At 46.5% G+C, this 118,967-nt stretch overlaps 2 protein-coding genes across 9 annotated transcripts; one reads left to right on the top strand and one right to left on the bottom strand.

The window, feature by feature from the left end:
* Positions 1-10,406: 10,406 nt before the first annotated feature.
* On the top strand, positions 10,407-25,931 carry NGB (neuroglobin). Of its 3 annotated transcripts, none has more exons than XM_035108109.3 (4): positions 10,407-11,134; positions 18,450-18,561; positions 21,885-22,004; positions 23,429-25,931. In XM_035108109.3, exons 1-4 carry the CDS (start codon positions 11,031-11,033, stop codon positions 23,573-23,575), a joined length of 483 nt encoding a protein of 160 aa, XP_034964000.1. In that variant the 5' UTR covers positions 10,407-11,030; the 3' UTR covers positions 23,576-25,931. The 3 variants fall into 3 exon arrangements, with proteins under 3 accessions (XP_034964000.1, XP_034963994.3, XP_088511046.1); XM_035108103.3 differs by lacking the exon at positions 10,407-11,134 and adding an exon at positions 13,444-13,677; XM_088654920.1 differs by lacking the exon at positions 10,407-11,134 and adding an exon at positions 14,164-15,320.
* A 6,975-nt stretch (positions 25,932-32,906) lies between these two features.
* Positions 32,907-103,570, bottom strand: TMEM63C (transmembrane protein 63C). Of its 6 annotated transcripts, XM_088654898.1 has the most exons (27): positions 102,989-103,333; positions 79,973-80,178; positions 76,829-76,870; positions 67,680-67,768; positions 66,239-66,478; positions 62,976-63,055; positions 61,841-61,873; positions 59,417-59,504; positions 58,318-58,355; positions 55,533-55,675; positions 55,214-55,265; positions 54,027-54,135; positions 53,189-53,262; positions 52,724-52,804; positions 50,668-50,788; positions 48,032-48,165; positions 47,342-47,464; positions 44,839-44,992; positions 44,132-44,238; positions 43,209-43,295; positions 42,355-42,420; positions 42,002-42,164; positions 40,352-40,457; positions 38,117-38,284; positions 37,510-37,625; positions 35,646-35,717; positions 32,907-35,423 (listed from the first exon to the last, which is right to left on the bottom strand). In XM_088654898.1, exons 5-27 carry the CDS (start codon positions 66,431-66,433, stop codon positions 35,211-35,213), a joined length of 2,523 nt encoding a protein of 840 aa, XP_088511024.1. In that variant the 5' UTR covers positions 66,434-66,478; positions 67,680-67,768; positions 76,829-76,870; positions 79,973-80,178; positions 102,989-103,333; the 3' UTR covers positions 32,907-35,210. The 6 variants fall into 6 exon arrangements, with proteins under 6 accessions (XP_088511024.1, XP_088511036.1, XP_034964002.1 ...); XM_088654910.1 differs by lacking the exon at positions 61,841-61,873 and having other exon boundaries at positions 102,989-103,569; XM_035108111.3 differs by lacking the exon at positions 76,829-76,870 and having other exon boundaries at positions 102,989-103,545.
* Between the last annotated feature and the right edge of the window lie 15,397 nt (positions 103,571-118,967).

Here is a 118,967-nt window from a genome sequence, read left to right as displayed (position 1 = left end):
AGAGGATAAGGTGCTGCTTTGGACTCGGCTGCTTCTGGCATGTATCCTGTGAGGATGAGAGAATATGCCAGCTCCGACATCCTGCAGCTGCACTGATCGGTGCCTGGTCCAAGGATGTGTTGCGCGGTTCAGGTGAAAGAGGGCACACACATACCTTGAGCAGCTTCTAATCTATTTGCAGACCATGCCGCCTTGACTTTGCATTTGGCAACCCCCCCCAAAAATGAACACAAAGCAGATAGAAAATAGATGAAACCCTTAGAAATTAAGCTTGATCAGATCTGTAAAGCTGCCGTTCTGCACGAAGGATTTTAATTTAATGCCCCAGTAATTTGTAATTACACACTGTAAAGTAATCTGATGTGGGTGGTTCAGGTGGTGCTGTACGTTTGCCACTTGCCAGGATCTACAAGGTGTGAACTGGAAATCTGCTACAAATGCTTAGGGGCTGGCAAGCTTTGAGAGGGGAGGAAGATGCCGGCTTGAGCCAATGCCATTTGCAGGAGGTTTGCTTGACCGTCTCTGCTTATGCTCTTGGGGGTGAAATGTCCATCAAAGAGATCAGAGGACTTTTATTATAGGCCGTTTTGTGCTTCGCATCCTGTGTAGGGCTTACTCTCATTGTAGGCCTTAAGAGAAGGACAGTGAGAGAAGAATGATAAAAGACTGGACACCCCAAGTGAGGTGAGACTACCGTATGTAGTATCTACCCTAGACCCAGCTTGGAGAGGGACACAAAATGGCCATTGGAAATCACGTAATATGTTGCCGTTTTTTCCCATAAGGTTATGTTCCTTTCCTCTGCTCTCCAGTGTATGAAATGAATTTGTCCCATTTTCAGACTGGAAGAGGAAAAGCCAGATATCTGCTTGTTCTTAGTCTTGAAGCTTCTCATTGACCCTTTCCCCTGCAACCTAGCACAGCAAAGCACATTGAGCCAATAAATAACACTGTAAGAGGATAAATTGGAGACCAGATATTGGACAGCAGTAGCCAATGGGGTGCCTCTACAACAGCACCAAACAGGAGCAGCCCATCTGAGCAGGGAGAACTTTGATTTTGTGCCTTAAGACGTGCAACTGTCCATAACGTTTGTCACTTTTGGGGGTAGGGGAACTGAAGTCTGCCCCAGGCATGGAAACAAATGGTTATAACACTCCTCTCACCCACCTCATCTCATCCAATATGCAATCTGTTTTGAGTGGAGGGACGTTGACAAGTTATCTCAATGTTTTCCCCAGCTCTCAGTATTCTGCCCAAATGTGAATGATATCTGCAACTAGAGCACATCGGAATGACACAACATTTTCTGGTTCCTGAAAAGAAAATTGGATCAGTTGATTAGTTTACTGTGGGGAAATTGAGCCCTTGAAATATGTATGCACTACAGTATTTGGAAGTGATGGTGCCAAGAGTATACTTTGTCATTTAAATTTGAACTTTTTTTTGTAAAGAGTGAGAGGGAATGTGTGAATCTGCCACAGTATACAAGAGGTTTGTAGGTTCCTTCCTCACTTAGTACCTATCCTATTTGACAGGGCTGTTGTGGGGACCAATTATAAAGTCCCTTGTGCAGTAAGAAGTGCCTCAGTTGTTAGTTTTTGAAGTAAAAACCTAAAATTTCTCTAGGTGGCCATTTGTGCTGCTGACCTGATCCCAGAGTCTGGATACAATAGTAAATGATGTGGATATCTGTTGGAGCTTCTCATTTCCTGTCTGTAAATAAAAGAGATCAGAAGCTTTTCAAAGCCAGCTGCTGGCTTGTAATGAAAATAACACTTTTGCTGTAGGGAAATGGAGCCATTTAAACGTTTGTGTTCCATTCACAATTCAAGGCACTACAAGGGTCATCAAGTCCTACTTCCTTCATTGCAGGAATCTCGTGTGTGTGTGTGTGTGTGTGTGTGTGTGTGTGTGTGTACATGTAGAGAGGAAGAGAAAGAGACCGATTGCGTTGTAATTTTCACACAACGTTCCATTCCACTACGCGGGTGTTTGTATAAACTGAGATTGGACAGATGTCATGTCAGTGTTTTGAAAAAATATAGCAAAGGTTCTGACCTCCTTTGCGTGGTCCTCGGACCCTAGTCGGCACAAAGAGTCCTTGAGAAAAAACAAACTTTGCAGAATGCTGCTTTTATTATAAAAATTCCTCCAACCACGACCAACACCAAATGCAACCAGCTGCCAACCAACCCACCCACAAAACACCACTAACATTGACCACTCTACAGTATATATCCACGTACAATTAGGTGAGAGGTTGCATGAGTCATTGTAGGCTGCTGACTCATGCTGACTTAGTTCTTTTAGCATTAAAGAAGCAGCGGCCAATTTTTAGCCGTGAAATGTCACACCTGTGAGAAATTAGAACATGTTTTCTAGAAAAACATGTCAAAGCAGCACAACTGAGGATGCCTCAGCTGCTGCCATTGGCTGCAGACTATCTGTGACATCACAGTAGCATGGCATTGCCCAGCAGAGCACAGCCAGGGGAGCAGGCCAGGCCCAAGATGCACATGGGGTGTACGTGTGGAAGAGAGAGAGGGGTCGGGTTGACGGGTGCCATCACACGGGAGGAAGATGACCAGCGATGAGCAGAGAGAGCTAGAGGGAAGATGAGTGGAGATGACCAGAGAGACGGGAGGGACCACAGAGAGAGAGGTGTCGTGACGTCCGGGTTGTGGTATGGGGCTGCGGTGAGGAACGAGGGCGCTGAGTGGAGGTGGGTTGTGCTTTTGCGGAGGAGGAATGTGTCGGGGTGGTGGGTGCCCTCACGCAGAAGGAACATCACGTTACATGGCGGGAGGACCAGAGACAGGGGTGTGCGGCTGGGGTGGGGAACGGGGACACTGAGTGGAGGATGCCCATGCCTTACGGTAGGATGAATTGGTGGGGACAGGTGGGGGGATTTGCCAGAACACGCGTGCAAGGGGGAGAGAGTGAGCGCTCAGGGTGCCTGGTGCCGTCACGCGGGAGGAAGATGACATCACGCAGCAGGGGGACCAGAGACAGGGGTGTCTCGATGTCATGCGGCTGGGGTCGGGAATGGGGACGCTGAGTGGAGGAGGCCTATGACTGAGCCACAGCAACGCATGGCGGGTACAGCTAGTATATATATATATATATATATATATATATATATATATATATATATACAGAGAGAGAGAGATGTTATATAGTTTTTGTTAATGGTTTTTGGGTTACAAAAGTACATACATACAAACACAGGAATCTTTTGCCCAACGTGGAGCTCAAACTCATGACCCTGAGATTAAGAGTCTCATGCTCTACCGACTGGTTGCTGTTACTCTGTATGAAATTTTCCACTCAAACTGTCATTTTGATACTAAAGCACTGTGCTTCACTAGATAACTTGAGAGGCTGTTGACCCTCTTGTAAATATATATGGGGTCAAGCTTCTCTTTGCATATGAAACGGGAACATGCTGCCTTCAGAATGCATTCCAACTTCCATTATGATTAGGAAGCCTAAGTGGATATTTTGTGCTTACTGATTCTGCTCTCTTTTATTTCTGAATTACCCACCTTGAGCCCTTGGGAAGGTGCTGTGGTACAGAAGTTTGAATAAGGCTGTGTGCACATTCCTGTTTACTCTGCATCCAGCTTGATCCCACCAGTGGTTGGAGAAGTGATGTTAGTCACAATCCATACCTATCCTGTTGTTTTGTATGAAAAACTCTGGGTTTTTATACGTTTCCCCTAAGCCAAATTCAATCTGAACTGAGAAAAATAGCAACCTAGCTGTGTTTTAAGATGCTAATGTGTACACAGTCTAAATAATAATCTGATTTGAGAGAGAGTAGCCAATAGTTGGTTACCTTGGTTCTTGGAACTGAAAATGGTTGTGAAATCTGACAATGCAAAGAGAAGCATCTATCTATCTATCTATCTGTCTGTCTATCTATCTATAGCCCACCTTTCCATTTATCAAAAGGAGTGCTCAAGGTAGCTAACAGCCTTCGAGATACAATAAAACAAGCAACAATTAAATGTTAAACTGAAGCAGCACCAAAGCAGGCCAATTAAAACAGGTTAGAATACAAAAATTAATGGAAAACCCAATGGGAAAACAAAATGGTCTTACTCTAATAAATATGCAACGATATTAGTGGATGGGTTGTTCAAACAGCTAGCCAAATTCCTTGTTTCAGCCTTCCCCAACCTGGTGCCCTCCAGATGTTTTGACTACAACTCCCACCAGTCTCAGCTAGCACAGGTGACCTGCCTTGGGACAATGAGAGTTGTAGTCCGAAAAAGTCTACAGGGGACCAAGTTGGCAACGAATGCCATGTGGTTTCTAGAACTGCACCTTTCCGTATACATTTGATGTGGGCAGGCTCAAGAATTTTTTGGTCTGCCTCAACTGAGACTAATGTAAAATCTGATGCAGCTAGGTTTTAAAATGGCACATTTGTCTTGGTAAAACCAATGCACTTCCATGCAGGAGTTTGCAAGATTTTTAACATAACTTTTGCAATTATGATTCTCTTTCTCTGGAATTTTTTCCAGTCTTTCTTTTCGGTTAAATATTTTTGCCTGATTGCTTCCTCTTTCTAAAGCTGCACCACTGGTGCCTGGAGCAACAGAACATTTTAAAGTAAGAGCTTTCACTTAATCTTAATGATAGAAGCTGAGGGCTTTGAATAGATTTGATGCAGTTTAAAAGCCATTATTAAATGCTTGCTTTGCCTTGTACAATGGGTTCTGTTTGCCTTAAATTAAATGTGTTGTAATGTTCCCATTTATATCTTCCAGGCATGTAGAGTACCCATACAATGATTGCACTGGGATTTATTTATTTTATTCTATATTTTTGGCCCACTTTTTGAGATAAAAATCCTCTCCCACAGCAATTAACATTCACTACACAGTGAATTTTACCGAAATGGAAATATGATACGTGCCCTTCTCTCAAGCCCATAAGCTTTTAAAAAACAATATAATGACCTAGATAATAATGCTGTGTCCAGAATTGCTTGCTGGTGGGCTTATTCAGTCATACTGTACCTAGTTCTGACCCTTAACTCTACAGGCATGGGTGTAGCCAGGATTTTTTTGGGGGGAGGCCTTTTGTTAGGGTGGGGACAGAACCTCAGTTATGTATTTTTATTGATGTTTATTGATTTGGGGGGGGCAGCTGCCCCCTGCCCCCCTGGCTATGCCCATGTCTACAGGTGTGTGGTCATGCTAACAGATCAGGACCTTAAACTGTGAGGCTGCTCTAGCTTTAACAGAACCAGGGCCTGAGTTTTCTGAAGACAATGCTTCTATCGCACAGATCTAGCATGGTGGGGTGGTGGTGGTGGCAGGGGCGAGAATGAAAGATCAAATCAAATCAAATGTTGCTGCTTCACCTTCGGTTTGCTGCTACCTCTCTTTCATGTACTGTAGAAGAAAGGCAAGAGAACACACAAGTAGAGTCCAAAACTAATATGATGTCTGTGCATCCATTAAAAAAAAAAGGTTAATACAGGATTCCTTTCCAACTTCTGTGTTCCCCTCTTAGGAATGTAATAGCCCATGGGTGTCATAAGCAAGCAGTAATAAGATCCACTGGCAGACCCAAGGCTTTTTCATAACTTGGGGCAAAACAGCAGTCTTAAACAATGAAGGAAGGTTTGTTTAAGGAAAAGCAAATAGAACATAAAATCAGGCCCATAAAATAAAACACAAAACAGTCCACTAGCTTAGCTGGCCCTGGAGGGGCTGGGGGATGTCATGGTAAGGGAGACATCTTTTTTTTTAAAGAAAAGAAAAGAAAAGAAAAGACGTTACTACTACATTGGCAGTACAGTACGTGTTGTTCCTCTCAGCCAGAGAACAAAGCAAGTGTCTTGTAAAAGAGGGTCTCTCTTGCAACAGCATTAGGCCATGTGGGTTCCAAATGCATCTCTGTACCGTACTATACTTGCACTCGTCTGCCATCGCATGGCTTTCATTGGCTGTTTCCCAAGGTTCTAAAGGCAGGGGAAGGAGGATTGGAATATTGGCTGTAGTGAATGGCTGGAGGGGGGTTAAGGGAACGTCTTTGTGGGGAAGGAGACGAGAAGGGTCTCGAGTGTGACAGCTTTAGTCTGATGGTAACTGTAGGGAAAAGAAAGGAGGAATTGGGGAAGAGAAGGGTGAAGCTGGCTGGGTGTAAAGGTGGCATTTGGAGGAATGAAGGAGAATATAGAAGACAGTGTGGAAGGTAAGACCAGGGGCTGAGGAAGGGGGGGCGGTCCACCCCAGGTGTCATCGCTGAGGGGGGTGACGTTTGCCGCACTGCCTGCCCGCAACTCTCAAGCCTACCCCAAGCCGTCAGGGGAAGGGGGGAGCTGTGCTGCTTTGCCGGTGGCATCCCCCCTTTCCCCTTTGTTTTGACAGCTGGGGGAGGCTTGGTAGTCATGGGCAGGTGGCACGGCGAATGTCTGCCATTGGCGGCTTGCTCCGCCCCCATGAGCGGCTTGCGCTGCCCCCTGCTGCAAGGGTGCGCATGTCACTCCGTGCACCCGAGCAGCTATCCTGTGCCTGGGAGGGCACCCTCCGTGCTCTGTCCCCCTCAGGAGTGTGCGTGCCCCGGGGCAGCAGGCATATGCTCCGCTGCTGGGTAGGACAGTTTTAGGACTCTAGGAATGGGGGGGAGGAATACGGAGTTGGTGCAAAATTGGGGTGGAGGCAGGTGGAAGACAGTGGTGTTGAAGGGGGCATTTGCACTCCTATGAAGGAGCAAGAGGGGCATTGGGCAAAATAAAGGAGTCCTTGCTGTACTCAAATTTCTCCTGCTTCCATTCCAGATGGGTGGATAAAAAAATAATAATAGTTATCATCATCATCATTATTCCTCAGCTACCTCATGTGAGAGAGATGAAGGATGCAGAACCTCAAATATTCCATAGTACCCTCACACAATGCATTTCACTCCTGGTGTTGACTGAAATATGAAGTTCCAGATTCAGTGTTGTAATTTAGAATGGATATTTTATTAACAAGCAGACCACCACCCACATATGTACAAGATCCATCAACTGAACTTAACTGTGACTGAACAAGCCAACTGACAGGCTTGCACTGAAGAGTCTGTTCATCTTAAACATGTATTGTCACGGAGTGGGTGGGTGGGTGTGCAAAGGGGACTGCAGAATGGGAGAGGAAAGGAGGCACAGAAATGTGACTGGTCTGTGTGCAAAGGGGAATCACAAAAAGAGGGGGGGGAGGGGGAGGGGGGGCGAGCATGGGTCCAAAGAAGGGAGGAATGCAAAAAAGAAAAAAGGCAGAAAGAGAATGGGGTAAAGATGAAAGGAAGGCTACAGATGGGCTGCAGAATTGGAGGTGGCGTCTTCCTAATTGGGTTGAAGGTGCCTGGTAGTTGCACTGTGTGGAAGAAGGAAGATGCAAGAGGTTGCATTGGGGATGATCTGTGTGCAAGGAGGGGGTTGCACAAAAGGAGGGGGAGGTATGGACCTGGCGGTGAAGGTGAAAACAGGTGAAGAATGGGACCGCAGAAGAGAAGAGAAGGCTTTTCTCTTCTCGTTCCAGCAGAAAAGCATTTAATTTTTTTTTTACTTTGTTCAGAAGTACTACACAAAATACATTATTTATTTGCCTTGCACCCTAAATGGACAACGCCTGGATCATGTGGCTTGCCTGGCATTCTTGCGATCGATTCAGTAGTATTGAGTACTGTACTTGAGGCTAAGTAATTTGAAGGTTTGAAGTCCTGTTCATACATCCAGAGGATCAGCTGTAAGAGGCTGGCTAACAGTGATCGGCAGCCTGAGGACGCTTTAGCTTTAAATGTTACGTTGAAAGCATTGGAGGGAGTGGACAACACTGAAAAAGCATTGTCTAATACTTTGGAAAAGCAGTCTGGGTACTGGGCGAACTGGTTTCAAGCCTTTGTTCTGTTGCTAGGCACTTCACTTGTGTGTTGCATTTTTCTCCAGTTAGAGCTACTTGTAATTACGGTATTATTATTTTTTAAAAAGAATTCTTTAGCAAATAGCAAAGAGAACTCCTGCCTCTATATGACAGCTAGCATGAGATGGTACTATTTGTTTTATCCCCCTGGTTTCTGTAAACCAGCTGAAAAGTAGATTAAATGCACAATGTATTCTGAATCACCTTAGTTGTGTTTCCCCATTTTTTCCAATGCAGTGTTTGTCTCCTTTGAAGGAAACAATGCCCTGGCTATGGCCAAATTCAGGCTGCACAAACTGTTCTCCTTAGCCCCCAAACTACCGTTAAGTGTCAGGCTATTCTGCAACACTATATACAGGCCGGTGCATAGAATCAGTGCTTTTTTTCCTTAAAAAAATGTTTAGGGGTACAGTACTCTCATTTTGACTCAAGAAAATCACCGGGAAAGGAAATGAAGCCGCCATTGGAGGTGGTAACAACAAAACTGACCAACATAGCTGCCAAGTTTTCCCTTTTCTTGCGAGGAAGCCTATTCAGCATAATGGAATTTCCCTAAAAAAAAGGGATAACTTGGCAGCTATGCTGACCAATCACCCTGCTAGATTCCAACTCCTACTTCACACATTAAATGCTCTGCTCGCTTCTGTCTGAGACTCAGAAAACACTGTGACAGGAAATGAGGCTGCCATTGGGGTAGCAACAGAACTGATGGTTCACCGTGCTAGAGAAGAAACTATTTTTTTAAAAAGAATTCTTTCTTCTCCCATTAGATTCACAAACTCTTTTGCGGAATGCATACCCCTGCATCCTTCCAGAAAAAAGCACTGCATAAAATCAAAGTTGAACTAGTCCCATCCCTCCTGATTCAGGAAATCGGCTGCTTACAGCATCGCAGATAGGTGGCCGGCGTCCAGTCTCTGCATAAAAACCCCTAAGGAAGGAGAGACTGCTACCTTCCATGCCAGCCTGCTCTACTGTTGAACAGCTCATAGTACCATCAGGATGGAGGTTCTTGCTGACGTTTAGCCTAATCCCTTTGTAAATTTATTTCTTTATTGAATTTATATACTGCCCCTTATCCGAAGATCTGAGTAGTTCACAATATAAAAATGCAAGATAAAAGCACAAATACTGTAAATAGAACAAAAACAAAGCAATAACACCCCCCCCCCTCAAAAAACCATTTAAAAGGCTGTAGAATATTGCACAGTTAAAGGCCTGGTTGAAGAAGAATGTTTTCACTTGGCATCTAAAGATGCCAGGTGAACCTCATTGGGGAGAGCATTCCACAAAGGGGGAGCCACTGCAGAAAAGGCCTGTTCTCATGTTGCCACCCTCCGGACCTCTCATGAAGGAGGCACACAAAGAAGGGCCTCAAATGATCGTAGAGTCCATATTTTTCAGATTACAACTTTGCTGGCTGAGGGCGATGGGACTTTGGCATGAAAAAAAGCTGGCAAAGGCTGTTCCTCACACATTCATTTCCCAGAAACTTGTAGCAAGACCTGTTGCTCAAGCACCTTATTATTATGTATGGATTACGTGGACAAAAATAAGATTTTCTTTATCCATTAGAAGGGGGATTATTATTTTTTAAAAGCTTTAGTGTTCAGAGGTGTTGAAGCAATACTGGTTGCTGGATAGCAACAGTACTTTGTTGTCCACTTTTGTGCTACCAGAATTCGGCCAGCTGTGGTTATATACGGTACATTCATAGAATAATCTGATTTTTTGGAATCAGGTTCAGATTTTAAGTGTGATCAGTGCTTAAGGTTTTGATGACATCTTTTTCATGTGGAGTTCTTCAACTTGCATATCCAAATCTTTCTGTCCAAAATATTGGAAGGAGATATTTCTGCAATATTTCAAGACCTTTTTGACTGGAGGAGAGAGATTAAAGTTTATTCATCACAACATACTGGGTAGTTTGTCACAGTGCAGAAATATGTGTGCTTCCCTGAGAAGTGCTGTCCTATCCACATGGGTAAAGGGACCCCTGGCCATTAGGTCCAGTCATGACCGACTGGCAGAGGAAGTCGGCGTACAGCTTCCAGGTCATGTGACCAGCATGACAAAGCCGCTTCTGGCGAACCAGAGCAGCACACGGAAATGCTGTTTACCTTCCTGCTGTAGCGGTACCTATTTATCTACTTGCACTTTGACGTGCTTTCGAACTGCTAGGTTGGCAGGTGCTGCCTGGGACAGAGCAACGGGAGCTCACCCCATTGCGGGGATTCAACCACCGACCTGCTGATCGGCAATCCCTAGGCTCTGTGGTTTAACCCACAGCGCCACCTGCGTCCTATCCACATACTTGTGAGTAAACATGGTTGAACTGCAGCCTGGATTCAAAAATAGCAGCATACATCAAAACACTAGGATGCTTGCTCAAGTGGAAGCTGAACTTGTGAACATGCCCTTTAGACTCCTGAAGTACTTCGAGCCTTCTCTTGGCAGGGATGCAGAAAGCTTCACTTACATGTTTGGGACTTGTTAAAACCACAGAGTGGGGGCTGGGGGAAAGCTGGATTCCCTTGACTTAAAGGTGCGAGGCTGGCAACGTAGGAGCCTGAGTTGGGCGCTGCCCCTTTAAGAGCTCCTCTTGCCATGATCTTCCTGCTGGGAGCTGAGAAGGTGCTGCCGCGGTGAGGAGGCGGCGAGGCGCGGCCAGAGTTGGCCCTTGGAGACCAGACCCGGGATTGAGGAAGGCAGGATCCCACCCCCTCTGCGGCTGCCGCGAGCAACGATATGGCGTTCCCCTGGGGCACTCGGAGTCCTCTTCAGTCCAGCCGAGGGGATCTTCCTCAAGCCAACCACGAGGCGCCCTAAGGAGTAAGTAGTCAAGGCGCGGACTCGGCGCTTCTGCCTGGCGCAACCGATTCCGCCATGGGAGCGCAAGTCTCGAGCGCAAGGGGGATCTGAAGTGCCTCGCGAGGCGCGGATCGAGCTCCGGGCGCCTGGGATCGCCCCGGGATCCGGGCCACACCACCTGTTGCTCCGAGCGCACAGCCAGCATCGCCGCGCGTCCGGGAGGGGGCGGCGGCGGCTGCTGCTGCTTCTCCTGCTCTCCAAGCGGCACTGCGCCTCCAGTTGCGCCTCTCCGGGAAAATGGAGAGCGACGGACTTTCCAGCGCGGACCAGAAGCTGATCCGAGAGAGCTGGGAGAAAGTGAACAGCAGCCCCATCGAGCACGGCTTGGTCTTGTTTACCAGGTAAGGGGGAGTAGGGAGAGGGGCAGGCTGGGCTGGGCTTGGTTTGGTTGGAGGGAGCACGTGCGAGGCCAGATGCCTTAAAGGAGGAAGATTGTAAGGGGGAATCGAGGATCTGCCCGGGAGAAGAGCCAGGTGTGTCTCCACGACGCCTGAAGTGGGGACGGTCCTTTATAAAGAAGACCATCTTGACCCAACTTGGTTTCACAGCTTGAAAGACTCCGATGAGAAACTTTGTTCCACCTTCGCCGCCACGATCTTTACGCTTAATGCTTAGATTTGTTGGTGGTGAATCTCTGCCGGGAACTAAAGGTAAAGGTAAAGGGACCCCTGACCGTTAGGTCCAATCGTGACCGACTCTGGGGTTGCGCGCTCATCTCGCATTATTGGCCAAGGGAGCCGGCGTATAGCTTCCAGGTCATGTGGCCAGGGGTTTGGTCCGCTTCACACATGACATCTGAGTGGCGGGGAAGCGGGCGGATCGTGTGTATTGGTTATGCGACTGTAGACCTGTTTGGTTATTTGCAGGTGATTTATATACGGCACAGGTGACAGACTTGCTTCCATCATGGAAGTGTTTTCCTGTGCGGTCGAAGTGTAATACTGTAATAGGTGAAGTAAAGTGACTCTCTTTCTAAATTAGCTGCTTGTTGTTGTTGTTTTTAAAACACATTTTTATATGTCCCAGAAGTGCAGGGCTGGTTTCAGTTAGTTTCTAATGAGGGAGAGAGGTCTCCATCTTCTCTAACCCCCTACTATAAATAAAAATTTAAACCACAAACAAAAATACATACATAGATGGGGAGGAAATTAGCTGTATTCAATAAAATAAATAGAAGACAAAAGCCTAGACAATATTTTACATTATTTAGAAAGGATACTGAAGTCTAGATTTAATATAAATAAAACAGCATTGAATTAGGTTAATTAAATAATTTCTCTTTCTTACATTTTCCGCCCAGAGACACCAGGACTTGAGCTAGAGCTTGTTACAGTACTAGTATTTGCTTTCAGTTCCCTGGAGTATCCCTAGACTATGCAAAGTGACAAGTGCCACTGAGCATGTGCAGAGCGCCTTTTAATAAACAGTCAGTCACGACAAACCCATGTAAATATGTGATGAATAGTTAAGGTGGCAATTCTGTATGAGCTTACCTGAATGTTAAGTCCCAGACGCATATAGGTTTGTGCTGCAAGGCTTCTGGGACAGAAAGAGGGGACTTCTAGACAGGCTTGAGTTCCAGCAGGACTTTTTAGATGAGTCCAGACAGAGAAAAGAGCTTGTGAAGTCCTGTGAAGGCATACTTTGGCGTCAGCTTGTGCAACATAGCACCTCTATGGGTTTGAAGGGTGCAAGTATTGATGTGATTTTCATGAAACTCCATGAGGCTTAAAGGCCAGCAACCTGTTTAAAAGACAGGCCAGTAACACAGGAAGAGAAGGTTGTGTGAGCAATAAGTCTTCCTTTTGATATCTCCTTGTTGTTGTGGCAGAGATGAGAGTTTTTTCTCAATCAGGGAGTAGCTCCACAATCCTCCTGCATGCGCCCAGCTCTGCAGAGTGTATCAGAGCAGCTTCCTAATTGCATGTGACATGGCAATCACGGGAGCCTCCAAGGCCAGGCCTGGCCCTTGGGGGGAGGCTTGATTAATTCCGGGATCAGTCCCAGGGCAGAGGAAATGGTGCATGCGAGAGAACAGCTGAGTGCCCGAGTGCATGCCATTAACCCTGAAGCTGAGGAGTACAAAGCTGGGAGGCGCAGATGGGACAAAGGCTTTGAGCCTCTGGAAGGCCGTGTTTGGTTTTAGAGGAAGCAATAAACTTTATTTCTCCATTCATGGAGAGGTTTGTGCAGAGGCTGCTCTGCAGTCAATGTTCACCTACCTGCTCACAGCCACTCTAAGTTTCCATTGTATAGACAAGAAAACTGAGGCAGGTAAGCATGGCTTGCTCAACATGGACTGAAGAGAGTCTATAGTGTGAAGAATGGAATTTGGAACCTAGGTAGCTGCTTTATACAAGTGACGGAAGTTGGCACCTCAAATTTCTGGGGTGCCCTTTGCAATGCCAAAATCCGGTGTCCCCTTGCTTTCTGTTAGTTGTCATAGTTGTGGTGCCCCAGAAGCTTCGCATCTGCTGTGACCAAACCTGTTTTGCTATCCTAGATCTGCCCTTCATACAAGGTCAGATCATTTGTGTACTTGGCAACACGTGGCTGGCAGTGGCTGTCCAGGATCTCGAGCAAAGGTCTTTCACATCACCTTTGTTCTTTTTAATTGCAGAGACAATAAATTGAACCTCCAGCCTTCAGCATGCTCTACCACTGAGCTATGATCCCTTCTCCTATACAGAGAAGAGAGCTGTTTATCTGCTGCTTGTGCGTGGCGAATGACAGCATGTCCCTTGAAATTCCACTTGCTTTGTCTGACTTCAGGACTGTTAGATTTTAGTTTCCAAGAATCAAAGTCCAACACAGTCAACTCCAGCTCCCTGTGTAGAATATGGATGGGTGGAGCTGGCAATATAAAATGGACAATGCAGTGTCGGTAAGGTATCCTTTAAAGTGGTGTGCAAACAGTTTTTGGGAATTCTCCGCTCTGTATATAGCAGATTTCTCCTGTGGGAAGATAAATTATTCTTTAGTAATTTTTCAGGGGTGGGGCTATTGGCAGTGAGGGATGGAAGCAAAGCTTCTTTCTTTTTTGCTAAGGGTTTTTTTTTTGTGTGTACACTGTTAATACTACAAATGGCTGCAGGATCTGTGTTGGTGGTCGAGTCACCATTTGCCTTTTCCACAATGAATTGGACTTGGTGTTGTTTCAGGGCTCAGGCGGGTGACAAATGCTAGAGAGAGAAAAAGGAAAGAAGGAAGGGAGTGGAGAACATTGGAGGGGATATGCAAAGTGGCCTTTTTGGGGACAGGGTGAAGAAAAAAGAATATATATATAATATATATATATATATATATATATATATATATATATATATATATATATTCCTGCATGGGGTTGGACTAGATGACTCTTAGGGGCCCTTCCAACTCTGCAATTCTATGATTCTATTGTTTTCTCGGTAAAAAATGCCTTATGGGAAGCTGAATAGCTGTAGTACTGCTCCATTAAGTTAATTAATAAACACACAACTTTGTTTTCTGGGCCAAATGCAGTAAGACCCACTCAATGAAGATGAAGATGAAATTATCAGAGGGTGCTTACAAGTTGGGAAGGGATGCACAAAGCTTCAGAGGGAATAGACAAATGAGAAAGCGACAGGTTAGCAGGGCTGAATTGTGTTCACATGGGTTCTTCAAGAGTTCAAATGTAAAATTGTTAACTAAGGTATGTAATTTAAAATCAGCAAACTTTTCCAGCAATTGCTGAAATGGTCATTGTAGCACCTGTATTTTCAGCAGGAACCAGGAACCAGGAAATTAGAACCCTTCCAGACAATTCTGTATTGTGCAATATGATGGAAATCGTTATTAATCGTTATTTATCTATTGAATATGTAACAAAACAAAACTTGTGGAGGAAGAGTTGGCTTGGTGTCTCCAAAGAGATGTCTTGCTTCACTAACCCTTTTAAGTGTGTTGAGAGTATCAACAAAAATGTAAAGAGGGGTGGTCAGCCGAACATTCCATACATAGGCTTTGTGCTTGTTTTTAAGAGAGCTTTTGGCAAACACTCCTTTCTGTGGAAAGTTAACAGTCAGAAATGCACCCTCTTATGCATTCAAACCATCCTCTAGTTAAAATCCAGAAAGCTGTGGTTAAGAATACAGTGGTACCTCGAGTTACAAATGACTTGACTTGCGAAATATTCGACTTACGAACTAAAATAATTGGCGAGCGCTTACATTTTTTTCCGACATCCGAAGGCCGAATCGGGGCCTCGCCGCTGCCGGCCTCCTGCCGGATTGCTCCCGGCACCTCGCTGACCGGCCTCTGGCTGGATCGACCCCTTGCCGCCGCCGCACGGCCTCAGGCCGAATCACTGCCGGCACTGCTGGCTCCCGCCTGGCCGGATTGGGCCTTCTCCACCCTTGCCGCCGCCGCACGGCCTCAGGCCGGATCGCTGTCGGCACTGCCAGCTCCCACCCGGCTAGATCGGGCCCTCGCCAGATCGGGCCCTTGCTGTGCCGCTGTCCTCCCGCCGGATCGCTGCTGCCGCCGGATCCCTGCACTGAAAACGTAATGTTGCTGTGCAGATTGAATGCCTTTAGAGTGCATGCCTTTAAAGTTTTTCGCACAAAAAACTGGGTGTTTGGGTCTTTTTTCTAGGCTCCGGAACTAATTAATCCGTTTCCAATGCATTCCTATAGTAAACCGCGATTCGACTTACAAATTTTTCGACTTACGAATGTGCATTCGGAATGAATTAAATTCGTAAGTCAAGGTACCACTGTACAGGCATTTTTCATCAGAGGAAAGCAAATTATATGGAGTGAGGCTGGTACTGTTTAGATTATTTAATAATTATCTAGAGTCAGTGACAGAGCTACCTTGTGCGTGACACAAAGTTATTAATAGGATGTTACAACTGCAATGAGCATAGATGTGGGTTTGGTGTGTGTGTGTGTGTGTGTGTGTGTGTGTGTGTGTGTGTGTGTGTATGTATGTGTGTGTGTATATATATACAGTATGTATATATATATATATCACAATTAGATAAAGTGCCAAAGGACAAGCCTACCAGTGACCATTGTCTATGAAGGCCTAAATGGACTGTCTGCATTCTGTGGCGTAGCTGTTAAGAGTTTGAGCAAGGAACGCTCTGGTTCAAATCTCATCTCTTTACTTACTTCATAACTCTCAGCCTCCCTTCTGTAGCCTCTGGTATTCTCCTCATGCTGCCAGGTAGTCTTATGAAGTCTTTGTTGCAATTTTTTTTTTTTTGCTGCAAACTGCTTTATAGCCCCTGTCTGATGGACGACACCAGTCTCTTGCATTACCTTGACTTTGAAGGATTGCAAGTTTTGAGTTCCTGCATGGAGCAAACCATTATTTTAGATACCATTACGTGTTTTATGAGGGACCCAGGTGGCACTGTGGTTAAACCACTGAGCCTAGGGCTTGCTGATCAGAAGGTCAGCGGTTCGAATCCCTGTGACGGGGTGAGCTCCCGTTGCTTGGTCCCAGCTCCTGCCAACCTAGCAGTTCGAAAGCACTTCAAAATGCAAGTAGATAAATAGGAACCACTACAGCGGGAAGGTAAACGGCGTTTCCATGTGCTGCTCTGGTTTGCCAGAAGCGGCTTTGTCATGCTGGCCACATGACCTGGAAGCTATACGCTGGCTCCCTCGGCCAATAATGCGAGATGAGCGCGCAACCCCAGAGTCGGTCACGACTGGACCTAATGGTCAGGGGTCCCTTTACCTTTACCTTTACGTGTTTTATATCACTGTATAAAATGGCTCAGCGAATAGCAGAGAACAGAATTCACGTCGGTACATGGAACGATATTGCAACAGATTCTTGTGCATCCTTATTAGTTAGAAGAGATGTGTACCGTGTACCATATAAATAGGAAAAAAGGGTTCCTGTCAATCTAGGAGGTGAATTACCAGAGAGATGCGCTTAGGGAGGCAGGCAGGGTTGAAAGGGCACCGGGGATGACATGCATGTGTGAAATGCAACCTGGCAACGGAAAGCTGATGTGAATTTTGGGCTGTGTCATGGAATGAAGCAGGGAGAGTCTAATCTCAAAGCAGCTTGGAGGTGAATGTTGTGTTAGAGATTGTGGTTAGTGGGTATTCTCACTGTGTGTGTTGGGGGGTGGGGAGGGCAGAACAGATCCTACCAAAGGAAGTTTGGAAACAGACCACAAAACAAGTCATTGCTACGAGAAGAACTGAGGATGTTTTCAACACTTGCAATAGCAGGCACCTTATGCTCTTTTTGTGCAACTTACAGCGTCTGTGGTGGAGTAAATGGTGTGTGCTAAACTCAGCTTTTTTTCCAGAGAAAAGCTTGGTGCTGGCGATCTTCCAGTGCTCTTGCAAAATGCTTATGATGTTCTCAGATTTTTCTGCTATCCAGGTCTTTGTCACTTCACACATCTTTTCTCTCTCTGTGTGTCTTTCTGCCTCTGCCTCTCTAAAACAGCCAGTCTTCGACCTCCTAGTATTGCTACGATCTAGCAGTGTGATGCTACAGCAGGATAAATGGAGATTGTTGTTTATAATGAATGGACCCTTCCCCATTTCTTAAACACATACGGTATTTGAGTGGGACGTTTCTACACACTCAGCTGAGAAACTGGCTTCAGTCCCACTCCAAGCATAAGCACCATGAGACGAGCAAGGGGAGAGGGGTGGTAGGAGCCCTCTATTTGCATTGCCTTCCACTCCTGGGCAGGCTGTGCTCAAGTGACTGGGAAATAGTGATAAAACAATTAAGGAATTTTAAAATTTGTTTAAAACAAGTCCAGTACAGATGGTGGAGATTGGGAAAGATTGCTACTTGAAATGCTTGTTGGCAGGGGAACATTTTCAGCAGGCATTGAAAAGACAACAGAGATAGTGCCTGAGAGTTGTGCTGGGCCTCCATTTTTCTTTCCCAGAAACCATTGTAAAGGGACAGGGGAAGTTGTACCGAGAGAAGAAAAATGCCCTGGGTGGTAATCAACTAAGTTTTACTCCATGTATACCTATTGGAATTAATGAATAATACTAAAGCCTATTCATTTCAGTAGGTCTACTTTTGGAATGACAGGGATGCGGGTGGCGCTGTGGGTTAAACCACAGAGCCTAGGGCTTGCCGATCAGAAGGTCGGCGGTTCGAATCTCTGCGATGGGGTGAGCTCCCATTGCTCGGTCCCTGCTCCTGCCAACCTAGCAGTTCGAAAGCACGTCAAAAGTGCTAGTAGATAAATAGGTACCACTCTGGCAGGAAGGTGCAGGCGTTTCCGTGCGCTGCTCTGGTTCGCCAGAAGCAGCTTAGTCATGCTGGCCACATGACCTGTAAGCTGTACGCTGGCTCCCTCAGCCAGTAAAGTGAGATGAGCGCTGCAACCCCAGAGTCGTCCACGAGTGGACCTAATGGTCAGGGGTCCCTTTACCTTTACTTTTGGAATAAAACCTAGTTGAGTACCACTCCTTGTCCTCTGTTGTACCTGGTTTGTTTCCCTGAAGGCAGGCTGGGCATGAGGGGAGAAGACACCCTTTCCTCCCCTGACATCAGCCTTGTCCTGTGACTGGCTTTCTTTCTTTGGCCTCCCCAGGAGCTAAGATGTTCCATGAGGCTGGGAAAGAGAGATGGGATGGGATGTCTGCCCGATTTGTATGGAGGCCAAATAATTGTTGGGTTGATGTCTTTCAGGCTTTTTGATTTGGACCCTGGCCTCTTGTCCCTTTTCCAGTACAACTGCAGGAAGTTCTCTACTCCTCAGGAGTGCCTCTCGTCACCTGAGTTCCTGGAACACATTAGAAAGGTGAGAGGTGCAAAGGAGTCCTTCTGGTAATTGTCTTGAACTACAGCAAAAGCTACGGATGGCAAGTGGCAGTGGGGTATCCTGCTTAGCGTGTTTGGCTAGGGCCTGGGAGGCATGGGTTCAAATCCCCACTCTTCCATGAAGCTCTTGGGGTGAAAGGAGCTTGTTGAATAAATCTGGGCCAGTTGTTGTCTCTCAGATGGACCTACCTTACAGGGGATCAAATGGTATACAGGTGACCTTGCACATTTTCCTGAGATGCTTGGAGGAGGTTTGGGATAAAAACGGCAGTCAACAAATGCAGCTTCAACCTAAAAATTGCTCTGCCCCAACAGCCTTTTGTGTATCCTCTTCACCATGAAGTATCTTTTAATCCAAAGTCAATACAATTATAATAAGCTATTATTTATTCTACGCTGTCAGGGAATGGGGAAATATTAATTGGTGCCTAGTGCTTCTGTGATGATTCCCATGTGTTTTGATGATCTGAACTACTTGTATGACATGAAGGACCACTGTTGTCTAAGAGGTGCCTGTAAAAAAATTACCTGGGGTGGAAAGTTGTGTGCACGAATCTATCCTGATTACCTTTCTGCGTGCAGAAAAGGCATTTTAAAAACTAATATAAATCTATTAACTGTATTAGATTAGGAATGAGTTTAATCACATTTAAATAATTAGATTTAGCTTAGCAGAGCAAGCAGGAAGGACAAGTATGAGCTTAACTCCAAGGGTGTGTTGAGAAAATATTGAGACAAGGGACCCTTCAGGGGGGGTATAAGCAACCTTTCTTTTCTGACTGACTTTTGACCTAGCTGTGAGCTGGTTTTAATAGAATGTTTTCTGCTGCGTGCCTGGTGTTTGATTATGACATGTTTTTAATTTGTTTGTCCCTTTTGATGAATTTTCTTTTCATTAGCTGCATTGGGCAATGTTTTGTTGGAAAATCAGGAAAGAAATGCAAATATAGAAATAAAATAAATGAGAAGGTTTGATAGGGTGTTTAGATTGTCAGATTAAATGAGAACAAGTTTAGCTCTCCCCCACCCCCAATGATGGCTAGTCAGGTTTTATTTATTTTTCAGCATTTTTGACCTGCCTTTCTGCGAAATAGGGTGGCAGAGTGCAAAATGTGAAGAGATAAGCTAAAATTCAGTTGAAGCAAACAGTCTATTGGACAAGCAAATAAACGGATGACCTTGGTGCAGAAACCAGTAGCAGTCAAAGATGCGCCTCAAAAAACACTATTTTTAAAAAGCCTGGTGAAGAAGGAAAGTCTTAGCTGCTTTGTTGAAAAGCAAGCAGCAATGAGGCCAGGTGAGCCTCTTTCGGCAAAGTGTTCAACTGTTTGTATCCCTACACTGAAAAGCCCGTGGCCCTTAGAGCCACCTGCCCAGGCTTCAGACTTAAGTAGGCCAGGAGACATCAAACAAGAGCCTCAGAAGATCCACACCCTCCAACATTTCTCTGATGAAAATAGAGATGTCCTAAGGAAAAGCGGGATCAAATCAGAAAGTGAGACAGCTTCTGTAAATCCAGGACTGTCCCTGGAAAATAGGGACACTTGGTCTGTAGATGATCATAAAGGTTAGGCATGTGGGTGGAAAGAATTCTCCAGATACTCTAGTAATAGGTCAACTGGGCCTTTAAAAGTTAAAATGAACACTTAAAATTGAGCCCGGAAATGAATTGGTAGTTGCTGTACTGAAGCCAGGTCTTGTAGACATTCTGGCAGCTGCATTTGACACCAGTCAAAGCTTATGAACTACAAAGGCTGAGCCACATGGAGCACATTAGAGTAATCCAATCTGGAAGTGACCGCAGCATGAATAGCTGGCTACTCCTGGCTTTTCAAGTGAAGTATGCAGTTGACAAACATGCTGAAAAAAGGTACTTCCAGCCACAAGATCATCCAGTTGCCAGGCTGGGTCTTGGAGTACTCCCAGTGGCTGACTTTTAAAGGAGTGCAACTGTATGTGCAAAAGAAAAAGAACACCATCACTTCTAACTCCAAACCCTCAACTACCCATTACCTTTATTTTGTCTGGATTAAACACCAGTTAGTTCACCCTCATCTGCTCCAAAACTGATGCCCTTAAGGACTTTTACAGGCAGGGCAACGCAGAACCATCCCTTCTTGTTTGTTCCATTAATTAGTAATCAGATCTATACTCTCTGGGTATGAAAGCTCCATTTTTAGCTATCATAGCTAATTGCCAGTGGTAGACTTTTCCTATTGAATTTGGCTAAAAAAATCACCGATGGGCACACACCTATTAGGAAGTAAATCCCATACATATCAAGGGGCCTTGTTACCAAGGAAATCAGCTTTAGTTGTATGGCTGTGATTTCCCCTCTGCCACAATCAAAACTCATGCAGGTGGGAAGAATGGCAGAGCAGCCAGGAGGGTTGAATTTAAAATTGGGTAGTAATGTTTCTTGTGGCACCAATCTGCCAGATAATGTGTCACTGTGATGTGTCCCTTGGGAGTCATGCATGACAGCCGCATGGCATAGCTGTCAACTTCCGGATTGGAAAATAAGGGATCCGCAGCCTCACCCAGCGGCGCGGCACCGGAAGTCGGTTGCCCGTGTCTGCATGTCTGGGCACCGGAAATCACTTCTGTGCATGTCTGGATTTTCCGTGCCCAGACATGGGCAGAGTGGCATCGGAAATTGGTTCTGCACATGCCTGGGCATGTGCAGAGGCGATTTCTGGCAGCACTCGGCAAGTGAGCAAGCAGCCAGCCACCGAGCGAGGCATTCTACCGGGCGGCGCGAGGCTGATCGCTCGCGGGGGGGGGAAGCTGCTTCCTTTGAAATCTGGGGAAATTACGGGATATCTAATGATCCAGGATAGCAGCAGGAAACAGATTGAAATAAGGGAGTTTCCCGCAAAAAACGGGAGGGTTGACAGCTATGCTGCATGGGCAACCATGTCAATCACTTTCGGCAGGCCACGCTGGCTGTGGTAGCTTTTCAACATGTGTAAACACTACTAGAAGAGGTAAGTGTATGAGAGAACAACACACAGTTGATTTGGGTTTGGTTTCCAGGCTTTTCCTTGCAAAAGCATGCTTTCTGCATAAGGGTTTTGTAACATTTGCTGGAGGCCCTAAATGGCAGGATTGGTGTAATAGACAGATATAAATGGTGTTTAAATACAGGTTTTCTTCAAGCATGCCTTTCCATCTTAACCCGAGCTCTTAAGCTTATGGAGATATCCAGAGTCTCCTATAACATTTGCAGAAGGCGTTTAGAGTGCTTTTACTTCCATAAGGGCACACCAGATTGTCCTGTTTGTCGTTCTTTCTGCTTGGTAGGTAATGCTGGTAATAGATGCAGCTGTGACTCATTTGGAGAACTTGCACTGCCTGGAAGAATACCTTGCCAACCTGGGTAAGAAACACCAGGCAGTTGGTGTGAAGGTGGAGTCTTTTTCGGTAAGCAGCCTTTTCGTTTTGAGATGTATCTGTGGCACTGTTGACTTGCTTTGAATTCCTTCCTCAGCTTTCCAGGTTTGTGTTGCAGGAAGGAACATGTTGGGAAATCAGTACAGATTGAGGAGGAACAAGGCCATGGAGGGTTTTCAGAGGACAAAAAGCTTGCTCAGGATCCCAGTGCGGATGGGAAACCAGTGGAGAGAGTTGAGGAGGGGAGAGTCACATGGTCTGAATAAGTCACAAAATAGTGAGCAGACTTCTGGGCTGTTTTAGACCTGGGTGGATGAAGGAGAGGGGTGCATGGCAGCAGTGGTGAAGCTGCATGCTCCGCTACTGGGAGTGGAGAGCAGGGGCGTGGCGCGCATCCTGTGGGTGTAGTATGCCGCCTGTGAGGGCGTGGCACACCGCCCACAGGGGCATGGTGCGCCGCTTGTGGGGGTGTGGCACCCGGTGCACACACGGGGGGTGGGGTGGTGCACGATGCGTGTCAGGGGGGCCGCCACAATGGCCATAGCTGCCAAGTCTCCCGTATTCCCCGGGAAACCCCTGTTTTTCCAGCCATTTCCAGCTGGTAGCCCGGATTTTAAAAAACCCCGTAAATCCCCCGGATTCTTACCGGCCCGGGGAGGCTCCTTCTGCACATGTCTGGAGTCTCTGGACATGCGTAGAAGCGATTTCTGGCACTGCGGCCATTTTGGAAACGGGCAGAGCATGCGTAGAAGCAACATCCGGTGCCGCTCTGCCCAGTTCCAAAATGGCCACAGCGCGACTTCCGGCACTGCGCCCATTTTGGAAATGGGCAGAGCATGCGTAGAAGCAACTTCTGGTGCCGCTCTGCCCAGTTCCAAAATGGCCGCAGTGCGACTTCCGGTGCTGCGCTGTGCCGATCCCGGATTTTTCAATCTGGGAGTTGGCACCTATGACAATGGCACCCTACCAAAATAGTGGTGCTGGGGGCGGTCTGCTCCCTCCACACTTCCATTCCTCTGCCACTGCATGGCAGAGGGTAAGTTGGGGTGACATAAGAGCTATGAAGTCTGCAGTTGAGATAGTCGTAAGTCCTGGAGGAGATTTACAGACTGGATGAGATTAGATTTCTGAAAGATTCATTAGTCATTATTCAGCTCAGCCTCCAGCTCCAAATAAAACTTGCAGGTTCCTCTGAGGCAGAGAAGTAAAAAGCAAGGTAGTCTATTGTTAGGCAAACGGGGGATAAATTACCTAGTTGACAGCACTACTAAAATGCCAGTAAGAGCCAAATTGAGAGGATTACTTGGAACCTGGAGGGTGTGTGCTTCCACCATCTCTCTGAAAGTAAAGTTCCATTTTTTGGATAGTAGAAAAATCACACACACCCCAACCCCTTCCTTTTAGAGCTGCTTCTTTTTGAATGTTGATTCTGCTGTCTCCTGTTTGATTTGCAGGCTGTCGGCGAATCCTTGTTGTATATGCTGGAAAAATGCCACGGTCCCGCTTTCAATGTGAATGTGCGTGAGGCCTGGACCAAGCTGTACAGCGTTGTGGTAAAAGCCATGAGCTGCGGCTGGGATGTTCCCAGAAAAGTGGAATAAACCTGGACCCAGGATGCTTAAGTGGGAACAGCTCCGAGGAGAAAGCAAGCTTGCCTTTCTAGCTCTGTGTATTTCAGAGTAATCTCAACATTTCTCTCTCTCTCTCTCTCTCTCTCTCGTTTTTTTCTTGCATTCCCCATCTTTCTTGTGGTAATGTGATGACGCTCCCATATTTCAGTGTTGCAGTTCCATGTATCTGTTTGCAGGGGGCAAAAGAGAGCCAAGCCGGAATTAAAAGCTGAAATGCCAACTGCAGCTAGCGGCTTTCCTTCCAAAAGGCACGTTACCATTCTCTTTATTTCCCCACTGCCTTTCGAAGAGTAATTACAAAGATTTCTTAGCGCAGAAGGATGATTGTACTAGCTCCCCCCCCCCTTGAGATTGTGAGCCTGCGATTGTTTCAGTGAAGCTAAGCAGGAGTGTGTGTATTTCCTTGGGGTTATCCAAGCAGTGTAGCTTCCCCCTGCCTTTTAAAGTGGGTTAATTCTACAGCAAGGCTCCTGTTTGTATGCCTGAGCTGCTAGATGGTTGGATTTTGAAATGCTTGGCCACAAGTTATAACTTGAAAGCCAGTGGGGGAATGCAGCAGCTGCCAGTTCCGTGAGCTTGTGGAAATAAAATATTGTAGTGAAATTAGTGACAGATGCGGCTTTTATCCTGGGGAAAGCTTCCAAAATTCATCCTGGATTCTGGCCAAAGGAGAGTCTGTAGAATAAAATCCATTTCTGGGCAACTGCTTTGCTGCCATTCCTCCCCTCCCCAGCCATAGCCTCCCAGGTGCTTGGCAGAATTCTCCTTGCTCTTTGCCCGAATCTTAATGAAAGCAAGTTAGTTCTTGGGGTTGTTTTGGAACCCTTTTTTTTGGGGGGGGGAGAGTGGGAAACCTAGAAAAGAAATTTTTTGGTGTGGTGGATGAACATTTAAAACTCCCCACCCCTTGCTTTTCAATGTAGGTGCAGATAAGGCCCTTAGGAAAACTTGGTGGGCCAGGTGTGGCCTGGTTGTCTCGAGAGGAGGCAGAGGGGCTGTGCATTGTCCTGGTATGGACAGACCTTCTTGATGATTGACAGGGGTTCTTGTGGTTCCTCTACTTCATCTGCTATCTTATAGGTGGCCTAGGAAAACTGATTAGGCAGTGTGAATGGTCCCACTGTCACCATTGGTAGAGAATGACCAGTGGTTCACATTGGGCCCATGAGTTTAGCAGGCCCAACCGTCAAGGCCTGGGAGCCCTAATTAGGCCCATGGCTGGAGGCTCCCTGTCCCAGTAGTGACAAACAATTTACTGGGCCTCTAGGAAGCCATTTTTTTTTTTTGCTTGCACTTTACGCATGATCAACAGACCAAATGCAAGCCCTACCCGGTCATATCTTGTGATTTATATATGATATGTGAGCTTCCATACGAAGTGCCAACAACTCCCCACTCGCAATCGTTGAGTTTGGTTCACGTGTGAGGGGAACTCGTTCGTTGTGTGTCAAAGCTTAATTCAGAGATGTGTCGGAGTTTGTTGCAGTGTTTGTGGGGAGGTGCATGCCTTTTTCTGTTTTGAGCGCAATTTCTTTTTCTGAGTTTTCCATCATGTCTCTCTATTTAAACTCCAAAGCAGCTGAGGGACAGCTATTTTTAAACGTGCTTAGAGCCGCACAAAAGGGGCAATGCCAGCAGGGGCAGAAAACAGAGAGGCCCAACTGTAGGTGGAGCAAATGACAGGCATAGCCAATAATTCTAGGTTCCCCCCTGAATAATGGTGGTGGCGAGAGTGCTAGCAGCTGGATAATATTTAAAATTCCTAGAGGCAAACAGAAAGTTGCTTCACAGAAGTAGCAATTGAGAAAACAAATATTCATGACCCAGACACGGTCACATTCTTTTGTCATCAGAAATGCTTTCTCCTGCACATATGTAAGAACTGTCTTTAAATGCACTGATTTCATGCTGTCTAGAAAAGATAACCTGAATCCTCAAACTAGGGTTTTTGAAATTATTTGCGGCTGCTTTGTATTAAACAGTTGTGTGTCCCATGACGTTATATAACTGCAAGCCAGTCTTATAACCATTGTGACTGAGGCCTAGTTCTCTGAAGCAGCAGGGGAGGAAATAAGCCTATTTCTGGGTTCCACTGCTTCAGACTCTGGCAGGGAGGGTAGACTTATGAAACTGAATGGTTCTCCATACAAAAACATTTGCTGCACCTAGAAAATTAAATGCCAAGGAGAAAGGGGATAGCTTACCCCAACCCCATGTGTATAAAGCTGGGCACTTTGTAAGCTTTTCACAGCTCTCTTCACATTTTGTGTGTGCCATATTTTGTTGCATTCCAAAAGAAATAAAAAACATGTTGTTGGTGTATCTCTGACCTGCTTGGGGTGTTGTGGGTCTCCTGCAAAGTAAAATTTGTTATATTTCACTTACTTGGGAAAGTAGCAGCGTGTGAGGAGTATAATCTCAACACTTTCCTATACACGGTCAGTCCTGTGTGCGGCAGCTGTGAATAAGGTGAATTCTGTCTTGGGAACAGTCTGGAAAGACTGCTGTACATAAAGCTCCTATACAAATTCTGTGGTAGAACCATATTGGAATAGTGTATACAGTGGTACCGTGTTTCTCATATTTTAAGACATGTCTTATATTTTTTTTTACTCGAGAAAATAAGCCTATGGCTTATTTTCGGGGGTGTCTTATTTTTTGCCGAGCCCCGACTGAGCGGGAACCAGTAAAGGCAGCAGCCCGCCGCCGGCTTGGAGCTCGGCAACGTGCGCGCTGCTGCCTTTGCCGGCTCCCGCTCTGTTGGAGCTCGGCAAAGCGCCGCTGCTGCCTTTGCCAGCTCGAGCTCCAAGCCGGCGGCGGGCTGCTGCTTCGCGGCTTCTCCTCCTCCTCACTGCCGCCTTTTTCGGGCTCCGGCTCCTTCTTCCCCACAGGCTCCTCCGCGGAAGGCCCGTCCGGCAGCTCGGCCTCTGAGTCGCCGCTGCTGCTGCTGCCTCTTTCTCCTTCTCCTCCTCCGCCGCCGGGCTCTCCTCCTCCGGGCCCCTCGCCCTGGGCGGGAAGAGCGGTGGCGGGGGTCTCGGCGGCCGCCGGGCTCTCCTGGGTCTCCTGCATGGGGGGCTGCGCGGCCTTCCCGCTCGCCTCACATGCGCGGCACACAAACAGGCAAGGCGGCGCGCTGGGCCGAAAAGGGGGAGGGAGGGGGGAGGGAGAGCGCAGGCGCGCGCGCAGGACAGGCTCCCTCTCACCGGGCCATGTGCGCGAGAGCGGACCCGGCGGCGAGTCTCGCGAGCGGGGGCAGGGACCAACTCGGCACAGGAGGGGGGGAGGAACGGATTCCAAAAGCGGTGTCTTACTGGGTTGTATATGTTAATCTCCTATGTTAATGGGCTAGGACAGGGTTTGCTGTAGGTTAACGCCCAGTTAGGCTTTCCCCTAGGAATTAGGCGTTTCGGTCTTGCATAGCTGCCAAGTTCCGGACGTAAAGATCCGGGATCGGCAGCGCGCGCATGACCGGAAGTTGCGTGACACAACTTCCAGTGGCGCTTCGCCCTTCTATGGGTACCGGAAAATGGCGGCGCCAGCACCGGAAGTCGCTTCCGCGCATGACCGGAAACACGTAAAAGCGACTTCCGGCGCCGGCGCCGCCATTTTCTGATGCCCATAGAAGGGCAAAGCACAACCGGAAGTCGCATCACGCAATTTCCGGTCATGCGCGGAAGCGACTTCCGGCGCCGCCGCCGCCATTTTCTGATGCCCATAGAAGGGCAAAGCGGCACCAGAAAAATGGCTGCCGGGCCGAAGCCGATTTAAGGGACAATACCGGGATTTTAACCTAAACGGGAGACCGCCGGGAAACGGTAAGAAAAAAGGGGTTTTCCCGGCGGATATGGGATACTTGGCAGCTATGGTCTTGAGGTAAAGCTCGCTTCACATCCCACCCCCTCGTTAGAACAATCCTGGTGGTTAAGTCCAACATGGCGGCTCGAGGCCCCCGCATTAAGCCCGCCCTTAGGTGGGGTCGGATGGACCATCCCAGAAGGAGGGTGGAAGTGAAAGTAGTGTCGTGAGTAGTGGCATCGTCATTGCGTCCTTTCGCTTGTGGCAGTAATGTCGAAATTGAGCGGGAAAGCAGCAGCCCGCCGCCGGCTTGGAGCTCGGCAAAGCGCGCACTGCTGCCTTTGCCGGCTTCCGCTCTGTTGGAGCTCGGCAAAGCGCGCGCTGCTGCCTTTGCCAGCTCCTGCTCAGTCGGGGCTCGGCAAAGCGCGCGCTGCTGCCCTTGCCGGGTCCTGCTCAGTCGGGACTTGGCGCAGCGTGCCCTGCCATACCGTACCAGCATGTCTTATTTTTGGGGTATGCCTTATATTTCGCCAGGTCTTGAAAATCCTGCCATGCCTTATTTTTTAGGGATGCCTTAAAATATGAGAAACACGGTACCTCTACTTACGAATTTAATGCGTTCCGAACACACATTCGTAAGTAGAAAAAAATTGTAAGTCAAATCCCATAGGAATGCATTGGGAGAAAAAATTCGTAAGTCGAAGCAACCCTATCTAAAAATTCGTAAGTAGAAAAAATCCTATCTATACTACATCCAAGATGGCAGACGGAGCTCCATTCGTAAGTAGAAACATTCGTAAGTAGAAACATTCGTAAGTAGAGGTACCACTGTAGTTCTGGTTGCCTTGCAGAGCTGCAAAAGATGCAGAAATTGGGAGCTCAAACGATCAAGGGGCTGATGAAGCAAGTCCCCTATGACTAAAGTTTGCAATGTTTGGGACTTTGCAAGTTTAGAAGAAAGGTGAATTGGGGTGAAGCGTGTGTATTATTATGTACGGTGTGTGGAGCAAGGGAAGGTTTTTTGCTTCAAAGTACTTCATCTGATGAAACTAAAACGCTGGGAGATTAAGGACAGAAAAAAAGGAAGTTCACCACACAGCACAGAATCCACTATCACAAGACGTAGTGATAGCAACCAAACTGGTTATGTTTGAAACATGATTAGACAAATTCATTCAGGGTACCAATGGCTACTCACCATGGCTGTGTACTACCTTCAATATTGGAAACAATATTAGTTGCTGGGGAATGTGATTGGGGAGAATGTCCTGCTTATGAAACTCATGCACTCCATCATGGTGAGATGATGCTGGACTATATGGTTCTTTAGATTTGATCCTGGAGGGTTTCTTATATGAGCTATTCTCTCCTCTGGAAAGACTAAAAAGGTATGCCGAACATGGGGTCACAGTCACTACCCACTACAGTCACTTGTACTGCATTTCACTTGCAGTAATTATTTCTGAATCTGCATCTTTACATATAAATTAGCATGTGCCCCTTTTTTGTCATGTGTAAGTGGCCTCATCCCCATTTCTGCCATCCTCCACTGCCATCATTGAGAAGGTTGCAGGTGACTGGAAGCTCTCCTGGGTCAGGGCCAGGTGACTAGAACCGCAAGAGTTCCTCAGAAAGTGAGGGGGAATTTACCACCACTATGGTTTTATACTAAGCAGAAGAATCCTGGCAAGAGGAAGCTAGCTTTGTGGGAGCTCCCATTTCCATAGTAACCGGAGCAGGAGTTTGTCAAGGCAGATGGCTGCCTACAACAGCAGCAGCAGCAGGTATCGTTTCTCATTACCAGAGTGGTGGGGACTTGTCCTGGGTGGGAGTGAGGTTATCAGAGGCTAAAAACAATGCTATTTCTTAGTTTGACTAGGGATGCACTGGCCAAACAGCTGAAAGACAGGCTCCTTTGCTACAGACCCTTGGGTGCCGAGATTGGCAGAGACAGCCCTCTTGGGAGTTCCTCTGCTCTCAGAGGCTTGGGGCAGCGGTGGCCAGGAATAGGGCACTTTCTGTGGCAACCCCTAAACTGCAGAGCTCTGTTCCCACAAAGGTGTGTCCAACACCTTCATTATGCAGCTTCCGGAGGATGCGGAAGATGCAACTCTTTAGCCTGCCTTTTGACACTTGAGGTGTATATTTTCAGGACTCGCCTTATTTTTGCGATTGCAAGTTGTTTTAAACTGTTTTTGATACAGAGTTGGAGGGGCTCCTGGAGGCAATCTAATCCAGCCTCCTGCAATGTGAGGAATTACAACTGAAGCATCCCTGACAGATGACCATCCAACCTCTGCTTAAAAGCTTCCAAGGAAGGAGAGTCCACCACCTTCTGAGGGAGTCTGCACCACATGAACAGCTCTGTCAGAAAGCTCTTTCTATTGCTTGGGCAGAATCTCCTTTCTTGTAATTTGAATCCATTGGTTTGGGTCCTACCCTCTGCAGTAGCAGAAAACAAGCTTGTTCCATCTTCCATGTGACAGCCCTTTGGCTATTTGAAGGTGGCTATCACACCACCTAAACTACTTGAGCTTTCATTCTCATTATGCCCAAGACCTTGCTTTCTCATTGAACAAAAGCAAAAGGGGACCTCTCAGGTTTCTGATATGCTTGGCAAGGGCCTCCTCCTCCTCCTCCTGTTTTGAGTTAGTATCACTCTACGTCAACATGTGCAGCTCAACCCCAGGCACCAGCTGGGCGAAGTAACTTTATTCAAGGCACGGTCATAGCAATAAATATAACAAGAAGATACATAACTCTGGCACATTCCTAGAGGGCAACAGCCAAGGGAAAGACAAAAGACCAGAGCTTCCCGAAGACACTATACCCAACTCACAGGCACTTTGCCTCCATAAAAGAGAAGCGGCTAAGACAGGAGGCCTCGAGGTTTGCTACATTAGCATGTGACTAGGCAAAGGTAATTTCATAGGTTCCAAGGAGGGTGTAGTAAGGAACCGCTTACTCATGCTACAGCACTGGACCCGACCACCCTTCTTCAAATGCAGTCAGATATGGCACTCGATAATAGGATGGGAGAAACCTGTGATGCCATTAGTGCTGGATTAAGGTGAGTCCCTTCAGCTGAGTCACATTCTGGGGTTCCACACCTCAACTTCTCTGCCTGTTTGTGAGCCATACACAACCTCCCCCCTTTCAGAAACGAGCCACAGCATTCAATGAAGTATTAACCTTTCCTCTCATTCTGGCAGATGTCGGCCTGCTGCTCCCTTCTCTGAGGACTCGAGTGGCTACAATTTCTTACCTGTGGGAAATGTTGGAAAAACCCCAGCACAGATAATAGCACAGAGACGCCCGACTATTGATACTACATGAAAGAGACTCATTTGGATGAGGCCCTATCCTCTATAGTCACCAGAAGCCTGACCCTATGCATATTCACTCAGATGTTAAGTTCCACTTGGGCTTCCTCCAAGTTATGTGGCCATAGCGTCAGGTGTGTTATTAGCTCAGTCCTGTTGCATTGGAGGATGAGCCAAGCAATCTTGCCAAGGCAGAAAGACGGTTCTTCATGCCACCTATTCACTGACATAGCTAGTGCTGGATGTTGCAGAATCACCAGTTCTCTACTGCTCACATCAAGTTTTCAAACGACTTTTTTAGGGACAATATGACTACACATCCTGCAACAGACATGAGATTATTTGGCGCAATGGTGTGTATTACCAAATTTTGTAAAGGCAGTCTCCAAAGGGTACAGGAAAGGTTTGTAAACTTATACCCACAAAGCTGGAGCCTTGCAATCCTGCCAGCTTCTGGAGGATGGGAGCTCACCAGTCCAGTTTCAGAGTGGTGTGTTTCCTTTATTTAAGCCACTCCTCCTTTGTAACCACATGACTTATTCCATATGTGTACACACACACCATCTTCTGTGCTAAGATTACTCAGCATTCCATCCCTCTGCCTCTGAAACCTGTCACAGGTGACAGGACTGGCTCCTGGAACAGAATAACTAATACAGTTGCAGGCCACAAGCAACATCAAAAGGTGCAGACGCAGTCTGCAAAAACAATTTACTGTCTCACAATTTTCTGCGAAACCTCAAAACACCAAGAAGACCAACCATTCCTCTTATGCATGTGCTTGTTTCCTCTTTGGAAAGCTTCCAAGAACCCCCCCCCCCTGAAAAAAACATTTATTTTTTAAACAATCCACAACCCAGTTTTAAAAAACTGAATTTAACTCTCTTCAGTTAAACTGGAGATTGCTTTATGGCTCTCTCTATCTTCATCACTTGTTCACTAACGTCCATTTTTTCCTTTGCCTATTTTTTAAAAAAGTGGGCAGATGTGCATGGCACAAGCTGTTTCTGAAATTGGGCTGCTGCATTTACTACTACACTGAGGCAATACACTTAAAGGGTGCCTTTTCTTTCCATAATAAAAGGCTGCAGTGTGGAGCATAACGCTACAGACTCTTCCGTGGCCACATATGAGAGAAGCTAAAGCAATGAAAGATAATCTGTATTGCATAGATAAGGTTGAAGTTCACTCCCCAGTTAAAAGGATCTCAGGGTTGCCAAACACATTAAAAAATTTCTGCATGGGACTACACATTAATATACTGCATTTTACTGTACGTACACTCAAGCAGCATGGTGTTCATCCAGCAAAATAGACGTATCTCATCGCATCAGCTGACTGATACTTTGCCTGTTAATTCTTACGGTACATTGAAGTTAGGGATTTTTTTTTGTACTCTGCCTGAGACTCTGGAAACCACCTCTCAGCAGAGAGTTCTAGGCTGTACGGCAGGCATCCCCAAACTTCGGCCCTCCAGATGTTTTGGACTACAATTCCCATGTTCCCTGACCACTGGTCCTGTTAGCTAGGGATCATGGAAGTTGTAGGCTAAAACATCTCGAGGGCCGCAGTTTGGGGATGCCTGCTTTACGGGGTTGACCATGGGAAATTTGTGGTTGGATCTGCCAGCATATTCCACTAAACACCAAGCAGAAGTGGTCATGAATTAGATTGTTGCACTGGGGGTGGTGTAAGTGTTTAACCTTTCCTCTCTGAGGCCCTGGGTGAACTAAAAGCAGAGTGACCAATTTTCGGAAGTCTTTTTTAATAAACTAGTCCTAAGGTGGCCAGATGTAAAAGAAGAGACCACAACCATTAATAGTTGTGCACAAGAAGGATTTCAGCAGGTCTAAGTTGTCATGCTGCACAACTCTTATAGGTGACACTGTCCTTCCTCATTTGCATTAGGCCACTCTATCTGGTTTGCCTTTCTTACCCGTACATGTGAGTAACTAAGCAAGAAACGAGTGGGCCGCTTACCCTAGAAACACAGATGTATCCAAGCCTTTGTGCTGCCTCTGATACTGGGCTTTTGCTTCATGGGGCCAGGAATGGAGACTTACCCTATGAAGTCTGTATGCAGCCTCTATATATTAGAAAGAATGCTGTGTTACAGGCATTTTTATCTGTGGCAAGGTATATGAATGATCTTCAGCTAAGAAAAGAAAATTCTGGGAAGCAGATTTACCTGAGCATAATTCCCTCTGCTTTTAATGGAATTTGCTTCCTGGATAGCAATTACAGGTAAGCTTCTAATATAAATATTTTTATTTAGCTATAATCGCAAGGTGCTTTTTCTGTTTCTCAAACACCAGCGGGCAACCTAGATCTGCCCTGTTCAAAACAGGCCTTGAAGATGGAGACAAGGCTTCTTCTACCTTCTCTCCCCCACACCTACTGTGCCTTTTGACAGTTGCATGGATAGCAGAAATCTAAGAGGCAAGCTTCTTCTAACAGCAACAGAATAGCTTGGGATCAACTTTCCCAATTACAGCACCAGCATGCTAGGAAAGTTTCACCTGCTTAAGAGTTGAGAGAGAGGCAGTAATTCAGCGCACAGGAATCCTGCTAGAAAAATTGCATGGCAATTCTGATTTGTATGCAGATCACCTAATACTTCTCCTTCCTGCTTGCTCTCTTGTGGCTTATACTTAGCTCCTAAGTAAAAAAAAAATGGGACAGCCTTATCCCAGGTTCTGAGCACAGCAGCCCACGAGAGAAATCTCACTCCATTGCTCCTCGGGACTTTGCAGAATCACAGATTAAGAGTCTCATGCTCTACTGACTGAATGCTTAGCATCATGAATGATGGTGAAGCATTGATCTAATGGGCTAGTATATAATGCAGCTGAGCCAAAGAAAGTCCTATACAACACTGGAGGTTTCAAAGTAAAACGGAGTCATTCCCATGCACAAGTCTATCCTGGGAGGCACACCTATCATTTGGAGACAAGGGGGCTGGCCAGGTTTGGGCCTGTGATATCATGCAGCTTGTGCACTGGCACCTTGGAACATGCTGGTGTACAAAGGGGTTATTGTCACAGAGGGGTCGAGGTGTCCCCACTGCCTTGCCTGCCTGCCATCCCACCCAGCTCTCAAGCCAGTGCCAAAGTAGATGCGATCGTGGCATAATCATACGTTTAAACTTGGATCTGTAACGAAGATGCTGAAAGTCAAGCAGGTGTGGAGATCCAATTTATGGAGCAAAAGGGACATATGAGTGATGTGCACCAAACCCGTAACCCTCCCCAGGGCTCAACCCCCTGCAGAAAGTTATCCAGCCCCCTAATCAGGGCACTAGCTGTTCGTTTAGCTCCTCCCACACATGATTCTTTTTTGCCTTACAAGTTTGACTCTACCCCTGGTTTCTAGCCGTTTGTATCAGCTCTGGATTTATACACACAGCTCTGCCGCTGCCCTGTCTAGTTTGGGCTCAGCTTCAACACAATCTCATTCATCACCCTCAAACCCCCCCCCCCCGGCGCCTTCAAGTTTGCTTTCAAACAAGGAACCAGGCAGTTTTCAACACGGTTGGGAAAAAAGGTATGCAAAAATCCGAACATGGCAATTATTCTGGGCAGAAAGCACACAACCAGTCAAACCTAGAAAAACAGAGACAAGTCAGGCCTGTCACTTAGGCCACACTGAGAAAGAAAGTCTTTTTTGGGAGGCAGTGAATTTGGGCAAAAGCAACAACTGCAGCAGCAACAAATGGGCATATAAAAAATGAAGCAGCTAAAGCACCTGTCTTTTGCAAATGCCCCTCTTGCATTCAGGAAACAATTGGGACTTTGCTTCTGCAACAAATACATTACACTGGGCTGTGCGGTCAACTTGAATGTGTCTTAGGAGTCACCCTTCTGCACACACCCACACCCAAATGTTTTATAGAAATGTTTGTAGCTACTGGGCGCATGATGCTATTTAAATCCAGACAGTCTCTTGCTCCTGCTGGCCTGAGCAGAGAAGGCTGCACACACTAGAGAAACATCTTCCTCTACCAAAAAAAAGAGAATATAAATGAAAAGCAAAAATAGTGGAAGGCGAGGGAGACCAATTGGGGCAACGGAGAGAAGGGAAGATTTGTCAGAAGACACAGGAAGAGTCAAGCAATGGCAGTCCGTCGCCCTGGAGCAGAAGGATGAGAGGCAACATGTGGAACATGCTGCTGTTAAACAGCTGGGAGTAAAAAATTGAAGTAACACTGCCTGCGCAGAATCTCCCTGTTCGTTCTATCTCTGCTGGAGAGTTGAGCTGCCATCCCAACACTGTGGCCAAGAGAATGGCAGCACTGAAGGCCCATTGTGCATCAGCCTGAGAGGTTCTGGTTTAAGTAGCAAAACAAGACCTTTGCTCAAAACTGGTTTACAGCAGGACTGACATGGCAACTCAGAGCAATCTAGGCCTTGGGACATAATGCTGCCCTCCGGCACTCTTAATACTCAAAATGTTTCTCTGGTCTGTCTCGTCACTCTGAGAGCAGGTGGTCAATGATAGCGGATTTGGTCATCCAGCACTGGCCCGGTTCTGTAGTCACCCTCCGTGCTCTCCAGCTCTGTTTCAAAGCTCTGCAGGCCACCCTCCTCCATGTTCTCGGCTTGCTCCAGGCGGCTGCCCATGGTGCCGTAAGACTGGTGAGCTGGGGAGGCTGCTGGCGTTAGGCTTAGTTCTGGCTCCTGAAGCACTGTAGCCACAAACATCTACAACACAGAGAGCAAGAAAGTTACAATTCTGAGGTCCTTTGCTTTGCATCTTGCTGAAAAGACAAATTTCCCCTGTAACTCTTCCCTTTTGTGAGAGGATAGTGACTGCAGAAATGCTGGCACGTGGACCTTGCCAGTCTGCATGAGAGAACTGGGACATTGCAAGCAAATGTGCAAAGCCAGTAAGGGAGGCATGCAAGAAATGGAAGATATACTTACATTTGAATTGGGGGTTGAAGAGATGCTGCTCCTTTCTGTATCGTTGAAAGCACCTTCAGATTGCTCAGACATCTGCTTGCAGGTGGAGAGGAGAATAAAGTTGGGCAAGGGATAGAAAAACAGGGATTGATGCTCCACCTTGTACCTCCCAAAATGGTGATTCTCCCAAAAGTAAGTGTTGCAAACCCGGAGCCCTCCATATATTGTTGGACTACACTTCTGGCTGGAACCAATGGGAGGGTCAAAACTTCTCCATCCCTGCTGTAGGTCAATAGATCATGGCTATTTTTGAGGTGGACACCTTGTGAAAACACCCTCGGAGAGGGAAGTGTAAGGGGATATACTACTGAACTTAGACCCCCTGATTCATGAAGATTGTGGGCTAACACGCCTCACAAAATTATTGTGAGGACAAAATCGACCATAAAGCACACATGCTGCTTGTAGTGCCTTGGAGAAAAAGTGGAATACAAACCTAAAAGGCACAAAATCAGATGTCACTACACTCTGAGAATGCACTTCTCTCTCAGTTGTTTTCAGGCTAATCAAGGGCAATTACTAAGATTGTGGGGAAGTGAAAAATAGTTGTGACTCAGTGTACAGTAGTGCCTTTTGAGGTACAAAAATGTAACACTGAAGAATAAAGAGGGAGAACGAATGCCCCAAATAACCAAGAAACCATCAAAGGGGTACCCAGCAGTAACAAAGACATAGAATGTAAAATATCAGCAAGACTTGCAGCAGCATTTCTTTTTCTTTTTTCTCGCTGATACTTTGAAGTCCTATGCAATTCCTTTTTGGAGTCATCAGGATTCAATAAACACATACATAATTCTTCCAACATTAGACAGCTTCACCTACAGTATCCAAACCTGCTTGACAGAACTATACTAACTATACTCTTTTGGTCAGCATTTGAGAGTTGATCCCCACCCCACCCAGTATTCTGCGTACTCGTATGTTGTGTTTGTGTCATTTGACAGAAGGAGTGGGGCAGAGGTCAGTCAAGGTCTTCTAGTACATCTCTGCCTGGTTTGCAGTGGATCAGCAAGGGTTTCCTGACTCTTAACTGTTTAACAATAGCAACAAAACAATTTCCCCTGACTAAATTTGGCTGCTGAAACCAAGAATGCTAATCAGGACCAGACTTTAGTTTAACAGAACTGTAAGATCAGTTCTGGTACCGAAGATAAACTCCTCAGTTCAGAATGTGTTCCAAGGCATCCAATTCTCTATGTGTATTTTCTAAAGTAGATCTGACAAGCATTTCACCTTTTTGGTGAAAGGTTTAATGCATGCATCCATCCATTTCAAAGCAAATGTATGTTTTGTTGTTGTTTAGTCGTGTCCGACTCTTCGTGACCCCATGGACCATAGCACGCCAGGCACTCCTGTCTTGCACTGCCTCCCGCAGTTTGGTCAAACTCATGTTCGTAGCTTCGAGAACACTGTCCAACCATCTCGTCCTCTGTCGTCCCCTTCTCCTTGTGCCCTCAATCTTTCCCAACATCAGGGTCTTTTCCAAGGATTCTTCTCTTCTCATGAGGTGGCCAAAGTATTGGAGCCTCAGCTTCACGATCTGTCCTTCCAGGGAGCACTCAGGGCTGATGTTCCTCCCACAACCACTTTTAAAATGTTGCGCTACATACATTTGGATAAAGACAAATGTATGTAGCGCAACATTTTAAAAGTGGTTGTGGGAGGAACATGCTAGTCTGAGAAGTGTGTACATGCATCGTAAATAATATTGTGGTAACCATCTCTCCATGCTTGGATTTTCCTCATGTAGCTCAGGTGACAAGTGGTCATGAGCAAATGTAAGAAACAGCACACAGTAAACTGGGCACATTCTTGCCTTTCTTACCTGGTAACAGGAGGGCTTCCTTGGACGCAGCTTCTTCAGACAAAGGCCGAAGAAGGAAAAAAGGATGCAGGAGACAAGGACCACGCAGGTGAAAATGGTGATTGGTCTGATGGAGCCTACAGTGTTGACAGACCAGGAAATGACATTAGGTGCCATTGCTTTCTCTGCCTACAATTTAAAGTAGTCTGCAACTCCTGAGACCCAAACCCGCTTTTGTTAGGAGCAAGGTCTGTCACATCTGGATGAGGGCTCTCTTAAATCATCAGTGGTGAATCTGTGGCCCTTTAGATCAGGCATCCCCAAACTGCGGCCCTCCAGATGTTTTGGCCTACAACTCCCATGATCCCTAGCTAACAGGACCAGTGGTCAGGGATGATGGGAATTGTAGTCCAAAACATCTGGAGGGCCGAAGTTTGGGGGTGCCTGCTTTAGATGTTATTGGACTCACCAGCCCCAGCCAACCCAACATCCAAAGCAACTTCCTGGGGCTAAATGGATGCGCTCAGTCTGGATACTACTCAACCTTTCCTAAATAAATGTCAGCAAGCCCCAGCCTTAGAGGAAGAAGGTTCAGCTCAGGGTATGCTTGATGGCGGTCCTTGCCTACCTAGTCGGAGGACGGAGAAGAAGAGCAGCCAGAACATGCAGAGGATGGGAGCTACCACCACCTGGCTCACAGCTGCCGTGTGGATGCGCTGGTTCAGCTTGGTGGGGATGTACACATAGTAAATGTTGTAGCGGTCAACCATGTGCTTCAGCAGCATATACAGCAAACCTGCAGGCACGGATATGGGAGCAAAAGGACAAGGAAAGGTTACTCAAAGGAGATGCCGGTAGGCGAAATGATAAGGGGCTTGGCCAAGAGAGATTCTGCAGCAGACGATTCAGTGGGAGAGGCCACAGCTTAGCTAGTAGTGGGACACGTGCTCCACATGCAGGAGGCCCCAGATTCAATCCCTGGTTTCTTCTGTTAAAAAGGATTCCAGGTAGCTGGGCTGGGAAAGACCTCTGCCTGTGACCATTGAGAGTTGCTGGCAGCCAGGAGTACTGGGCAGAATGGACTACAAATCCTGTACAAAGTACAGGCCCATAGTCATTTTCAGGCCAGAAAGTGTACTTTGGGAATGGGGTATTATAATTCAATGTGAAAGAGCTAAAACCTAAATAAAGGAACCTTAATATGCATTATTTACACTTAGTTAAACAAAATTTAACAGTACCAAGAGTCCACTAATTTGCTCTCTTCAGGAAAAATCTGTAACTTATCTGTGCAACAGGGAAGTTATGCAGCTGTGCCCACTGGGAACAAAATGCCAGCCCTTTTCTCCTTTACTGTTCAATACTTGCACTTGAAAGACATTACTACTTTCCAAAATGGTGTAAGGTAGGAGGAGGTTTAATTCTAACTGAGCAGTTAGGTAGAATACTGTCTATGTATGTTCCCTTCTCTCTGTGTAAGAGAGCCTCCAGCTGCTGTTGGACTACAACTCCCATCATCCTTAGCTAGCAGGACCAGTGGTCAGGGATGGTGTGAATTGTGGTCCAAAAACAACTGTCTATCAGTCAAGTTTATTGATTATAGCCGAAGGCTGTTGCAATGTATACAGTGTCATTCAATAAAATATATACTAGTTTGATACAAAAACTTAAAACATTTACATTATCCAAACATGACCTAATCTGCACAAAGCTATAGAAACTCCTTAATATACAAATTGAAACATTAGACAATAAAATTTAAAAGCTAAAATTACCGCGAGGCCATTAATATATTAAAAGTAATGTTAAATAATACAACAGACAATTATGTACAAAGTTTAGTGAGAAAGATACAGCTTGGTGTAGATGGGGTCAAATAAATTCATCTCTTTTACAGTTGATAGCTATCTCGGCTATATATTTTTTTCTGATTTTCCTGGTGGCAGTTGCAAAAAGTGCTACACGCCAGGTCACATACTTATCAATGTCTGCAAGGAGCTATAGAATCATGTCAGAAGGTTTCTGGCCAGGGGACCTTATCATTATAGGTGTCAAAAACCGTTCTCTTGTTTCAATATATAAGGGGCAGCCAAAAACAACTGAAGACCCAAGTTTGGGAAACCCTGAGCTAGAGATTTGCTATTTATTAAAACAAAATGAAACCAAACCAAACCAAACCCAAAACACTAATAATTCAGAGGAGCCTGGAATATCTTGGTGTGTGTGTTGGTAGAAGAAGACAGGAAGCTGCCTTATAACTGAGTCAGAGCAGCAGCATCTACACTAACTGGCTCAGTATTGTCTCTACCAATCGATTGCAGCTCTACAAAGTCTCAGAATAAATTTCCCAGAGACTGATTGTGGGATTCTGTGCATGCAAAGCACATGTTCTACCACTAAGGTACAGTCCTTCTCCTTGCGTCAAGGCTACAGCCTTGAGCACAAATGCATAAAAAACATCTAAGACAGGGGTAGGCATTATGGTGCCCTTCAGATGCTGTTGGATTACTCCCATCATCCCCGACTGGGGAAGATGAGAGCTGGAGTCCAACATCATTTGAAGGGCACCATATTTGGCTACTCCTGATCTAAAGTTTTTAAATGTAGAAAATATGGCAGCCCAGTGTTTGGAGTTCAGCCATGTGGATTTTGGTAAGGCTGCTTTTAGCTGTGAAACAGAACTGCAGGGTAGCAGAGCCCCACGTTTTGTCCTGAATCCTATTTGGCAAACTTCAGCAGCTGCCCGGCCCAGCAGCCCCATCTCTATTCCCCATGCATCCTGAAATGTGACTAGGGTATTAATTTTCTCAAGTGACTAGACAAGGACAGGAACTTTGGGGAGGGGGCTGGCAGAGATACTTACCAAAGGGGACAATAATGGGGCAGGTGATGCTATAGGTCATGACAACAGCAAATATACAGCAGGTCCAGGCATACTCCAATCCAAATTGGAACTCATAAGCTTGGTTCTAAGGAAAACACAGCAGCACATTTATCCTGTTGTCTTCAACTTCATCATGAGGAGAGCTAAAAGAACACTTGAGGGCAGGGTGAGCACACTTAAAAGCCTTGAGCCGATATGATTTGTTTCCCTTAGCTACGGTTAAGCATTACATCTATGTACCTAAACCATGGTTAAGTATTGGCCACAAACCAGGATGCAAAACCATGGTTCAAATAGGTTGCAAGCCACTGCATTGGGCTGCACCGAGCAAACTGTGGTTGAGGCAGCTTCCCTGTCTCCTGAGCTTCTCATGCCTGCAAAGCAACAATCAGGTTTTGCTAACGTCTTCTTAGATATGCCCTTTACAAGCCACATCATGGTTTCAACGTTTCTCTGGGATGTTAAGCAGTGTTTAGGCAACATTGCTAACCATGGTCAATGTGTTAAGAATTGTCTGCTCTGGGCCAATCAGAAGTCCTCTTTGGGTGTCTAATACTCATGTGATTGAAATTATGTTAAGGGCCCCTGTGTTGCATCTCCGCTGCCCAGCCACACCACCCTCCACTCACAGGAGGAGGAAGTCTAAAGTGGGGAAATTCCCTACGTTATTTAGCATCATACACAACCAGTATCGTATAGACAGGGGTGTGCACATAGGGAGCCTAGACGTGTAGATCCCACTTCAGAGCTTCTCTCTCCCCCAAAGTGTGAAAGGCAAGTGGGGGCCAACAGATGGTGACACAGTAAAAGAGGTGGATCCAGAAAGTCCAACTCTCTCTTCCCCCTTGCATGATAAGTATCATGACAGTGAACTCCCAAATACAGCTTGACTTTCTTGAGATTACTGCTCCATAAGAACCTGGGCTACTAGAACAGGCATAGGCAACCTTGGCTCTCCAGATGTTTTGGAACTACAACTCCCATGATCCCTGACCACTGACCCTGTTAGCTTGAGATAATGGGAGTTGTAGTTCCAAAACATATGGAGAGCCAAGGTTGCCTATGCCTGCACTAGAACCATAGCTGTCAAGTTCTCCCTTTTTTAAAAGGAAATTTTCTTATGCTGAATAGGCTTCCTCGCGAGAAAAGGGAAAACTTGACAGCTATGACTAGAACCCTTCTCCCAAGATTGGCATCCTTGTTTTCCAATATTATTTCTGCAACAACAATGCACAGGAAGGTGCCCTTTCATGAAAAGAGAAAGCTAAGCTTCTCAAGAAGTGAAATTTTGTTCTCACTCGCACACTGCATAGTATCAAGCTGAAACACATAGAATATATATATAATCCTAACTAATGACACTCCAGGACTGAAGCTTGCCCTAAGTTGATGTTTCTCATAAACCTCTGGAGAAGCTGAACCTCAAGCCTGGCCATTTGTGAGTTTTTTTGGTTGGGGGTGGGTGGCATTTCCACACCCTTACAGGACAGAGTTGCTTCAGGACACGACATAACAAGAGGGATCCCAGAGATTCAGAAAATGCCAGTAGTGCCAAGAGTACAGCCTTCTGGTCCTAAGACAGGACGGCATGTGGCTGAGTGTGAGTGAGAAAGTAACGAAACCGCAAACCCGCTTGATGTGGAGCCGCTCCGGTTCAGACTTGGCAAAGCAGAGCCGCGTGGCATAGACAATGAGCCCAGGGATGCGCAGCAACTCCATGGCTGTCCCAATCAGGCTGGAGGTGACGACATAGTTGACAAAGAAAGCACCGTTGTCGGGCAGGAAAACACACCTAGATGGGAAGAAACCAGGGCCGGAGGAGTGAGGGGAGAGAGATGCTCTAAGCAGACCAGGAGAACCTTTGCTGAGAACCAAGGCCACGCATGCTTGTGACGTACCTCATAAACACAAACAAAGGCACCCATCCTGCCAGCAGAACTGGTGAGCCCTCTTTCTCACACACAGTTCTGAGCAATACTCACTGAAACTTTATCTCTGCCTGATCCACAAAGTGGGTGTCAAAGAGCCAGCGGAAGAAGAGATCCAAACTGGGGAAGGAGAACAGAGAGCAAGAATGGATCAGAGGCTTATTCTTTTGCAAGGAAACCTATGCAGGGGCCCCAGGCCACTAGTCTAGCCCACTAAAGGTTTGGGCTATGCCAGCAGGACCATCATGCTGGTATCACCAGTGTGTCTGTGCATTCCCAACCTCAGTGGCACTTTGCCCTAGCCTGTACATGTAAGATATAGCAATGCTGGTGCTGGGGAGGGGAGGGGGCTCTGCTCCACTACCACAGCTGCTGCTGGTGTAGCCTTTAGGATTTTTGTTGTGTAGCCCCCAAGGCCCCAGTGATTTGCCCCTCTCTGGACCTTCATACACACTGCCCTGGCTTGCGCCCCAGAGAGGTCACTTCAGTGCTGGTAATGCAGCAGTTTGACTTTGCCTCCTGGAGTGAAGTCATTGTCCATTGTCTCTAGAGACAGATGGACGCCAACAACAACAATGCCTAGAGATGGATGGAAAATCAAATGGGTAAACTGACTTGGTCTGCGGCACAAGGGTCTTGTATATCCCGATAGTTGACAAAGAATTGTCTCTGTCCACTTTACAGAGGACATTTTTGTTTCTGCTTAGACTGTGCTCCAAAGTCATACCACATTACGGGGATACCTGTACAATAATTACTACTTTTTTGTGACCATCTTACATACATTTCATGTCTACTATACTGGGCCACTCTTTCTGTTCCTTCTACCTTTTTGTTTCTGTTACCTTCTACCTTCCTGAAGAAAGGAAGAATGGTTTGTGTTTTAACATCTGCAAGTTGCTTTGTACCTGGTCAATCCAAGTGAGGGCAAGATGATAACCATAAACACCAGGAAAAAATAACACTTGTGCATTGTGATCTGATTCTCATTTGACCTAAAAGGGAAAAACAACAACACATATTTATCCCACCATATTTATCCCATGGGGAGAGACAATCAGCAACGTAAGTAACAGGAGCTAGGTTAGAATTTTGTAGCAAAACTCCCGAAATGATACTACTAAAGCAACCAGATAAAAACACCCCCAGATTCAGCAATAAATATCACTGAATGTCACTGAAACACACTTTGATGTTTTGATGAGGACTTTGCATTTTTCTTTTTTTGGTTTTTGTTTAGATTAGTTTTCTTTTTATTGTATTTTATTATGAAAAGCCGTAATAAAATCTGATTTAAATAAAGCAGCATACATTGTGTGTGGCATAATGGTTATAGTGTTGGAATAGGACCTGGGAGGCCAGGGTTCAAATCCGCACTCAGCCATGAAACTCACTGGATGACCTGAGGCCAGTCCCCGTCTCTCAGCCTAGCCTACCTCACAGGGTTGTTGTGAGGATGAAATGGGGAGGAGGAGGAGAAACATGTACACCACCTTGAGATAAAGGCAGTATATCAATGTAATAAATAACAACAATAATAAGAGTTACAAACCCTTTTACTCCAATATGAATAAATAAAATAAAGCATGGGGTTCTTTTAGGGTTTACCAGGTTTTTTTTCTTTTAACTTTGGAAACCATGCTATTAAAACAACCAGATAAAAGGATTCCCAGGTTCAGCAATGAATTTTACTGACTGTTCCTGTCACAGCCAGGTAGATCCCCAGAGAAACTCTGAAAATGCATAATGCAACAAAATCCAACCCCAACAATGGGGTTTGTTTCCAGCATAAAACCACTTTAAAAGTTGCGGGTGTAAGGGTATGCGTTACCTCGTCCAGTGCGTTTCGAAGAAAGCAGAGTAGTACACGATGAAAGGAAGGAACACTGAGAAGGCCCAGAGCAGCAGCGTGGGGAAGAACTGGGTGACAATAGGATTCTGGGAAATGAGATAGGCAGGAGGAATAAGCTTAATACTTTCACTGAGAATCCAGCAGCTTCTCTCCCTGCCGCACCCTGGGAACAGGATTAAAAGCATGCAACTTCTCCTTGATAGTGCATAGCCTAGGTTCCCTCTCATTGCTGCTAATTCGGTCACTGACTGTAAGTGCAGCTTGGGGGCGGGGGGAAACAACGCCACATCAAAGGCAAAAAAGGATGAATGGCTGATCTGTGCTGGGAGATTTCTGCCACAGCTCCTTCTCTAAACCAGAGGATCACCTGTGTCATTCTTCCTTCAGTGCAAGAACCTATTCAGTATCGGGATTCATTTGAAGATCAAAGATGAAGATTGAAAGTACCATAGCACAGAGCGCACTGCAGTCTGGCTCCCCTGGGCACAGCAGTGCTAAAGGCTCCGCTATCAGGAATTAGGCAGAGATTTTATTCCCTGTCCAACACAGGTATATGCTTCTCTTTTAGGGGTGGATGGGCATGGAATGGGCAAGCCCTGAGAAGCAGGGAGTGGGAATGTTTCCCTCCCCACAGCTGGGCTCTAGTACCAAAAAAGCAGAACCCCACAAGGGATGGAAGTGTGCACCTTGAGGCTCTCCACAGGCCGCGTGACGTTGAACATGTCCATGGTGTTGACAATGATGGCGGGCGTGGTGAGGAAGAAGAGGAGGATGAAGAGGCAGATGTTGAGCACGACAAATCGCACCCACCACGAAGCACCGCTGACAGATAAGTTCTCCCTACAAGAAAGAAAGCATGAGGAACATGCGGTGTGCAGGGAAGGCAGCCGGCCAAGAGGTTACGGCAGCTGCCGTCAACCTGATGCCTTTCAGGCGTGTTAAGACTACAACTCCCATCAGCCCCAGCCAGCACGACTGCAGACCGAAACACATGGAGGGCACCAGGTTAGTGAAGGCAGAGTTAAGAAGTTCCCATCTCTTGCCCTCACTTTTGGGGTTTAGGACCTCTGCATGAATCTTAGTATCTAACTAGAAATATACTGATTGTGCGTAAAGTGTTTGCAGTTGTTTGCAACATGCTGGCTGCTGAAATTAGTGATTGCTTTAAAAAGGTAGCACTGGCTTGTGGATTATTTGCTTTGTGGATGACCAATCACAGTAGCACATTGCATCCACAAAAGCATGGTGTTTGCTGGATTATGCAGAGGTTTGGAAGCCTCTACAGATGAATGCTCACTTCAGCCAGATAGGTCTGCTAGGTGGCCACGGACAAGGGCTGTAACTCAAGTGGTGTAGCATCTGATTTGCATGCAAAAGGTCCAAGGTTCAATCTCTGGTGTCTCCAGGTAAGGTTAGGAGAAACTCCCAGTCAGTATAGACAAAACTGAGCTAGATGGACTCAGTATAAGGCAGGCATAGGCAAATTCGGCCCTCCAGATGTTTTCGCACTATAACTCCCATCATCCCTAGCTAACAGGACCAGTGATCAGGGAGGATGGGAATTGTAGTCCCAAGACATCACCGAGTTTGCCTATGCCTGGTATAAGGCAACTTCCTTTGGTCCTTGTTGAAGCTGCAAAAACCCTGTCAATATCCTCGAGAACAGTTTCCACACCACCTTTGGGTAGTGTATTAATTGCAGTCAGCAGATGGTGCTATTGTTTCACCCAGTTCTTCCACAAGCAATGATACAAAAACAGCTAAGATTCTAAGGTGCAGTAAGAAATCAATTGTGGCATACGCATTTGTGGGCTCAAGTCTAGTTCATCAGTTGCATGTGGTGTAAACCCTAGTTGCAGGTATATCTACACATGGAAGGGTAGTAAGCAGTGAGATAGGAGGAAAATAAGATGCAAAAATTACAGACACTGACCTCACTGCTTACAATTCCCCTTACATCAACTATGTATATATACATGCACTTGAGGATTATTCTTCATGCAACTGGTGAACTGGAATGTGGTCTGTAAAAGCTAATGCTGCAATAAATTGGTTAGTCTTTTGGGCACCACAAAACTCTGTTGTTTTGTTGCAATGCAGAGCAACATAACTTTCCCTCTGGAAATATATTAAAAAGTCTGCCTTCTGCCACATGAATGTGTCTGAATTCCAAGGTTCTCCTCTATGACTGCATACAAGTCACACATTCAAAGCACATTTCATTGTGAACTGCCCTATGGTCTATGGGTAGAGGGTGGTACAACAACAACAACAATTTTGTTGCTCAAATAATTCTGGGCATTGTAGTTTGTGAAGGCTTGCTGGGAATTTTAACTCCGAGGAATGAACTGCAGTGCCCATAATTCTCTGAGGGGGGAAATGTGCTTTGAAGGTATAGTTGTACTCAGCCAAATCTCCCTGAGGCACTGGCTGCAGGGTAGCTCAGGACTCCGTGGCTGCCATAACGACCATGGGGCTGTCCCAACATGTCATCGGCCCAACGCATGTGGCACGCCACACTCTGAACCTTGTATTCTCAACTGGGTAGGAAGAAGGTGATCCGAAAGTGGGAGATACTGACATCAGTCCTTTGTCATGGTCAGATCACTTCCTTCTGAGATTTAGGCTTTTGGCACCTTTTACCTTCTGCAGAGGTGGCAGAACTATCAGGATGGAGTCTAATGGATCCATCTATAGCTTACCAGAGCATAGGTTACAGAAGTTAGGCTATTCTCATTTTGTATTTTTATGTTGTGAACTGCCCTGTGATCTTCAGATGAAGGGGGTATACGGATATAATAAATAATAATTTATTCCATGTAATGCTAGTTGCCTCGATTACCGTTTCATCAATTTTGCACCAGAATAACCAAACACTCTCTGGACTTACCAGCATATTTCAACATCAGTTCCCAAAGGAAAATTTATCTCTCTCTCTTTTCTGCCTGATTGTCACTGCCCAGGCCAGTCTCCCATAACCTGTCAGCTGGATGGGGCTGACGGACGTTGTCTAAAACATATTGGGGGCACTAGGTTGGAGAAGGCTGGCCTAGGATCTAAAGCAGTGGATTTGCTAGTCTCGAAACACCCAAAAGTATAACACGGAATCTTAAAATTTCAACGTGTTGAACTTGCTCCTGGTCTTGATGCTCCCTTGAAAACCAAGATGGCAGAAGCATGGGAACTTACCAGATGATGTCATTGGGAGCGGGGGCATAGCTGACCCCCCAGCAATGGGATTTCACCACTGTGGTAACAGAAGACTGTTGTGGATGCTTGCGACACCAGACACGGCTGTAATCCTTCAGAATACTGGGGGAGAGAAGAGGCAACAGCTGGAGGAGGGTGGTCCAATACCACCCCCATACAGAATGTAGCTCCATTTTGGGGGAAAGGGCTGTGGCTTCTCGGTAGTGGCGCCCGCCCTGTGGAACACCCTCCCACCAGATGTCAAGGAAATAAATAACTATCTGACTTTTAGAAGACATCTGAAGGCAGCCCTGTTTCGGAAAGTTTTTAAATGTTTGCTTTTTTATTGTGTTTTTAATATTCTGTTGGAAGTCGCCCAGAGTAGCTGGAGAGGCCCGGACAGATGGGTGGGGTAAAAGTAATAAATGATGATGATGATGCAGAAGGTCCCATGTTCAATCCCTGGCATCTCCAATAGGGCTGGGAGAGACCGCTGTCCCAAACCCTGGAAAACAGTAGCCAATCAGTCAATACTGAGTCAGATGGGCCAGTGTTTGACTCTGTATAAGGCAGTTTCCTATATTCCTAATGTTCTCCTTGGACATAATCCTTTCTGACCTCAAATACGGTGTTAAGACGTTCAGTGCGAAGAAACTCTTAGAGGAATCAGTAGTAGCAGGGAACACTCACGTGGCTGTCATTCTCTCATCCTGAAACGTGACAAAAGCCATGTCGAGGCGTTTCAGCGCAATCCTGCTCCGCTCCGCATTAAATTCATCTGTCAATTTCTCTTCTAGCTCCCCATAGTATTGCTCAGCATCTACCTAGCAGGGAGAAAAGGAAGCATGCTCACTTATTGGTTCTGCTTTGAAATGCCTGTGAGAGTAAACGCAGAATAAAGTTATCATCTTCTGTCTTCATGCATTCTCCGAAAGATTGCATTCACTGGCTGCTTCCCAAAACTCCAACCACCACATAATATTTTTGGGGGGGAGACAGCAAGAATGATATATACTGGTTTAATCTAGGCTTTTCCATCACCAATGTAAACTGATTATACTTGCTGTAATGAGGTGTAGTAAAAGTCCAAGGTCAGACTCCGCAATAAAATTGGTACCAAGCAAACATTCATCAGCTGCCAAATTCTAGCCCAGGAGTTGCAACTGGAGTGAATCAGCTGTCACAAGAAGGTGTGTGCATGCAAGTGAGAGAGATTAACTGCGTCATTCCAGCCCTTTCAGGCAGACACTACTTGAAAAAGAACAGCAATAACTATGTCAAGGAGACTACGGTCTCAGTCGGAATAACAGCTGCCAGCTGCCAGAGAGTATTCCAGCAAAGCCTCTGAAGCACCTAAACATTAGACAGAACTTCCTGACAGTAAGAGCTGTTCAACAGTGGAATTTTCTGCCACGGAGTGTGGTGGAGTCTCCTTCTTTGGAGGTCTTTAAGCAGAGGCTTGACAGCCATATGTCAGGAATGCTTTGATGGTGTTTCCTGCTTGGCAGGGGGTTGGACTGGATGGCCCTTGTGGTCTCTTCCAACTCTATGATTCTATGATTCAGAGATGACGTAGAACCGTGAAACAGTTTGTAACAGTTTCAGCCCAAGCCCTGCCTTTAGTCCCAGCCTGAAATGTTGGGCCCATTTTTAACTTGTACTACCTCATGTGCCTCTCTCTCTCTCTCTCTCTCTCTCTCTCTCTCTCTCTCTCTCTCTCTCTCTCTCTCTCTCTCTCTCTCTCTCTCTCTCTCCCTCAGACACACTGTCTATGGATATTCTAATGATCCCCACTTCTGTCCCAATCTGAAATGCTGGGCCCATCTCTGGAGGGACGCGGGTGGCGCTGTGGGTTAAACCACAGAGCCTAGGGCTTGCCAATCAGAAGGTCGGCGGTTCAAATCCCCGCAACGGGGTGAGCACCCGTTGCTCGGTCCCAGCTCCTGCCAACCTAGCAGTTTGAAAGCACGTCAAGTGCAAGTAGATAAATAGGTACCGCTCTGGTGTGAAGGTAAATGGCGTTTCCATGCGCTGCTCTGGTTCGTACGCCGGCTCGCTCAGCCAATAAAGCGAGATGAGTGCCGCAACCCCAGAGTCGTCTGCGACTGGACCTAATGGTCAGGGGTCCCTTTACCTTTTGTCCATTTCTCTATAAATTCTTGTCTTCACTGAGCTTTCTCTCAGTGCTCAAACAATCCCCTTTAGTCCTAATCTGAAACATTGGGTCTTTAAAAAAAAAATCCCTCGTATGCCTGTCTTTATACAATCCTTTCTCTATCTCATATGTTCTGAACACAGAGGGAGAGAGACACAAACAAGCCTCCTCACATTTACAAAATGTGCATGCAGGAGGGGGGAAGAGTGCCACTGGCTCGGCGCATCTTTGACTTTGGCTTAACAAAATTGTGGGTCCCAATTCACCAGGTGAAGGCCAGTTGTGCAGCAGACCAATTTCAGCTCCGTCATGAACTGGGTCCAGGGGGGAAGGCAAGTGCTCAGGAAAAACACACACACTCCCATTGCCAAGTTGTTCTCCCGTCACTGGGTGACATTTCCCCGAGGCGCCTTGAGAAAGACCAGTGTGCCCTGAGGGAAGGCAGTAGCGAGGGAACACAAGCCAGGGAGCATGTTGCCATCAGCTCTTGGAGAGACCTGTGCGGCCACTCTGCGTTTTATAACATGCATTTGTTTTCATATTTTAAAACTACAAACCATGTCTGGGTGCCTTGGCGGAAAGGTGGTATATAAAAGCAGTGCTTTTTTTCTGGGAGGACGCAGGGGTACGCATACCCCTAAACATTTTGTGAATCTAACGGAAGAAACTAAAATTTTAACTTTTTTTAGTTTCTTCTCTAGCATGGTGAATCATCAGTTCTGTTGAATAGCACGGTGATTGGTCAGTTTCGTTGTTACCACCTCCGATGGCTTCATTTCCTGTCAATATGTTTCCTGGGTCTCAGATGGAAGTGAGCGTTTAATGTGTGAAGCAGTGTGGAATGTGGATGTGTGGTGTTTTACTGTCAGCTGTGTAATACGAGGTAATGCATGTTCTTTGTACTTTTGTCCATTTACTGTATTTATTTCCCCCCGATTCAAACTATAAAATGGAGATTTTCTTGAGTCAAAATGAAAGCACCCCTAAACATTTGTGTGTGTGTGTGTGGGGGGGAAAGCACGATATAAAAGCAATCACACAATCAAACTTCACATGGAAATTGTCTCTAGCTTAGGTCGGTAGCCAGCAGATTAACAAAGCAACAGGGTAATGGACAATCATAAATGCCCACGGTCAGTTTCACGTGCAGGCCCTGAATTTCATTCTGTACCTCTTCAAAGCCGCAACTACGGCAACAGAAGATGCGCGAGCAGGGGTGGATCTTGATCATGATTTTCCCCTCCTTCTGAGCCTTGGTGGTGAAGTAAAGCCTCCCCTTCATTGCCTTGCGCCTGCCAGCAAAAACGAAGCAGAGCGGAAAGTTAACAAGGCTGCCCATTGAATCACTGTGTTCAGAATTACCGTATTTTTCTGTGTATAACACGCCCCCATGTATAAGGAAACCCCTATTTTTCAGGGGGGAATTGCCCAAAGTTGTTGAGCAGGCCAATCACATGGCCAATTGCCGCTGACAATCTCCTGCTGGCTGCCGCCACCAATTACCCACCTACCCACTGCTATCCATGTATAAGATGACCCACAATTTTTGCCTATCATTTTGAATGATAAAATATTGTCTTATACATGGAAAAATACAGCAAGTGTATTTCCATGCATGCACAACTGTGGTTGCTTTTGCTTAGGTCTGAGGCTTTCGGATTCCATACAGCAGGGGTGGGGGACCTTTTTTCATCCCAAGGGCCGCATTCCCTTCCAGGCAACCTTCTGAGGGCCACATGACAATGGTGAGTGGGGACAAAAGTGGGCAGAAAAACTGATGTAAACGTTGCCTTCGTACAGCATTCTAGTGTCTCCACGCCCATTCATGTCCCTCCCTATGCTTCATCCAGACAAGCAAAAGAGGCATGGAATAGTTCAGGGATACTTTCCAGCCAGGCCAGTGAGGAGTGTGGACTGGGGGCAGTTCTCAGGGTCAGATAAAGAGGACCGGAAGGCTGCATTTAACCTCTGGGTCTGAGGTTTCCCACCCCTGCATTACAGAATTACATCCTCAACCTCAGCTGTGATGTTCCTAGGAAATAATGCTGCAGCGCAGCTCTTGGCATTTACATATTTATTTAAATATGCAGACAAAATACCGTATTTACTCAAGTATAAGTCGACTTTTTCAGCACCAAAAATGGCTTATATTCGAGTGAGGCAGGCAGCAGCGGAGAAAGGCACAGGATCGGGGGTTCGGAGAAGCGCTGCACTGCGACTCTCCGAACCCCCGTCCTATGCCTGCTCTGTGTGACGTGGTGGGGAGGGAGAAGCGGTGAGGAAGGGATCCTTCCTCGCCACTTCTCCCCCCCCCCCCGCCACCAACAGCTGGGAAAGGCATAGGATGGTATTTATTTTTATTTTTGAAATTTACCAGTAGCTGCTGCATTTCCTACCCTCGGCTTATACTCGAGTCAATAAGTTTTCCCAGTTTTTTTGAGGTAAAATTAGGTGCCTCGGCTTATATTCGGGTTGGCTTATACTCAAGTATATAGGTACTTGTTTAAATAGGTATCAGGGTGTGTGGCTTGGATCCTTTGGCTCTGTGAATGGGAGCCTCCATTCATGGAAGAAGAGCTGCACTCACAGGAGAAAGCCTGTCATGGCCTCCAATCTCCTTTCATTCACGGAGTAAAAAGTTGTGATTTGAGGCAGTGTATTTAGAGACATACCTTGAGAGGAATTTATTTAAAATTGCAGATTAAATGTGAAGCCTGAATGGAATTATGGGTAAAAATGGTATGTTTAAGTGACACAGACCAGAAATGGGTCTGCCCTTTAACCGTTTCCATTCCAGCTGGTCATTGTTAGAACTACTATTCTACTTTAAGAACTGACATGCGAGTTTGCTTTCCCCCCTCTTTCTTCCCTGTTCCTTTCCCCTCCTGTGCTGTGCCTTTTCGATTGTAAACCTGATGGCAGAGACCATCTTGTTTTTATCCAAGGTGCGCCACTCTGGGAGCCTAAGTGCTCCAAGTAAAATAATAAATAAAAATGTAGCAAATAATTGCCAAGATGCAAGTCTTTGTCATGTTAAAAGGATCAGACACAAGCTTCTCCCTTGTGTCTTGCAAAGTGCCTGAAGCAACTTCTCAAGGCTGGGTGAGAACAATCTTGCCGAAAGGTGCTTGCTACTGCACTGTAAAACTGATATCAGGATATCTGCTTACTAGAATCAAAGGAGTTTAGGAAAAAATCGGGTCTCAGCAGAAAAACAACACACCCACCTCTCTGAATCCAACTTCATCAGTGTGCGAACATCAGAACAGAACTGGACACCAGTCACTGTGCAGCTTGGGTAAGCCTCACTGTTGAGAAGAGACAATCAAAATCTTTAAGGAACATGCTCACCTGTGTAAAGGAAGTGATGGAGCTTGATCAATCCTGCCCATCCCATCCCTGGTGTCACAAGGGAACGGAGACTGGGATGGTACCATGAAAGGCAGAATACGTCTTTAGAAAGCTGTTGTAGCAGGGATTGGTTAAAATGGGACATTACCTTAGGAATGTATTTATTTTATTTTTGTATATTTATATCCCACATTTCACCCATCCTGGGACCCAGGGTGTTGTACAAGTGGTACCCAGGCAGTCTCCCATCCACCTTGAGTGAGTGACTATTATTAGCTAGAAGAGAAGAAAAGGGAAGAGGGAAGGATGAGGTATGGATATCACCTTATAGTTGCACTTACTGGAAATGTTTGATGACAAGGGAGGGATCCATAATATCTTTGGGAATCTTGGTAACCATCAGGGTCCGGGCCACCTTAGGGAGAAGAAAGGGAGAGAGTTCCTGAAAAAAGGAGACACCTGAGAGCAACAGGACCAGACTACCCCCCTCTTACAAATAAGCAGGGTATCCAGAATTCTGTACAGATAAAGCTTAATTCTGAAATTTTGCCAAGGCATTAAGACACGATGCAAAGTGGTAAGTTGTTAAACACATATTTATGCTGCTTTATTTTACGGGTTTTTTTCTTTTGTATTTAATTTTTTTTATACCTATTGTAGGCTACCCAAATAATTTTGTTATGGGGTGGCATGAAAATTAAAATAAAAGGTACCCAAGAGGGAGTTCTCATTCTTGGTTCACAGCTCTCATTAAGGACACAGGCACCAGACTCCAAAATTCCCCAACAGTGGATGGTTACCTGACTGAAACATATTAGGATCCATTCTCTCTTTAAAAACTTTTGACTTAAATTAACTTTCCCACCTGCAGCTAGTTCATAACATTAATAAAGATGTAAAAAAAATATTGTTTATATAGGAGTCTTTCCTACATAAGACGCTTGCCTCATTGTTCTTCTGAGCAAAAGGCCACCTAGTAAATTAGTTTGGCTTGGGATTTCAACCTACCTTATTTCAGAGCAAAATCCAACATTCTAACCATACCAGTGTGAACTTCTTGAAACCAGCTTTGGACCCAAGGATCTCCCTTAGCAAAGGACAATGAAAACACCTCATTGCCCAGTGTTTCTCTGAAAGGGCAGAAGGGGAAGGCGTGAATGGGGCCACTGTATTTCTTACCTTCTCATTCTCCTTGTATTCAAGTTGGATGGAGTGATGAGCCATGCAGAGCACGGTGATGATGAAATAGAGGAGGGCAAAGATGCTGTGCAGCCACAGGAGACGGTCACTACAGGAGACAAAACAAAATACATTTTTCCCCAAACAGGAAATACAAGGGATCTTGGCCAGAAGATAAGGAAGCCATAACATGAAGAACACCTAGAACCCCTCATTATGGGATGTGGATTCAGAGGAAGGCATTTTCACCAGCTATCTAGGCAACAAGTTCCACCCTCACATAACAGTATCACAGTTTCATGGAGAGTTAGCCCAGAAGTACCCCAAATACCTCGGCATCTTTACACACATAAAAAGCTCGCCAATAGTTGTAAAGAGAAGGAACCATGTAGAACCTTAGTTCCTGGATCTTTGTTACTCTATGTTTTGAGATCATCACAGAGTCATGGAAATATGGGGAACGGGTCAAAGACCAGGAGTAGAAAATTGCACTGTGTGTAAAAACAGTGACCCTGAATTTGTTGCCATGAGGTTGTAGCAATGTTCAAAAGAATTCCTGCAACCAGTGACCAACCCTGGAGGATTTGATATTATTCCCTTCTCCCCCTGCCCCCCATATTTGCTTTGCTGTAGAGGATAAAAACATTTCCTTTTTGTGGCTTCCACCTAAATACTTACTGCTCATACCAATTGCACAGAGCAGGTTCATACATGTGTACACATGCAAAGGGTAAAGGTAAACGACCCCTGGATGGTTAAGTCCAGTCAAATTCAACTATGGGGTGTGGCACTCAACTCCGCTTTCAGGCCGAGGGAGCCGGCGTTTGTCACAGACAACTTTCCGGGTCATGTCGCCAGCATGACTAAACTGCTTCTGGCGCAATGGAACACTGTGACGAGTGCCAGAGCGCATGGAAACACCGTTTACCTTCCCATCGCAGAGGTACCTATTTATCTACTTAAACTGATATGCTTTCGAACTGCTAGGTTGGCAGGAGCTGGGACAGAGCAATGGGAGCTCACCCCGTCACGTGGATTCGAACTGCCGACCTTACAATTGGCAAGCCCAAGAGGCCCAGTGGTTTAGACCACAGCTACCACCTTACCACATACACACACACACAGGAATTATAATGTCAAGTTATAAAGTCAAAAACACAAAACTCTGAGGAAAAGAAATCACGTACTCTTTGGGGACATTCGCAATTGTGGTTCGGCCAAAATTAGCTGGATTCTTTCCTGAGAGAGAGAGAGAGAGAGAGAGAGAGATATGAGCTATCACTGACACCAGAGGGCACTGTCACAAGAGGTGCCTTTAAAGAAACCCCCTCATTTCTACAGCCATGCCTACAACATTATGCAAACAGCAGCATTTTGGGGCTCTTAGTACAAGGATGGCGACAAGGCCTGGGGTCCAAATGCTTCTCTGTGGCCACACACCACTAATTACATGGTGGGAGAGCAATTGGAGGGGTTTCTGTGCCTGCCCTGGCGCAGTCTACGTACCCAGGAGATCCCCAGAGAAGTTGACAGGGAGGACCACAGCCACTGAGAGCACGCAGATGATCAGAAGCAGCACCAAGACGTGCCGCTGGAAGGAGAGGTAGGTGGTGGCATCGATTCCACACTTGCTTTGGATTTCCTCATCCCTTAGGAGAGAAAGAGAGATGAAGGCATGTCAGCACAGAGCCACAAAATCCCATCTGTTTCCCCTCCTTTCTTTTCCTGCGAGAAAGAAAACATCAAAACAACACAGTTCGTCACATTCTCAGGTCCAGTGCAAAATGGATGACTAAGCAGTGGCTTTACAACCATGTTTGATAGGGATTCATGTCCACACATCTAGCGGAGTAAAATGGCTGATGAAAAACAGCCACGGTGTTATTTGGTCTTGAGGGAGAGACCTCTGGAATTGGAATTTTTCTTCTGCTGTTTCCCTTTTATGAACATGAATTCACTATGATGCGCCAGAAATGAAGGAGGTTTAATGCACTGCTTACTGAACCTGCCACCCCCATTGCTCCCATTTTAATAACCAGCATAGCTTTTAAAAGGCACTAAGGCTAATAGTCAGGGGTCCCTTTACCTTTAAGGCTTTTAATGTTCAGGAGGCACAAGGTTTCTGCAGACATGGGCAGGGTCCTCACAAAGGTAGAGAAGCAAAAGTTGGACTTTATCATGGTAAGTTCCTTCTTGGTAGGGAGGAGGGGATCCTGTACTGTCCTGCTGTGGAGCTGGCAGGAAGAGAACTGGAAGGGGGTCGTCCAAGCCCCTTGGATGGCCCTCACTCAAGTGTCATCTTCCTGCCAGTGGAGCAAGTGGGCAGGGAGAGCCCATGGAGGCTCCTCTCATCCCTATGAGGAGTGGAGCTTATTAGTGTAGCACAGAGGTGGGCCTCTAGCGGTCCTCAACCTAATTTCATGAGGGTGGCGAGGAGAAACTGGGGAAGGAGCAGGTGGCAGAGAGAGAAAAACAAGGTTCCTCAGCTATCATAGGGGAAGATATCTGATTGGGTTTGCATTTGAAGCCGAATCTATCAAATTTGCACTTAGCTGAATGTTGTGATGTAGTTCTCCAATTGAACAGTGCATTACAAAAATGCATTACAGGAAAGTGCAGGTAAAAATGAACGTATTAGTGGAAAAAACGTACAAAGATGCATTATATTAGAAAAAAAATAGTCAGAGGAAAAATGTAGGAGAACACTTCAATCTCCCAGGACATTCTATACAAGATCTCAAAGCAGCTGTTTTATTACAGAAAAATTTCAGAAACAGACTGGAAAGAGAAGTTGCTGAATTGGAACTCATTACCAAGCTTAAAACCATGGAGCCACCTGGGATGAACAAAGACATAGGATTCTTATCTCATTATGCATGATCAAGCTTTCTTTAGCGCCTCAGCCCTTGCTTTTCCCCTGCAGGACCTATTGTAGTCATCAGCAGTCGTTAACAGCCATCAACAGGTTTACCACTCCTATCAGCCCACCACCCATTCCCACCCACCCCCACCACCCTCTGTATATACATAAGGGTCTGGCTCTTCTGTTTCAAGTGTATCTGAAGAAGTGTGCATGCACACGAAAGCTCATACAAAAATAAGAACTTAGTTGGTCTTTAAGGTGCTACTGAAAGAATTTTTTTATTTTGCTTCGACTCAGACCAACACGGCTACCTACCTGTAACTAGAGCAAAAATGTGTTTATTGGGAGAAAGTGCTGAAAATGTTGGCGAATTTTCACGAGGAGTTTGTTTCTTTTAAAATCAGAACTTGCTGCAGAAATGTGTGGAGAACTGAAGACTGGAAAAAAGAGGAACTAAGAGAAGTGAAATTTGCAGATCCTTCCATCCCTAGCTTCCAACCGCTTTGGGCTGTGGTTCCCATCAGATTACCCCAAGGGAATGCAGCCCTCAAGAGAGGGGGACGACGACGACCATTTTCCACCCTTGGTGTAGTGAGTAAGCTTGTTATCGCATGAAGATATATGGAACTATTGGAAGACAGGGAGGGGCGAAATGAAGCAGGATTCTTCCATGGCAGGATTGTAATAGGGATTACCCTTAGCTGTTGTTTGCCTCTTGCCTTATTCATAACTTTATCTGATCAATAATACGATTAATCAACCGTTACCAATACAAATGGGTCTGTGCTTTAAGCCAGGGAGAAGAGGGAGTCAAGTCAACTGGCGACTCCTGTTTCCAAATGTCCCAGAAAACTAATACTTTAAAGACCTTAGCTTTTCTGGGGCAAACTAACATCCAGAAGAATCTACATATATGGGGCCAGAAAGTTATAGAATGAGTGAGCCTCTGAATCTACCGCTGTGATGCAGTGTTAAAGCATATCAGAACTGGAGGGCAAAACGGTGTAGCAGAATTTGGCATTAATTACAGATCTCACGCCACACTTCCATCTCTGCCACCAATGTCATCCTATGCATGTTTACTCAAAATTAAGCCTCCCTTGGTCTGGTTGCGCTAACTCCTAGGCAAGTATGCTTAGTAGGCACCATCTTGAAGCTCCTTCTCTCTCTCTTCTGCCCTGCCCAGTGGGCTGCCAGAGGATGGCAAATCATTCTTGCTGGAGAACTGAACTGATGAGATGCAGAGGGCATTTGAAATTAGGCCACATCTTGCCCTATCTGGAGGTTGCAGCTTAAAACATTTCATTATGTGAATGGTTCATGGCAAAAAGTCACCATATCTGTGATTCTCACCCAAGAGGATTTAATTACACGAAAAGTTGGAATAAGACATGTAACAGTCACCATCCAAAAGTAGCATGTACTCACTTCATCTGGTAGACTGACAGGAGCCAGGAACAGAATCCCTAGAATGGAAATTGGAGAAACAAAATGAGCCAGCTGGATGAGATCAATTAGGCAAGAACCGCTGATCTACTGATGTTCCCACCAAGCTCCAAAAATTAGGGCTATGTCTTTATTTGCAACTGTGTTGGAATGATATGGTGCAGATCAATGTAAATGAGCATGATCCTAGATAATCATTAGGAGAAAGAACACGCAAGTAAGTGCCATTTGCTTTTCCTGTGCATTTCCATTAAAAAACCCACTACGTACAGTACTAGTCACTGTCAAAGGCAGTAGTCTTGGAGAGATGGACCATTTGTCTGACACAGCTTGGCTCTTAATAAATAAATAAATAATAATAATAATAATAATAATAATAAGTATAATTTATTATTTATACCCTGCCGATCTGGCTCTGGGCGGCTCTCAACAGAATATTAAAAACACAATAAAACACTAAAAATTTAAAATTTCCCTAAACAGGGCTGCCTTCAGATGTCTTCTAAAAGTCAGATAGTTTATTTCATTGACATCTGGTGGCAGGGCATTCCACAGGGTGGGCACCACTACCGAGAAGGCCCTCTGCCTGGTTCCCTGTAACCTCACTTCTCACAGTGAGGGAATCACCAGAAGGCCCTTGGAGCTGGACCTCAGTGAACGATAGGGGTGGAGACGCTCCTTCAGGTATACAGGGCCGAGGCCGTTTAGGGCTTTAAAGGTGAGCACCAACACTTTGAATTGTGCTCAGAAATGTACTGGGAGCCAATGTTTCACATTCCAGATAACAACAATATAATCAGATGAACAGTTTTTCAGAAAATGGCAGGATTAGAAATAGTGAAAGTTATTCATGAAGATCATTAGGCTACCGAGCATCACCTCCTATTTGTCTGCCTTAGGATGAATAATATCATAGCATAATTGGCGGCTTTCCAGAAAAGCACTATTCACTCTGAAAACATTAGTCATCTCTACTCCCCCCACCCTTTCTTGAATGTCTGGATGACCCAATTTACATACAGTGACAGAAGCTCCTTTCAGCAGAATACAGCTCCATCCTACTTTCCGCACTTAAGCTTACCACATCCTTGTTGTCGGTGTCCAGTGGGCTGGTCTCTGATGGGGATTTCTCCTTTTCACTTTGCTCCCCATAGAAAAGTGATGTGAGGCTTCATGTATCCAGCAAGAGAGGCAGAAAGAAAGAGCATGTGTTTGGGAGAAGCACAGAGGGAGCAAAGAAGAAGAGAAGAGAGGAGGTCAGTATGGATGAGAGTTGGGGGGGAAAGGAAAAGGAAAGAGGAGAAAGAAAAACATCATTCTGATCAGACCAACTTTTAGGTGTCTAGCTCTTTCACCTCACAACCCACGAAAGCAGAGAGGCCCACAAGAGGAAGGGTGAGAGAGAAAGACAAAGGGGGTTGACATTTTTAAGTTGCACCAACAGCACTCCATGATTATGCTAAAGCTCAAGAAAGCCAGTAGGGATCAAGGGTCTCCTCTTCTCCAATGAAAGAAGCAGTTTCAGTTTCACAAGTATTTTTGTGTGCTGACCTGAAGGGGAAGTAGGCTGCCTGGCAGCAAATAGCAGCAGCATCTTAAAATGAAATGCACTGTGACTGTACATATCCACTTATGCCACATACTCTTGACTGCATGGAATCAGCCAATTAAACTATTAGAATGTGTTTCATTGCCCCAACCCTGCTTGCTCCTAGCAAAAGAGCCAAGCCTCCTAAGTTTAAAAAGTGTGGGGGGGGGGCAAGGGGGAGGTCTGTGTTGGTGGAACAGAAAAAAAATGTGTTTGTACGAGTTTGGGGTCCTGGAAAAGCCATGGACTTCTTAAGCTGTAAGACCACCAACTTGATCCTTCTGACAACATTTGATAAATATTCATCACGCCAATGTACCAGGCCCTTTTTGAGCAGCTAGAAGCTCTGGGCTATCAGGACACCCTCTTGGTGCAAAGCAGGTGTTCTATGCCCTTCAATGCTCCATCACCTGAATTCAGCCTGGATTCTGCTACCGCAGGGAGACCAACCATTTCCCTCCATTTCTTTTTCACTATTAGAGGTTATGGTGGTTACGAATGGCTGCACAGTTCCTGCCTCTGTTCCAGGAAAGTGACATCGTTGAATCTGCTACATCATCACAGATAAGACCTCACTAATCCAGCACAGAGCCCATGTTTGCAGTACTGGGATGAGGAAAGAAAAGTCCCTGTGAAAATAAAATTGGGCAAGGGCAGAAGTTTGTGCAGGATTTTGCTTCCTCCTCCTGCTGCTGCTCAACCTACTAACTGTGAATTTTGACTCCCACCCACTTCCAATGTGCACCTTGCAAGTAGGTCGGGATCCATATCAACAACCACTTTTCCCCAGGACTACGGTTGAAGATTCAAAGCTCGTGAATAATAAGGGGTGGGGGTGGGAATCTGATCGGAACAAAAACTTACCTCAGCTTCTTTGCTATTACTATCTAGGATAGGAGCACTATGAAGAAGGGAAGGGATGAATGACACCCAGAGCCAAATGAAACTACCAGTGGAAAGTGACAGACCCTTTAGATGAAGATGCAGCAGAAATAATCTCATGTGACACTAGAACAGGAATCTTGGATCAGAATTTCAACAACAATTATTTCAGAGCCGTGGCGTCTGAAATAAGGGATGCCCACTGTGTACAATGGAAGTGTGTCATTTTAGAATGAAGGATAGCACTTGAAATCAACTAAAATCAGGAACCACAGCATTAGTGTGGTAATGTAAAAAACAAAATTGAAAGTGTCAGATGTTGACTTTGACCGTTTCCCGTGCCCCACACGTGTAAACACCAGAAGTAATTTTTCCCCACCTCCTGATTGGGAACAAAACCATAACCAAACAATCCCATCATCACCAGATAACCAATATCCCAGAGAGTAAGGATCAGGAGAACTTTCTAGAAGAGTGTGACCAGAAGCTATTCCATGCCATTTAAGTATAATCCCTATAGGGAATGTCCTGTGAAGGAAATGAAAGCCACTGCAAGGTGAAGATTGGGTGGGTCCATTCCAATGTTCTTTAAAAAAACAACCCACCAGGTTGGAGTGAGGCTTAGTCCTACTTAAAGCTCACTGAAACGTAAAATTTAAGACTCATTGAAGTCAATCGGTTTACTATGAGTAGGAATAAGTCCGAATCCAACTCAATGAAGGAAGAGCAAATTCATCTGATTTGAAACCTGATAGCACATTTCTAGGAATTCTCTTTCACCTGTATAGGTTCAGTTCATTTGTAGAAGAAAAATAAGATATCCCCCCTGCCTCCAATGGATTTTTTTAAAAGGGTAGGGAGCCCCAGGTACAGGCAGAGAATATTGTTCTCTTTCACTGTGAGAAATTCAGATGAGAAAGTGAGATAATTTTGGGAAAGTCGTCTGCCCCTTTAAAAGAAGTGGGGATGCATTTCTTTCACAAGAATTCCTATCTTCCCAATGTTTCAGTCCCATTGTCGCCATCATATCATTACTCATAGGAGTTCCATGTGCTTGGAGGAAAACGGCTGATAAAAAAAAGGGGGTGGGTGGTAGGAGAGAAATCATAACAATAATTAGATCCAATAATAATAAAAAACATCAACTGCTATTACTTCGGATTCACACAGTTCTTCTAAACCAGGCATAGGCAAACTTGGCCCACCAGATGTTTTGGGACTACAACTCCCATAATCTCTGACCACTAGTCCTGTTAGCTAGGGATGATGGGAGTTGTAGTCCCAAAACATCTGGAGGGCCGAGTTTGCCTATGCCTATTCTAAACTGCTTCAAGCAGTTATCAAAGGGAGATAGGCAAGAGTTCTAAAACACAATAGAGGTAGCTAGAACATCCTTTTGTTTATTCTGCTCAACAAACATAAAAAAAATCAAAGCAGTGTACTTAACACAAGAAAATACAGATAACAAAAATACTATCATCTATCTATCTATCTATCAATCATCTATCTATCTATCTATCTATCTATCTATCTATCTATCTATCTATCTATCTATCTATCATCTATCTATCTATCATCTATCTCAATTGGCTGGATTCAACAAACCCGATGCACAAGGGTTTCTGCTAGTGCAACAGGGCTTTCTCCCCCTCACTTCTCCCCACACCTCCCCCAAATCCACCCTGGAGGGTTGGCAGAACCACCCACCCCCAAACAGTGAGCGGGGAGAGGGAAGGGGAGACCATTCTGTCTGGCAAGCAGAAATGTTTGTGCTGCCAGAACTATCAAGACAGTGTGTTGCTGAATTCCCCCCGCTGTGCTGCATTCTGAGGTTTCTGCTGTCAGAGCAGTGAACACATGCTCATGTGCACTAGAAAACTTTCTTTCCTTGGTAAGAAAGCTGACTTGATCAGGGTTCCATGCATGTTGTACAGCAGGCACTGGAGGGACCCCTTCCATCATTCTTACACTGCCTCAGCCATGCAGATTCTAGGACATCTTTGCCCATTGGGACCCCGCCTTGGGGCTGCTGCTGGCCGCTGCCCTTGTTGCCAGCCCAGCAGCACCAGCCAGCATTTCCTGGGGCTCTTATTTTCGGTTACAGAAAACTGCCCTCCTATTATTCTCTCAGACCCTCACCTTCATCCTTTTAGGAAAGCTGCATTCTTACCTGTCATTGTCCATAAGCAAGGCCAGGCGTCCATAGTCCCAAGCTGCTTTCCGAAGGCAGGAGAAGACCAGGAGGAGGAACTGGAGGAGGGGACAGAAAAGCTACAGCTTAGGTGACCCTCTTCATGGGACTGAGAGGAGCCCACCCTTAAGAGGTGTCCTTCCCCTTTATCTATGGCCTCACATCGTGACAGAAGCCTGGTTTTCTTTTTTAACCTATAAAGCCTTAAAAGGCTCAGGATTACGATACATCAGGGACAGCCTCGTCTCATATGAACCAACCCAGACCCAGCAACCATCATCTGAGGCCCTTCTTTGTGTGCCTGCTCTATGAAAGGTCCAGAATGTGGCAACACAAGAACAGGTCTTGGTGGCTTGCCCCAGGGAGGCTCACCTGGTTCTTTCATTACATATCTTTAGGCACCAGGCAAAACCAGGCCTTTGGTGTTTAGCTATATGTGGCCTTTTAGAAAAGGGTGAGATATGGTCAAAGGCCTGGAAACGATGCCTTATGAGGAACGGCTTAGGGAGCTGGGTATGTTTAGCCTGGAGAAGAGAAGGTTAAGGGGTAATATGATAGCCATGTTCAAATATATAAAAGGATGTCATATAGAGGAGGGAGAAAGGTTGTTTTCTGCTGCTCCAGAGAAGCGGACACGGAGCAATGGATTCAAACTACAAGAAAGAAGATTCCACCTAAACATTAGGAAGAACTTCCTGACAGTAAGAACGGTTTGGCAGTGGAATTTGCTGCCAAGGAGTGTGGTGGAGTCTCCTTCTTTGGAGGTCTTTAAGCAGAGGCTGGACAGGCATATGTCAAGAATGCTTTGATGGTGTTTCCTGCTTGGCAGGGGGTTGGACTGGATGGCCCTTGTGGTCTCTTCCGATTCTATGATTCTATGATTCTATGGACCTAATGTCTTTTCCCTCTTGTTTTTAATGTATCTATGTGCAGTTTTTGGTTTTGTTTGGTTGGTTGTAAGTCCCTTTGGGTTGTCGCAAGATAAAGTGACCAAGAAATTCAATAAATAGTAATAATAATAATAAACCTTGTATGCAGTCATCCGCATGGCATCAAAACAAACTTTGAAAAAAATTTCCATTACAAATTCAGCTCACATCCACAGGGTATACTTCAGTCTTAAGTGTTAAGATAATTTCTCAATAGTCGCTGCTACGACTGAGACTGAGGAGAGATTACTGTACTATTTTTAATAAACGATATAAATCGAGACCCTACAGAGTCAAACCCATCTTTCTTTCTTATCACCTCCAATGGAGAGTTAAGTGTTCCATAAGTGCTATATTCCACACCTATTAGGTCCATGTTTCTATGGTGGGAGGGGGTGGTCCTCACCACCATCACCACCATTTGTCTTGCTGAACACTTCTGCTTTCACACATTTTGGTATTTTGTTAAAGGGCAGCACAAGATGTTAGCTAAACAAAAATTCATGCCCAAACCTGCATTTGCCGATATACTGTGAAAGTGAGATGGGAGAATGAATGGCCAGGAAGGAAGAGGGAGTGTTTAACCTTAATGATGCCTGCTGGTCTTCCCTTGCAAAGCACACAAACACTCAAGCCAAATTTCCCTTTTAAGTTTACTCCTGGACTTGGAAAAGGTGAAAAATATGGAAGAGTGAGATAGTCAGACAGGGGGAGGGACTAAACATCTCCTACCCAACTTGCAGTTTCCCCAGCAAGTCTCCCACCACTACACAACATTAGTGGTATAAGGCTAACTCGGGGTTGGGGGTTCTGTTTTGTGTTGTAACATGCAGCTCCACCCTAGGCTTTATCAGGAAGAAGCAACCTTCTTTAGAAGCAGAGTAACATGAACTGTGTACAGCAGTGTCATCAATTATCAGGTGTTATTCTACACACAGCAGCACTGATAACATGGCAAACTCAGGATGGAGAAATATCTGCTTTTTAAGGCAAGCTATTATCAGTGTGGAACATTTTTAGTGTGTTCTCTTCTAACCGCTTCCCTTTTTGGAAATAAGACAGTGATTTGTATTTTTTGAAACAAGAACGTAAGAAGGGCCTGCTGATTCAGGCCAACAGCCCATCAAGTCCAGCATCCTGTTCTTACCTCTGGGAAACGAGGGAGCAGAACATGAGAGCGACAGCTACTGTTTCCAGAAACTGGTAGTCAGAGGCATATTGACCCTGACAATGGAGGCAAATTATAAAAAGGTAAAAAGGTAAAGGACCCCTGTACAGTTAAGTCCAGTCAAAGGCAACTATGGGGTTGTGGTGCTCATCTCACTTTCAGGCGGAGGGAACTGGTGTTTGTCCATAGCAGCTTTCCGGGTCATGTGGCCAGCATGACTAAACCGCTTCTGGTGCAATGGAACACCGTGACGGAAACCAGAGCACATGGAAACGCTGTTTACCTTCCAGCCGCAGCAGTACCCATTTATCTACTTTGCACTGGTGTGCTTCCAAACTGCTAGGTTGGCAGGAGCTGGGACTGAGCAACGGGAGCTCACCCTGTCGCAGGGATTCAAACCGCCGACCTTCTGATCGGCAAGCCCACCTGTGTCTCCCAAGGCAAATTATAGCCACTGTGGATAGTATATACCAGGCATCCCCAAACTGCGGCCCTCCAGATGTTTTGGCCTACAACTCCCATGATCCCTAGCTAACAGGACCAGTGGTCAGGGATGATGGGAATTGTACTCCAAAACATCTGGAGGGCCGAAGTTTGGGGATGCCTGGTATATACAGATAGTATGTACACATAGATGGGACCCAGGTGGCGCTGTGGTTAAACCACTGAGCCTAGAGCTTGCTGATCAGAAGGTCGGCGGTTCGAATCCCTGTGACGGGGTGAGCTCCTGTTGCTTGGTCCCAGCTCCTGCCAACCTAGCAGTTCGAAAGCACGTCAAAATGCAAGTAGATAAATAGGAACCGCTACAGCGGGAAGGTAAACGGCGTTTCCATGTGCTGCTCTGGTTTGCCAGAAGCGGCTTTGTCATGCTGGCCACATGACCTGGAAGCTGTACGCCGGCTCCCTCGGCCAATAATGCGAGATGAGCGCGCAACCCCAGAGTCGGACACGACTGGACCTAATGGTCAGGGGTCCCTTTACCTTTACCTATGTACACATAGATACTGGGAAGAGTTGAAAGAAGAGCAAACGGCTCATCTAATAATGATGAAGCCAACCCATTCCCAGCTGAATGTGAAGCAATGTGGATCCCAAGTAACGCATGGTTAATAATGAGATATTAAGGACCTCCCGTCTTCACTCACCAACCAGATGATGAAGTTGAGGGCAAGCACCGTGGGTACACCGCCAAACGGCAGCCCTTGCAGGACAGAGCTGCGGGAATGGGCGTTGAAGCACTGCTCCGTGCTGTTGTTTTGGGCATCCAGGAATATGGAGTCATCCAGGGAGATGGAGCTCCAGTTTCCTGCCAGAGGATCAGTTCTGTACATCCTGTCCATCTATGAAGCTGGTGGTCTCCTAGAGAGCTTTACTCTGCAAAATACCTGGGTAAAGTTAAGAGGGGCAGGGTTGAAGGAGACTTTAAAAGCTCTATTTATTTAATAAGCTTACATGCTGCTTACAATATATAAAATATATTGAAGGGGTTTACAAGAAGGAACCAAAGACTTCAAAAACAGTAAAAGATCATGGACTCTAAGATATGCAGCAAACTCAATATACAAATTCAGATAACATATGCAAATAAAATCATTTTAAAAACCCAAATACAATACAATCCTTGAAGTAATAAGCAATATGATCCAGCAATCCGTCAGAAAATGTCTAACCAAAGAGATATCGGCTTGGTTTGCACACCATGCTATACCAGACCATAGTTTAGCACACATGTGCAACTGTCCAGTCCCTGGTAGAGGAGAGTGCAGCTACTCTGCACTGTGGTCAGTCCATTGCTGCACTGTGCTAAGCCACAATTTGGCGCAGTGTGTCATCTGAATCTGGGCTTGTTATTTCAAGACTTACTAAAAGCTGTAAGCAAGGTTCGTCCTATAGTTTACAGCTTCTGGTTTGTCCAGAAGAGCTAAAGCACAAGCTCAGGTTTGGATGACAAGATAAGCCAAACCATAGTTTAGTGAAGCATAGCAGAAAGACCATGGAGAAGCAAAGTGTTGGTTTAATTTGGAAATATGGGTGAAATTGCACTAGCTGCTTGGTCTGTGTTTTGTCTCCCATCTGTTAAAACAGGAGTAGCTAACCTATGAGCCTCTGGACTTTGATGCACTCTAACTCCCATTAGCTCCAGCCAGCCCAGCCAATGGTCAGGGATGATGGGATTTGGAGTTCAACTGTTAGCCACCCCTCTAAGACATGGGTACAGCCCTGTTCACTCTGAAATCACCAAGAACAATGAACAATAGGCTTCTGGATTACATAGACCTCAGCCTGAACCAGCAAAGCAATTCTTGTATTTGTTTTCCACCAGCTCTTAAATGGTCCCAATGCTGGGGAGGAGGCAAAGCACCAGTTGCAGTGAACTCCCTTAAGAAGAACCCTGCTTGCTGGATCAGGCCAAAGGCCCATCTAGTCCTGCCTCCTGTCCTCCGTGGTCACTCGATGCCTGCAGGAAGCTCACAAGCAGGATCTTGAGTGCAACACCACCCGCTGCTGCTCTGCCTCATGCTCTATGACAAGGACTTAGGAGCCAATCCATCCTCTTTACACTTGTGGTTTCTTTTTTATTCATACCCAAGAAGAGTCATTCCCAGATTTAGACTCCGTTCCAGACACCAGGATCAGCCATCATCATCACTGCGGTGGAGGCAGTCTGAGCTCTGCTGCAAAACAAAACCAAAAACCAAACAATAACTTGTGGAAACTGAGTGACTTGAGCTGTACAGGCCCCCCAGTATTCTTTGCATCATTCTTTGTAATAATCCGGTGAAACGTGTCTTGCCACACCTCACCAACCCTTGCAAAACAAGCATCTGTTTTGAGAGGCAGGAGTGTCCTGATTAGATCTTCAGACATCCAGCTGAATTGGCAGCCACTGCATTGCTCAGGCCTGTAAGCATTTGTTTTCACCTGCCAACTTCCTTGGTTTCTAATGATCGACCTAAACAAGACATGGTTGGCAGTGAGGTAGAACAAACACAGCAAATTCGTTTCCCTAAACTCGTTGCATGCTGCATGTGGTAAGCTTTTTAAAAGTGGCATGCACCCAACATCTCTCACCACCAAAGGAACACAAGCAAACAGCAGAGAACCTGCACAAGCGACGCTGACAACCCCCCTCCCCACATATATTAAGCAAAATAGAAACATTGTCACCTGACCCCACCCCCACCCATCTCTTCCCCATCTACAGTGGTGCCTCGCTAGACGAATTTAATTCGTTCCATGGGTCTTTTCTTATAACGAAAAATTCGTCTAGCGAATCCCATAGGAATGCATTGAATTTTTTTTTGAATTTTTTTTTGCCCATAGGAACGCATTAATTGAATTTCAATGCATTCCTATGGGAAACCACGATTCACTAGACGAATTTTTCATAAAATGAATTCGTCTAGCGAGGCAACCTCCGCTCGAAAAATCCTTTTGTTAAGCGAAAATTTCGTTAAGCAGGGCATTCGTTAAGCGAGGCACCACTGTACCTCTTTCCCCCTTTTCTTCCCAATGTCTCAACAAATGAAACTGATTTGTAAAAATGTTATGAGAGACATTGCATATGTCTTTGAAAATCAAGAAAATCTTTAATAAAAAAAAGTGGCATGCACAGACACGGTTTACATACTCTTTAATCAACAACTTCTGATTTATATGAAACAATATAAAATAATTATTAAAAATACAGATAACTCTCAAAAGTTAAAACAACAACAAGCTGGCATATTTTTTTAAAAATAAAAAACATAAGTAAATGAAATAAAACAATAAGTATGTGTGAAGCACCCTAATTTGGAAATTAATGTTCAAGTACTCTGAGAACTGTAGCTCTCCTAACAGGGATCTCCTAACAACTCTCAGCACCCTTAACAAACTACAGATCCCAGGATTCTTTCGGGAAAGCCATGCTTAAAGTGCTATCATAGTGCTTTAACTGTACGGTGTGAAGGTGTGGCCACAGTCTCCCTCTTTTGACAGGCAGTCAGGTTGTGTATCCATAGCAGTGGCCAGAGGAGGAATGACTGATAGGAGGAACACAGAGAGAAGAAATGCCACGGTGCATCTGCAGCAGCACAACCAGGCACCTTTACCTGCCCCACCTGCAACAAAACATGTCTCTTCCGTATTGGTCTCTATAAGCCACAGCAGGCGCTGTAACTCTCCAACAGTTTGACCACCCCCAAAGGCGCACTCCTCCATTGTCTCCCAAAACAGAGGGATGCCAACTCCCTCCTTCAAATGGGCAGTGGAAATAAGTCTCTTTTGTCTTTCAAAATGGCAGCAGAGTCATAGTAAAATCTGCCCTCTCTCTGAGTGTGCAGCTCCTTTCTGCCTGTGCCTGCCTTCTCTCTCCTCCCCTCTTTATGTAAACAGCAGGGAAGTCGCCATCTGGCACTGCCAATTGCTGCATAATTCATTCCCATTTTGTTAACAAGAGTGACCCTCTCACAGAGAGAGCGTCTGGACCAGAGAGACACCTAGTAACCTGCAGCTTTGAGATTATTTCCCCCTGGCACAGAGAAGGCTTTTCAGGGTCAGCATTCAGGCTGTTTCCACAGTTTGAAGCTTTCCTATAGAAGAAGAAGAAGAAGAGTTTGGATTTGATATCCCGCTTTATCACTACCCGAAGGAGTCTCAAAGCGGCTAACATTCTCCTTTCCCTTCCTCCCCCACAACAAACACTGAGTGGGGCTGAGAGACTTCAGAGAAGTGTGACTAGCCCAAGGTCACCCAGCAGCTGCATGTGGAGGAGCAGAGACACGAACCCGGTTCCCCAGATTACGAGTCTACCGCTCTTAACCACTACACCACACTGGCTCTCTTCCTATGCAAGAAAGCACCTTCCATGGCTTCTTCCATGGGTGTTACCATCACAATAATCCTGTGAAGTATGTTAGGCCAAGAAGTACCGTAATGGCCAATTGGCTCAAGTGTGTTTACATACATATATAATTTTATTTCTATGCTGCCTTTCCTCAGATCAAACCATGCTCAAGGTGGCTTGCAACATGAAAAAATGCATAACTACAACATAACAAAAGCAACCCAACAATAAATAAAACATTAAAAAAGACACAACCACACTACACAATTTCCACATAAATGGCAAGATCTAAAATAAAGATTAAAAAACTCAAGGGTAACAACCCCCCTAAACCGCCAAATAACACCCCAGCCCAAGTGTCTGTTCAGCAGCCTCAGCTTTTGTTGTTGGACCATAGCACGCCAGGCACTCCTGTCTTCCACTGCCTCCCGCAGTTTGGTCAAACTCATGTTCGTAGCTTCGAGAACACTGTCCAACCATCTTGTCCTCTTCTCCTTGGGCCCTCCATCTTTCCCAACATCAGGGTCTTTTGTAGTTGGAGTTAATCCGGGCCCCAACCTCTCAGGCCAGGTGGAAAAAGGCCTGCAAGGCAGAGAGCACGTCTTCCAGGACTCTCGGCTAACATGGCCTCTGGCCTCTTCAGCAGCCTCAACATTTGAGGTTTCACAATGTTTACATGTGATGTACATATGCTGGGAAACTGCAGCCAATAATACCTTACCTATACAAGTATGTGGGACCTTCACACACATTAAGAAGCACTAAAATTTTTCACACATTTACTATATAGAAGCATCTTTGCATAGAAAAATAAAGAGGGCGCACACAGCAGCTTCTATTCTGATTTTAGGTACATCCCGTTCTCCCTGTTTTACAGATCTGATCAAAACCAAATGCTCATAGGCATGGAGTAGAAAACAAGAGTTGGGATGATCTTTTCAGTCCAGGGTATCAAGACTCCTGCCTCTTCCTGCTGAAGTAGACACAGCTTTGCCACATCATCAATATTCCTTTTCTTTGTCTTCCCTTGAACTCCCACTGAGCCTTCCTGTCAGATCTACCAGGCTTGGTGACACTTGCTAATTATGTTAATGAGAGATTTTTAAGAATGTAATCTCATTTCTTGGGAGCCTTGCACTCCTAGTCAGCTCAAAAGAGTGTCTGGGGGGAATGTACAAATATGCGTTTCTCCATCTGTGCTCTGAAGTTCTTGGAGGGCATTCCACAAGCACCGACCTTCTTTCTTCAGTCAGCCAAACAAGATTACCAAATACCAAGCTTGCTTCCCTGCAATATCCAGTCTGTTTCAGAGCAATCTGTCTCCTACGTCCCTTCTCACAAAACAAATGCAGAGGCATCCCTCTGGCTCAGTTTTTCCTAAACAAAAGCCTTGGTTACCTCAACAATGCAAACAGAAGAGCTACATCAGTACTGGGGAAATCATCCAAAATGTTAAGTGCACAGACACTCACAAGGGGAACAACACACTACTGTGCCAAGCTCAAAGATTCCTCTCAACAGTTTCCATTTATACTTCTTTTCCATTGGATTTTCTCAAGGTCTGTCCCTTCATTTTCCCTCCACCCACCAGTCCACTTCTGCCACCAGTAGAACCCGCGGGCGTTGAGAATCAGAGGGGTCCCTTGTAAGCTGGGTTTAACCTCCCCTCTCCCTCCTCCCCCCTCATCTGCCCTTTATTCCCTCCTTCCAGTTCTCACATGAACTGATACACAGTAGGCCACATTCACACCATAAAGGACTATGGTACCACCTTAAACATGCATGTTATTGTTTGTTGTTTAGTCGTGTCCGACTCCTCATGACCCCATGGACCATAGCACGCCAGGCACTCCTGTCTTCCACTGCCTCCCGCAGTTTGGTCAAACTCATGTTCGTAGCTTCGAGAACACTGTCCAACCATCTCGTCCTCTGTCGTCCCCTTCTCCTAGTGCCCTCCATCTTTCCCAACATCAGGGTGTTTTCCAGGGAGTCTTCTCTTCTCATAAGATGGCCAAAGTATTGGAGCAGCCCAGTGAGCACTCAGGGCTGATTTCCTTCAGAATGGATAGGTTTGATCTTCTTGCAGTCCATGGGACTCTCAAGAGTCTCCTCCAGCACCATAATTCAAAAGCATCAATTCTTTGGCAATCAGCCTAAACAGGCATGGCTTCCCCCAAAGAATTCTGGGAGCTGTAGTTTAAGGGTGCTGAGAGTTGTTAGGAAATTTCATTCCCCTCCCAGAGCTATGATTCCCAGAGTTTCTTAATATGAGGGATTGACTGTTAAACTACTCTGGAAACTGTAGCTCGGAGGGGGAGGGATTAGAGTTCTCTTAACAACTCTCAGCACCCTTAATAAACTACAGTTCCCAGAAGCAATGACTGCTTAAAGTGGCATCATAGTACTTTGAATGTATTGTGCGAATGTGGCCAAAGTCACTTTGCATCACATAACTGTTCTGTTTCAGACAATACAATAAAGCAAATCACCAACACCAGAAATGACTACCTTTCCTATACCTGGAAACTGTTAAAGAAGCATTTCCTAAATAGCATGACAGATGTTACGAGATACTGGCTGCCTGCTAACCTGTGCTGAATTTTATGCACGCTTAGCGTCCCAATTCTAAGTACAAACAGTACAGCTTATTTCCCAAGTGCTGTGTTTAGATTCAAGCAGAACTACAAATCAGCAAGACTCTGGTGCATGTAACCAGTGTACAATTGCAAAAATTAAGTATAACAAACTTAGAACAGAAGGGAGCTAGTACCAGTTCAGAATTATGTCCATTAACCATTTATTTTCCCCCTAGATGTAAATGGTCATCAATCTGCATCACTATTCATTAAGCGTTTTAATGAGGTCCTTACAGTATGTATGTCACTTAGAACCTATATGACTCACAGAAGAATTGCCCTCCCCCCGCCGGTTCCCTGAGGTTTGCAATATTTTTTTGTTGGCAAGGCTGTTATTTTAAAGAGAGGGAGCGACCTAGTAAAAGCCGCCCTTCTACTTGGTCCATCTAGCTTTTTACTGTCTCTACACTGTAAACTCTACACTAACTGGAAACAGCTCTCTATGGTGTCAAACTGGATTTGCCAGAGATCGAATCTGGGATCTTTTGCTTGCAAGGCACTCTCACTACAGCCCTTTATTACATCAGAGCCCTTATTAAATCTTAACTTTTAACTCTGCGTTTGTGTAAGTTATGTATCCACATCAATTCATTTTGGCAAAGCCCCCTCCTCATTTAGATCCTTGCAGATGCTGGATTCCAGCAAACAGGTACTATGTCAGCAAATTGCTTCAGTCTCTAGCACTCAACCTTTATAATGGGACAAGCCAAAGTAGCTCGTATCACTTTAGAAAAACTCATGCTTTTATGAACAAAATAAGGTTGATAATAATAATAATAATAATAATAATAATAATAATAATATGTAATAATAATTTATTTATACCCCGTCCATCTGGCTGGGTTCCCCCAGCCACTCTACAAAGCTTCTTCTTTGACAAACAACCTCAGACAAACATGGCTTTAGACCAGAATCTGAGCTATTCTGAGTGGAGATAGATTTATTTTTCATCTTCAACTGGGGGGATTGCAAATACCTATAATCAAACCTCCAAATGTGATTATTAACCTGCAGTCTGCTGTGGGTGTGCATCCTCCAAAAGCCACTTTAAAGTCTTCCTAGCACCAGACTCAACAAATAATCACGATGACAGACTAGGAAGGGAATAGCTGTAGATGTGACAAAAGCTAATTACAAGAAAACTCAAAGGAATATGCACAAGCAAGTTGTATTGGCTTGTTTTCTTAATTCTATTCATAACCGTCCTCCCCTGCAATGAGACAGTATGAATGTAATTTGATGGCAGATCAAAGTCGGTTTAAGTTAGGTTTTACGAGGGGGGTACGCACAAAAACTCAGCCCAAATGTTATTTGATTTTTAGGAGCCCTAAATGCCAGTTATATGCTCAACTTGCTCCTCATGCTTTGGTTTTGTCATCTGAGCTCATTGCTCCTGCCATTCTGGTCTTTCCACATGCCTGAGTGGGAGGTCTCTATCTTGTAGCAATGCAGCGTGCGCGGCAGTGGGGTCATTTCAGATGAGCTGTTCTTTGCTGCCCAGAGCCTTGACAAATGAATGAAGCTCAGCCGTGTGCATGACTTGGGTTGCTGAGAGTGCAAGGTCAGTGGAGACCCCCAGGGAGAGAGGGAAGGGAAGCCTCTAGCTGGTTACACTGACTCAGCACCACAGACAAATCAATAGCTATCACTGCCTGGGAAAGATGTCTCAATAGAAGCCTCAGTGCTGACCTCAGCACAAACATCAGGTCATGGCATGCAGCAACTTGGGGAGGGGTAATAAAGGCAGCGTTGACCTCCAGCATGCTTCACTTTCACTTGCCAAGTAAAGAACAAAGCGACCAGGTCTTGACTGGGTCAATAACCTTTGAGATTTCAAACGTGAGCAAAGGGAAATTGAAACGAGACAGGAAATCAACCACAAACAGTGGCATATGATCTGGGCTCCATAACAAACCTGTGTTTCGGAGAATCATAGAACTATGGAGTTGGAAGGGACCAGTGTTAGAAACTGAGGTTTTAGACCAGGCATCCCCAAACTCGGCCCTCCAGATGTTTTGGGACTACAACTCCCATCATCCCTAGCTGTTTTTAGACATTAAATTTTGATGCTCCCTCTCTCCTCCTCCCGCCCCCCCCCCAGCTTCTCCTTGCATAGGGCTGCTTTTTACCCAGGTTCTGACATCCACAAAAATGCTTCTTGCACAATGACACAAAATGTGACTCACACTTACGAAAAGCCCTGTGTGACTATGGCTCTCCCCCCCCCCATTACAACTCACATGATTTTGAAAGGAATGTGCTCCCACCTGCATGCATTTCTGAGGAAACAGTCATGATTTATGCAAGCATGCGCTCATCAGTACGGACACCACATGTGCGTTTTGTATTTGGCTAGCCCAGAGGTTTTTAACTGTTTTGATTCCATGGCTCCCTTGCCAACTACATTCTGCGGCACCCCAGTGGGGCTCAGGAGCCCACTTGTGCCACCCCTTGCCTGCAGAGCTGGTAGCCTCTCAGTCTTTTTCAAACACCCTCCCTTGTGGAGTGTTCCCTCAACCTCCTCTCCCCTCTCCTTGGGAGTTGTCTGGGCAGCTGCTGCTGCCACCTCTGGCCTCTGAGCTCCCCCTCCCCCCCTGCCCCAAAGAGGGGTGCCTCCTCACACTGCCCCACAGGGGCCTGGGACTTGTCTGTCCATTCCCAACAGCAAGGGCTGGCTGGCCGCACTCCCTTGCCAGCTTGCTTGCTTACTCCTGGGCTGCCTCAGCTCCTGGCAACCAGCAGCCCCTGGCCGGCCGCAGAGGCACCACTCGCCTGGGGAGCTTATAGCCAGGGCTGCTGAAATAAACAGTTGTGCAAGCCTTTGAGAGGCAGAGACATGAGAGGGCATCAGAGGGGGTGGGGAGGAAAAAGGGACAGATGCCAGTGTTGTCCGAGGTACCCCTGGCCATCATTCAAGGCACCCCAGGGTGCCAAGGCACACTGGTTGAAAACCACTGGATTAGGCTACTGGAAACAGAAGTACAAAAACACTTTATGAAGTGTGCATGCACACGAAAGCTCATACCAAAATAAAAACTTAGTTGGTCTTTAAGGTGCTACTGAAGGAATTTTTTTACTTTATGACAAGTGACTCACAATCTCGCTAGACAGCTCCCAGGTCGACAAACCAGACCTGATCTGTTTTCTGTCATCAGTTCTCTCTTGCTCTTATTTGAGAATCCTTCTCATTCTCCCATAGTGAATATTTACTTTCCCCTGAGAAATGTACTTATGGATGATATTGTACAAATAAGCAATGCTGTTCCCCGGAACATCTCTACAAAGGATCAAAGCCTAAGAAGGCATTGGCACCCATGGCATTTGGCCATTTGGGCACCCATGCCATAAGCATGAGATAAAGTTACAGTATGAACCTGCCCAGGCCCTGAGATCATCATCTGAGGCTCTTTTCTGTGTGCTACTTCCAAAGGAAGGCGGCAATGACAGACTAGGCCTTCTCTGAGGTAGCCCCCTCCCTACATTTATGGACTGTTCTTCCCTAAGAAGAACCTTGCAATTATTTCGGCACCAGGCAAAGCTGGGTTTTTTTTATTTCCCAGGCATCTGGGCAACACCAATGATATATATGATTATCGTTATCGTGATTATTAATGTGATTTTATCATTCTATTTTTTACCTGGCTCTAAATTGCTTTGAGTGGTTTTTTTTTTAGTAGCAAATGATACAGAAATGTAATAAAGCTAACCCAGTACATACAAAGCCCCACCATCCCATGTTTTTTGGGCTTGTCTACAGAATGGGATAGTTGCCCACTCCGTATGTTTATCTAGAACATCCTCTTTAATGCTTTGTCATGCTTGTGCAAAACACATGGAGGCTGGGCCTGGGGCCGTGGGCTTAGTTACACTTGAAGTTACACTAAAGGAGCGTCTCCACCCCTATCGTTCTGCCCGGACACTGAGGTCCAGCTCCGAGGGCCTTCTTGCGGTTCCCTCATTGCGAGAAGCCAAGTTGCAGGGAACCAGGCAGAGGGCCTTCTCGGTGGTGGCGCCTGCCCTGTGGAACGCCCTCCCACCAGATGTCAAAAAGGAAAACAGCTACCAGATTTTTAGAAGACATCTGAAGGCAGCCCTGTTTAGGGAGGCTTTTAATGTTTAAGAAATTAGTGTATTTTAATGTTTCTGTTGGAAGCCGCCCAGAGTGGCTGGGGAAACCCAGCCAGATGGGCAGGGTATAAATAAATTATTATTATTATTATTATTATTATTATTATTATTATTATTATTATTATTATTATGTGTGCACTTGCCTGGAGTGGACCTTGCTGGATGTTGCACGGCTGGCTCTGAACCTACAAGAGGAATGAACTCACAGGAGAAATGAACATAACAAAAAATCACACCCAATAGTGATACAGAAGTACAAAAAAGGGACATGAAACAATATATTGTAGAATAATCTCTCATCTCTTTTCATATGGCACAGTGCAATTGCAAGATGATTCAACACTCCAAAGGATCTCTGCCTATTTCTCTAAATTTCCCCATGTCTATGATACACCTATTTATGCATTAACACTCCTCAGCTAAGAGGGCAGTTTCTCCAAGAAAACAGCAGGTTCAGGCTCCTGTTTTTGTTTTGTTTTGAGAAGAGCATCTTAGCAGAAGCACATTTAGCCCTGGTTGAATGAATTCCTGGCTGAGATCTCCTTATACCCACAGAGCAGCTTGTCTTTCCCACATTCCCAGCAGTAGCTTCCTCCCTGAAAATGCTCCAGAACACCTTAACCAAGCTAGCACTGAAGAGATCAGGAAGGGAGCATTTCAGCAAGGTACAGAATGTGAATTTATTTACTTACTGCATTTATAACTGCCTTTCCTTCCCCTGCTCCCCCCAAAAAACCTCAAAATCACATACATGGTTCTCCACACCACCCTTTAATCCTCACGCCAACCCTGTGAGGTAGGCCAGCCTGAGAGGTATTGACTAGCAAGCTCCAAGACAGAGTGGAGATTTGAACACAGGTCTCCCTTGTCCGAACCACTACACCACACTACGTGTGACTATGTGTACACACAAGACACAAGACCCCTTTACTTTCCTGTGCGAGTTTGTATTTAGATCTTGATTTTTTTAAAAAATTAAAAAAAAAGTAGTTGGCTAGGAACTAAGTGATATTCACCAGGCTATACATTTCTCTTGGAATAATTAGCAGTCAATTAGTCCTAATTGTTTATGTGGGACGTAAATGGGCTCAGCAGCTGTAGTTAGCATCCATATAATAGTAATGAACAATTAAAAAAAACCCTACTGCTCAAACTGCAATTGCCCATTTTCATTTAATTAGAGCACGATTACTGGAGATCCGCGTGGGTGCAACCATAGGGGAAGCTGGGCTGAAAGTTTAACTTTAAAGAGCCTCTGGTCCATTACCCTGGGGAAGAGAAGATGTACCCACAAGGGTCGTCCACCTTTTCAGGCCCATGGGCACATTTGTAAAAAAAGGCAACTGCCGTGGTACCACGGATCTACCAGAACCACACACACACATGCTCTGCAATTACCGTATGCACACACACAGACACACTCTTCCCCCCCCCTCCCTGCCAGCATTTAGGCCTGACATTTCTTTTTTCCCAGCTCAAAGGGGCAGGTGAGCTTTCTCAAAAGTACAGCTGAGCAGAGAAGACTTTACCGTCTCAATTTCTAATTTCAGCAGGGGACTGACTGGCGCAGTGGGGGAGGAGAGGCAGGAATGGGACTCTTGGGAGCCAGGGGGTGGTTCTATGGGTGCAGGTGCAACCCCAGTTCCTGCATTGGTGACCGACGATTTCGAAATGTTTCAAAATTAAGAAGCCGTAGAACTTCCCTTGATAACTCCCAACCCCATGCAACCCCGTGTTTTGGCATTCGGCATTCTTGGGTGCTCAAATCCAGCTCCTTCTGAGGAATAGCCATAGGAGGACACCAACACCTTCTTCTTTTGCTTGTCCACTCACAGAGGCGTTTGCCTGGCCCTCATTGGAAGCTTTAATGCTGGACTAAATGGAGATTTGGACTCATGTAGCAGGAGCTGTGTTCTTCAGGGAGCATCTAGACCAGGCATCCCCAAACTTCGGCCCTCCAGATGTTTTGGACTACAATTCCCATAATCCCTGAACACTGGTCCTCTTAGCTAGGGATCATGGGAGTTGTAGGCCAAAACATCTGGAGGGCTGCAGTTTGGGGATGCCTGATCTAGACTGCACTCCCTTAGGCTGACTTCAGGACTGAGGGAGTCCTCAGCTAGTTGCCTCTCTGTGAGCTCCCTCCTTTGCATGGGGGCCTCCAAAATGGTTTGTTTTTTGGGGGGGTTGAGGAGGAAGGGGGTTCATTTAGTATAGGAAAGCAGTGGGCTGTTTTTCTTCAGAACTGAAAGGATCAAGACAGCTCCTCTTGGAGCAGCCAACATTGTCCACTTGGTTGTAAGTTGCTTTGGTTTGCCTTGGGCAAGATAAAGCGACTAACAAATTTAATAAATGAATGAATAATAAGCTGCCTTTGTACCAGAATATTGCTCCTCCTACCTCACTACACACCAACTGGCAGCAGCTCTCTGCCAGGTATTTTCCACCACTAAAACATGGTATTTTTCAACAACACTATGTTTACAGCCCACCCCAAAAGCATAATTTACAAATTCTCCTAACTTTGGCTACCTTTTAACAACTAATCAGCATTTTAAAACAGCAACTCGACACTTGTGTGTTTGAGGCTCACACTGTAGGATTAGTATACATTTTCCTAAGCACGCAAAATCATCAGCTCTTTCCAGAGAACACACATTTTATTTTTTTACGAGTTGCACTTTGCTCTTTCCCAACTGAGGTGGACCTGAAGCGCTTGACCACACATGAAACCAGAAAACACATCAAATCATAAAACTAAATTACAAGGGAAATAAAAAAACCACAATCCAAAATACATTCTCCTGCCAAGCCCAAAATTCCCCGGGAAGCGGCTTCTCCGCCATTAAGCTTCCATGCACCATCATTAGGGGGTAAAGGCCATAACCCAGTGGTAGAACTCATGCTTTGCATTAGAAGGCGACAGGTACAATCCCAGTCGTTCCCAGGTAAGGCTAGCAAGGGCCCTTGTCTGGAGAACTCCTGCCAATCAGCCTAGGCACTTTTGAGCTAAGATGGGCCAGTGGTCTGATTTTGTGTAAGCCAGCTTCGGATATTACTAAGGGTGGAGTGTGTCAGCTTCTCAACATAATGGGTGCCCATGTCAAAAGATTGGCACTGCCTCATTACAAGGCTGAAAGTCGTCTAAACTGCGTGAAACACCCGGAACCAAACTAGACGTGAGACCTCAGTATAAACAAAACAACTGAGTTTTAAGAGACGGCTAGGCACTCGGAAGCTTAAACCTCACTCACGAAAAAGAAAAGCTTATTAAAATTGCTACATACCTGGGGAAAACTGCCAGACAGGCTTAGACACAGATAACAATGCCACTGGGATTAACAGGGTGGGGGAAAGGGAATGCTTGGATGGATCCTGGTTCGCACAAGGCTTTGTCTCTCAGTTGGTCCTGACGAAGTTCCCAGAATCAGCCTTGGAGTCTTGATGCTTGCTATGAAGAAGCGGCAGCGGCGGCAGCTGTGCCCTAAGCCCCCTGGAGACACAAGAGGGAAGCTGCTGTCAGTACATCTGAGGCCTCTACAGTTGTATACGCAGCTTATGATGCATGAAGAATTGGCATCCTTCCCCAGCCCTTGCCTTTTAGGGCACTGGAAACAAGCCCTGCGTTGGTTGGCGGAGGAAAGAGGTAGGATGGGTCAGGCGCAGCTGCCAGAAGAGGGTTTCTAATTAACAACGCGGCACAACCCCGCTCCAGGAAGCAGAGACACCCCCCCAAAGAAACCCCTGGAGAAGAATCGGCATCCTCCGTCACTTCAGATGAGCTTCTGCCATCGGAGAACAGTTCTCTCCCAGCTTTGCCATTTATACACCAGGCTTAGCTAGAGCACAGCTCCCGGCACTTAGCATCAGCCAGGGAGTGTGTGGGAGGACTCTGGCACACACAGACACGCCAGGCACATACACACAGAGTTCCCCCACCCCTCCATCCCCCTGTCACTGCAGTAATTCATCAATTTCATCTGATTCAGCACTTGCCATTCAGTGTATTCCTGGAGTGGGAAGGCTGTCGGCTACAGCTAGGTCACAATTTGCAAGCGAGGGAGGGAGGGGGGCAAAAGTGGGCCTTATAAGTTGCCTGGTGCCCCTGCCCCCAGGGACCATCAAGTGTCACAACCAGAGATGTATTACCAGTCCAAAAACCTGGCAGGCATTTGTCCTGCTGCTGTGCTGCATTCAGCCTATTCGGATTCTTCAGAGAAAAGGCCTGCAAGTTATTACCTTTCATATAGCAACTAAGAGGGGAGAGATAGAAGCCTGGGGGCAGACCCAGCGGTGAAATCCCCCTGGTTTCTGATCTCAGTTTAGTACCGCCTTCCCCAGCCTGATGTCTTCCAAACATTTTGGGCTACAACTCTCATCATCCCTGACCACTGGCCATGCTGGCTGGTGCTGATGGGAACTGTAGTACAAAGCATAAGAGCTGTCCTGTTGGATTAGACCAGGGTTTCCCAAACTTGAGTCTCCAGCTGTTTTTGGACTACAATTCCCGCCATCCCTGATCACTGGCCTGCTAGTTAGGGATGGTGGGAGTTGTAGTCCAAAAAACAGCTGGAGACCCAACTTTGGGAAACCCTGCATTAGACCAAAGGCCCATCTAGTCTATCCTGGTCTCAAAATGGTCAACCAGGTGCCCATAAGAAGCCTGCAAGCAGGACCTGAGCACAGTAACACTCTCCCCACTTGTGATCACAAGTGGTATATCACCAAACAACTGGTATACAGTCTCAGGGAGTGGAGGCACAAAATAGCCTCAATGAATGTGTCTAACAGCCTTTTAAAGCAAACTACGTTGGTGGCTATCATTACCATCTTGTAGTAAATTCCAGTGTTTAACAATGCACTACTTCATTTGGTCTGTCATGCATATTCCAACACTCAACTTCACTGGATGGCCCTGAGTTCTAGTGTTATGAGAGAGGAATAAAAACCCTTTTCTATTTTCTCTGCACCATCTTCAACACCTCTATCGAAGCTTGTTCCGCACCCTTGACCATTTGGGGGGCCCTTTACTGATCCTTCCTCAACTTTACCGTGTCTTTTTTGAGGTATGGCAACCACAACTACACATGGTCAAATCAGATTTGCATAATAACATTGTGGCATCATGTTGTTTAGCACAAGCATCTCATTAATCAAGCTAGGGATGAATACAGTGATTATACAGTGAATTTAATCAGCTGCCTAGTAAAGACTACATGACGTTGTCCCAATCTTTCCTCCAAGGCACACCTAGGATTGCTCACCCAATCCTGATTCTGATATTATTTCCCAGTTGCCTCCCTGGAATAATTATCCTTGTCAAGGCCAATAAGGGCATTTCAACCTCACACCTTTCTTGAATAACTTGGGTCATCATTCATGGGCTGCTGCCTTTCTCTGTGGAACTGTGAGCACAGCTATCCCAGAGTAAACAAGACTGTTTGTTCCTGCTCACCTATCCCAACAGGAGGAAAGTTCACGAGCCTTTGGTTTTAAAGAGTCAAAATGCTTCCGCCTCTTTTCTTTGGCCAGGACTTATGAGAATGCAGTCTCTAAGGCTCAATTTAGAGGCTGATTCACACTTCACAACAGCAGGTACATCTGCTTCATTTACACCAATGATGCCAGTTTGAATTCACTCTAAGTGTGCTCCTTTGCATCAAAATGCTGGCGAGCTTTTCATTCAAAGAAAATAAATAATTGAGAACACACTTAGAGGAAGAATCAGGAGCAGGGGAAAGCCAGGCATGATCTGCCCAGAACAGCCTGGTGGGCCAAACTCCAAGGCCTTGTGGGCCTAATCAGGCCACAGACCAAAGGTTCCCTACCCCGCTTTAGTATTTCCAAGCAGCTGGATAGTTCAGCTGGCTAGAGCATGGTACTGATAAAGCCAAGGTTGCAGGTTCAATCCCTGTAATGGACAGCTGCATATTTCTGCATTGCAAGGGGTTGGACAAGATGATCCTCAAAGAAAATCTCATGGGCTGGGCAAAACGAAACATTCATTTTGCAGAAGAAAAACTGGCGATGGTCAGAAACACGTCCCCAGATGGGAAAACGCTTACACAGCACCCAAAATAAATGCAACACAGAGGAAAAAACAAGCAGACACCCCCAAAGAATAAAATCAAAAAGACAATTGCAAAAATAAATAATTGGAAGGGACAGGGGACCTTGACAATCACCATGGGGTGTGCCCAAGGATGTTGTGGTGCCTTCAGGTGCTTTGTTGGACTTCTGCCTGAATCCTTCCAACAGCAGCCACTAGACAGGACTATAGAGGACAGCCACCTGCCCCATGCCTCTTAGAAAGCCCTCCTCCCCGTTTGTTGGTTTTGTTTATTAATAGCCTCCTGTGTATGCACTGCACCTTGACAACAGTAATGCCTAGTACAGCTGCTGCAGGATACATCAGCAAAGCACCAAGCAAACATTAACTAATTAGATGGCAAGCTCCCCGTGGCAGGGTCTTGGCACTGCTCTGCCCGTGACTTCACAACTTAATCCTCCGGTGATTGCTGAGATGCAGAGTTTCTCTTTTGCAGCATCACAGAGTCTGGCACACCCCCCCCCCAAGAAGTAGCACCCAGATTGATTAGCAATTGATACAGAATGTTTGCACTGACTGCCCTCCCCAAAGCCAAGGCCCTTCCTCCTTCCCTGCTGGCAATGTGATTGCTACAATCCTAAGTACATAAAAAGGAGGCCCCCCCCTGGGTGAGACAAAAGGCCCATCTAGCCCAGCATTCTGTCCTCACAGCAGCCAACCCACAAACAAGCAGGATGCGAATGCGGCAACACTTGTCCAAGTCCTTTCTCTGACACTAGATAGCAAGACGAGTAGCCACTGAGAGCTTTATCCTCTTATGTCAGTGGTTTTCAGCCAGTGTGCTGTGGCACCCTGGGGTGCCTTGAATGATGGTCAGGGGTGCTGTAGCCAACACTGGCCTCTGTCCCTCTTCCCTTCTCTCCTTCCCTTCCTCTGATGCTCTCACATCTCTGCCTCCCGAATGCTTGCACAGCTGTCTGCTGCAGCAGCCCTGGCTACAAGCTCCCAGGGTGAATGGTACCTCTGGGGCTGGCCAGGGATTGCTTCTCAGGCCCCTGTGGGGCAGCGTGAGGAGGCACCTCTCTTTGGGGCAGAGGGGGGCAGCTTAGAGACCAGGGGTGGCAGGTGCAGCTATCCAGAGGACTCCCAATGAGAGAGCAGAGGAGGTTGAGGGAACACTCCACATGGGAGGGGTGAGGGGCTGCCATCTCTGCAGGCAAGGGGTGACATAACCTGAGCCCCACAGGGGTGCCGTAGAAAGAATGTAGTTGGTCAAGGGAGCCATGGACCCCAAAAGATTGAAAAGCTCTTCTTTATGTATTTGCCTAATCCCCCTTCAAATGCTGTCCAAGATGGTTGGTATCACTACATCTTGCGGTATTGAATCCTATAGTTTTAGTATGTGCTGCATGAAGAAGAATCTCTTATTTCTGCCTTGAACCTTTCAGCATCACTGGGTTTGGGAATGATGAGGAAGAAAAACTTCTCTCCAGCTACAGATCCCCCCCCCCTTGCCACCTTTCTGTATAAACTCAAGAGCCACCAATGCCGTAACCATTCCTTAAAGAAGAGAGGTCCCAGCCTGCTGGTTATTTTGATTGCCCTTAAATACACCCACCACCCTTTTCCAGTTCTACAATATCTTTTTGAGGTGCAGCTGCCAGAACTGTACTCAGTACAACAGGTGTGATTGTATCATAAAATTGTACAAAGGCTGTACAAAAATATTGGCTGTATTATTTTCAAACCCTTCCTTAAGGATCCCCAACATGAAATTTATTCTTTTCACAGCTGTCCCACACTGCATTAACCTTTTCATTAAGCCAGCGTTTCTCAACCGCTGTTCCGCGGCACACTAGTGTGCCGCGAGACGCTGGCTGGTGTGCCGCGACGTGCGGCGACGAGAAGGGCGATTTACATTGTCACGTGCCTGGCGGCCGCCAATATTCCACACTCACCCGCCGGAAAGCAAAATTTCTCCTCCTCTTTCCCAAAGCTCAGTGCAAATGACTGGAGGGTGGTTTTAGAGTCTAGGGAGGCCCCCTAGGGAGGCGCGCTCCAGATCCGCCGCCGGCCCCCCTTAAGCCGCATCGAGGTTGCTCCGCCTCCCCTCCCCTGCCTCCTTCGCCCGTCCTTCGCCATGGCTGCGCGGCGGACGCTGGGCTTCGCGGTCCGGAATTACTCGCAAGCAGCAGCCAAGGTAACCTTTCGCCTTTGAGCCACCCCGCAGCTCCCCTGGAAGTGCGCACGCCCTTGTAATCCGGGGGCAGGCAGAGCCTTGCCTGGACTGTACCACTTCGGGCCACGGGAGAGGAGAATTGGGGGTCTGAAGGCTTCTCCCCTCCCATGGGGCGGCGGGAGGGAGATTAATTTCCTCCTTCCTATAGTCAATATAGGGCAGCACAGAGTTAAATTTTTTAACTTTTTTAATGGTGGTGTGCCTCGTGATTTTTTTCATGGAACAAGTGTGCCGTGGCCCAAAAAAGGTTGAGAAACACTGCATTAAGCTACCATCCTCCCCAATTCCAAGATTGCTTTATTCACCAGTCACTGCCAGTACATGCCCCATTAGCAAATATCTGATGTTAGGATCTTTCGCCCAATTGTGCAACTCATTGTCATGCCCATTCATCCAGTTTGGAGAGATTCCTTTGAAGTTCCTTACAATCCCTTCTTTGTTTTTAACCCCCTGAATAATTCAGTGCCATCAGCAAACCTGGGTCACTCCACTGCTCACTTCTAACTCCATACAATTCAAGAACAAATTAAAAAGGGCAGGTTGAAATACATTCTTGAGGGTCCCACTTTTTACCTCCCCCCTAGGGAACTTGTACTCTCTCTTCCCACAGTCCATCAGTTTACTTGTTTAAAGATTTCTATCCCACTTTTCACAACATGTACCAAAGTGGCACACAACAGTGTAGCAATGAAACACCATAAAACTACATAAGAAACATACATGTCATACAGTGTACACAAGTGAGTTGATGATGCACTATTCACAAAGGCTTGGGCGAACAAAAATGTCTTCAACTGCTGCAGAAACACATCGCTGAGAGAGCCCACCAGATCTCTGAAAGGAGACTTAGCCATTCTTATTTTTTTGTCTGTGTGGTAGTGAAATGCCCTCTCTGACTGGAAAGATGGTGTGGGTAGATGTTCAGCCTAAGAGTTAAAATCTCATGTCCTGCAGGCTTGTTGGGGTGGGGTAGAATAGTTTGTTTGTTTTATTAAATGTGAGTTTCTCCTCTGCACCTGTCCTGCTTCGTCTCTGCAGGTTCCTTGTAAACTATGCCCAGCTTACAAGAGTAGAAAGAGTTAAACTCAGGGCTTCCCCCCCCCCCCAAGCTGGAACTCATTTCCAGCACCTCTCAGGTGGGCGCCATTGCCATTCTAAGAGAACCAGGGAGGTGTTCCTGGTGAGTTCCAGCACCTCTTTTTCTAGAAAAATAGCACTGGTTAAACTTCTACCCCACTTCCCACCACTGCAGCATTCGGAACTCCCATTGTTCTAGGCGCCTTTTGCGACGGGGAATTTCATTAGCACAGGCAGTTTCTGAACTCTGAGTGCAGTGCTGCACCTGAGATTTCAGATTAAAACTGCAGAGTGGAAGGAAATGAGGACCTTTTTCTGCCCCCCCCCACCTCCAGCCGCTCTCTGAAGACTGGAGAAGAGACCTTCTTAAGAATATTAGGGGGGTGGGCAGGAGAAGCATGACTTTGTTTTTTGCAATCATCAGATGAGGACGAAAAATAAACATAAGATTTCAGCTGCAGTTCATTCATTCATTTTCAGCTTTGTTGTCTTGTTATAAAAAAGGTGCACCTAGACATTCTGTTGTTGCGTCCATAACCTAGGTTTAAGGTGCCATTTTGCTCCTAGCTTTCATATCTCTGTTTCTAACACTGCCCCATTGCACCCCAGAGTGGAAGATCCAGGGTTGCTAGTAACTCTTCTTGCAACATAAATACCTTTTCTTTCTCTTGGATCCCCCCGCAAATAGCATTGTGGCACACTGTGTTATAAGAAAGACTACCATCCTTGCTGAAGTAGCCAACGTCAACCATCACACTGCAATCCTGATGCGTACCAGAACAAGGAGGAACAAACATCACAGGGCAGAGGGCATGAATGCAGACAGACACTCTTTCCAACGGGGTGTATAGAAGAAGGGATTTGCTAGGGTCTTTGTCGAAAGCAGGGCAGGAGGTATGAAATCTCTGCTAAAAGGGCAGGCATGGCAATTCAGATCTCCACATGTTGCTTAAGGGAGCAACAATTGGCCTTCAGGAACGCTGCTTCCTAGCAGCTGACGTAGAGAGGCTTATTGTCTCTCTTTTTGCGTGGGCGGGTGTGGGCTGACTAAGAAGCGCCAGGCAGAAAGTCTTGCCATTCCCAGCTTCACTCGAACGTGTACAAAGGCAGCTGGGCTTTAAAACATCCAGGCAACAAAAACATCCCTTTTCAGAGAGGTTTGGGGAGGTGATGCACATCCCACAATCCCTCACCTACGTGCCTGTGAAAGGCATTGGAAATGCGCACCAAAGCCACAGATACCTTTAGGAGAGCTCACTAATCCACATAGGTAAAGGACGCCTGGACGATAAAGTCCAGTCAAAGGAGACTATGGGGTGCGGTGCTCATCTCGCTTTTCAGGCCGAGGGAGCCAGCGTTTGTCCACAGACAGCTTTCCAGGCAGGTGTGTAGGAAGATAGGGGCGGGGGGGGGGATCGCCCCGAGTGACGCGATCCCAGTGGCGCCATTGCCACTGCCCTCCCTGCCCCCAAAACGTGCGCCACGTCACTGCGCATGACGTGCCCTGCCCCAAAATGTGTGCCACGTCCTTGAGCACGGCACGCCCTGCCCCCAAAACGTGCGCACAGAAACGCCGCTTACCTTCCTGCCACAGCGGTACCTATTTATCTACTTGCACTGGTGTGCTTTTGAATTGCTAGGTTGGCAGAAGCAGGGACAGAGCAACGGGAGGTCACCACCGTCACGCGGATTTGAACCACCAACCTTCCGATTGGCAGGCCCAAGAGGCTTGGTGGTTTAGACCACAGCGCCACCCGCTCCCCTCTACATACCAGGAGCACTGCAATACTAAATGAAACAGATGTGCTAAAAGCTCAGGCTTAAAAACAAAACGCCCACAAATTGGGGTGGGTGGGTTAATACTAAAAAGTATGGAGGTGATCCAATTATGTGTGCAAATTCAGAGTTACTTCATTTTTTAAGCGGGGATAATCACAACCTCATAAGAGAATGCACGCAACAGCATATGTGTGGATAAAGGATGCATACAGCCTAGAAACTTCCCCCGCCCCACATTATACTGGGCCGGCCCAAGACATTTTGCTACGGTACCTGAAGCAAAGCAAAGGACAAGATGGCACCTTCCCCTCCACTCCTTATAGAGAAGTCAACTGAACTAGCTGTTAAATCTTATATCAACACCACTGGGGGGAAACTTTCTCTACTGCACCTGAGAACAGCTTAGGAAGGAAGAGTTCCTGGGGGCTATTTAGGGAGCACAGGGCAGAGTAACTTAGGGACTGCGGGGGCATGGTGCTGGGGCTGCTGCCAGCATCTAACGCCTGAGGCAGCTGTTTCAGCCTGCAAAGTGGTGGAGCCAGCCCTGTCGCTGGTTCACTAGAATCTAGATACTAGAGCAGGGCTGAGGAACCTCTGTTATTGGACTACAACTCCTATCAGTCCCCAGTCAGCATGGCAAATGGCGATGGATGATGGGAGTTGTAGTCCAGTAACATCCGGAGAGCCACAAGTTTCCCAGCCCAGATTTAGAAGGATCAGGGCAGATGGTAGAGTTCAAATCAGTGACTGCAGCAGAAAACCCTCTCCCTGGTTGATTGGGCCACCTCTTTGTGATGTGTTCCTTCCCACTTTGGGTTCATCCAAAGGATGAGATAGCTGGAACGAGACATGCCTCCTGGGGAAGGCAGTTTCAACACCTGGGCATCGCCCCCCCCCCCTAAAAATATCCTGCCCTGGTAATATGTCTGCTGCTGCTCACCCAAAGGCCAATTCGGATTTAACATTTTGCCCCACTAAAGAACATCGGTGGGAAGATGATTTGCTGGAATGCAAAACCCTGGTTGTTTTTTTAACGTCAATATTCACAGCCTGGATATTCTGATCACAGTCTGTTTTGCAAAATTCAACAGAAATTGGTGTTACAATACTATTGATCACATGCATTCCTCCACAAGCTTCCTTTCTCTGCAATCCGCACCCCCACCCTGCAATGTCTGCCTCTTACTGTTGTGCTTTCAGCTTTGTTGTTTCTTCTCCAAGGGGAATATGCAGCGCTCAGGTTTATTAGGCATCAACAATTTCCCAGCAGTATCAGCAGGAGCTGAAAGCAACAGTCAGGACTGAGCTTTGAGGCTTTTTGCACTGAGATCAGCCTTCCTGATGTTTATTAATGGATGGCGCTCAGCAGATGGGCTAAGGCACCTGCAGAAGCTCAAAGTTCTCCCACTGAGTTCCATAGACGAGTGGGGATTTCAGCCCTGGGCTCCTGTGTCCCAGGCCAACACTCTAACCCAGGCATGTCTGAGGTCCATTTCGGGGGCCTAATCCAGCTCGCTGGCCGATTTAATCCGGCCCCTGTGGCGGCACATGTCCTGGGGTAAAATCCCCCCCAAAGTTCAATAACTTTGGGGGTCAAATTGCAAAAAAAGCTCAACAACTTTGGTCGGCCTTCACGCATGTTCACTTCATCAAATCTGGCCCTCTTTGAAAAAAGTTTGGGCACCCCTGCTCTAACCACTACACCACACTGGCTCTTAGGGAGAGTGCAACTCCCTCTACAACAAGCTCAGATGAAGTGGTTATAAAGGGATCTGACCAGTTCCAGACAGAATCATATTCCCTGTAAAAGGTCCAGGGGTGCAGCTTTGGGCTGTACACTGATAAGCCTTGCCTGATGGCTGCTCAGACATCTTCTGTGGCTTCTAGCATCTTTCACCAGCTTTGGTTGCCAATTTATAAAGATATTCCTCAGAGGCCCCATTGCTGGGTTGCCACCATCATCAGAAGTGAGACGGTGGTAACAAAGGAAGGTTCTCTCTGTCGTGCACTTGGATGAGTCAAGGCCCTCCCCTTGCACACTTCCTCAGTGCCTTCCTGGATGGTCCTTCAGAGCCACACCGAAAGAAACATAGCTGGATATTCACACTTTTAATGGAGTCTAGGATCTTTTAAGATGTGCCCCTGGCACATTTTAATCTTTGATGCATGCTGATGCTCTTTTGCTCATTGTTCTGTTGTTGTTTGCTTCTGCGACTATTTTAAAAAAAACAACCCATTTTCACTTCTGCTCTGTCTTGTTTTAGTTTTATTGGTTTTATGGATTTATTTATTTTTTAAAAAACTATTGCAACCTATCTTTGGAACTAAGGTGGAGAGGGTGATATATAAATAACAGAAATAAATAATAGAACTTGAGAGCTGGAGGGGTCTTGGAGGTCATTGGGTCCTACTTCCTGCTCTGTTTCTCCTGTAAGTGGGAGGCAGCAGAAGGGCTTGGGGGGAGCCCCCCATCTCCCCCTACTTAAAAGAGAAGGCTGATGAGCAGAGATTAAATCCAGCTGCCTAGGCTCCCCAATCCCGTTCCTTGCTGGGAACAGGGCAGCACAGCCAACACAGGATTAAACCCTGCGCTCCCACCTACCAGTTGACATCACTAGTCATGCCATCTGGTGCAGGATGCTGTTGAGCATGCAGAGGGAGGAAGGGGGGCTGGAGTCTGACTTGGGAGAAGGGGGCAGGGTTTGGGGGGACCTGTACCAACCAGGAGGCAAGAATCAGAGGCAAGGGAAGCTTCAGAGCTGGAGGAAGAGGCTGGCCAGGGAAGTGAAGAGCCGGGTGCTGCTAACCCACCCTCTCTCCTGCACCACTGTCTCCTAGAACCAAGAGAGGACTAAAGAGGGAAGAGCAGAGGCAGCTGTCATGCAGGCATAGTCTCCGGCTACGTGCGCACAGCCCATCGCGGGAAGGTACATAAACTGGTGGAAGGAGGCTGGTCCCCAGTTGCTGCAACTGTTCCATAGAATGCAGACCTGGGAACAGCTGCCTAGACGCTAGATTGGTGTGCTTTGGTATCCAAAGCTGTAGAAGCAACTGCTAAGTGTTATCTTTGACAACATAGAGTGAATCCTCTGCTGTGTGCGTTCATTTGGTTGCAAGTGCCCTAGACAGGCAGGTGGCTGTGGTTTGCAAGAAACAGCCTGGTGGGCCAAGATGGTCTTGCAGGCCGGAGGCTCCCCACCCCCTCCCTACATGAACATATAAACAGTATCCATTCAGGGCCATCCATGCAACCAGAGACCCTGCCAGCTAAGTCCCACTCAGAGTAGACCCACTGAAATGAATGCACCTAGGTTAGTCAAGTTTATTAACTTCCATGGGTCTACTCTGAGTAATCTTAGGAATAAAAGCACCTGTAATCATCACCCAGTAGTTTTCCAGACTTCCAGACCTACCTGGGTCATTTCTAAAGAAACTTCTGGTTGGGGCAACATAACTCTAATGCAGACCAAGAGGTGGAGTCCTGCACTGTCTGGGCTTCTTTTGCCAACTCATGAGAGTGGACCTTGCAATGTAATGTTTGGCTTGCTTCCAGGTAGGCTGGCACAGCCCCAAGGCATTCCAGCATCTCTCGCCCTAATGCAATTGCAGAGGGCCGCAGTAATAAAGCAGCACTTAAGGTCTTCAAAGTCTTAGCTTACAGTCCATTTCACTGTCCCATCTCTCATGCAGAGGGCAGAAAAGTGGTTCCTTACAGCAATGCTCCATGCAGCGGGGTAACATGTAAATGCCCACAGTTTACATGGAGATCACTCACTCAACAGACTCCCGCCTATCGGCAGGGAGTTTACCTGCCCACACATTTCACAGGGAGGTCTAACCTGCAGCAGGTGGCACCTGCATCTGGTTACATGGGACAGGTTGGGGCCCGTGGCCTAGAAATTGGTGCATGTTCCACCAGCCACTCTCCCATCACCGGAGATGGCTTTGTGGATTTGTGATGGGTTCAATTAACAGTTTCTGCTCTGCCTGCAATAACTAGCAGGCATTTGACAAATCCCAACCCTCCCTTCTTTATGCCTGCAATGTTGTAGCTCCAGCAAAAGCAGCCAACGCCTTCACAAACAGAAATGCAAGATCGCTGGGAAAGAGACATCTCACCGCATGTATGATATGGCTGATCCATCCCACAGTGGAAGTAACAAGCTCGCATAAGCAAGACTGGGAAGTGATCAGGTAGTAGCTGCTGTAAAGGGCAAAGTTGGCCAACTGTTCTCTCTCGGGGAGTGGGGAGCAACAAAGCAAGGCTCCGCTTTTCCACAGCTACTACCGTTCTAAGAGTGGTGCGAGATCAACAGGGGGGAAAGCAGGCTGAAAAGAGGTGGCAAGGGATGGAAGAGGAATTCCATTCCATTTGCACACACCAAGAAGGCCACACACAGATTGGGCCAATCCTGTGCTGACCTCCATTAATTGGGCAACCTCCACGTTGGGCAAAAGATTCCTGCACTGCAGGGGGTTAGGCTAGATGACCCTTGGAGTACCTTCCAATTCTATAATCCAACTGGCAGGTGGACTGGTTACCAAAGCTAGCACACCTAACAGCTGGTAGTTCCAAATGTGGTGGTGCCCCGGAAGTGTTGGACAGTCTCTCTTGCCGCTTTTCTGCTGAAGGAAACAGAGGTCAGCCTGCAGCCATGATCCTCACATGCCTGGGGGCTGGGGTCTAATTCTACAGAGAGAGAAGAGCCTGTAGAACAGGGGTGGCAAGCTTTTTCAGTCCAACAACCACCTTCCCCTGAGCGCTACCTTCTGAGGCCTGCAGCTGCATGCTAGTGGTGGCTTGGGCAACAGGAGTGATTCTTATATTTGTACAGTATCTGCAGTCCAGCCCTGCAAAAGTCAGAGGTTTCTACATGTACATCTTTCCATCCAAGCAAGGAAGAGGCCTTGGTATGGTTCAAGGGCACATTCCAGTTAGAGGAAAAGCCCTCTGGCTTTTTCCAGAGGAGGGTGTTTGAAGGAAGATGTAACCCAATTCTGATCATATGTATGCTTTGCTTGATCATATACTGTAGTTTGCTAATCATGTGTATAGCTGGCCAATATGTATAGCCAATATGTATAGCTTGCCAATTCTGATCAGGCAATTCTGACTGCACAGTCCAAACTGTAAGCTGGGGCCCTGCAAATTCCTGAGATGTTTTCTCTCTAACTCTCTGTTCCTCTTCAAAAGCCATTAGTGCCATCATGCCAAAGTGTATAGACAGGATGCCCTGTGTAATATAAATTTACATTGCTACTAGCTATCAAGGTTAGTGACTGGCCTTGTCAGACAGAGCGGCTTATCATCCCAGTCAGGAAGACAGAGCAAGGATGATGCACTACCTGACGTACAGGTAGTCTGACGTACACAAACCAGGCAAGACAGGAATTCAAGGCCCCACACTCAAGGCTGCTTGAGGCTGGTACCATGGGTCGCCCAGACCCTTTACATTGTCAACATGCATAGGATAAGGGGCAAGACAGGAACCTTTAGGATATACTCAAGTTGTAACCCCTGACCCTTTAGTCCATTAGCTTTATCAAGTATTATTTCTGGGGATTCCTGAGGAAGGGGGAAGAGAGCCCCGAAAGTGTATAAAACTCTCATGCAAACTGTCTTTCTTTGTACTTGCTTGTGAGCTGATCATGCAGGGCCTTTCTGCTAGCAGCAATAATTTTCTTTCTCTGAAGAAACCTTGGTGTCGTTTGACTCCTTCTCCCTCCCCGGGAGCAACGCGTTCCCAGCTAACTGGAAAAGGCTACATGTTGAGCACAGCCGGTAAGGGGTGTGGTCTGGGGAAGGTTCTGAGGGCCAGGCTGAGAGGTCATCATCATCATCATCATTTTATTTGTATGCCACATTTCCATAATGCTCAAGGCAGCTTACAACATGACAAGATTTACATAATCACAATTTAAAATGACATAGATAAAAAATAAAAGCAATTTTAAAAACGAAAACGAAAACGGAGCCCTCTCTGCCCAGCAACAATGGCAGCAGTCCTTTATGGAGCCTGTCAGGCCCCACCCCAAGCCAGGTGGAGAGAAGCAGAGCAGGGCCCTCCAGTCAGTCAGTCTGTCCTACCCCAGGTCTGGGGTCCACATTTGAGGTTCTCCACCCCCTGTGCTAGAGGTTCAGTGCATATTTAAGCAAATGCCTTTTAAAAATAAAACAGCACCCTGATTGCCAAGAGGGCATTTAATTGAAACATGCCTTTTTCTGCAGCCTTTTTTCCCTAGTAGCTCCACCATCCCTGCAGAGCCTTGAAATGCTTCCAGGTGCTCTGGGATTCTCTTGCCCATAAAAGCAAGCTATATTTTGAGCAGGCATCTGGCAACTCTCCTTTTCTGGAGACTGACAAGAGGCAACTCAGCTGAGCCCCAATCCCTTGTTTTGCATAGATGGTTCCATCTCACACAGCTTCCAGGAAAAGCAAAAAAGGATTTTTTAAAAAACAAAACAAAACAAAACACAGGAAGGGCAGAGGGGAGGTTCTGCTCACAAATGAGCCCAGAGAGGACTGCCGACGTGCATTATGCAAACAGCACGCTCTGTTCCAACCTTTTTCAGACACCTCAACAAGAGGAAGCGCAGAGAAGACAGGCAGTCCTTATCACTCCATTAAATGCTCGACTGTGTAAGATCCCTCTGCTCCAGTGACGGCTGTGCAAACCCATAAATCCCGGCCCGCTTTCCTGCCAAATGGAACAGCAAGGTTTACATACTTCCCCTAAGTGGTAAGCAAACTTCCTTTCCAAGGGACAGGCAATCTATCAGAGCTCGGGTTCTCAGTGCTGGCTCAGTTAGCCCCCTGATCTACGAATGCACAGCTTTTATCAAGTGGCCGAGAGACATGCTCAGCCTCCCCCCCCCCTTTCTTCATCATGTTGCAGCTTAGGAAAGAAAAAGCCTGGGTTTGCAATCACACTGCACGCTTCTGAAGACCAGATTCTGGCGACAAACAAAAGGACAACGTCAACGTCCACCTGCCCAGTTTGCATGCTTCAGCTGGCAGCTGTTTGATCTGATCCAGCCACAGCAGGTACACAGGAAGATACAGGAAGAAGTTGACCCACTCCTTTAATCTATCTAATTTAACACTGTATATGTGGACCCCCCAGTGGCTCTTCAGGATTCAGCAAACTCCCCCAGCCCTTCCTGGAGATGCCAAGGACTAAACCCGGGACCTTTTGCATATAAAGCATGTGGCTTTACTATCGAGTCACAACCCTTACCCTAAAGCCTAGAGGAATATTTGGCTCCTGGCGCCCATCCAATCCCATAGTCTTGGGCAACTGATGCCTCTTAGTGTGATAACAACAAAGCCAGTTATTATGGGCAGAAATCTCCTCCTGCCAAAACAAGCGTTTCCTCCGCTTTTTACAGTTTGATTGAAACAGGATTAAAGGATCAAGATGGGCATTTATTGTGAAACAACTGTGTCTGTGTTTCACCATTTGGTGAAAAACTACAGCTCCCTTTTTAAAACATGCCATAGTCCCATCAATCCACAGTCAAAATAGTCGTGAAGAGGCTTATTTCGCAGCAATTTAGAAAAACCACAAACACTAACAGACCATTTTCAAACTTGGCTTCCTCCTCCCCTTGCTAAGGAGCGGAGGAAAAACAAGATTACTAGAACAGTGCAAAATTCTGTATGCTCAAAGAAAAGGCATGTGGGTCTGTGGTCCTGTCTTAGTCTGCACAACACTGTAAATCTAATTGAGCCTCCCAAGTGAAAAGCTGAGGGAGGAGGATATTTATTCATCTGCAGCAAAGGAACTAATCTCCAGTTCTAAGCAGGAATGCTGGAGCTGAAGTCCTAGCTCTGTCAAAGGTGAGGGGCAGGATAGGCGAATTAAGAAATGCACAGCTACAGTGCAATTCCTTTCTGCTTTGTTGTATGAATTTAAGCTGGTAGATTATAATACCTGCCCACTGATCTACCAAGCTCAGCTCCGTCTACTCAGACTGGCAGTGGCTTTCGTCTCCTGAAGAGGTTTCTCCCATCACAGCCTAGCTGATCCTTTTAACTGGAGGTGCCAAGGATTGAACCTGTGACCTGCATTCAAAGCAAGTGTTCTGGGCTGGGATAGTTCAGTGGGTACAGCATGAGACTCTTAGCCTCAGAGTCGTGGGTTCAAGCCCCATGTAGGGCAAAGGATTCCTGCATCACAGGGGGTTGGACTAGATGACCCTTGGGGTCCCTTCCAACTCTACAATTCTACTGTTCAGCTGCAGTTGCTGCCTGCCAAACAATCTGCTGCTATGAAAAGGAAGGTGTCTCCCATAACCCTGCACAGGTGGTAGACTGCTCAAATCCTAACTCAACCACCACCACAGAACAGTCTGCTTCATTCCCAAGGAGCAAGCTTTTAGGATGTGTTCTGATCAGGCTAGGAACAGCTTGAAGAAGCTCCAGGGCATGAAAACCTAAGTAAAGGAGATGACAGTTCCAATCCATCAACTTATTTTGGCTATGAAAAAGCACAGGAGGCCAGTAGGTCTGTGGCAGACATCTGAATATTATTACACTCCCATGCACTGCAACAACACCAGGCTGGATTCAGCAGTAGTGTACTGGCAAAATCAGAAGTTCCGGGTCCCTTCATGATAGTTACAGCCATGTCCCTTCACAGTCTTGCCCCTTCTAAGATCTATATATATAAAAATGTAGGCACTGCGCGCATGGAGGTCAAGAGCCTTTCTCCATAACTGCTGAACCGTAATGTAACAAATTTGGCCACAACGTTCCATGCCCATCAGGGAGGGATCTGGCATAATTCCCCCCCCAAAAAAACCCACACTTTTCACACCTAAAATAATGATTAAACACAAAAAGTGGCACCCAAATTAGACGTCACCACCAGAAGCTCTAAAGACTCCAGCAGCATCCAATAGAAAGGCAGATCACACACTGCTGCCTCCAAAGCTGCGCTGCCAGATGACACCACAAAATTCCACAGCAACCAACTGAAAACAGTCCTTTTGCAGCAACAAGGCCCAGCTTTTTCAATAGGCTGCAGCATCGCCAAGCAGGGAAAAACAAACATAATAGGGCCTTTCACAATGGGGGGGGCACAGGGATGAGGCACAACAAAGGGAGGGGAAACACATAGCCATGGGGAGGAAGAAGGAATAACCCTGAGTCAGCCAAAGCAGTGGGGGGTGGGGGTGGGTTGGGACAGGGAAAACTGAGTAGGCCGCAACATTGCCCAGTAGGCCACAGGCAAAAACAAACAGAATATGGGCCTTTCACAGGGTGGGGGAATCACAGGGATGAGGCACAACAAAGGGAGGGGGAGACACATAGCCATGGGGGAGGAGGTAGGACCCTGAGTTAGCCAAAGCAGTGGGGGGTGGGGACATTTTCAGGAACACGCGTGGGTGGGGGGAGTCATATTTTTAAATGTTACAGTAGGGGAGTCAGGGTTGGGACAGGGCAGGTAAGGGGACTCTAAAGGGAGACTCTGGAGGTCCATTTAACAGAAAAAGGTCCATTTAACACAAAAACCCACAGCAACGCATGGCCGGGCCAGCTAGTTAGACAATAAAATTATAATTATGCAATAATAAATATTGGGGATGCATTGCACCAATCAATACAGATCTAGCCTTTCAGCCAGATCCACTGTTTTCTGCACACATACATGGGCAAATGATTTGCAGTGCTGCAGTATCTTCTTTCAGAGGAACTTAAACCGCATTTTTCATAAAGTTCCATTGTACATAGCAGAACCTGCATACCATTCTCTTGAAACTGAAGCACCTTGTAGCTTTGGATACTGGAGACAGGGACCCTGCTGCTGAAATAGGAACAGGTCTCCTGCAACCCCGGACCACACCACCACTGGCCAACTTCTCTCCTAAACAAGCATATTCCTAGAGGAGCAGAATGTCAAACATGGCAATGGATTTCCAGAAGGAGACACTCTCCTGTTAACTGTCTTCCCCATCTGCAGGTGACATGGCCTAAATTCCTTAACTTGTAGTAATAGACTGCCACCACAACAGCTTTGAGAATGTGTGTGCACCTGTTACTCACGTGGCGATGGTACATTTTAGCAGAACGCTACGAAGTGCTAAGAACATGACAGGGACAAACCCTACCAATGCTTTTAAAAATGAAGCCTTTGATACATATAGCAGGACAGTGACTGACCTGCTGCCACACACCATACAGTGGTACCTCTAGTTACGAACTTAATTCGTTCCAGAGGTCCGTTCTTAACCTGAATCTGTTCTTAACTAGAGGCGTGCTTTCGCTAATGGGGCCTCTTGCTGCCACTGCGCCGCCGGCACACGATATCCGTTCTCATCCTGGGGCAAAGTTCTCGAGGTAACTCTTCCAGGTTAGCGGAGTTTGTAACCTGAAGCGTTTGTAACCTGAGGCGTTTGTAACTCAAGGTACCACTGTATGTTAATAAAGAAAGTAAAGAGATAACCGATTGCTAATCCAGAATTAAGATGACCATGTCTTTGCTCAACTGCCAAATCCAGTTACAACACACCCTTTCTGCGAGCTCTTCCAACAACTCCCCCCCCCCCATCTGTTTACCATCCGGCCAGAAAAACAGTGTATATTGTCCACCAATAAGGTTGCCATGGCATCGAGAGATGCTGCTGGGCAACAATGAACCAATATAACCCGTCATACCCTGCAGCGTAAGCATTCCCAGGCATCTGCATCCCTCTTGTTGCTTTTATTGTGATTTACGGCCACTTCTCTTTCACTGCAAATCAGAAACAAGCAAGAATCTCACGTCGCTGAAATACAGATTCCTTCCAGGTGGTATGGGGGAGGCAAAAATGGATCGCTAGACCCTATTTCTAGGAGAGGATTTTCCCACCCCCAACTTCACCCCAGGGGCCTGGAGTTTATTTATTTTATTTTATTTTCAATTTTTCACAAGTTGACGAATTCACCCCTTACAAACACATACCTCCAATACAGTTGCATATTTGACCTCCCTCCCCCACCCCCTTTTGTGGTTCCTTTCCTAATTTAAATTAACATTGCATTTTCCACTTTATTCCACTTTTTAAGTTATTCTTTCATTTATCTTAGTACAATTTTAACTGCTAATGAACTTGCTTATATGCCAGAATTTTTCAAATATTCTGCAAATTTTCCTCACTCTTTTTTTTAATAATAAAAAAATCCCTCTTGGTTTCTTATTACACCTGTCAGTTTTGCCATTTTGGCATAATCCATCAATTTAATCAGCCACACTTCCTTAGCTGGTTTAACATCTTCTTTCCACCTCTGGGCAAACAAAACACCATTCTGGCTGCAGTTGCGGCATACATGAACAAATTTTTAGGGTCCTTCAGAATCTCTATATTCACTATCCCTAACAGAAAAGCTCCTCTTTTTTTAAACTAAAGTTATTTTAAATATTTTATTCAGTTCATTATATATCATTTCACAGATTTCCCAAAGGCCTGGAGTTTAAGCAGGACCGCTCTGGAAAGCAATTGTGTTCACTGTTGGTGTGCCAGGGTTTCCTACAAACATACATATATTTACACACCCATGTTGTATCCCAGAAAAAGCAGAGAATTGTAGTTTCCATTTTAGAAACAAGGAGGAAATTTCTAGTCCTGGTGGCTACGGCAAGCCGGCTGACACTGTGCAAGGAGCATCTCAGAAGCCATGGTGGGTGGCAGTGGCTTGAACCAAGCTTCCCAGCGGCCACAGGTTACGGCCACAGGTTACGGCACTGCAGGAGACTGAGATGTGTATTCAAGACACGCCCTCCTCCTCTTCCAGGAAGGTTCATGCACTTGGTGCAATAATAAACACAGGCCCAGAATAAAGAGCAATGATAAGAAAAGGCAGGTGCCATGTAGTTCAGTGGATTCCTAAAGAGGTGTGGGTGTGGGGAAGAGGCCAAGCATCACCAAAGAGTTTAGAAAAAGCTTCAGCAGGAGAAAATATACTGACATTATGAGAGTACCGACTCCCTATGTAAGCAAACTATAAAGGATCTCGGAGGTTTTTATGGTCTCTGTGTTTTTGATTAGCTCATCAGCCCCAGTGCAGAAGCTACTCCCGTTCCAGCGGTCATTCACAAAGCACTCATGATTAGGGCCTTCATACAAGGATATAGAAGGTATGAACAGCAGGGTGATCATAGGGGCAAAGCCATAGATCAGGCATAGGCAACCTCGGCCTACCAGATGTTTTGGGACTACAATTCCTATCATCCCTCACCAATAGTCCTGTTAGCTAGGGATCATGGGAGTTGTAGTCCCAAAACATCTGGCGGGCCGAGGTTGCCTATGCCTGCCATAGATCAATAGCTGAGCATCAGCAAAAAGTCCCAACTTCAATCCTTGGCTTCTCCAGTTTAAAAGATGGAAAGGACTCCTGCCTCAGTCCTTGTAGGGGAATGGCCAGTCAGAGCAGGCCAGGGGTCACCAACACCCTTGACACCTTCTCCTGACTCCTACAGAGTCTCTGAGGGACCCTCCCCTTCGCTGCTCTCTTGGTTGTGAGGTGATGAGGGTTGTTACCTTTTTCTCCCTTGAAAAGTACATATAGCTGCGGGAGGAAGCTGCAAGAGTGGCACTCTTCCCTACTTCCTCTTTCAGCTCTCATGCTCTATTTAAGGCTCAGATTACTGTAATTCTACCAGATCCGAATTTTACCCTGATCTCTTGAAAAAGTGAAATATGTGTGCACATGCTTTCTCTTTTTCTGTCTCAGATGTGTGTGTGTGTGTGTGTGTGTGTGTGTGTGTGTGTGTGTGATTTGAGGGAGAGAAGTGAACAGAGGCAGAGAAGCCCACAGGACTCCCTCAAAAATGCATTATGTGTCCGCATGATTATAGAATCATAGAGTTGAAAGAGACTCCCAGAGCCATCTAATCCACACACCCCTTGCAATGCAGGAATCTCAACTAAAGCGCCTGTGATCATCCATTAAAAAGGCAATACTGAGCTAGAGAGAAAAATAGCCTGGTTCGATATAAGATAGGTTCCTATGGGTTCCAGGTATTATAAGCATAGTACAGTGGGGTGTTACGTGCTCTGAAATCAAAAGTGGGTTTTGAAAATTCCATTTATAGGTCACCACTGTGAAAATTTTACCTTCGTACTGAACTAACTTCCCACCACTGTCCCTAGAATGAAAATCCCTGGATCACAGCCTACCATCCCAAAAAGTTTCCACAGCTGGCAGGAGATCATCATTTGGGAGTTCCTCTCCTATGGATCAGTGCATTTAAAAAAAAATAAAAATCAGCATATAAAAGCAAAGGGCCTAGATCATATTGCAGCCCAACTAGTGCAGTAATAGTTATGCTTCAGGATTAGGTATAGATTTGTCAAATTCTTCCCATTATGGTAAACTTGTGTCTGAGCTGTACCACCTCAGAGGGCAGGTGAGGATCTCACAGGTTGGATTGTTCTTCCATACCAAAATAACAAAAACAAAAAACCCTCCATACAAAAAACTAGAAGTCATGGAGAAGGGTTCCATTTGAGTCTTCTCCCTCTGAGATGCTTTTTGTTTTTGAAGGGAGGAGCACTCAATTGTGCAAGCCCAACACCTGCAGTCAAAAATGGTGAGGCCCAACTAGGTCTCTAGAAGAGAGGAAAAAGGAGAGGAAAAAGGAGATGGTGATGATCAGGCCTGCCTATAAGACATAGTCTGTAAATTGGAAGCCTTGCCCCTCCTAACGGGGGAAACTTTGTGACAGAAATGCACTCAGTATTGCCCTTTCTATCACTAGCTAATATACTCCAGGGCTGAGTCAATGCCTTCAAAATAATACCTGAGGCTTATAGTACAATCCTATACATGTTGTTGTCTTTGTTTATTTTATTACTCATTAGATTTCTTATTCATCCGAGGATGGTTTGCAGCAATTTTAAAATTAAATATTAAAAACCGTTCAGAACAAATTACGGCCAAAAGAATGGAGTAGGTCTTAAAATGTGTATCTTTCTCTCTCACACACACACACATAATACCAGGAGTCAAAAGGTGCATCTTCACGCAACCTACATAATGAAGGCACTGGACGCACTAATGTGGGGAGGAAATTCCATAATTTAGGGGTTGCCACCAACAATGCTCTCCTGGGCCGACACCCCAAACTCCTGAGGGCAGTGCCCCCACTGCTGATCTTGACACCCACAGAGGCGGCATTCTTTCAGATATTTGGGTGCAAGCCATTTGCTCAGAAGTATGTCCCACTGAGTTAAACTGGACGTTCTTTCAGGTAAGTGGGACTGCACTTTAAGCCTCAAATTTCAGCACAGGTGCCTCAAATACATAGACAGCTGGCATAGAATCTCTTACCATTTAGAAATTGTAGTTTAAAATCACCCTGCCAAACTTATGCAAGCGACAAGATTTTCATTCTTTCATCAATAGTCAGCACAACGATAACCCCACAGTTCCAATAAAGCAGCAACTAGGCCCACTGACATTTTATTTTATTTTAAAAACCATCATAGCTGCCAAGTTTTCACTTTTCTCGCGAGAAAGCCTATTCAGCATAAGGGAAAATCCCTTTAAAAAAGGGATAACTTGGCAGCTATGAAAACCATACACATGTGCATCTCTTTCCTTTCTGAAGCTGCTTTTATTTCCATGCCCTTTCTGTGGCGCCCATCCTGTTTCCGGCTGTGGCTGTACAGATGTAGCCGCCAGACCAAAAACAAGGCCCAAAGGTTGGGGTTTTCTTCAGGCTTCCTGCCCTACAAGTACAACCCCATCTTCGCCGCTGCTTGCCAGCCTAAGCAGGGTCCGCAAGCGGAGGAGATTCCCCAGACTGCTCCTCTGATCATTGCAGGCAAACCACCCCCGCCCCCAGTGCAAAGCCCCTCCTCTCCTTTCCCATGGCATCTCTCACCACAGCAACGCGGACCCTTAGGAGAACACACATCCCCATGGCTAGCTTAGGTCGGTGGTGGTGGTTTCCTACGGATCCTGACGGCCTCCCAAGCCATTCCTGCCTCGTGATTTGGAAATATCTGCGCACACAAACCTTCCCTTCTTCCTTCAACCCCTCTGGGATCTCCACCACCCTAGGCGGACTGCTCTGCGTGCGTCTTCGCGAGACGCTGCAGTCCCCCGGTCACAGAAGTCGTGCAAAAAAAAAAAAAAAGAGAGAGAGGCTGCAAAAGAATTGCTCTCCTACCTGGGAAAAAAAGGTAGCCAGAGATCTTGCTTTCCCCTCCCGCCTGCACCGGCGTGAAATCGAAGGACGCTTTCCCGAAGGACGGCCGCCGGAGACACTTTTTGGGGCCAGCTTTTCCCGGCGTCTCCCCTCTCCAGATCAACTGCACACTTGCTCGGGGAGACCTGCTCCGGTTTGCAGCGTCAGGCTGTTCCAGGCGCCCAGCGAGAGAGACCACAACAAACCCACTTTTCGCCAGGCAAGGGGCCGTCGCTAAATACCCGAATCAGTGCAAAGGTCTACTCGCGCCGTTCAGGAACTGGAGCAGAGAAACCCGGTCTCTGCCCCACCCACATCCCCTCCCGGGTTCGCTCGGCGCGCCGTGACCGCGCAGCTGCCATCCTGGCGTGGTCACGGTGGCGCGCCAGCCCGGCCTCCCCTCTCCCCGAGCGGGAGTCTCCGCGCCCTGAGCTATGGCACGAAGGAAGAGGACGGGCTTCCCACGAGGGCGAAGGCGAGAGCCGCGACCGCCAGCAGCGGGCAGCGAGGGATCTTCCCGTTCCGCCTCCGCCGTGCCCTCCTGCAACGCGGCGGCGGCGGCGGGGAACGCGCGCCTCCGCCCTCGCTTTGCTCCCGACTTGCATTCCCGGGGAAGGGACTCTGTGCAAGTTGCCGAGCAAAGCCGAAAATGCGAAAGATGCCCATGGGCGGCGAATATGGAGCCGGCAAGGGCTCGCTCCCTCCGCGAGGGTAGCTAGCAACCTATCACCGATCCTGCTCTGGGTTTTCCGCGTGACAGACTGTAGCCCAACAGGTGCACCTTTCTCTGTCCCAGCGGTTGGGGGAGCATCATCAGTTGAATTTCTTAGGTACCGGTAGCTATACCAAGTTAGACTAGGGGTGGCAACTTGAATAAAATGGCAATGCCCCTCAACTTTGGGGAGGCTGGTATTTTTTTGGGGGGGGGGAGAAAGAACCTCATCCCCTAGGAGTTGGCTGCTATGAGTCAGGCTATTTGTCAGAGTGTAGTCCAGTACTGTTTACTCTGTCTAGCCGTGGCTCTGCAGAGTTCATTACAGAGAATTATCTAGTTAATATGTAATAATAGTTAAGATTCCTGCATTGCAAAGGGTTGGACTAGATGATCCTCGGGATCCTTTCCAACTCTACAATTCTGTGATTCCGTGTTTTTTAAGGAGGGCCTCCAGCAGATACCATCTTTATCAGGCGGTTCCTCCTTCAGCACAATGTTTTAGAAGTTACGTAACTTGTGAAGTAATTGCAGTTAAATGATTTGAATACACCCAGAGTTCGTGTGTACAGGTGCTGGCTGAATGAGGAAACTACAACAGGGGTGGGCAATCAATTTCAGTCTGAGAGATGAATTGAAATTTGCGCAACCTTACGGGAGGCTACATTGCTTTGGTGGATATGACAAACATAAAAGGTAAAGGTAAAGGACCCCTGACAGTTAAGTCCAGTCGCGAACAACTCTGCGGTTGGGGCGCTCATCTCGCTTTACTGGCCGAGGGAGCCGGCGTACAGCTTCTGGGTCGTGGCCAGCATGCCTAAGCCGCTTCTGGTGAACCAGAGCAGCGCACGGATATGCCGTTTACCTTCCCGCCGGGGTGGTACCTATTTATCTACTTGCCCTTTGATGTGCTTTCGAACTGCTAGGTTGGCAGGAGCTGGGACCGAACAACGTCACAGGGACAAACATAGGCGGGGACAAAAACACAAAGCAACCCCCTCCCCCAATGGATGCACCTTGATTTTCCCCATTGTATGGAACACACAAGTACTGGGCATACAGCACTCCCCTTTACACACACATGGACAGTCATATACCCATGCATACACTCTTGCACACCAGATATGATGCAGGCACACATATGGAAAACCATCCCTCTGGACTCCAGTGCTGGTGGCGGTGGCAGGGAAAGATCCCTCTGTGGGTTCTTTAGAGGGATTTTATCTTCCCATCTTTACAGTAAGCACTACAGCACTAAAACTGGAGATAACCCCTTTGCCTGCTCTTTCTCTAAAGAGCAGGCAGAGGGGTTATCTCCAATGGTGGAGCTTAGTACTCAGATCAGAGATCCTTTGGCCTACTCTTTAAAAAGCAGTATTTCTACTGCTACCAATCCAAGTACTAGAGTGGGGAGAAAGGCTGCCTTTATCATTGTTGCTCTTAGTTATTAAATTTATATACCACCTCTCATCTGTAGATCCTAGGCCAGTTCACAGCATAAACAGCAGGAAGAGGATTTATCTCAAATAAGCACTGGGTTGCAGATAATCCTTTAACTGTCCCACACCTGATGTCATATGACAGCAGGTAAATGGCAGGTGGGCACTGTTTGCCACCATGGACGAAAGGGGAAGACTGGCAGGCCCAATTAGACCTGTTAGAGCAGAGATTCCCCACAGCTGTTGTTCAGCATCAAGTGAGTTGGAGGCAATGATCTGTCATGGTATTTTGTTCTAAAGAAGGAATCCGGTGCCTAAACTATCTGGCGCACAATGTGAATGACTTGAGGTCCATCATCTGCCTGGAAACTGCTGGTACCAGTTTATCCTACTAAATGGTAAAACTAGATGGCTTAGCTGAATCATAAGAAGAGTTATAGAAGAGAATAAAGTCTTTAAATCTGATGAGTCATAGCATGACTCAGCTTGTGCTTCCTTTGTCCTCATACCCATTCCTAAGTGCATCCCTCCTCCTTAGCTGTCTTGAGTAAACAAAACCACCTGAACAAGATCAAAACATCCTGGTCCCAGGCCAGATCAGTCCCTGCTAGATCCATTTATTTCAACTCTAAGCAGCACAGCTGGGACTGATCAGAGTTGCAGTCTGGAAGGCACTTACCGCTAGTTGGGATAGGATTGGGATGTTACTAAGAAGAAGATTCACAGATGCTGTATTTGTGGCTTTTTTTGCCTGTTCTGTAGCCTCAAACTCCCAGTTCGTTTTAGATACAGAATCCTATATTGCCAAATCACATTTATTGATCGCTTTTGCCTGTTACTGTAAGGATAACACATCACTAATTCCCCAAACTGCATCAGTTTCTTTTAAAAAAGAATAAACAATAATAAAATATTGCATACCACTTAGGCTCCACATCTGCGCCCCAGCCTCCTATATAAAATATTCATAAATGCAAATCAATCGTTAAAGAACAGCCTGGCTGGGAAGAGTAGCTGTGTAAGAATGACACCCTTGGGCTCCATGTTTGGTGTCTGCCTTTGATTCCAGATCTAACCCCCTTAATCAAAATATTGACCTTTCTTCATGTCAGTGCAATTGCCTCATGAGGTGGGGTCTTCCTTGGCTTTTAAATCATAAAGGAATCTGTTCCAGCACAACACATCCAGTAAAGTTAAGCCCAGTGATTTCAGAGAGAGACCAAAGTACATACAGTAATTGACTGGTCAAACAGAATCTCCATTTTACAGTCAGTTATGTTAACCGGTTTATACATCCCTTGGAATATAGTTCTACATCTTTCTCTCAGGAGCTCTGTGATACCTCTTGCACTACAGGAAATGTGAGCATTCTATATTTCCATACAGGGGTACAGTGTCTTTTTTTGTAATATTTGAAGGGCGTTCATTTGTGTGAATTACGGGCAAACTAAATGATCAACATCACTTGAAATTTGAGTCTCCAGCACAAATTCTTAATAGTACAGCATATTGGGGCACCAGGACCACAATGAACACAAGGAGACTCATATCTAAACATACACCACACACGCCAACAAATCTTGCTGCAGTCAACTAAAGACAACCATGCCTTGCCTCCTCCCAACCTTCAGAGCGAAGACCACAGAAGTTAAGACTACATCTCTTCAGATAGAGATAGCGCCACCAGCTGAAGCTGATGGAAGTTATTCTGTGCCTGTTCTGCCTGGCTTATATTTTTGCAGTTATTGCATATGATACCTGTAAAGGTGACTCCCTACAGGTGGGGGAAGGTTGTGGCACCCACAAGCAGCGAGGACAACTTTTGAGTCTTCCCACCGAGTGCCGAGGGGGAGGCAGACTGGGAAGGTTCTTCACCTACGGAAGAACAGGAGTGGGACACGGGCGACCAGCAGGACTCCCTGTGGGGGTGGGACGCCGTCTTTCAGGAGGGGGAGGAGGAAGACTGGGAACAGGTCTTCACTCCCACAAGCTCGGACGAGATGGACTTCCTGGGCTTCCAGTCATCCCCCCAAGCGCAGTCCCAGAGCACGGACTGGGAACAGGTTTTCACTCCCACAGGAACGGATGAAACGGACTTTTTGGGATTCCAGTCCTCGCCCCAAGTGCCACCCGCCTCAGGAGGGGAGGGGGGTCATGGGGGGTGGATGTAAGGGTGACTCCCTACAGGGAGCCAGCCCATATCATCCTAATGTCCACCTCGCCAAGCACAGGGAGCAGCAGTAGGTCTGAAGCAGCCAGGGGGGCGCGGAAAGACTCGGAGGGAGAGAGAAACCAGCGTGCGGAATGATGGGAAGGCTCAGGGGAGGAGAGATGCGGGCAAGGGCTCAAGGATGCTGGAGAGCACTTCCACTGCCCTGACAGGGAGGAGACTGAGAGGGCATCGCTCCTTCCGGCGGAAGAGTTAAGGAGAGCACCACAACGCAGGTCAAGGGGGAGGCGTTTTGGGGTGCCCCGACTACTTTGCTGGCATAAGAACAGACTCATGCCATTGCTGGATTCTGATTCGAAATGAGAGATCATGTTTTAAGCTGTCTATGCACTGTAAATATCTTGCACAATAAAAGTATTTAAAGACAAACTGGACTCAAGCAGAGTTACTCTAGAGTAGCCACGACGACCCTCTGACAATACCAGAAATGTATAACATTGATTCGTCATTGGTCTTCGTGTTGCCTTTTTTGGTCTCACCAAGGCCGCCTGAACAAAGGATCCAGAAGTACCCCCAAGTTACAAGGGAGTGTAACCCCATCCAGAGCAGGCAATCTCCCATCCATCCAGTCTAGGAACTACCTACTAACAGTGCCTCAGTCTTACCTGGGTTGAGCTTCAGTTTGTTGGCTCTCATCCAGTCCATTACTGACGCAAGACAGCAGTCCAGCACATCGACTGCCTCACCTGAAGATGTAAAGGAGATGTAGAGCTGTGTGTTATCAGCATATTGCTGACGTCATGCTCCAAAACTTTGGATGGCCCCATTGGTGGTTTATGCAGATGCTAAACAGCATAGGGGATAAAATTGAATCCTGAGGAAATGCACATTGAAGGCTTCATGGGCATGGGCGTACCCAGGATCAAAACTAGGGGGGGGGCAAGGGGAGGGGCCAAGGCACGGAAGGGGAGGGGCCACAAAGTGGGCGGGAACGGCGAACTCGCGCTCTGCCAGGCTGTGCCCCTCCCTAGAAGCAGGGCTGGTGGGCGGAGGCGGAGCCCAGGCCAGCGGAGCGCGAGTTCAGCGTTCCCGCCCGCCGCGCCGCGCTCTCTGGTTCCCCGCCACGCTTGGCCTTGCCAGAGGGCGCGACGGGGAGCTGGAGGGAGGGCGCAGCGCGGCGGGCGGGAACGGCGAACTCACGCTCCGCCGGGCTGTGCCCCTCCCTAGAAGCAGGGCTGGTGGGCGGAGGCGGAGCCCAGCCCAGCGGAGCGCGAGTTTGGCGTTCCCGCCCACCGCGCCGCGCTCCCTGGTTCCCCGCCGTGCTTGGCCTTGCCTGAGGGCGCGCCGGGGAGCTGGAGGGAGGGTGCGGCACGGCGCGGCGCAGCGGGAATGGTGAACTCGCGCTCCGCCGGGCTGTGCTCCGCCTCTGCCCACCAGCCCTGCTTCTAGAGTAGGGCAGCTGCCCTAACTTGCCCCGTGGTGGGTACGCCCTTGTTCATGGGGCTTAAGAACACTCCCCAAGTATCACCATCTGGAAATGACCATTCAAGTAGGACCAGAACCATTGCAAAGCTGTGCCACCAACCCCCAACTCAGACTTGCCCAGAACTACTGTGATTAGGGCCCCCCCGCCCCCCACTCTTGCCAGCTCCTCTGTTCCCAAGAGCATCCTTTTACAATCTACTTCAACTGCATGATTTCATCTTGAGTTGCACTGGGGGCTGGGGAAAAATGAGGTGACAAGGAAATAAAATGCAGAAAAGTACAGACAGTGATAATCACATCCTTTACAGAGGTCATTCACAAAAGTGTTGCTAATGACACAGACATCATCACATTGCTTGGCCAATTAACACATACAGTGCACTAAATATATATATATATTTCTCAGTTTAGTCCTCAAGTGATAGCACTGAAACTCTTGATATGCTTTAATGCAGTGGATTCATGCTGCAGATTCTCTCTGAAGATCCTTTGCTCCAGGATGGGCTACTACCCTAAGGCCATTTATGTATGGGTGGATGTATGTATGCATGTACAGTATACATATAATGATACATGCATTATATTTATATCGGGTCTTTCTTCCGTCATGAAACTGAAAGTGGCCCCCAAGATTCTGAATCATTTAAGTCAGACTCAGTATCAATAAATAACTGAAACAAGGATATCCAAAGCCCAGCATGGGTGTGTGTGTGTGTGTGTGTGTGTGTGTGTGTGTGTGTGTGTGTCCAGAAAGCTTTAAAAGAGAGGAAATGTGAATGATGCCTTATCAGCATGGAGCGAAAAGCAGGTCAGCTTTTCATTGCTATTCAAGCCTGTATAATTGCTACCAATTATCAAAAAGTATATTACAAAGACCAAAGATACAGACTCTCATAGAAAATCCAAAGATTAATCAGAAACTGAACATGTAATAGCTCTCTGCCTTGTCCTATCCAGTACAGAATAACTTGCTGAACATAATCAGGTTGCAAAAGCCATCAATTACTATGCTGTACTAACTAATCATTTCAAATCTGCCTTCTTACTACAAATATTATCCTCAACCAGTTCTTGAAAACAATGGTTGCACCTTGCTATTGGGGAAAAAACCCATTATAAGAACAGGTCAGGCATAATTCTGATGAACAATGACAACAACAACAAGGCTACTAAAAGAACCCAGCATTGCCAATATCACAAAAGCCGAAACCTAGCCTTGGAAATAAGGAACATCTGGAAAGTCAAGATAATTCAATCTAAAAGCATTTCCAGGGAGACTAGAATTTAGAGAAGGGATGCAACAAATGTGCAAAAACCTGTTAACCTTGTAGCCTTCTAAGATAATACATTTCTAAACAATGAAGGATACCCCTCTCAGAAAGAGGTTTGGGATATTCAAACCTTGCATGAGGAAGTGCTGAGCTGGGAGGAGTGGGGGGGGGGCAGAGTAGTAATGATACTGAACTGACTGCGGTTCCAACAAATTTGTGAGACTGCCTAGGATTGTAGAAGTATGTAAGGTTGACAATTCAAATAGAATTTTTTAAAAACCAGAATGGCCAGTAATGGACTTATGACATACTATTGGGCTGAGCAAACTGCACATTTTAAACACTGAATACACCACTTCTATCCATATTTACAATCTCCAGATACATTTACAATGTATCTGATTTTCCTCTAGTAGGGAAAAGAAGCAAATGTTTGAGAAAATAAGATCCCTCTCAGCTTTTGTCAGGTAGTTACAGTAATTGCTTCTTCCACTGAGGAAGGTAGTTTCACAGTAACAGGCGTGGAGCAATTGTGGGAAGTGAATATACTGCCTGCTGCCAAGTTATTTTAACCAGTTGACTTGTCCTGATGCCTAACAATGTTCTCTTTAAATCCTCAGTTGAGTTCCTGCTGATGTTTCCAAGAACTGCTCAAAGCGCCTTACAAAGAATAAAAGAGGAAGGCATTTCAAACACTACAAAAACAATTTCATAACAACACAGCAAAACAAAAGCAAATGTAGCAACATAGCAAAAAAGAACAAACCCTACATTTCAAATAAATATAGCAATGCTTATAGAAAACTTTTACAAATAACCGTATGTACTTCCTGAGGGAGGGCATTCCATAAATACAAGGCGTCCCCACTGAAAAGAGAAAAAGATACCCAAGACTGCATACATTTTGAAGTTAATAACATGTGAATGTGAGTCGACTGAAGGGTACCTGTCTGTTTCATAACATGGGAAGAAAAGAGAGTATCCATGCGGGGATGATAAGGTCTACCCCTGTGAACTATTCACACATGATTGTGTCCAGAACTGTACACAGCTTCCCTATGCTCATGCGTAGGAGACATTTTATGATTGAAGAAGTCCATAATTCAGCATCTGCATATGTTACTCAGAAAGCTGCCTCCTGGAGGGGGTGGGCGGGCTAGTGGATTTTTTTTTTTGCTAATTCAGCACTGCCATCTACTGGCTTCCCTGGATATTGTCAGCCATCAATTTCTAGTCCCCGAAAGGGCGAGTCATGTTTCATCCTCTTTCAGAAGATGGTCCAACCTGGGTCACCATCTTGCATTGGGTTTTAGACAGTTTTCGTCTTCAGGGCTCCAGTTAAGCCTTTTAGGTGCTATTCCTATTCAGTCCCTCTAGTGAGGGGTTGTTGCTCAGTAGTAGAACAGAAGCTATACATGCAGAAGGTCGAAACAGAACTGGATTTAGGGCGGTTCCCCTGCACAGGGTGCTGAGCTAAGTGGGCACAAAATTGAGAAGATCCATAATTGAGAAGATCCATTTGGGGGCATGAGCATAGCCAGGATTTATGTTGTGAGGGGGCATATGGTTGCCATACATCCGGGAAATCCCAGACATGTCCTGTTTGGAGGGGACTACGCAGATGGCGCTGTGGTCTAAACCACAGAGCCTAGGGCTTGCCGATCAGAAGGTCGGCGGTTTGAATCCCCACAATGGGGTGAGCTCTCATTGCTCAGCCGCTGCTCCTGCCAACCTAGCAGTTCAAAAGCATGTCAAAGTGCAAGTAGATAAATAGGTACCACTCCAGCGGGAAGGAAAACAACGTTTGCGTGCGCTGCTCTGGTTTGCCAGAAGCAGCTTAGTCATGCTGGCCACATGACCCAGAAGCTGTACGCCGGCTCCCTCGGCCAGTAAAGCGAGATGAGCGCCGCAACTGGACTTAACTGTCAGCGGTCCCTTTACCTTAACATGCCCAACTTGGGGGGGGGTTACAATTGTAAGCAAATGTCCGGGTTTTGGGGGGGGGTTAAAAATTGTGTGTGCAGACGGCTCAGGTTCAGGCTTGAGCTTGGGGTGTGGCAAACCTAGAGGGGCAGGATTTATGTTAGGGGGCAGAACCGAGCTATCTGTGATGTGGTTGGTCAGTTAGTTAAGTATTTTTATTGATTTACTTGATTTGGGGTGACAGCATTCCCCCTTGGGTACAACCATGTTTGGCGGGCCAAATTTTGGGCTCACTCAAGAAGCCATGTTACCAAAGATTATCAAAGTCTGCCCCTGGTAAAAGTTTTGATCCTTGGATGGTCCATTAAAAAAGAAAAAAGAAAAACTTCAGCAAGGTGACAAAAGAGGGCTGGGTGGGGAAGGACCTGGGCGAAGGAGCGGATCGCCCTGCCCCTGTGGACTGATAGCCCCGCCTTCGGGTGCACAGCATGTGCGCCGTTCCGGGTGCCCGAGTGGCTAGCTCCGCCGCTGGCCAAACACAGAGACAATGAGCAAGACGGCATTGGCAGCACCTTCTTCTCAAGGGAGAGGCAGGTGAAGGAGCAGGTTGCAATGGTGAAGAGGAGGAGAAGGTCCATGGGTCTCTTGTCAGCAGGCCCTCATCTGGGAACATTGGTCCTGGCAGGTGCCCTGCTATGCCAACTCTTGATGCTGGCTTGGCTTACCTCACAAAGCACACACACGCACACACACATACCGGGGTTTCTGGGTCCACAGCCCTGTATTGACAGAAAAAGATCGGAGCATTTGCAATCTTCCTCTGAGCTAAGCTTTACTGGGAATACAGAATAGAGCTATAGAGCAACAAAAACTGAAGGGGAATCAAGAGAATTATATAATTGTTGTGTTGTTATGAAGCATTACACAGGGGGGAAAGGCATTAGTTCTAGGTAACAAAATCCCCAATTAAGCAGATCCAGCAAACATGTAAAGGTCTCAGGCAAGACCTAATTCTGAAAGGCAGGACAGGCGAAGGACATCAAAAGCCTGGAGGAGACACAGAGAAAGTGCGGTAGCTATTCTCTCTCATCCAACGCATGTTGCTAAGCATCTGCCTTTATGTGTCTCCTGCTCCTCTTGGCGTTCTAAATCATATCTGCAAAAATCATTCTCCACATTCCCGAAGTGCAGTCACCTCTGGAGGAAGAACCAGATATTTTAAGTCAGCACAAGGTGAAAAGAGAAGATTCAGCCTAGACATCCAACTGAATCTGGGAAAGGAGGAGGGGGGCACAATTCAACAAGCTACCAATAACGACTAAGGCTGAACTCCTGGACAGGCTTCATCACAAGCAAATTCTCCCTCCCCCCTTGAACTCTCTACACTTACTTCTAAGTAAGCATGCATGGGATCATTTGAGAGCACATCTTTAACAAAAGTCATATTTACTCTGGGGAGACTGCCAATGCATGGCATTTGAAATCACAGAGTCATCAGCATCATACACTGCTGTGCCCAAATCAGCAGTGTAGCTAGCCGCCTGGCTGCCCGGGGCGGCAAACCCGAAGGCACCCTGCCAGGGGGTGGGGTGTCCGTCGCGGAGCATGCGCGGAATGAGGCAGTCTCAGTTGCATCGGGGCTTCTCCTCCATGGAGGCGGTTGCATCGTGCGGCAGCGTGGTGGCCGTTGGAGGTGGTCAGCCCCGTCCAGCCTGCTGCCCCCCACCCAGCCTGCTGCCCGGGGCAGCGCGCCCCCTATTACTACGCCACTGGCCCAAATTAGCTCTGGGGCCCACCAGACTGCTGCTTTTTGTGGGTGTATTCTGATCTTAAACCTCTGCTGCCTTGTGGCTCTACTCATTTGTGAGAAAGGCTTTGGGAATAAACCCCAAGGAGAAATCCATACCCCGCTGACTTGTGGGACATCTTCGGGAAAAGAAAAGGCTTAGAAGTAATCCCGACACAAATCCAGAGTGCTAAATCTGCATGGTTGCTTATTAGGAATTTTTACGCAATTAAAAAAGCAAATGAAGAATAACCAGTTAGCTGTTTCTTTACTTGCTGTTACCTTTACTTGCTGTTACTTGCTATAAAAAAGGTAACGGACCCCTGGACAGTTAAGTCGAGTCAAAGGCGACTATGGGGTTGTGGTGCTCAACTCGCTTTCAGGCCAAGAGAGCCAGCTAAACCGCCACTGATGCAATGGAACACCATGATGGAAACCGGAGCGCACGGAAACATCGTTTACCTTCCTGCCACAGTGATACCTATTTATCCACTTGCACTAGTGTGCTTTCGAACTGCTAGGTTGGCAGAAGCTGGGACAGAGCAATGGGAGCTCACCACCATTGCACGGATTTGAACCGCCAACCTTCCGATCAGCAAGCCCAAGAGGCTCAGTGGTTTAGACCACAGCGCCACCCACATCCCTATATACATACATCACATCTATACATCACCTATCTATATGCAGACATCACATCAGTCCTGCACAAGTGAGAATCTCATTTGTATTACAAATGCTTCTCCAGAGTTTCCTATTCCCTATTAACAATAACACATAGATGCAAATCACATTAAAGACTCAAAGGCAGCTGAAAGGTAATGTGTGAAAATGTCCTACCTCTTCACCAAGGCAAGGCCTATTTATCTGGCTCCCCCTCTCCCACTGAATACTATGAGTGATCTAGGAGCCATCCCCCAGAAACATTTGCAGTCTCAAAACACAGGTGGCGCTGTGGGTTAAACCACAGAGCCTAGGGCTTGCTGATCAGAAGGTCGGCGGTTCAAATCCCTGCAATGGGGTGAGCTCCTGTTGCTCAGTCCCAGCTCCTGCCAACCTAGCAGTTCGAAAGCACGTTAAAGTGCAAGTAGATCAATAGGTACTGCTCCAGCGGGAAGGTAAACGGCATTTCCGTGCGCTGCTCTGGTTCGCCAGAAGCAGCTTTGTCATGCTGGCCACATGACCCGGAAGCTGTACGCCGGCTCCCTTGGCCAATAACATGAGATGAGCGCTGCAACCCCAGAGACAGTCACGACTGGACCTAATGGTCAGGGGTCCCTTTACCTTTAACACAATGTGCACATACAGAGCAGGATTTTCCATGAGTCTTCATTTTCACAAACACATCTGGAATGTCATTGGGAAGAGGGAGGTTTGAGTGACAGTTGTGTGGAAGGGGGAAGAGGTGGATGGAAGAGGGGTTAAGCACTCTCCCCTTATTGCCATCTCTCTGTAAATCACCCCTCCCCAGCTACGTAGTGGAATTTTGTTGCACAGCTTGGTTTGTAAGATGTGGTTCCATCGGATGCAAGGACAGTTCTTTCGAATTGTGTTGTGGATTTTCCAAAGAAGCCCATTTTGTAAGGAGAGCCTTGGGGAAAAGAGAATGAAAGGGGAATGAATATTTTATCTTTAGTAACTGGTCATTTCCATTCTGAAGAGAGGAAATGAAGGACTGTCTGTTGGGTGCTGAATATTCAACACCCAATCAGCAACTGGGTTATGTATGAATATAAGGATGTGTTATTATTTATAGAGCTTCATAGTCATGCACAACACTTTACTAGCAGAAATATGCTATGATAGGTAGCAAGGCCAAGGTAGCTTTTGCTTTCTCTCTGTGTCTTTATAATTACTGTTACGGATACATACATATGGCTCCCTGTCCTGACACTAGGAGTGTATTTTCTTTCCTAGAATACCCACCTAGACAGCATCTTAAAAAGCAGAGACATCACCTTGCCGACAAAGGTCCGTATAGTTAAAGCTATGGTTTTCCCAGTAGTGATGTATGGAAGTGAGAGCTGGACCATAAAGAAGGCTGATCGCCGAAGAATTGATGCTTTTGAATTATGGTGCTGGAGGAGACTCTTGAGAGTCCCATGGACTGCAAGAAGATCAAACCTATCCATTCTTAAGGAAATCAGCCCTGAGTGCTCCCTGGAAGGACAGATCGTGAAGCTGAGGCTCCAATACTTTGGCCACCTCATGAGAAGAGAAGAATCCTTGGAAAAGACCCTGATGTTGGGAAGGATTGAGGGCACTAGGAGAAGGGGACGACAGAGGACGAGATGGTTGGACAGTGTTCTCGAAGCTACGAACATGAGTTTGACCAAACTGCGGGAGGCAGTGCAGGACAGGAGTGCCTGGCGTGCTATGGTCCATGGGGTCACGAAGAGTCGGACACGACTAAACGACTAAACAACAACAACAGAATACCCACTTGTTCCAAGGAAGGCTCTCATACTCTAGCCTGCCCCAGGAAACTACCGGTATTTCCCTCCTGCTCCTGCATACAAGACATCCACTTTAACTAATGACAGCCTTCGGCCTGGTACCGTACTTAGACGCGGAGAAATGGTACGGTAGTGGCAGGAACATGAAGCACAAAGGGCAGCTTTTTATGCAAGCCAGTGGTGTAGCGAAGTAATTTTTTTACCCTGAACTTAATGGTACTGTATATTACCTCACTTCAAATGTGGTTCACCAACCTTGCTGCATTTGAGGACCCTCCTGCTAAGTGGGGCTCTGAATTTCTGTCCTGACAGCACTGTTTATACAAGACACCATTCTCTTAACCTCATCCGTGACATCAGGAAAATGACACTGGCCAACATCACTTGCAAGCCCTGCTGAGGTAAAAAAAAAAAAGGTGTTTTATGATTTTTTTTTAGTCATGCTGTGGACAGGGGCTGTACAAATGGGTTGTAAGTTGTTTGGAGACGTTCAGATAATGAAAGACTAACAAGTATTGTTTTTTGTTTTGTTTTGTTGTTGTTGTTGTTGATGATGATGATGAGGCCCCCTGTGATTGCTAATGCGGATCCTGCTGTTTCACACAATCATTGTTCAATGTCCTGGTCACCCTTGCCTGAATGCTTACCAACAGCCATTATTAGGAAATTCCGTGTCTTCCTCTAGCTGTTCAGGATAAACTAAATACCCACCCTGTGCTATTTGCTTTATGCCTCTGAATCATCAATTTGCTCCACTCCTTCACCACACAGCACTTCATGTTCAATTATGCTAAGTAATACATCTTCGCTACAGAGCAGGCACAAGACAGGTATCTTTCTTTTCATTTAGAGCTCCTTTCCCATCTTTATAGATGTGGAAGGCTCCTCCAAATATTTGTTCCCTGCCTATGTGATATTTCCTGGCATGCAGAAGGGAATTTGACTTTGAAAGGTGGGTGTTTCCCAGAAGCAACAGCAGCACACAGAAAATGATTCAAATGTTAATTTCAGCAACAGCTTTCCTAACACATGAGGATGCGCAGCCAGTTGGTACATTTGCCCTATGTAATTTCTATGTTGGTACCGTGTTTCCCCTTTTTTAAGACACCGTCTTATAACTTTTTTTCCTCAAAAAAACACACGGTGGCTTATTTTCAGGTGGTGTCTTATTTTTTTTATTACCACATAAGTACCGGTATGGTAAAGCAATCTACAGTACATTTATCCAGGGCTGTCTTAAGGGTGCTGCCGGCGGGGCTGGAGCTGTTGCTCGGAGGCGCAGTGTCCAGCCTCGCCTCTTCCTTGGTGCCCCCCAGAACTGCGCCTATCACTATATCTTATTGCCAAGTCTAGCGGGGGCCGGCGCGGAAGTGACACCACCCGCTTGGCCACCTCCTGCGATGCCAGAATGTTCCCAATCAGAGGGGAGGCAAAGCGTGGTGTCCAAAAGCCCCCCCCCCAAGAGCTGGGTCTCTGAAGGTTTGTAAGTCCTACACACCAGATCCTCCTCCAGGAGAAAGGGAGAGAGAGATTATTCAGAGCCCACCAGAGCCACTCCTCCTCCAGATTTGCAGTGGGTCTGTTGGCAAAACGAGATGGGGAGGGGATGTCAGATTTTTAAAAAGCCAGAAGGTGAAGCCATTCTGAACCACCCTATGGCCATAGAACATCTGTAAGCAGCATTGCCCAGGAAGATACCATTACCTTCCCCATTGGGCAAATGTACACCCAACTGGAGCCACTTTATGCTTCCAAAAGCATGAGAGAGAGAGAGAGAGAGAGAGAGATGTGCACACGGGGGGGGGGAGAGAGAGATACGCGCGCGCAAACACAGAGAGACAGACGTGCACACGGGGGGGGGGAGAGACGCGCGCGCAAACACACACAGAGAGAGAGAGACACGCACGCACACACACACACACACACACAGAGAGAGACGCAAGGGGAGAGAGAGACGTGCGTGCGCACAGAGACGGAGAGACAGAGAGAGACGCAAGGGGAGAGAGAGACGTGCGCACGCACAGAGACGGACGTGCACACACACACACACACACACACACACAGAGTGCGGCGCTGCTTTGCGCTTTGTCGGAAGCGGCGGTGGCTGCAGCGTTGACAAAGCACGAAGCAGCACCGCACTTAGGGGAAGATGTCCAGAGAGGGGTCTGCGGGGCCGAGGCAATGTGTGAAAGGGACGGATGGCGAGGAGGAAGCGGGGAGTGAACCGATTGGGGCTTTAACACGCCCGCATGCGCAAAAGGGAGGCTCGGAATGTGGAGATCGTTTCTCTTAAAGTGCTGCAAGTAACGAGCCTCTCTCTCTTTCCTCCTGCCGCTCGTGCCCTTGGTGCTCCGTGCGGCGCTGCTTCGCGCTTTGTTAGCGCTGCAGTCGCCGCCGCTTCCGGGCGCCGACCTGACCCGGCAGGCTTCCTCCTCCTGCCGCAGCCGGCATTGCAGGAGCTGGATCCTGCTGGCTTGTGCCCTCGGTGCTCCGTGCGGCTGTTGCACGCTTTATCGGCTGCTGCGCAGCCGCTTCCAGGCACTGACCCGACCGGGCAGGCTTCCACCTCCTGTAGCGGCCACCGTGCTGGGTCCCACTAGCTGGCTGGGGCACTTGGTGGTCTTGCTCTGCGTGGCACTGAAGTATGGCTTATTTTCAGGGTATGCCTTATATGTCTCAAATGCTTAAAAACCCTGCCCTGGCTTACTTTTTGACTATGTAT

The sequence above is a fragment of the Zootoca vivipara genome, chromosome 1, assembly GCF_965207765.1.
Source record: "Zootoca vivipara chromosome 1, rZooViv2.hap1.1, whole genome shotgun sequence".
Classification (NCBI taxonomy): domain Eukaryota; kingdom Metazoa; phylum Chordata; class Lepidosauria; order Squamata; family Lacertidae; genus Zootoca; species Zootoca vivipara.
This window is presented reverse-complemented; position numbering and strand designations above follow the sequence as displayed.

Bases quoted from the DNA above. Each gene is read 5' to 3' on its own strand.
- TMEM63C (XM_035108111.3), bottom strand. From the start codon at position 66,433: ATGGACAGGATGTACAGAACTGATCCTCTGGCAGGAAACTGGAGCTCC. The intron at 54,136-55,213 runs GTACGTGATTTC...TGTCTCCTGTAG, and splicing joins ATTGCGAATGTCCCCAAAGA to TGACCGTCTCCTGTGGCTGC. The intron at 42,421-43,208 runs GTACAAAGCAAC...CTCCTTCCCCAG, and splicing joins CCCTCACTTGGATTGACCAG to TTTGGATCTCTTCTTCCGCT.
- NGB (XM_088654920.1), top strand. From the start codon at position 14,845: ATGCACCCTCTTATGCATTCAAACCATCCTCTAGTTAAAATCCAGAAA. The intron at 18,562-21,884 runs GTGAGAGGTGCA...TCTGCTTGGTAG, and splicing joins TCCTGGAACACATTAGAAAG to GTAATGCTGGTAATAGATGC. The intron at 22,005-23,428 runs GTAAGCAGCCTT...TTTGATTTGCAG, and splicing joins TGAAGGTGGAGTCTTTTTCG to GCTGTCGGCGAATCCTTGTT.